Below are 144,179 nucleotides of genomic sequence, written 5' to 3' on the forward strand. Positions count from 1 at the left end.
CTTCTCTTCCTGTGTCTCCGTCGATTGTCACTTGACTTTGCCCACCCCATCGACCCCCACCCCCTGTTGTTTTTGCAAACCCTGTTATATCACAGAGCTCTAGGGTGAAGAATTAGCCTACTTCAACACCCCCCCCCCCCCACCCCCGCCCTCCCAAATGCCCCCCACCCCTCACTGTAGAGGCTGTCAACACCTAATAAACAAAACAACCCTCATACATAGAATAACCGCAAATCACGGTCAAATGCAGCACGGCTCTGATGAAGAGCAACACTGCCCTCTGCTGCCCCAAAAGAAGGACTGTACGTGTAATAAGCGCCCAGCACCTCACCAGCAACCACAGTCATAAGGTGCTGAAAGGCAGGGTTGCCGATGTAAGGGTTGCAGTGAAAGCCAACAGAAGGGTAGATCTCCTGTCCAACCCTGTTCCAGAAGATCTACCGTCCTGTTGGTTTTCACTGCAACCCTTACGGAGCACGCCTCATTCAATGTCTAGTACAGGGATCATCAAATCATGGGGGCTCATTCCAATAACTCATATTTTCTTTTATTTTTTTTCCTTTTCTTCTACTCCACCTGTCGGGAGAGGCTAGAAAAAGAAGTGAAGATGGGGAAATCGAGAACCTGAATTAGGCAAATGGACTGTCCCTGCTCCTTCAGAAGTCAGCTCAAAGCCATGTCAGTCACAGACTTGGCAGATGGGGAGAGGTGGATCCACAGGTTGATCGTATTTATACATCAGGCATCCCGAAAAAATACCGCAAAGGATGCGCTGATGTTTCCTAGCTAAAGCCTGGGAGTTCCTAACTTCTACTTCTAGCTCCCAGAAGGAACATTTAAAAAGGGGTTGGAATGCCCTTAAAGATGGTGGACCTCAAACTATTTCTGGGACAGGAACAAAGAAAAGCAAAAAGATAATAAGCATAATAAGGTAATGAGAAAAAAAATTAAGAAAACTTAGGGATTGGAATGAACCCCTGGTCCTTCAGGGAGAGCTGCTGGTTTTCCACCCTCCCTTTACCTAAGAGTCAGGTGTGAAGACAGTCTAGCCAATCATTAGCACTAATTGCTCAGTTAATTACCCAGGAGAATAGAAAGCAAGGGCTGGATTCGAAGGCCAGATTTCATGTTACCGGTGCTAGAGATTTCACTGAGCTGCTAAGTAGTAGAATCAGGTGTGCCATATTATGGTTGAAATGAAAACCTACAGGACTGTCGATCACCAGGAGCATCGTTTTGCAGCCCTGCTCTAGCTGTTGAATGAGTTAGGGCTTTGTTAGGGTTGAAATGAAAACCAAAAGGACTGTAGATCTCCAGGAACAGGGTTGGGAAGTCCTGCTCTTGCTGTTGAATGAGGTGAGCTTTGTTAGGGTTTAAATTAAAACCTGCAGGACACTAAATCTCCACGAACACTGTTAGGCAGCCCTTCACAAAGGTGATCACTCCAGGATTGATCAAAATATTAACATGCATCAGTATTAATGGGGCTGTGTGATTCCTAAGACATAGGGGGCCATTACGCTTAACGTATTTACAGTATGGATCCACGCATTGTCGGTTTGTGGAGTGTGCTGATTTTGGGGGCTAAAACTTAGAGTGAGATTCCCCCTTTGTGCCACTCTAAAATAATAACAGCTCTGAAGTACCATTAAATCACTAAATCAAGAGTTTTCTGATTATATTACCTGATAAGCCTGGCCGAAATGAAATGGTATGACTTTATTGATTTTGTTAATGCTGATGATGACCCTGGCGCAAAACAGAAAATATCTCTATGAGTGACGCAGAGAGGTTTATGGCAGTAAGTGTCTGGCAATATTGGAAATCAATGTCTCATTTGAAAGTAGATGAAGCATTCCAATAACGGATAAAAAACCTCCAAAGATATATTGCCGGCCAATGTAGGATCTATAGCAGTTCATTAATGCGGATTTACATCTGGTCAGGAGAGATTGATGCGAGCAACTTCAGAATGCTTTTCAATCTATTTTTTCTATCTGTGTTCAGCCCTGCCACTGACTCCCACAAGTTCCCACACTCACTAGTAAAACCAGGGACAAATTTAGCACAGGAGCAAATATACAAACCCACAAACCCTAGTTCTCCAGACGATAAAACACGACGCTAAAATGGAACTAAAACAGATAAAATCTGATTCATATCACGGAAGGCCACCAGGTGGCACTCACGAGCAGAAATACGACGAGCCAGCGAGCTGGCAGAATCTAGAGAAGGCTTAACGCTTTTCATTGTTCTCCAGCAACAGTGACTCAGGCTCATAAAAAAAAGAGAAAAAAAACAATGACTCAGGGTAAGCAAAAGACCCCATCATTGAACTCGGTGGAAGGTATTCAAACAGCTTCTCCTAATCAACACGGATTAGCAAGCTCTGCCGTCGGACAGACAGGAACCATGGAAAGATGGAACAATAGGTTGAGTACAGTGGAGCCACACAGAGCAGGCTGGCTGAGCTGTAGCTGGGTCCAGGTTGGGCAGACCTGGGAGCCCACAGCACACACCCTTGTTCTCGTGCATAGACAGCAGCTTAATGCTCCCCAATTGGGCTTTTTTTTTTCACCACAACTCCACTGAAGACAGTGTGAGCTGCCAACTCCAAACAACCAGGCCAGTGCATGTATTGTGGTAATTACAATGAGAATGGAGTGTGTTTTATAACAGCTTCATGGCATGATTTTTAAAGCACTGCAGTGAAGGGGAGAAACTCATCTGAACTGCCAATTGTAGCAGCCACCTGGACAATGCAAGGCAATGCGCTGCAGTATTTTCTTTCTGGCCGATACTATTTAACAAGCACTAGGCTAATATCAATACTGTTACAAAACCAAATTGTCGATACCAATACTAGTTCAAAACTACTTTGTCCATACGAAAACCAGTATTTTCCCTTTGTTTGCCATTGTATACCATTTCTTAACCCAGGGGTGTCAAACTCCAGACGAGGAGGGCCATAGTGTCTGCTGGTTTTTGGTGTGTTTCAGCACACGAGATATATTTCTAAGTCTTTCATTGGCTAAAGAGTCCACACACCTTGTTCTCAAGGCCTTAATTGACTGCTGATTGAAAGGAAACCACAAATACCAGCAGACACTGTGGCCCTCCTGGACTGGAGTTTGATACCCCTGGCTTAACAAATCAATCTTGTTTTTGACTTATGCAAGGAATGAATCCAAGCTGGTGGGGGAAGAGGTTAATTTGTTATTCTGTCTCCGAACAGCTCAACCTCAGCGAGGCTTCTACCATTTGGTGGCGTGTTGACCATTATTTTGTAGAACCTGGGTCTCAATCAATACAGCACCTTTGGGATCAGGTGGAATGGGGGGCTCACAGCATGAATGCGTGACCAGAAAATCTGCAGGAACTGCAGGAACTTGGTTGGGAGGCCACTTCCAGAGAACCAAGTACTAACCAAGCCCATACCCACTTAGCGTCAGCCATTTGGCAAGAGCCGGTGCATGATGGTATGGCTGCAGGTCATGTTCAGCTACATTGCACCTGCATCCTACTACTTCCTAATAGAAATGTATAATGCTTTACCTTGTTATCTTATATCAAACTAAGACTTAAAAAAAAAAAAAACATTAAAAAAATAGAAAACTGAATCAAGATTTTCAGGAAGGTTAATGAAGTAAAAATGAATGGCCTATTTCATATTTATATATCATAATGTTATAATATTAATGTAATAAATGCATTTATAATCATTTTATTGCTAATGAATTAATAAGGAACTCTTTATTCTTCAGCATATTTGGGTTTCCAAACACAGATTGTTGTCATACCAAAAGAAAAAATGACAAATGTTGAAATGTGAAAATATTCGTATGGTTGATTGATGATCAAATGTGATCATATGCATGTTTCATGAATTAATCTCATTGTTTTATCACCCTTGTACATTTATTAGTTTCATGTTTTTGTTTATAGTTTGTTTATTTGAGTTGGCACACTGCTTTGTTAACGATGTGCTTCAAGGCAGTAATTGGGAAATTTAAAAGATTATGTGATAACACATTTTGATGGAATTTTTAAAGCTGAGAATACTGTTTCAAATATTGAGTGTCACTTGATGTGAAGGATTTCAGACATATTTGCATGCATATTGGAGGGGCAGTTCCCTTATCTCTCCATACTCCTTGCAGTTTTTGTTAAAATAATAATATTTTGTGTTGATACTATCTGTTTGCCTGAACAACTCTGTGACAACTCCTGTCAACCTTCTCTGCCGTCAGACTGTCAACATTTTGTCAACATTTGACTTTGTTTTTTGTTTGTTTTGTGAATAATTGAACAAAGAAAAAAGCAACAAAGGAGCCAGCCAAGAGGAGTGAAGGCAGTGCAGTTCCATCCTATACATACGTGATTACTCCCCCCCCCCCCCCCCCAGCCGGTAAATGGGAGGACTGTTATGGTAGGTGTACCATGCTTTCTTTTTATATTTCCTTTCGTTTTGGTATATACAAACACACCTCTAAACCACACAGCATTCACTAGGTTAGGGTAAGAGTCTAAAGCCGCAGATTGTAGCTTTAATTATAGAGTAGGTCTAGCTTTTAGATGGCAGCTAGATACATATAGGTTTACTCAGTGCTTGTAGGTTTGTAGCTCATAACATGAAAATTTAATTAAATAATTCCAAAAGACCGCTATCGCCCCACCAATTTTGAAATTGACAAGAGAAAGGCTTATTAATTTCATGAGAGCCAAACAGCCGATTAAGCCAGTAATGAGGAAAGCAGTGAAAGAGAAGCAGGTTTCTGATAATACAAAATTGATAATCCAAATTCAAAATGGTGGTGCCAAATAAGGCACATGTGTATATCGAATAAGGGTATATGGAATATCTTGTCTAAAATAAATATACATTCATAACATAATCATATGAGTAAATGCAGCACTACATATATGGGTCAATCAATTGTGAAATAATTCAATAATACTTGACTCATTGTTATAATATATATATATATATATATATATATATATATATATATATATATTATTTCATCACATTCATTTTCACAACATTTCATTTTTATTTCAAAGTAAGAGACTACTTTCATGTCATAATCGTACATTTCCGAGTAGCTCTTTTTATCATTTCATGGCAACACTTTACATTTCCTGACACTCCTATTTCATGGCACGGTCATCTGCCAGTGAGCAGGAGTGGGCTGCAGCCTGTTTAGTGATGGCGGCTAATCCTTCACCATTCATTACTCTGCCTGGATCTCAAGACTAGTGCAAGACTAGTGCTAAACTGTGCAAAACTGTCCCATCTGCTGACTCGTTCCTGACCGGCTTTTCACACGTCAGCAGTCTGCGCCACGTACTTCTGCCAAAGCTTTTTTGGCAGAGGGAAATAGCCCTGCCATGTCTTACATAATTTCTCACATAATTCAAAATATGTGTATTTTAGCATTGTCATCTTTCTCCAACTTCTTTCACTCACAGACAATTGCCCCTCATTTTTTATCTCGCACTGCGGGGGTTGTGTTTATGTGGAGGCAGTGGCCCATTGTTGTTTTTTGGGCTTGCATAGATTTGTTCTAAAATGTATGAAATTGATCGACTCCATCCATGTGCAGTTGTACCAAGTGGGCATTGTTCACTCAAAGATTTTTCTGTGTCATTACTGTATTTAAAACAGTTTGGGCTTATGAATATTTAGCTAGAAACTGTGTCCACTACAAGTTAATTAGCTTACTGTGGCCAGGTTTATCACAGAACAATTTGATATGTTACAGTAGACAAATATCTTCAACTAAGTACTTTGATATTCAATATAGTATACCAAATGTATATTGAGCAAGCTGGTTATGAGGATATGGCTTATTAAATGTATTTATTTATTTATTTATTTATTTATTTAATTTACTTTCTGAATAGCAGAAAATGTATAGGTAATTGAGGCAAATGTGTTGCTTCTCTAGTCAGGAGAAAATGAATTGATTGGCCTTTTACACCAACAACACAAGTTTGTAAATACTGCATTGTTTCAGTATTGATGACTGATAAATGATGAGCCTATCAAATATACATTACTGGCATTTGGCAGACACTTTTATCCAGAGCGACATACAGTTGATTAGACAAAGCCAGAGACAATCCTCCCCTGGAGCAATGCAGGGTTAAGGGCCTTGCTGAAGGGCCCAGCGGCTGTGCGGATCTTATTGTGGCTACACCGGGATTCGAACCACTGACCTTGCGGGTCCCAGTCATTTTCCTTAACCACTACGCTACAGGCCACCCACAGGTAAACTTCACATCACATTAAGGCTGATTGAGCTGATACTGAGCAATTTATTATTCATGCAATTATCTAATCAGCCAATCGCATGGAAACAGTGCAATGCATACAATCATGCAGATATAGGTTAGGAGCTTTGGTTAAGGTTCATATCAATGGGGAGTGGGGAAAATGTGATCTCAGTGACTTTGATTGTTGGTGGCAGACCAGGTTTGAGTATCTCTGAAACTGCTGATCTCCTGGGATTTTCAAACACAACAGTCTCTAGAGTTAGCAGAGAATGGCGTGAAAAACTAAAAAAAAAAACATCCATTGAGCAGCAGTTCTGCAGACAGAAACACCTTTTTAATCAGAGACGTCAGAGGAGAAGGGCCAGACTGGTCAGAGCTGACAGGAAGGTGACAGTAATGCAAATAACCACACACTACCACAGTGGTATGCAGAAGAGCATCTCTGAGCACACAGCAGCAGCAGAAGACGTAATAAGTAAAAAAAAGCAATAAGTCTAAAAAAATACCTAATAAAATGCTCACAGAGTGTATGCATTAATAATGGACTCTGTGTTCTTCTCACCTCTCAGCTTTAGATATATCAGAGTTCTACTCAGCCCCTGGAACTCTCCTGCACACCACTGCTGAAAAAAATGACCAAGCAGCAGTAACCATGGTAACCCAGTGCTGGCTAACCAGAAGCCCTTCTGAAAAGCTGACCTAATCATGCTCTTCTTTTCGAGTGTCACACGTTGCACAGGATACGTGCACAACAACTTCAGCTCTGCAGTAGCAAGAACATCCCCAGCACATGTACTGTCCGAAACTGCAGTCCAGTCCGAGGACCAGTGGAAAGTGTGATAATGCTGTGTGTGCGTACATACGTATTTCAGTGATTCAACAAAGCGTCTATAATTATGTGACTGCCTATGACAAATATGCATATCCGTATGTCTCATATGTCATATTTCTTAGGTCTCATTGCCAACACAGGTTGGGGGGGACTGAAAGGAAGGCAATGAGGGTGGGAGACAGACGGACTTTAGAAACCCTGTCTGTTTATGTCTGAGCTTTTGCAAGTCAATTTCCTGGATAGCAATTACATAGCAAAAAGAAATTGCGAAGAATAATCTTGGCACTTTTCAAATATGCATTCTAATTCTAAAAATGATTGTATTGAAGTATACTGTATTACGAATTGCTGTATTACTTGAATCTCCTGTATCATGTTGCATGTTTTCACTTAACTAAAAGGCCTACTAATTCTGACAAAAGGCCAAATCCGAGCGTTCTAATTCACGGTGAATAAACGAGCATTTCAAATGTGTACATTTCAAAAAAGCACTTCAAATCGCGCATAGCGTCCGTCTTTCTTCCTGTAAACCGGCGCGTAGACGTCGCGGGAGAAACAGACAGTTCTTCCTGTAAACCGGAGCGTAGACACCGCAGGAGAAACAGACAGTTCTTCCTGTAAACCGGAGCGTAGACACCGCGGGTGAAACAGACAGTTCTTCCTGTAAACCGGAGCGTAGACACCGCAGGTGAAACAGACAGTTCTTCCTGTAAACCGGAGCGTAGACACCGCAGGAGAAACAGACAGTTCTTCCTGTAAACCGGAGCGTACACACCGCGGGAGAAACAGACAGTTCTTCCTGTAAACCGGAGCGTAGACACCGCGGGTGAAACAGACAGTTCTTCCTGTAAACCGGAGCGTAGACACCGCGGGTGAAACAGACAGTTCTTCCTGTAAACCGGAGCGTAGACACCGAGGGTGAAACAGACAGTTCTTCCTGTAAACCGGCGCATAGACGCCGCGGGAGAAACAGACGGCTGCGAGGGAGTCAGTCGGACAATCGTCTCTGATGAGCCGCTGAAGAGAGCGAGTGCTCGGAGCGTGCCGGGGGCCATCTCGATACCCGCCGTGCGGCCGGCATTTCTGTTCCTCCGCCGTGCGGTTTCCGCGGTTATCTCGTTAAGCGTGACCCTGCCGCAGGACGCGCTGACTGCATACCAATCAGACCGTTACCCGTTGCATCTGAAAAGTACATTTGGCCACAGCTTGAGATGCCGCGCCGTCTTTCTTTCCCCCAGTATGGGGTCGAGCCGTGTCCCCATCTAATTTTGAATGAGCGATGCTTCATGCACGAACCCCACTGCCGATTTTTACATTACATGTCATTTAGCTGGTGCTTTTATCCAAAGCAGTTGATTAGACTAAGCAGGAGGCAATCCCCCCTGGAGTAATGTAGGCTTAATGGCCTTGCTCAAGGACCCAACAGCTGTGCAGATCGGGTATCGAACCACCAACCTTATGCCTCCCAATCATATACCTTAACCACTACGCTACAGGCTGCCCTACCTTGTTTGGAGTGTAGACATACACAGCAGACCTGGGTCAGTTACGTATTTGTTTTGGTTTGAAATGCTTTTCTTAGCTTTACCGAGCTTGTCTGGCGTATGACCGAGGGTGTGACCCTTTATTTTTCTCACCCCCCCCCCTTTACTGAACTCCCCCACTAACACTCCTCTTCTTCTCTGAACGAGGGGGAGTGACGAAAATCGGGGCCTCGTTCCAAACCCTAAAAATGCTTGCTTCTTCATGCTCATTCGCCCTCGATTGGACGGGCGAATCCCCAAAGTGGCAGGGATGTAAGATGGCCGCCTCGACGAGTGCATTCCAGTCTAAGGGAGCAGAGGAAGGATTCACACTTCCCCGATCCCATCATTTTCCTCCCTCCGACGGAGCCATCGAGATATGCACTCAGTGAGCACTTGATTAGGTATTTATTAGACTCATTTTTAAGACTTGTTGGTCTTCTGTTTTCTGTAACCTATTCACTTACAAGTTTGATGCAGTGTGTGTTTAGAGATGCAGAAATGGTTATTTGTGTTACTGTCACCTGTTAGCTTCGACCAGTCTGGCTATTCTCCTCTGACGTCTCTCATTAACAAGGCGTTTCTGTCTGCAGAACTGCTGCTCACTTGCTTTTCACACCATTCTCTGCAAATTCTAGAGATTATTGTGCGTGAAAATACCAGGAGATCAGCTGTTTCTGATATACTCAAACCACCCTGTCTGGCACCAGCAATCATTCCATGGTCAAAGTCACAAAGATCTAATTTTTTCCCCATTCTGATGGTTGATATGAACATTAACTGAAGCTCCTGACCCATATCTGCATTATTTAATGCACTGCACTGCTGCCATACAATTGGCTGATTAGATAATCACATGAATATGTAGGTGTACAGTGAGTGAGTGAGAATAAAGTGCTCAATGAGTGTATATTGTGTCAGTCCATCACTTTCTGTTTCACTGGAGTATTGAAATGAGGCAACATGCATGCAAAATCCCTTTGACAACTATCATCATGGGAAAAAAGAACTGTCAATTCAGAAGACACTGATGATAATTGACCATCACAAGTCTGGTAATAGAAACAGTTAAACATACCACTTAGCTCTGTATGGGCAATAATAAAAAGGAGCAAAACATATGGAATGGTTGCAGACTTGGCATGAAGAGGATGCAAGTGAATAGTATCCCCACGGGCAGTAAGGAAAGTGGCAAGGGAGGCCATAAGTAACCCAAGGATCGCAGTTTAATAATTGCAGAGATTGGTTGAATCTTGGGGTCACCAAGTCTGAAAAAAACCCATAAAATGGCACCTCTATATCAACTCTTTGGAAGGGTGGCATGAAGACAGCCCTCACTCAGCACAATAGACAAAATAAAGCATCTCGATTTTGACAAACCTCATTGGAATTATGACTGGAAAAGAGAGAACATTTTGGCCATACACACCATCACACATGTTTGGCGGCAAAATGGAATACATACAAGGAGAAGCACCTCATACCTCCTGTCAAATATGATGGCGGGTCATTGATGTTTTGAAGATGTTATGCTGCCAGTGGTACAGGGACACTATTTAAGATGAATGGCACAATGAATTCAGCAAAGTACCAGGAAATCTGGTTTCCATCTGTTAGGAAGCTGAGACTTAGGTAGATTGTCCAGCAGGACAATGACTCCAAACATACCTCAAAATTCAAGTAAAAACAACATGTTCTGCAATGGCCATCTCAGTCTCCAGACTTACATCCCATCAAATGCCTGTGGTCTGAACTGAAGAGGGGGGAATGCCTAGGATATCAATGGTTTTGAAAAGTTCTGCATGGAGGAATTGTCAGAAATCCCTCAAAATGTGTTCTCTAACCTTATAGGAAATGACTCATGGCTGTCATCCTTGCCAGGGGTGTTTGCAAAAAGTATAAAACCAGGGGTGCCAATAATTGTGGAACCTGTTTTTTGGCAAATTTATTTTATTTTATAAATGCCCATGGTGGATGAACCAATGATAAAAGCTTGGGCAGTTGCCAAATGAGGATACAGCATCAAATTTTACGTCGAAGCATTTTTGGGGAAATAAAAACATCTATATCATGTGCTTGGGGGGAAAATCGGTCCTCTGAAAAAAATAATTTAAAACATAATAAAAAAATATGTAGCATAGATTGAACATCAGTAGCCGATATGAGTGGACATACAATCAGTGAGACCAGCTTGTTAATGCAAATATTTAATCAGCCAATCATGCAGCAGCAACTAATGATGTTTTTGAGACCAAATGTCAGAATGGGGAAGAAATGTGATCTAAGTGACTTTGATTGTGGAATGATTGTTGGTGCCATGGATGGTGGTTTGCGTATCTCAGAAATTGCTGATCTCCTGGGATTTTCACACACACTAGTCCCTAGACTTTGCAAAAAACAAAAACAATCCAGTGAGCAGCAGTTCTGCAGACAGAAATGCCTTGTTAATGACAGACTTCAGAGGAGAATGGCCAGACTGGTCAAAGCTGACAGGAAGGTGACAGTAACGCAAATAACCACGCATTACAACAGTGGTATGCAGAACAGCATCTCTGAACACACAACGCATCAAACATCTAAGTCGATAGGCAGAAGACTTAATAAGTCTAAAAAATTATTCTAAAAGCAACATAATAAAGTGCTCACTGAGGGCATTTTTATTTTGCTGTCAAACATGTATGAAGTCCATAATGGGCTTTTTGAACGGAAATATAGGAATTACTAGGGAGCCACTTCATATCAATTGCTGGTCCCGTGAGTGCACAAGCAACCGATCAACCAGTGAGGGTCCCTGGCAGCCCCCGAGTGACTGAACCCTCCATAAACTGGGCAATGTAATCCACTTTAGCACTTCCTTTGTGGTTACAATGTTTAAATCACTGAACCATAGCCTCTGTAGGCTAAATCACCACACGTCTACCTTTCCTTTTTGCAATCTTTGGATCTGAGGATTATCAGCTGGGCAGGGCATGCCGTTGCTTCACAAAGAGGTTCTGCAGAAACGGTGTGTTAGCCTGTGAGAACAGTTCCAAAGCCAGTGCCTGGACTAGAACAGACCGTTCAATTATCTAAGTACATAACAGGTCCGGGGAGGAGCGGAACCAAGCATAGAGTGTGATTAAAAGCTCTTAAGGAATGAAAAAGAAAATAGGTTTGGCAGAGCAAAACAGATGCAGAGATTTATGTCACCAATGATTGAAGACCTGTAAGGTTTTCACATCCCCTGAATCAACAGTAAAAATAATTACAGTGCTTTGTATAATAGCACTGCAACCACACAGGCAAGGGGGGAACCAAGGAATAAGGAAATATGAATACCCTAAATGCGTGCAGGAACTTTTTAGTAAATAAAGAAAAGAACAGACAAAACAATCCATCATAATGAAGACAAATATCTGCTTGTCTGTGTTTTTGTGCTGTGCTAAGGCTATACTGAAGAGGGGATGTAAAATTCTTGAATTATGAATAAAAAATGTAAACCATGTATACTTTATGCATATCCTGTAAGACCATTTTACAACTATTAGTTAATAATGCAATACAAAATTGACCAAGGTGTCAAATTAACACATTATTTGTACTGACAAATAAAAATGACCAATCATATTTCTATTGGAGGTTTGGCATTTGATAATTGTAATTCATTACAAAAACATCAATGCACCTTAAAAAAAAACAACTGAGGTATGTATTAGATAAATACTTCACTAACCAATTCAGTAACTTACCCTGGTGTGGTTATAAATACAATTTGAAGTGTCTATTTATTAATTGTTTGTCTCACATTCAATGTTTTACCTTCTCAGACAACAAATGGCTAACTTTTTATGGTTAAATTTTTCAGTGTCAAATTGAACAAATGGAAGCACAGAGCCATAGCTTATTCTGTTCCAAGCACTAGCTCATATGTGCTGCAAGCAATGAGCTCAATAACCTCAAACAGACTAAAGATGTTGGCAGAATTTTTTCTCTGAAAGATGATCAACTTAAGCTGGATGTGCTGGGTCTTGTCATGGGGTCATTCCGTGAAAAACCTGCCAGAGCTGTGGGAGGTGACCACCCAAATTTTGCTCAGACTTTGTGTAAATGTTCTTTAGATATTCATAAACATCCAAAACATTAGCCTCACTCGATTTTTCATTCTAGAGATATTACCTTTTAAAAAAAAGGGAGGATGGTACCCCGGACCAACATATCTTTGGCATTAAAGGAGGGACACAATTACTTTCTACTGTCTACTTTCAGATTATGAACTCAGAGTCTCATAATACTACACAAAAGAATTCAAAAATGTTAAATTGTGCCACATGGAAATGTTATTTTTATATTTGAAGGCATCAGCACCACTTGGTATATGACTTCCAAACTTCTCAGACTAGTAGATAGTTTCGTCAAAGAAGAAAATGAACTCAAATGGATCATTAATTTTTTTTTTAATACAATGACAAAATTGGGTCTGGCCAGAAAAAAAGTTTTGCATCAAAATGAAACATGTACGTATGTACTTCAAAAGGTATAAAAAGCCCACTTTGAGTTGAATTGAGTTGTTACTGCAATGCTTAGCATGTTTTGATCAGTTCAAACAGCACCTCAATTCACCGGAACATTTACATACAAGTAAGCAAAAATGTGGCTAAATGATTGTCTTTGATTTAAAAAATGATCAAAACATCTTTTGCATTTCTGTATTTAGTTATAGCTTTTTCAAATTGACACAAAATAATTAAAAAGTGAATAAAAAATAAGAAACTTTAGTACTGAATAAACATTTGTAACTTTTTACAAATTACATTTGTAGCATGCAAATGCATTACAGTATCAACACTTTTATTTTACATATGTAGGCCTATTATACAATTTTCATATTGACTGGAAACTTTCTACCTTACGATCTACTTTGTCTAACATGATCTGGCCATTTTCTGGCCAGACCAAATGTTGAATAAATGATCTATTTGACTGCTTGTGACAGTTCTTAACCAGGATATTTACTAGTATTTCAAGACTAGGTACCATACACCAAGTGACGCTAATGTAGGAAGCCATCAAAATATGTTTTATTGTGAATTAAGGTTCTCTTTGAAATTATCAAAAGATAACAACTCAATAGCAGTAACAATTCAATTTTTGAATTTATTATCAAAGTTATTATACCTTTTGAAATACTTTTGACTTTATTTTGCATGTGGCTGTCCTCAACAAAAATATCTACTTGTACTAAATATGTAGTAAGCCATCATTTTTGAATGACCACAACTTTGTATGCGCTGTAAAATTCTGAATCTGAAAACATTTTCAGGTTTTTCCCTGCTTTAATGCCAAAAATATGATGCTCCAAAATCGACACAAAGCCCAATTTCCACTTGCAAGTGGAAGTGACCATATTTCAGTCATAATATGCTTAAGCTAACATTTACTTACATTATCCAGATGATTTTATTCTGAAATAATATTTGTTTTATTATGTTAACAATTATGTACACTGCCACCCTGATAGAAAAAATGGATAGATTCAAATTCCACAAGCTAAAATAGACTAGCTTAGTGAACAAAGACGAGGACTACTGTATATCTAAGCGTTTCAAGTCAGTGTTATGCTGAATCTGAGTTATCAAGAATCATTTGCCTATTAACAATAACTTACAGATGCAATTGACTAAAATAAATAGGGAAGTACACATGAAAAAGAGTGCATTCTGAGTAAGCATGCAGGTTAACTAGCATGTATCGATCACGCACTTAGCGTGCACCAACAGCAGTAAAGGCTCTCTCAAAATGGCTGTGTAGCTCAAAAAAGATATCCTCTGTGCACCTCAACTTTGGGTTTCTGCATGCCAGATTGTTCTGGGTGTCTGAAACAATATTTCCAGTGCCCTCTGGTAGTCCATGTCCTCCACTAAAGGCCGGTTTTTCACCACCTGCACAGAGTTAAATTTCTCCTCAGCAGCCTGCTTGCAAGTCTGGCTTGATCTACTGGTAGAAAATTACAGACATTAATATAAACTGCCACTGCAAATTACAAGTGACCAAAATAATCTGCATAAATCACACATGGCTTTATCTTCTCATTGCTGAAGAGACTCATTTTCTTCCTTTTTTTCTTGTCTCCCAGTATTTCAACTAGTCTGACCAAAAGGGCACCGTACTTTTATTTAGCAATATACATAGCTTGTAGTCTTTATTGTCAAAAACGATTCCTCAGAGATAAAGCCAGGCCACAGTAATTTTGTCCTACAAAGATCTGCTAGCTTCTCCAAACAGACTAGGCTTCACCCTATTTGTCCTTCCCCAAATTACAAATAATTGCCCCCAAATTTTTTTTAAATTATTAGACATACTGCTATTAATTCCAGTAATAACGTTACTCTGGAAATATAAAATCCCTTCATTCTACGGAGTCCTTGTGAACAAACTAATCACCAATTCAAGTCTTGACATATTGTCTTACTGAAAGTGGATGAGAATATTTTTTTATGCCTGGCTACATGGTCAAAACTCTAATCTGTCAAACAGAGAGCACTAGTTACTCAAATCTAAAACCTGAATATAAATTTGCTTTAATTGAAGTACTAGTACAGTACTTTTCTCAGCCTATACAGTATATACAGTGTATACAGTATATACAGTGAGTGAGCACTTTATTAGGTATTTATTAGACTTATTTTTTAGACTTAATGATTTTCTGCTGCTGTAGCCTATCCACTTAGAGGTTTGACATGTTGTGTGTTCAGAGATGCTTTTCTGCATACCACTGTTGTAATGTGTGGTTATTTCTGTTACTGTCACCTTCCTGTCAGCTTTCGCCAGTCTGGCCCTTCTCCTCTGACGTCCCTCATTAACGAGGCGTTTCTGCCCACAGAGCTGCTGCTCACTGGATGTTTTTGGTTTTTCTCTGCAAACTCTAGAGACTGTGTTGCGTTAAAATCCCAGGAGATCTGAGATACTCAAACCACCCTGTCTGGCACCAACAATAATTTGACTGTCAAAATCACTTTGATCACGTCTTCCCCATTCTTTCATTTTCTTTTCAACCTCTCGACCATGTCTGCATCCCTGTAATATTTGCATTAACAAGCTGGAGTGCAAGTGTACCTAATAAAGCGCTCACTGAGTGTACGAGTCAATTGAAATCAGGGGGCGGGGGATGAATACAAAGTGCTGCCATTTTTACATGGTGAAACCAAGTACACATTAACTACATGTGGTTATTTGATTACAAATCTAAAATTGTGGTGCACAGAGCCAAATAAGAGACAAAGGCATTTGTCCCAAGCATTATGGAGCTCACTGTATACATTTATTCACCTGGACTGTCTATTTCACCAGCAAGTTTAATACCTCAGACTGTAACCTGTCCAACCCATATCTGGTGGATCCCTCATTAGATTTCTGCTACCACTCATTATATCTCAACTACTTAACTATTAGTCAGCCAGTGGAGGGCAGGATCCCCCTCTATAGCCGGGTTCCTCCCAAGATTTCTACCCATTGGGAAGGTTCTTCTCGCCACTGTTGGATGTTTTTCTTCCCACTACCTCAATTCCTTGCTTTTTGGGAATTCACACCTGGTTTTTGGCCAATTCTTTCCTTTCGATTTCCTCTGTGAACATCATTCTGACTGTCTCTGTCAGAAGCATTATAAAATTGAACTGAATGAACTCAACTAATGGCACATTTCACTTATTTTGCAAATGTCTAACAGAAAATATTAATCAAGCCAATTAATGTCAGTAAGGTCATCCCATGTTTGATCAGCCATAGCTTCACGTAGCCGATCTAGAAGCAACTATGCCACTCTCGTAACTTTTACATTGGGTAAATGGGATACCAATTCTAGATTTGTCTTAAAACATACTTCTAGTTCTCTCAAATGGTAGTCCCAATGTCGTTTTTCTAACAACCAGATTAAGCTGCTGAATTTCCACTTGAGCAATAGATCAGATTTGACAAGTTATGAGTAACACACAGTATGTACATAACTCTAGTGATCATACAAGCCCAGTTTCAAAATGCAGCAGCAGTTGAATATCCGACAAAATGGTGCCTGAAAACTGTGCTTGTTAGCAGCAGCGACAAAGATTGATTTTGGAACTACCTGCTTCCAAAATGGATGTATAATTATAGAGGAAACAAACTGAAGCATTTGCCACAACACCCCATATATGTTAATTTGTACAACAAATTGTTTGTGAATGTTTTGGGGGAATATCGGCCATGTTGAAAGAGACAAACTATTTTAATTATCCTGTAGTCCATAAATGATGCACAACAAATTGGAAGATGCTGCAATGCAGGGACCTGACTGCAGTGAAACAAACCTCAAAATTGCTTGTGGCATACTGGCTCTGTGTACAACTGCTGCAGTAGTTTGTCTGATTGCCAGCAGACAAAAGCAAGAAAATTTGAATACCACAATTATATACATTTTTAATGAACACCAATTATTTCATTTAGGTGCGGTGAAGATCTGGACTGTCCCCACAGTCAAGTATGATGGCTGATAGGGCTACAAAAAGTTTAGTTTGCTTGTATTATGTGCCATCAAAATTAACAGAAATGGGGGGGGGGGGGTAGCCTATTATTCTGCACAGCGCTAGGCTACTTCAGCATGCACCACCGTCATTGCCAGTGAACCAATTCCCAGGAACTCTGTATTGCCTCGTACACCTGTACACAGTGATGTGACTGGTGTTACGGTGACTATTTCTCGCCTTTACCAATTCCACCCATGCCCGCAGTACGAGAAAACACTTTACCAATTTAATTGATGCTGGCTTTGGCATGTGCGGTTACCGTAAGCATCCTACCTTTAGCCACTTCGTGCCCCGCAACATCAGAGTCTCCTTTGTCCGAAGACCCTGGGGTGGGTTCGTCGCCCTCAAACAGCTGGTTTACCTCTCCCTGTCTGCTTGACAGACGACAGTTGTCTTCACCTTTGGAGAAAGCGGTGACCGTAAACCTCTGGCTCATGGTAGAGACGTTACCAGACAGCGGCGAGAAGAGCGAGGCGGCTTCTGATTGAGCTTGACTAGGTGCAGGAATTCACCGAGGTTGCAAATGCAGACAGCTGGTAGACCAGCAGACCTTAAAGACGATGCAGAAAACTGAAAGGGTCTTAAAAGACACCAGTCTTTTATGTCAGCTTCTAAAAATCCTTCCTCGGTATCTTCTTAATAATGTAGCTATGTTGCCTAACCATTCGCATAGATAAGATACTGAACAGCAAGCTTTCACATCAACCGGTGTCTGCGTGGACCTGCGCGTCCGGGTCCTAAAGCCGGTTATTGAGCAAAGTGCTGTGTTGATGTGTGTGTTTATCTTTTTTTCTGACATCATGTTCTCGACATTCGACATGATTGCAATTATTAGGTAAACTAAGCTTGTGTTCTGTCACTCAAAACACACAAAGCGAACTGGATTTGAAACATGAACGTGTTAGGATGGCGACTAACATAGGCTAATATTTCATCAAATTACAACCACGTTAATTGAAAATATGCTATACATATTTGTTAGCTTGGGCTGGAAAATACAAACAATGAACCTGCCGTTATTATAAGTGAAAAGCCTCGAGGGTGTCACAATATAGCCTGCAAAGACAAAAGCTGAAATTTATGTTATACAAAATAAATTGCACAAACATCACCCATTTAAACAGCACAATTGTTTTTATTGATAAAAAAGTCTTTACAGGGAACCGTTTTAACCCAGGCAAATTAACTTTTTCTGACATGGACCTACACTTGCCATCTTTGTTGTATATAGCCAAAAGGATTTTAAATGTTTTTAATTGAATGCCATTTAATATTGATCTTGTGGAAATAATAATTATTTTAAATATTATTAATATCTGTTAGTAATATGGTTCACAATTAATATTGTGAGTATATCCCAAAGCCCATAGAAATTGAATTTTGTCCACGGTCACCTTGGTCTATTCGAGTATTATTCATCTGATGATGTGGCAAAAATACTTTTAAATTATTGTTACCAATAAAAAATTGTATGCGTATAGCCTACAGATTTGTGGACACAGGAGAGACTGGTGGACGTGCAAAGCTATAAAAACCCGAACGAAGCCTTCATTTCTCCCTACTTCAGCGTAATTCAGAACACACGTTCACACACACGACCGTCAGAATATTACATCATGACTTCCATTCTCTGTGAAAAACATTATCTTGCAGACACTGGCTTTCCACAATGTCAGAACTACTCGAGGGTGAAGTAACATTTGCACGCAGGGAACCCGCTGTGAGCAATCTGACATGTGGCCAGTAGAGGGCAGCAATATTGCGCAGGATGGGTGATGGGAAGCTAATCTCAAAATTATTTAACAAAAAACACACAAAACATGTTTTTGGATATATGAAGCAATGGCAATCCAGGCAATCACTCATCTGGGGCCATCTGTTTTGGACATACAAAATGCTTAATGCATTAGATCAGGGATCATCAACTTTGGCCCTCAAATCCAAATCCAGCCCTGGTTGTCTTTTCTCCCGGGTAATACTGGGATACTGATTGGCCAGACAGCCTTCACACCTGACTCCCAAGTAAAGGGTGGGTGGAAAACCAGCCATTCTTGGCTCTTGAGGACTGTGAAATACTGATTCCTGCATTAGACAAACCTTCTCAAGCCGCAATTCATCACATTCGTCATAAGATTTCATAATACCACAAAGTTCAGTTCTGTAATTGAAACAAATAAGTGTGCACACAAAATACAAATCATTGGATTTACTCAACAAAATTATGGACAGTGGTTGCATGCAATATTATTAAGTATATGTGACTTCAAATGATGAATTACTTGTGACCAGCAGATTAAATAAATGTAAACAAACTCATTTTTCTTAAGCATGTCCATTATTGGTCGTAACGGACCTTGAAGCAGGCATCAGTTTGTTACAGTTGCACACTGAGGACCAGGGTTTGATTGTGTTCGATTCCCGGTCCTGTCAAAAGCTGAGTTTGGCCGGCTCTCATGGAGCGGCATAATTGGCTCGCTGTTCCAAGGGAGGGACTCAGCAGGGATCGCCGCGTGTGTGCACCTTGGAATTACGGTCGCAGGCTGTGAGACGAGACAGCTTGAAGAAGGCGTGTTGCTCTCCATATGGGCTGCTGAGGGATGGGGTCGTAAGCGGTGTATCCCCAGCTAACAATAATTGGATTAGATAGGGTACAATTGGCCACCAAACTGGGAGAAAAAGGAAAAAATTCTACAAATAAAAAAATAAAAAAATAAAAATTGTCCATTACTATTCTTGAACCTGTTTGACTGCAGACATAATCCTGGTCTCTTCTGAAAGGTAACCCTTTCGGATTTGTTTTCAGTCAAAATTACTCTAAATATTGATAAAACAAAGTTACAGAAGCTCAAACATGGAAGTGGGAGGTTATTTTCTCACTTGGATACAACTTATTGTGGCTTTTTAAAATTAGAAACTAAAATGCATTTGGTTCGCTGGACCCTTGCCATAAAGACGACACTGACATTACCTTTATTCGTGTAGTCTGTGGATTTCAAATGGAGTTCCCCCCATGCTTGTTTTGCCACCAGTCATGTTACAAAATACAGAACTGGTGTCCCTAAAGCAATGGAATCTTCAAATAGATTATAGTTATAATCTTGAGTTTTAATGCAATTTCATGATGAGACTCCTTACCCAACCCCTTACCTGAACAGGGTCACAGGGACTAGCCAGAAATATGAAACGGTGAAGGACAGATCATAACCACTCTAGCTTATTTTTAAGTGATAACAAGAACACACAAGCTGGTCTTATAAAATACTATCGTACACCTTTAGTAAGGATTTCTTAAACCTCACTCAAAAACACAAAAACACAAAAACATATAGGCTAAAGTATCTAACTTCAATTGTCAGTTCTTAATCCCCCCCTCCAATTCCTCAACATGTGCTCATGAATTATTCACAAACCTCCTAAACTAATTCTACAAAAAATATTGCCTCCACCATTTCACATCAATCTGACTCCTCTCTTCTTCTCGTGTGGAGCAAGCCTGCATATCAAAATCTTGGCAGGAGGGAGTAAAACAAAAGGGGAGCAAGGGAATATAATCACTAATTAACAGTAATCACTATAACCTTTGCTGCCAAGTCTCTGCCTTCACGTGGTTCACCAGACAAGATTGTTCTAATTTCAAGAAGCAGTGCAGAGGCTTTATTTCAGATTTTGCTGTTAAATGTCAGCCTAACAATTTGATAGACATTGCCTTCACTCATAATGCTCAACTTGGTCAGTATAAACGTGACGATTATGCTCCTTTTGCATCTGCTTGGTTGTGGACAGATACCAATAAATGGCTTCTGTCCCCCCCCTCCTAAACATGGGAATGGTTCTACTGCTTCTGCCCATGACCAACACTGGCAGCTGTCTTACATCTGCACAATCCAGTTAAGAGCCACTGTCATCAAACAAGAAGTAATCCTATGAAATCTTCTTAGATTTTGACTGTAGGACTGTACTATATTCTTTCTTAAATATAGTAATACAAGAGGAACCCAGTGAAGGTAACTAACAAGAGGAAACCAGTAAACCACCAAAAGACCACTGATGTCCATGCACTGGTTTGAGATGCAAGTCAAAACATACAAGCATCTCTAAATCAGTTGACTGCAATTATCAAATATCAGGGTATGAGCAGACATTTTCATCAAGAACAGTCCATGTAAAGCTTTAGAGAGGGATGTGCTGATTATATACCATTGTGTTTCCAGCACTGCTACAGTTTACTTTAGATAGTTTTAGGAGGAATAGATAAGGATGTAAATTGATATGCAACCTGATCATTATTGTGCTGCAACAGGGCAAAGTGAGATCTGCACCTTTAGGGCTCAATAAAGGTCAAATGATGTCCATGCCTGATAGCTTTGGCAAGGCTACAACTACCAAGGAGTGAGATGTACTTTACGTCCATTTCTATAATAATGACAAATTTTACATTAAAATCATATTCCTTTGGAATGAATGGAGATATGGTAAGGTACATTATGGAAGGACATATGGGTCAATGATGTGACGTGTCCATTTAATATCCGAAACACATATTTCTTTCATTTCATACTATACTATAAATACTATTGAGAGTATGAGAAATGTAAGGAACTATTACACCTCAAATAGGAAAAATTTCATATGGGATAATTGTCCGCAGCAACATGCTGAATGCAAAATGCTACAAGAATAGTTGAAAATGAAATAAATTGATTAAATAATTAAATGAGCCTATCAACATATGAAAACATTACAAAAATGATCACGTCCAACTGATTTTTAGGCTTCAAAGCCCTTCTTCTCAGCACTGGAATTTCAACCATTGTCATCCTGGATAATCTGGAGCAAATTTACAAAACATCTTATTGTGATTAGTCATTCAGCAGGAAGTGGCATCAAATCGAAGCTTCTGAAGGACCCCCAAGCTGAGGTAAAATGTTAGGAAGGCTCTGTTAAAATATTTTTATTTACAAGGTTTTTTATTTACCCTTTTTACTCACTGGCAACCTACGTCATACTGGATAATGCCTAAAAAGCATTTGAAATGTGCTATTCATGCATTCATGCAGCAATTTATTTGACATGAAATGACATACTTAGTAGTTGAAGGTCACGGTCATAGATTTCTCTAGGCAGCCCAACCAATCGGCTGATTAAAGTTCAAACTCATTTTTTGTTGTACCGGATAACAATTACGTCATACAGGATTATTTTATGATACCCCACAGACTCATTCACTATCCACATGATTGTATTGCTTTTAGGCATATAATGAGCATTGCCATTGCAAATGTAAAATGTAAATAGCATATTACAAGCTTAAATGTTTTTAAAGGAGAACATATCTGAATTTTTGTCCATAAGTAACATAAGAGAATCCAAATGCCTATGAATCCACATGCATAGCTTTTTGTAAAAACAGTTATTATTATATACCATTAGCAATTAATACATGTTTTACAAGTACTGTTTTCATATTTTAAGGGAAATACTGTTCTAGATGCCCCTGTCCTGCAAAGAGAGCAGGACATCAACTAGAGAGGAGTTTCTTGGAAAAAAGAGAGCAAGGAATTAATATGGAACAAGCAAGTAAGAAGTGCAGTTCATTTAAATTAAAATCTGAGGTATGAGCAAGGGTAACTTTTATAAAATAAATAGTGGTGCATTTTTTATTTCCTGAGAAATACATACTTGAGATCTCACCTTGAATGTTTAAAAATAAATCATATTTTGGATTTCATGTTATCCCATATGACAGTTCTGACAGATTTAATCACATTATATGAATTAAAATATATGAATTACATTTGCTGAAATTAAATTTTTTTAGAAATAACTCAATATCATTCTAAAGAAGGTAAAAACTGCTTTTATTTGCATTTAACCATTTTTACAAAATTTGTTACTGACCCATATACACTGTGATGGGGCTATGACAACAGGACACCACCGGGTGGGACAAGTCCACTATAGAGATCTATGGTACGGTTGTAGTGTATATGCAGAGTATAACTATACCTCATGTTCAGTTAAAAGTAGGCTATATTATCCTGTATTCAGCCACCTAGTGGTACGGCACCATGAACACCTGTTCACATCAGGTTAGATTTTATGGTATAGTGGCTACATATCAGTTAAGTTTTTTTAAATGCTTATATAGGTCACTAATGCGCTATACTTAACGTATCTGTCTCCTAGAACAATGAGAACCCAAATTTATACAACAAAGCATAAATTAAATGAGGTAGAACATTTATGAGAATAGGAAAGGGGGGGGGGGGTGTCTGCGGGTATCTTCGGCATCCTTTCAATCAGAAGGCCTTACCTAATGTGTGGATTATTTTGCCAATCAACAACTTAATGAATCATTGAGAAATTTTTTTTTTTAAACAGCAGACACTGTAGCTCTTCAGAACTGGATACGTGATGTAGAAAGACAATGCACTTACATGTTCACATAAAAGTTCCTTATTGCATAGCGTCAATGGTTTATTTTGGAAAATGAATGTGTAAATGCTAAATAGGTTGGTTGCAATATTTTCACCTGCACGATTAAGCGTTAAGAAATTGAGCCGCCATATACATGTCCGTCACACACACTCAAAATAGTTTGATAACCGAATTATCACTGTTTTGGTTTCATATTAATCACAGGCAAAATAGATCTGAAAAAATAGGTTTATTGCCACAGACCGACACACTGCTGTACTGAATAGAATTAGCGAACGAAATCAACAGTCTAGTCACAGCACAAAGGCTTAATATTCATCCGCGTTTACGACACACAGACATAATAGTCCATAGTTTATTATAGAAGTAACCGATTTAAAACAAGGAGAGTATGTTTACTGTTAACATATTATGTAGGCACAATCCAATATCAGCTTCGTAATTATTCAGTGTAGTATTAGAACATGTCCTCATTTCCCAAAATCGAAGCATAAATGAGATCCGGTCGGCGTCCTGAAGTAGCAAGAAGAAGTTGATGGCGTCCGGTTAGAATGCCGGAGCATTTATCAGTTTCATTTTTACTTGTTTTCTGACCTGTAGATTAAAGTTGAAACAATCCAGCACAGAAGTTGCGGTAAGTAAAACTACCCGGGAATGCGATGGTAGAGAAAATGAAGTTAATAAATTGTTCCGGAAAGGAGACAAGGCGGTCTGACCATACCGACAAGGCCCTCGGGGTCCCTCATCCTCAGATAGGAGTTTGTAGACTGCCTGAATCGAAATAGTGGCTCAGGAAAATGGCGGCGCGCAGCAGGCAGTGGGGAGGGCAGCTCGGCCCGGGTTTAAATTGGAGAAAGGCGAAGCGTGTCTAGAGTGTTTCTGCGAAGCGGGGATATGAAATGGTCTTAAATCGTAGTGCGTGAATGGAGTGATTGTTGTAATATGTGACTGAGGTATTACTATGTAACCCTTCACCATAAAGACAATAGTTTATTAATTCAAATTTTGTGTGTCTACAGTTCAACTGACCACGGAACGCACAATTACACAGTCGGTAGCTAGCGTGTAGCTACAGCGATTGCAAAATACACTACACCAGTTAGCTAGTTAACTTCGGTGACTTTTGCTACCAATGATCAGTATACAAGAGACTCGCTGTGTCACGGTGAAAATAATATGTTTCGAAGCATATGAGACCGGTAGCTAGCTAACGAGATGGATTTCCCAAATTATGCTTGGATCCTTGGCTAAGGCCAACAGTCTCGCGCGTTTAGCTAGTTAGCTTGCAAGCTGGCAGGGTTCTACATAGAGGTTGTTGAAAGAGTAGGCTACTAATTTTGCCACATAGCCACACCGATTTTGTCAGCGGAGCAACATTATTTACAACTACTAGCTAGAGTGTCAGATTGGCCTAGCCGGTGAAGTGCAGTTGCCCGATGATTCACCTAGCCTAGGACGAAAGATACATACATACGTAATACATACGGCGGGGCGATGGAATTCTAGTTACCGCACCTATGACTCGCTGCATTAGTATTCAGTGGCTCGCTAGATAGCTAAAATCAAATCATGTATTTCCTGTAACTTTGTAATGTCATGCTTACTGTCACACTTTTTAAAATGTGGGCCTCTTGCACAACTCTGGGCCTCATGTTGACAAAAGCCAATAACACTCTCAAGGCAATCGAAAGCTTAGAATCAAAGACTAGTTACTGAAAGCTTTCTGATACCTGTGCAATAAGGAAGCAACTGAATACACTGGACTATTCTGAAGCACCTGAGAAAAATGGGGGTGCAATGTATGAAAAGGGATGTGATTCCTACATGCGTCACCCGATATGGATGTAAATTAAAGGGGACAATCTGTACTTTAACCTCACATTTGTTTAATTTAAAATCCCATGTGCCGGAGTACAGAGCCAAAGGCACATAAATTGTACCAACTGTCCAAATGCATAAGGACTGCACTGTACTATTGTAATTTTTTAAAACATTTTGACACTCATATAGATAAGCTTAATTTCTAGCAGCAGGGTAAAGACAGGGTGGCACTACGTAACATCTAAACAATAAATATAAATACTGCTTAACAAAATCTTGTTTTGTTAAAATTTTTCAGATAAACATAATTTAGCCAGTTTGGGCCAGTGACAGAATGTTTTGTTGTTGGCTCTGCACTCCACCACTTTGGGTTTGAAATGAAACGATGACGTTAATTAATATTGGGTTATCCGTGAATGTAGTACAGCCTTTTTTAGACGTAGTAATGGGTACACGGGTTTAATAGATGTGCTTACCCTATTCGTCCCATTTGCTAGCAACCGCATGACATCTTAGCTATGTTTTAGACTGAGATGGTATTCAAATTCTTCTGTATAAAACAGTCTGAATTCCTGATTTCTGCTTAATCCCGCCAACTGCAAAAACTAATTTTATGCTGCAATGTGTGGAGATCTCTGCCTGTCAATGTAATACTTATACTGTGTGCTGCTACTGGCTCTCATCAGCAGCACACATCGGTAGCTAAAGATGACAAAACTGAGGAGCAAGCCACACACTGCACATTACAATTCCCATTGCAGGATGCACCGATCATGTTGCCTCACTCTACATTCTGCACCATGTTTTTTTTTTTTCTTTCTTCAACACGTCGCAAACAAGGTTAAATTACCAGAAATAATTCTGTCCCCATCTCTGCGCCGTCCGCCTAGAAAACAAGCCCAAAAATCTGCAGCCTGCGACTTTCAGAAAAGAACAAGCCGAAAGTCATGCATTATAAGCACACTTGGCAACTCTGATACAAGGTGCTTGAAGTACTGTATACCTTACCCGTGTTATACAATAGCTTTTTCCCATGGCTCACTTATTCAGCCGTAGAAAGCCACTAATTCAGTGCGTGCAGGTACTCACTCAAGATTCTCTATCATAGGCTGTTTTACTTCAAACCGGTAGAATAACAGACACAAAACAAATTAGTAGGGGAGAACTGATACGATAGTGTCCTGTTTCACTTAGTACTCAAGGCAATGCCATCAAAAACCATGAAATTTAACCACAAAGAGCATACCCTTATCTGCTTGAATAAGACATGTTAGATTTCAGGTGATTGCAGATGGTTAATTTACAATTTAAACAAACGTAAATCTTGTCTGATGTTACAATTGTGAAGGCGACACAATTGGGGCGAATTGGGGCGACATGGCTCAGGCAGTGAGAGCAGTCGTCTGGCAGTCTGAGGGTTGCCGGTTCGATCCCCCGCCCAGGCTGCTTCGAAGTGTCCCTGAGCAAGACACCTAACCCCCAAATGCTCCTGACGAGTTGGTCGGCGCCTTCCATGGCAGTCAATCGCAGTGGATGTGTGAGTGTGTGTATGAATGGGTCAATGAGAAGCATCAATTGTACAGTGCTTTGGATAAAGGCGCTATATAAATGCCAACCATTTACCAAGTATGTGTGTGACATTTCTAACAGGTGCCGCACAATTGTAACAAGGAAAAATAACTGCATTATTAAATATCAGCATTATTTTCAGTTGGCTCAAAAGAGCATAACCTGGATGTTTAAACTGCAACCAAATAGGAATGCCATTTATTTTAGTTTATTTACGAGATGGATGAATTGTGGTTTCTTGCTTTTGTCTCTTGTCCGCATTCCGTGAACAAGAGAGAAAAATTGCACTCATGTTCCAAAAAAACCCATGGTTAAAAGTATTTATCAGTTGTGTATAAATAGAAACAAAATGTAATTGTGATTTAAATCTTCATGTTGTACAGTTGTTCACATAAAACATTTGTACTAACTATCCCTAACCCCAGCTAGCAAATTTGATTCACTATAGTGTGTTTCAGTCGCCTAGTGTATAACACAATTAACACTTCACAATTGTAACAAACACATTTTCAAATTCAGCTGTACAAGCACAGATGCTAAAATGAGTTAATTATTTTGCTCATTAAACCAAAACACATACCATTTTGATAAATTATGTCCTGGTTCCAAGTCTGCATATGTCTGACTTATATTACATACTCACAGAAATGAATAAGCAACAAAACCACACGTTTTGTAATGTGTATGGGGATCTCTGCTAGGCCACTGTAGCACATTATGAACACTGTGAATCAGATTGGCAAGCTTGTGGTTGTGTTAAACCCCTTAAGTATTGTCCCTTTTCTTGACGCAAGCTTAAAAATGACATACCTAAAATAGAATTGTTACTATTTTTGACTATAAGCATAATCCTGGTCTATTCTGAAAGGTAACCCTTTGGGGTTTGTTTTCCAAGAGTCAGAATTACTCTAAATGTTACTAAAACAAAGTTACAGAAGCTCGAACACGGTGAAAGTGGAAGCTTTTTTTCTCACTGAAAAGATTTTCTGTTTTTGACTGGATACAGATCATTGTAACTGTGGCTGGTGCACTTAGAAACACAATGGAGCCAAGTCACAACACTGGACAAATCCCCTTTCAAATTTGAGGACAATATCACCAAAAATGTTGACAGATAACTGGAAAATTAAAGCCATCTGTGACAATATAAGTTTAAAAAAAAAAAAACCTTTCTCCTGTGTGATGGTGTAAAATGGCTGGTTTTTACTGAATGCCTATAAAACTGCACAGTGTTTTCTGATGTGACCGTCTGTAAAAGAGGCTCTTTATAATGAGGTAATGGTGGCTGTAAAAGTGTGTAGAAATGATGAATGCTTGTGAAGTGTCTTTGTGCGTGACTGTAAAGAGGGGCTCCCTGTGCGTGTTCCAGGGCGGGATGGACTCTGAGGAGAATGCCGTGGAGAGCAGCAGCGATGCGGGCCCTTCTGGTCTGGAGGAGCCCTCTGAGAGCGGAATGGGCATGGAGACATCGGAGGCCATGTCAGCCGACAGCAGCGACACCGTGGCTGTGCACGCCCTCACACCCGAGTCCGACTCTCACGTGGGACAGAGCTCCGAGGGGCTCGTGGTAGGGCTCATACACATCCACGTTCCCATTTTACTCTTGTGTTTAAAGGTGCATTGGTAAAGGCTCATCTGGGATTTGAACCTGGAACCTTGTGCAGTGATCACAAACTCAGTGCCATTGAGGGCTGTGTGTATGCTAGTTTTTATTCCACCCTTGATGATATAATTAGTTCAATTATTTGCTGAATCAGGGCTGTAGGTTTGCACGTAATGTATATGAAGTGAAATGTGTTATTTGCATTGTCGAAACAGCTGTTGCTTATATTCTGTGTTTTAATGCAGTTAAATTAATTTGGCTGAATGCTTAGTTGGAATCAGTTCAAGGCACCATTCATTGTTTGGAATGAAAGCCTGCATACTCACGGCTACGAACTCTAAGGTTTATGAACCTAGTTCCCCAACAACTGCACTACGTGTAAAAGGTTTGTGTTTAACCTCTGCTTATCGTCTCAGGAGCTGATTCCGGAGACCAGCTCCAGCACGGATGTCCGAGGGATGGCCCACCTCCCCGACTCGTCCTCCGTCGCTCAGTCGACCAGCGTGTCGAGCGTTTCCACGGTGACGCAGTCCATCCTGGTGTCGGAGTCCGCTCAGGTGCTGGTGCACTCCAGCATGGTGTCGGACGGGGGGGTGATCGTGTCGGACTCCACCGCGTCCACGTCCTCAGACCTGGGCTCGGCCATCGATAAGATCATCGAGTCCACCATCGGGCCTGACATTATGAATGGCAAGTGCCTCCCATCCCTTGGGTTTGCTGTTGGCTGTACACATTGTTATTGGTGTTATTTGAGGTCCCTGCAGCATAATTCTGTCTATTCCACCAGTTTAAAATTAAACGAACAGCGTTTGAGAGAACACAAATTTGGCATGTAGGAGATGTGCCTCATACCCATGGTGAAGTTTGGTGGTTGGTCAGTGATCAATGTATCAATGATCCACCAAGTATCAGGAAATTCTGGCTGACTATTTGGTTGCCTCTACCACAAGGTTGAGAGTTGGCTGTAGGTGGACTTTCCGGCAATTCAATTTTCCAAAGCATACCTCAAAATCCACACAGAAATGGTTCCATGACAATAAGATCAATGCTCTGCAATGGCCATCTCAGGCTCCGGACCACAATCCAATCAAAAAGCTGTGGGCTGAACTGAAGAGGGCAGTTGATAAGCACAACACAAGAATGTGAAGGATCTTGCAAGGATCTGCATAGAGGAATGGTCCAAAATCGCTCCAAACGTGTTCCTTTACCTTAGGATTACTGAAAAAGACTCCATGCTGTTATCCTTGCCAGGAAGTGGATGCACCAAGTACTAAACCAGGGGTGGCAATAATTATGGAACCTTGATTTGGGTTGGTTTCGTTGAAACATTTATAAAGTCCAGTATTTTTCACATGTTGGCATTTCTCAATAATCATATGGCTCATTTTCTAAGCCTTTTTGTGCATTGCCAGTCAGGGGTGCCAATAATTCTGGTGCCCATTGTATATGTATGTTATATTTTGTGCATTTCAGTTTTTGACAATGCGTGTATATATCTACATTTATTTCATTATGCACCTTTTTTTTGGAGGTAGCTTTAGTCACGGTCAAAATGTGTGTCCCTCAGGCTGTATTGCAGTGACCAGTGCTGAGGACGGGGGAGCTGAGACCACCCAGTATCTGATATTGCAGGGGCCTGATGATGGTAAGTGTTAAAATGCTCAGTTTTATGGAAGTTCTAGTTCTTCTAGCGCGTTATATAGTTTTGCATTATGCCTCCCCTCCCCCTTACTGTTTACTATTATTTGTACTGTTTTGTCCTTCCTCCTCATGTGTGTTTTTATTGTTAAAATATCTAATACAAATGTACAATTAATAATAATAATAATAATAGCACTTACATGACACACAAAGCGCCCCCCCCCCCTCCAAAAAATAAATGACAAAAAATCAGATTTAACGTAAGATAAAATAAACATAATTCACCCAAAGGCCAATCAAATAAGTGTGTTTTTAAAAGTGACTTAAAACTGTCAACTATCTCTGCCTTTCAAATATCAACAGGTAGTGCAGGTAGGAGAAGGATCCATCATCCTTAGTTTTTAACCTTGAGCAAGGGACAGTAAGGGCCTGAGTGATCTCCCAGATCTATACGGCACTAAAAGCTCAAATATATGAAAGAGCTTGGCCATGCACAGCATTTAAAAGTAATTCATCGAATTTCAAAATTAATTCTAAAAATAACTGGAAGCCAGCGGTATTTGGCCAGGGTTGGGGTAATATGTGTTATTTTACTGCACTGAAATGAAAGTACGACATTAGGGCACTTAAATGAAAGTACGACATTACGGCACTTAATATCAAATTTTGAACCAGCTGGAGCCTAGACGGAGCATGACTACGTACACCGGCATACAATGAGTTGCAGTAATCTAATCAAGATTAAATAAATGCATGAATTACTTTCTTAGTAATGGTCTAATCTTAGCAACATTTCAGAGCTGATAGTAGCAAGATTGTGCAACCTTTTTGCGGTAAAATAAATATATAATTTAGGCGAGAATAAAAAAGTTAGAAAAAGTTCCGGGAAGCAGGCTTTACTTTCAACCTGAAAGAGTTTCAATTAGGGGATATAAGACTCATGGTTGGGACCAATAATTAAAACCTTAGTCTTATCTCTGTTCAGCTGCAGAACATTTTGGGCCACCCAGCAATGAATATCAATTAAGCAATCTTGAAGAGCTAACCTTGACAGAGAGGTAAAGTTGTGTGTCATCAGCATGAAAATGACATATATTATGTTTATAAATCATATGGCCAAATGGGAGCATATAAATGGAGAACAAAACTGGCCCCAGAATTGATCCCTGAGGGACGCCGAATGTAATGGAGAATGTATAGAAAGTATGCACGTGGCAGTTTACAGAGTGGGATCTTTGAACTTTTGTATCTCCAGGTGCCCCCATGGTGTCGCGGATGTCCTCCTCTGCCTTGTCCAGCCGCATCACCATCGAGGCCCTGGGGGAGGGCCCCACGTCCACCTGCCTGGAGCAGTCCGACCTGGGGGAGCGGCGGGGGAGCCTGCCCGACCGCGAGGCCATGGACCCCGATCAGCCCGACCAGCCGGGGCACTCGGGGTACGTGGCGTGCAGCGCCGACAACTCGGGCCAGCACCCCACGCACGGGTACAGCGAATGCGCCGGGGGCGAGGACTCCAACCAATCGCAGCACTCCCAGTATGCCGAGTGCAGCGCCGGCCACTCTGACTACCTGGACTGCTCCATGGAGCGGCCAGACCAGGCCGAGCACTCCCGCTACATCGACTGCAGCGCGGATAACTCGGACCAGGCCCAGCAATACAGAGAGTGTGTGGCAGGCGGGTCGGATGATCCTGAACACTCCCGCTACATCGACTGCAGCGCGGATAACTCGGATCAGGCCCAGCAATACAGAGAGTGTGTGGCAGGCGGGTCGGATGACCCTGAACACTCCCGCTACATCGACTGCAGCGCGGATAACTCAGACCAGGCCCAGCAATACAGAGAGTGTGTGGCAGGCGGGTCGGATGACCCTGAACACTCCCGCTACATCGACTGCAGTGCGGATAACTCGGACCAGGCTCAGCAGTACAGAGACTGTGTGACAGATGGTCCGGACCAGCCACAGCACTCCCGCTACATGGACTGCTGCCAGGACGCCCCTGACCAGACGCAGAACTCGCACGACCGGGACGAGGCCTGCTGCTACATGGACTGCGGCGTCCCCCAGGGCTCCATCTACGGGGAGGGCCGGTCTCTGGACTGCCCTGACCAGCCCCAGCACTCCCATTACGGCGACTACGCTCCGGACCAGCAGGGCCAGTACATCGGCAGCACGGGCGAGTACGCTCCGCCCCCCGAGAGGGAGGCCGTGCCGCACCAGGACCCCCACGGCCGGCCGGGGGGAGAGGAGGGGCCCTCGGAGGGCCCGGCACGTGCCGAGGCCCAGGGCAGCGGGGAGGCGGAGGGCTCCGGGCTCCCTAGCGGGATCCGGGACCGGCCCCCGAACCTGGAGGAGCTGGAGGAGATGATGGAGGTGGTGGTAGTGCAGCAGTTCAAGTGCAAGATGTGCCCCTACAAGAGCATCTCCAAAGACACCCTGATCAATCACATGAGAGACAAACACTTTCGGCACACAGGTATGTGGCAAGATAATAATGATGATGATAACCGTAATAATTATTTATTTTGTAAAGGCCAATACATTAAATGTGCTGTACATATTCAGAGCATTCAATAATGGGTGGCAACAGGCAATACATAATTCATAGGAGAATGAGGACAAGCAAGCAGTATTAAGCCTGTGTATGGGCTAGGGGTGGGGCATTTCACAATTTTCTCTCAATTACTGCCATCTCCTTGCCTTAACTTCAGCACTCACTTTTTTACACTATATATTTTTGGGCCAAAAACTCATTTTACAGCTGCAGGCAACCTTTGATGAGAAATATGATAACAGCTTGCTTTGAGCCATTACCAGACAATCTAGACTTTCTGCAAGGCTAGCGGTCATAGCAGAGTGGGGTGGGGCTGGCAGTAGAGGCTTCTGAGTGCTAATTTTACTGGAATAAATGCACAGTGCTGGAAAAAACATTGCATTGTGATCTTCGCCCATGTAGCTGGGAATAATTGACAGCTGTTTTTATTTTCAGACAAAGGGTGACCAAGTGATGTTTTCAACATTGAGTTATAACACAAAAGGCCTAACCCACAGTGACCGCTATAGGCCAGACTCTATCCACTTCTCAGTGTTGCAGGTTTTGCAAAATGTGGATTTTCATAATTCATCGCTTATAATTTTCTTACGAGAATGTGCCATTATCAGATTTAATGAGAAGCCATTGCTGAAAAATAATGTAGAGGCAGGTGTTGATATTTCGTGATTGTTCGTGAAACACAGGTGCCCCGCCTCCAAAGAAACGGGGCCGGGGGCGCCCGCGGCGGTGTGATTCGGCTGCCCCCCAGAAGGCCGAGGTGAAGACGGAGGAGCCTGGGGAGGAAGAGGAGGATGACATCATCGACGCCGGCGCCATTGATGATCCAGCAGGTTGGTGGAGAGCAGTGACCCGCATATGATATAGACGTATATATGGGTCAGTGACAAATTCCAGGGATTCCCAGGATTTACCACTTTTTGCCAGTAGATGGTGTCCGCGTATAAGAAATCGGGAGAATGTGATTTTCATTTCTTTAGTTTGCTCATGGGCTGAATAGATTCTTAAATGTAAGCCAAGTTCTCCGCCAAGGGTTTTATTTTTTTAATGCATATTGATATTATGACCTTTCAAATATTCAAATATTAAAAAAACTAAGGAAATTAATCACAAAAAAACGTACGTTTTCAGTGAAATGTTTGCATTTGCTGAAAGCCTCAAAAGACAGGAAATGAAATTGATCAGCCCTAATGCTAACATCCTGCTCTCCATTAAGGTATCAGCACAGATCTTTGACAACATGCTACTGCCCTGAAGTTTATATTCAGTTTGTGCAGAACAAGACTCTCATCCATACCCAATTATTTGCATAGCATTAACATGGCAGCATATTATTATTTTGATAAATTCAACAGATACAAGATGCATTGTATATATTACATATAACATTATAACATGTATTCCTACAGTGATAATCAATATGATTTGTGGGTGACACTATCATTGAGGGACTTGTATATACACTTTAATCACAATAGTTTATGCAAAATTGCTAATACACATTATGATTGATTATGAATTCTTTGAGAGGTTTGAGTCTCAACATGTGCTTATGATTGTTTGTTTGACATACAGTAGGCATTATATATTGCTGTATTGGAACCTAGGAAATAATCTCAAAGTGCAAAACCCTGCCTTCTGGTCTTCTCAGTTGGCCCAACTGCACCAGACAAGATCAGTCAGGCACAGAAAAGCATGTAAATCGAGATATATTTCCTTTTTTTTTTTTTTTGCTTGGTGTTCTTAAGCTCTTCTGCACTCTCTCCCAGATGACAGCGATTATAATCCAGCTGATGAAGACTCCTGGGGTCGTCCCCCTTCCCTCGTCCGCAGCGTGCCTTCCTCCTCCTCCTCCTCCTGCACCGTGGAGCGGCCTCGACGCAGGGTGGTCCGCCCCAGGAAGTTCCCCTACACCGCGGGGGCTCGCGCACGCAGCCGGGGTCAGCCCCCCCTCCACTTAAAACCTCAAACAGGCACACCTCACCTCTTTGATGTTACAAATGCTGCCTCCTTCATGCCTCTAACTGTTCCAAACTGGTTTCTTCTGTACATAACATAACGTAACGTAACATAACATAACATAACATAACATAACATAACATACCGTGGCATAATATAACATAACGTAACATAATATAACATAACGTGGCATAACATAACATAACATAACATAACCCCCGGTGTTTCTGCCTCCACAAATAAAGAATATATTTAGTAAAAAATTCCAGAATTATTATATTTCAGAAATGACATTACAATGATATTTACAATAAGGTACATTTTCTTAAATGCATGTATTACTGTTTATAGATTACATAATATAATCTTGGACATCAGGATTTAGACAAATGGCCAATGCGCTGCAGCCTGACTGTTAGATTAAAGTTAAATATCCCCACCAGGTAATTCTCAGATGCACGGTGGCAATTTTAGTGATCTTCTGATAAAAATTGGAATCTTGTGCTATATCATAGGACATTTATATGCCATATTCCAGTATATGATTTCCTGTGTTTCTTGCTTCAGAAATGGCTGAAGTGGAGGCGTCGGAGGGGAATAAGAGTTCGGATGCCCAGGTCCCAGAGGAGGCCAGCTCCTCTGGATTGGACAATGGGCCTGCGTCCTCTGCGAATGAAAATGGAGCTGAGCCGGGTGTCAGCCAATCAGATTCAGAGAACAAGGACCCTTCCTCAAACACAGGGCCCGAGGAGGTCGAGTTTTACCCCAGGAAACGGGGGCGGCCGTCCAAGCGCTTTCTCCGCAAGAAGTACAAAAAGTACATGAACCGCAAGTAAGAGACCGTCGCAGCTGTAAGACACAGTTTTGCTTTTGTGTATAGCATATTATAATGTGAAATGTAATGTACAGGTGCATCTCAAAAAATGTTAATATCGTGGAAAAGTTTTTTTGTTATTTAATTCAAAAAGTGAAACTTTCATATATTCTAGATTCATTACACATAAAGTGAAATATTTCAAGCCTTTTTTTGTTTTAATCTTGATGATTACAGCATACAGCTCATGATCCGTGATCCAAAAATCCAGTATCTCAAAACATTAGAATATTACATAAGTCCAATCAAATATAATTTGATTTTATTATAATACAGAAAATGTTGATGATATCATTTTACACAATATTCCTTTTTTTTGGTGCACCTGTAGAGCTAGCCTCCCTAATTCCTAAATACAGTTACATTACATTACATTATTGGCATTTTATCCAGAGCGACGTACAGTTGATTAGACTAAGCAGGAGACAATCCTCCCCTGGAGCAATGTCGGGTTAAGGGCCTTGCTCAAGGGCCCAACGGCTGTGCGGATCTTATTGTGGCTACACTGGGATTAGAACCACCGACCTTGCGTGTCCCAGTCATTTACCTTAACCACTACGCTACAGGCCGCCCTGTATGTATGTTATGTGCAACTCTGAATAACCTGTTTATTTCCGTTATAAATGTTATAAATCGTTTGTTCTCACAGGTGATATAAATCGTTTGTTCTCACAGGTGTTAGAAATCGTTTGTTCTCACAGGTGATATAAATCGTTTGTTCTCACAGCAGGTATTATAAGTCGCTGAAGCCACTGTTGAGGCCCCATAACTGCCGGATCTGTGGCTCGCGCTTCCTGTCTCAGGACGACCTGCGCTTCCACGTGGACTCGCACGAGGGGAACGACCCCGAGCGCTTCAAGTGCCTGCAGTGCAGCTACCGCTGCAAGCGCTGGTCATCGCTCAAGGTGGGCTCCTCTACAGCGGGGTCCTCCTCAGAAGACCTGAAAATGTATTTTCCCGTTTGGAATATTTTGTTTGTCATCATGTATACGGGGGCGACATTAGCTCAGGAGGTAAGAGCGGTACGATCCCGCCCTGGGTGTGTCGACATGTCCCTGAGCAAGACACCTCACCCCCCAGTTGCTCCTGAAGAGCTGTCTTTTGTGAGAGGTGGAAACCAGTTTACTGTACTGAATAGCTACCTTTTTTTTATATAGGCACTGTATGAGATGCATTTTAAATATAATAGCAAATCAGGAACATTTCTGGCAAAGCAGAAATCAATTATCCCGGTCATAAAGAACGCACAGACGTCCATGCTGAGACCTGAAGATGTTAATAACACGTACTGTATAACTTGCCTATGGTCACCAAAGTCGATGGAGCATGATGAATTCTCAAGAATTTGCCGAACACGACTCAGTCTGAAAGAGTTTTGTATGTATAACAAAAATGTATGTTCCAACAGCATAATGACCCAAGCCAGATGGCAAACACAGGATAGCAAAACAAGAACAAAGAAGTTGTGGTGTGATCTGAAAATTGACATGTGCAAAGTTGATATGTCCAAGAAGACTGTATTTTTGGCCTACACAGCAAGACAAAATGTGAAAAGATTATGCTTAGGATTAGGCTCTGTATATTATGATACCATTCAGATGAAAAATATTTTTAATATTTTAATATTTTAAAATTTAAATAAAGAATTTGGTCATGATTGAATTTATTTATAATTATAAACTATTAGAGACTGCTTATATTGCCATGTATTGGTTTGAAAGAGTTTTTAAATTGTTCAAACAAGCTTTGCATTATGGACAGCTTAATTCTATGTTCAAAAAATATTTTAAGATATTTTGGTGATTTGGCTACTTTCCCATCCTTTCCATTGGCTTATAAAAAATAACAAAATAAATCTGTAGTCATATGTCATCATTATGGACTGCAGTTTATATGGGCCAGTTTTCTCACCTGCAATTCAGTCATCTAGTGCTCAATAGATGCATACATCAACTGCCACAAATTGAACTCAAGATGGTGACTGGCAGTAGTGTTCCTACAGCACCACATGCTGCCTTCAGTGCAACCCAAATGCAAGGTTTAAGTAACATGGTGGTTGGTCGCACTTTCTCAGTTTTTATATGCAATTTGTACAAAGTAGGCAGTCCACACCGGAATTGTCCGTTCTTTAGTTTTGGAGAAGTAAGTGTTTTAAATGTGTCGTCCTATTTTCAACCAAGCATTCTTTTAGTAGGACGTCACACGAGGATAACTACACCCCTTATCCATCCCATTTAACTTGTGACCCACAGTTTGCGCCCCTGGCCAAACAGTTTGGGTGAACTATTATAGTGGGAATTTTAGGCTCACATTCAACCACCATGTTACTCCTTTAAACCTTGCTTCTTTGGCAGTACAACATTACATGTACTTACTTACTACAGCAGAGGATTTGTTCATTGTTACTTGTTTACTTGAAGTTTGAAATTGTGTATGGTGCATTCAGACTTCTTCTAAACCTTCCTCTCTTGTTTCCTCTGCGTTTTTGCAGGAGCACATGTTCAACCACGAGGGAACCAAGCCATACAAGTGTGAGGAGTGTGACTACAGCAGTGTGTACAGGAAGGACGTTGTTCGCCACTCTGCCATACACAACAAAGACAAGTGCGTTCAGAATAATTCTGGAGATTGTAGGAGAGTAGGCAACAGAGGTTTTACAGTAACTCAAGAAAGTACTCCAAATTCTTGTCTTGAATGGTCAGAGGAGTTACAGTTACAGTATTACTGTAGGTTAGTGGCAGACATTTTGTTGCTTTGGCTTCAATATTGTATTTGGAAAAATAAAAAACGTTAAGGTTAAAGTTAAGATGTTTATTCAGATTTCCATAAGCTACTGTGAAGCTGACCGCTTCAATATGATGGTATTTGCATCCATATTGGGTGAACTATCCATGTACTGTAGGAATTACAGCCATTTGTATGCATGTCCCTGCAAAACCAAAAAATATCCAAATACTTACAGACTGCACTAAAATGTCTTAGAACCATTTTTAAGTTGGTTGTAACATATTTGGCAAGTATGCTTTTGCTTGTAACACTTAGGTGACAAAGTATGCTTTTGCTTGGTACTGTATATTATTTATTATCATTCTGATGTGAATTTGTGCACCATCATCACCTGAAATTGCCATTTTCTTCCCCTCTCCGGATTTTCTTCCCAGAAAAAAGAAAGCAGACATGGTAAGTTGTTAACCTTGGTCTTACGACTCTTTGTTATGAAAATGGCTTTTGTCCATATTTTGTTTTCATGCCATAGCAGTTTTTCCCTGGCGCCTCGCAGGTCCCCAGGAACACGCAGTTCCCCTGCCCCGTCTGCAACAGGGTCTACCCCATGCAGAAACGCCTGACGCAGCACATGAAGACCCACAGCACCGAGAAACCACACATGTGTGACAAGGTGCGTGCGCTAACCAGTCCGGCATCGCACTCATGATTAACACTGCATTGCAATCATGAATAATCATACTGCTGCATCTCTGGCGCTGCCTCTGCATACTCTCACTGTTTTTATATACAGTATATTTGTTACTTATGTAATGTATTTATGTTTTGTATTTTATTGTATTGTATTGCGTTGAATTGTAGCGCCTGCTGTAGCATTGTTTTGATAACATCCGGATATTACTCATTTGTAATAACCTGCCCAGGGACTACAGATGAAAATGAGCTCATTAGCTAACTCTGGCACATTTACATTGATGTGGAAACTGAAATGTTGATTAATTGTGCACTGTCCTTGGTATAACAATAAAAGGTTTACCCGTCTGAAAAAACAGTATTCCGAAGTATAACTGAAGTATAATATTTTATACTTAAGAATACTTGAAGTATAATAATATTTTATATCAATTGAATTTAGTATACTATTTTTTCACATGCTTACACTGTCCGCCGGTCACCTCTCTGTTTTCTGGACCCCGGCTGTGGAATGAGCTTGCTACTGCAGTCAGGACAGCAGAGTCACTGACAATCTTCTGACAGTCACAGTCTACAATTCCCCACACTTGATTTGTTACTGTCTGTGGTGATAGGACAGTTGAATGCGATTGACAGGGTAGCTGGTGACTCTTAACAGTGCAGCTCACTTCCTGTGTGCCCTGTTACTGCGTCCAAGAGCACGTTTCGTGCCTCAACTGTTGTCTCGTTCTCTTGAACGCTGTTTTGTTTGTGACCTCTAAATAATAGTGCCCGCTAAATCGGTTTAATAAAATGTTTTTAATAATGGCATAAATTGGTGCCGGCCCAGATTATATGTGTGTTTTGAGACTGTCTTTTTTTATGTCTTCAGTGTGGGAAGTCCTTCAAGAAACGTTACACCTTCAAAATGCATCTTCTCACTCACATCCAGAGCTATGGAAACAGGTCAGAGAAAAGCCTTGCCAGTGTGTATGTTGTGTCTGTTTTCTTTGATTGTTGTTTCTTGGCTGTTTGGGCGGGGGTTTCGCACGGTTTTGCTTCTCATTACATGACCTTACTTTACATTCATGGAGCAGATCTTATCCATGGCAACAAAAGTGGGAAAACATCAGCAAAACTAAAACACAGGTTTCATTTCATTTGATTGCCTCCTGAGAAGCGATCCTTTAGATCCTCTCTGCAAATTTGAGTACTTTGTCTGTAATAATTATCTTCTCCAATAGTCAGTATTATTTGGCCTGAAGCATCCTCTATATTATTTTGTTGGTTTGTTCTTTGAGAAAAGAATGAGAAGAATGGGTCTTCGCCATTTGGCACTGAGATATTTATTTATCAGTGACAGTGTTCACAATAAATAGTGTCTTTAACGCCTTTTTGCTATAGAATTATCAGAAGCCGTGCCTTCCATAATTGTGTCAGTTATACTGTCGAATATACAAAGCAGCTTCTCTCCAAAAAATAAGCAAAAAATAAACAGAAGTGCAATATCATCAAGGCCCACTTACAATCAATACATGTAAATTTAATCAAGCAAACTGACAGTTAGTATTGCAAACAAAACTAAAAATAGCACTACAAAAAAACCCCCAAACATTTCAACACAGAAGCAAAATTTAAACACGCAACCAGAATGGCAAGGCCCCCAGAGGTTGCAGAAGAACAAGTCTAGTAGCTGTGTAGGGTCTGTTGTGTGAATTGAGATTACTTGCCCTCCTGATAGGAGGGCTACTGATATCTGTAAATCCTCCAAAGACTCCTCACAGAGTCTTTGACCACTTTCAAGTGCAGACTGAAGACTCTTCAGGCTGTACCTTTCCCTCCCTACCTCACTACTATGATTAGCCATGTGTATACCATAGTAGCATATAGTAGCACTTATTATAGTAGCACTTATGCTTACATATTGTAGTATTCGGGGTATTCTAGCTGCCAACCGTGGTATGCTCATTGGTAAGTTGATGTATTCTGTGTTGTATCTGTGTGATTATGCTAGGACTAGTAACTGTACTTTCCTCTAGGGTCCTCATCGCACTTGTTCCTGGTTTTGATTTGAACTTCATTGTACGTTGCTCTGGATAAGAGCATCTGCTAAAGGCCTGTAATGTAATGTGGTGTAATGTAATGTAGTGTAATGTAATGTGACGGAGACGCAGTGCTTTTCTCCTGACGGCAGGTTCAAGTGCGAGTTCTGCGAGTACACCTGCGACAACAAGAAGCTCCTGCTCAACCACCAGCTCTCTCACACCACGGACAAGCCCTTTAAGTGTGACTACTGCAAGTACTCCACCACCAAGGAGGACTTCCTGGTGTCCCACATGGCCATCAAGCACACTGGTCAGTACCCGTACTACAGATACACTGGTCAGTGCCCGTACTACAGACACACTGGTCAGTGCCCGTACTACAGACACACTGGTCAGTGCCCGTACTACAGACACACTGGTCAGTGCCTGTACTATAGACACACTGGTCAGTGCCCGTACTACAGACACACTGGTCAATGCCTGTACAAAAGATGTGTAACCGCTTTCCAAGTTCTGCCGACTTGCCAAAGACAAGCCCCTATGTACGTCTCTGCTTGGAGATGCTACCACAGGTCTGACTAACCAGAAGGTAGTCTCTGTGTTCTGAACATCAAACGCTCTATCCCTTAAAGGTACAATAGGTAATTTCAGACTTCTAAATGTCAAGAGAGGAATTGCCGCAACAAACACCCCCAAACCACAACACTGTTTATCCCTCCCCCTTCTCTGTGAATGCGCTGACTTTGAAACCCCCCCACGCCATTGGCTGTGGCAATTATAACCCATTTTTAACCAATGAGCTTGAATTATTGTACAGCTAGACAATGTATTAGTACAGTGTCGGGAATTTAAACACAGGCAGAGGTTGAGTCAACGTGTCAGTTATCCTTTTTCAGTGATAGGAAGTGATTTACAATGGTCTTGTAACAATGTTTTAACACAAATATCTTACCTATTGTACCTTTAACTTGAATTTGATGCAAATTATGAATATGAGTACGAGCAGTACGTCTTTGGGCACATCTCTTCTCGGACATTGATAAAATGTAATATAGCACTGGTTTCCATTGGAACATACCAGCCGGTTATAGGCGATATCTTCAGTGCTGTCAGCTCTTACAGCAGGCCAGAGACGCTCAGAGATGACGGTAGGCTGGGGCCCTGGTGTCTCTCCCCGTCTCCCAGGAGAGAAGCCCTTCTCCTGCGACTTCTGCCACTTCATGACCAAGCACAAGAAGAACCTGCGCCTGCACGTGCAGTGCCGCCACCTGGAGGCGTTCGACGGCTGGTGCCGCACGCACCCCGAGGAGCCGGCCCGGCGCCGCCGGCCCTTCTTCACCCTGCAGCAGATCGAGGAGCTGAAGCAGCAGCACGACCACACCCAGGGCCTGCAGGACACGCTGCGCGGGCCCATCGTGAGTCTGCCCGCCGGCTGCCTTCAACACCCCGGTCCTGCTCTTAATCTCGTTACCCATCTGCCTTCAACACCCCGGTCCTGCTCTTAATCTCGTTACCCATCTGCCTTTAACACCCCGGCCCTGCTCTTAATCTCATTACCCATCTGCCTTTAACACCCCGGACCTGCTCTTAATCTCGTTACCCATCTGCCTTTAACACCCCGGTCCTGCTCTTAATCTCATTACCCATCTGCCCGTCGGCTGCCTTTAACACCCTGGTCCTGCTCTTAATCTCATTACCCATCTGCCTTTAACACCCCGGGCCTGCTCTTAATCTCGTTACCCATCTGCCTTTAACACCCCGGGCCTGCTCTTAATCTCGTTACCCATCTGCCTTTAACACCCCGGGCCTGCTCTTAATCTCATTACCCATCTGTCAGCTGCCTGTGGGCACGCAAGTGTGTCTGGTGCCAATGTACACTCACTGAGCACTTTATTTACACCAGTTTTTTTTATGTGATTATCTAATCATTCAATTGTGTGGCAGCAGTGCAGTGCATACAATCGTGCAGATACGGGTCAGGAGCTTCAGTTAATGTTCACATCAACCATCAGAATAGGAGGGAAAAAATGGGATCTAAGTGACTTTGATTGTGGAATGATTGTTGGTGCCAGACTGGCTGATTTGAGTATCTCAGAAACTGCTGATCTCCTGGAATTTTCACGGACAACAGTCTCTAGAGAACCCCCAGGGGGTTCGATAAAAGCATAGGTATATATTTTATTTTCCAATAAAATATATACCTATGTTTTGAAGAAATCATATTTTATTTTTCCAATTTCGAAGGGTTCGGTGAATGCACTGATGAAGCTTGCAGTAACTCCAATAAGGTTAAGAACCACTGCTCTAGAGCTTGCAGAGAAAGGTGCGAAAAAAATAAGCATCCAGTGAGCAGCAGTTCTGCAGGCAAAAACGTCTCGTTAATGAGAGAGGTCAGAGGAGAAGGGCTAAACTGTTCAAAGTTGACAGGAAGGTGATAGTAATGCAAATAACCACACATTACAACAGTGGCATGCAGAAGAGCATCTCTGAACACACAATGCATCAAACCGCTAAGTGGATAGGCTACAGCAGCAGAAGGAAAATAAGTCCAATAAATACCTTATAAAGTGCTTACTATGTGTATAATTACACCACAGAGTATTGAGAGTTAATTCCACATCTAAGCAAAAACAAATGTCTCTCCTGTTTAATATATAATGAACTGTGATACCAAAAAATAGAGTATATTAGATCTATCCAGTATAGTAAATATTAGAGTAGACTGATGACATTTCTTCATTCTCATCTTCCTCCATTTTCTAGGTGTCAGTTGACCCCCTCGAGCTCCAGGCGATCCAGACCATAGAGAATGCAACAGTTTCCCCAGAATCACTGGGGAATGCCACCATTATCTATGAACACGGTAAGGGTTTCCACTCCTATGATTCCTGTGTGTCTTCAGAAGAAGGGGTTACTCATAAAGATTAAGGCTCATGTTTAACAAACAAAAAAAGATTCAGTTTGGTAAGTTAGTTCAGAGATTGCTGAACTTTCCAAACTGTGTCAGTATTGCTTTTGATTTTTAAGGACAAATGTTGATTGAATCCTTCATCTATTATTGTTTGATAAATAAAGGATTCACATAATTTACTTGTAAGTCGAAGTTCAGAACCTTTGCTTTTATATTGGCCAAAATCATGAAGTTATAAAAAACACGATTCAGTACAACAGTATCTGTGAGGAAATCTCCTTAAACTTAGTAATTGATTTTCACTGTGGACTTGATATGTATACAGGATTTTAATCCTTTCATATAAATTATTATCATTGTTTGAACATAAAAAAATTATACCCCATTATCTATATAAAAAAGTTATTTGCAGATTATATTTCAAATAATCTTTTGCATTGTATTTTATAAGCATTGATGAATATTAATATATGGTAAGAGAGATTCTGGTTGTAGTTACTTGTGAACAACGGCTGAATTTGGAAGATGCTTATTCAACTTGATATTGGTTTCATCAGGGTGAGTTCGGTTAGCAGAACAAGAAGGCATAAATAAATAGGAAAAGGATAAATTCTGCACAGATAATGGAAAGTATTCTTTCACACAGAGAGGTCACTGTGTGGAATAGCTTGCCTGGACTTGTTCTGGAAGCAGAAACACGGGGTTTTCAAGACCAGGCTTGATATGGTGCTAGGTACTATTTAGCTTTGAAGCAAACTAGGCAGTAGGTACACTTTAGTGGTAGGAAAAGGCGAGCATTGCTGTGCCAAATGGCCTGTTGCCATTGTGCTATGTAATGCTATGCTATGCTTTGTTATGCTATCACAAATTTCTATACCCTCTGTTGTGGCAGCGAAGGTGTGTGTTCTGACCATATTCCCTTCTGTCCAATCCTGTGTTTCCAGATGCCTCTGACCTGTCGGCCCAGAATGCTCTGGACCTCCTCCTGAACATGAGTAACCCACGGGAGCTGGTGGGGAACTCCCTGCAGGTACTACCTATAGGGAATATGCTGGAAAACGTCATATCCATATATGACTTCTGTTGGAAACTGCATTTGCCCATATATTGTGAAGCATTGGAATGCCCTTTCTTTCTGGTCTTCATAATACATGTAATATGTTTAAGTTATTGCAGTACGCTCAATGAAATTGAACGTACTGCATGAGGTACAGTCAGGCAGCGTGGGAAGGGTCTGCAGTGACTACGTTATTATTCAGTCAGATTACGTGCCGGAGGGGTTCTTTGACGAATGTGAGCGGTTTGGTCTTTGCACCACTCCACGGTCACTGCTGGCCCATCACCCCGTCCCAGACGTGGACTCATTTCAGAGCTGGCAGCCAACAGTGCGGCTGTTGCAGATTCTGTTTTTCTCTGTTTTGTTTTTTCCTCACCATTCATTGTTGAGCTCATTGAAAGTCAGCATTCTCGTATAGCTTGATCAGACAACCAACCTAGATGCATCACGACCAAGCTTGTTCCAAGATGGCTACACTCTAGTGCTAGTAGCCACAAATAAATGCCAACATTTGTTTATTTTTCAAGCGAATGTGTGTCTATTTCAGATTACAATGCACAAACTTACCCAAGCACTCCGAATGCTGGAAGTCTTCTTTAAGGAAGGTTATTGCGTGAGTGTGTTCAGGTTATTCGGTATCTGAGTGCTAGAAGTCTTCTTTAAGGAAGGTTATTGCGTGAGAGTGTGAGGTTGTTTGGTATTTCAGGGCTGGAAGTCTTCTTTAAGGAAGGTTATTGCGTGAGTGTGTTCAGGTTATTCGGTATCTGAGTGCTAGAAGTCTTCTTTAAGGAAGGTTATTGCGTGAGATTGTGAGGTTGTTTGGCGTCTGACATTCCCTCAGGTGGCCGTGCTGAAGTCGGAGGGAGAGGCTCTGGAGGAGGCCATGGGGGAGGCAGGCGTCGTGGGAAAGACCCAGAAAGTGGTGGCCTTCCACGTGTCAGAGAACGGAGAAGCCCTGGTGAGGGAGGCCTTTGAGTCCGGAGCAGTGGAGGCCGGGGGAGATATCACCCAGATCGCCATCAATGCCTACCAGGCCGCGGCGGACTTCAGTGTAGTGGAGCAGGTTGGAGAGGAGATCCACAGCACCGCCACCGTCTACAGGTACCACAAGATCCATAATTTCACAAGTCTTCATCACTGATGCTCCTGCCAACCGTGCCCCAACAGCTACCCCTTCTTCACAGTCACTGAGATCTTTCCTTCTGTGGCATGGGTAGCCACCGCACTTTTTTGAAAACACAGCGGAGCCTATCCGTGACAATGAATCTCCCAGACCCATAATATCATTTAGCTTCCATGTTTGGAAGTGAGTCTCCTTTTTGGAAACCTGCCTAGACATAACTTAGAAAAAGCAATACAGAATGAAGAGTTGAGACTCATTGTGGGAAGGGTTGCGACTCATTGTGGGAAGAGTTGAGACTCTTTGGGGGAAGAGTTGAGACTCATTGGGGGAACTCTTTGTCTCCGTAGCAGTGCGGAGGCAGACGGCGGGGACTCCCAGTCCGTGGTGGTGAGCAGTGGCTCTCTCTCCGGCACCCTGAAAGAGCACCGGGGCAAATACTACCTGACCTCTGGGATAGGAGCAGGGGCCGTACAGCAGGTGGAGGTGAGACATGTCTGAACGCTCCACGGCCAGGCTGGCATTGGCCCGCAATGTTCAGGAAGGAATTCCTGTTAAAATGTATTCCCTAAAACAGGTAGATTTGGCAGAGAATTTGGTGTTTTTTAAACTTCCATCCATCCATCCATTATCTGAACCCGCTTATCCTGAACAGGGTCGCAGGGGGCTGGAGCCTATCCCAGCATACATTGGGCGAAAGGCAGGAATACACCCTGGACAGGTCGCCAGTCCATCACAGGGCACACACACCATTCACTCACACACTCATACACTCATACCTATGGGCAATTTAGACTCTCCAATCAGCCTAACCTGCATGTCTTTGGACTGTGGGAGGAAACCGGAGTACCCGGAGGAAACCCACACAGACATGGGGAGAACATGCAAACTCCGCACAGAGAGGCCCCGGCCGACGGGGATTCGAACCCAGGACCTCCTTGCTGTGAGGCGGCAGTGCTACCTACTGCACCATCCGTGCCACCTGTTTTTTAAACTTTCTAAATTAAATTTTCATTTTATTTGTGTAGCGCTTTTCGCAGAAGACACTTTCTACAGTTAACCTGTGATTTTTACTTCTGTGACAGAATAATACAAAGGCAGTGTGAGTCGATATTCATGTGAATCATTACACCTGAAAATAAAATGCGGGCACCCAACCCCTGGGAAAGTGTTAATTCATACCAGATCTTACTAATAAAACAATTGCAATATCGAATAAAACATCCAAGAGAATACTTGGACAGTGAGGGCTCGACACTCTCGCTCGTTGAGAAAAACCCCTACGTATTTTGACAAACATTCGTTCTTACAAAAACAATTAAAAAACAAATTAAAAGTCACTGGCCTTCTTGATGAAACACTTTGACTACCACACTACTGCAGTTACCACAGTGTTGGCAAAGCACTCGCGTAATTTTGGCAGGGGTCTGAGATTTTCTCACTCTACTTCTTCAAAGCTTCTCTGATCCGTTCCTGCCCTGTTTGTAAGTGACTAGTACGAATTGTACGCTTGGGCCCCTTTTAAACTGACCATGGGTGAGGCAAGTAAGTGGTTGTATTAGGTGTTTGAATGCCTCGCCCTGTGACCTGCCCCTCTGCAGCTGAGCAGCGAGGACCCTGGGTCTCCCTCCCCCACCACCTCTCCTCAGCAGCTCAGCTCCAAGAGGTTCTCCTGCAGGATCTGCATGGAGTCCTTCCACGGCCGCTCTGACATGGAGAGCCACAAGAGGGCGCACTTGGACCCAAACACCTTCAAGTGCCCTGATTGTCCGTTCACTGCCTCCTCCTGGCCAGATGTCAAGGTCCGTCCCTCCTTAAAAGTGTTCAGTTTCTGGGTGGTAATATTCAGTGAAACTGAAATGTGTATGCTCTGCCCAGACACACATGGAGATGTAGTGTAATTGTAATGAGAGGTTTATGTGTATGCTCTGTGCCCAGACACACACAGGGATGTAGTGTAATTGTAGTGAGAGGTTTATGTGTATGCTCTGTGCCCAGACACACACAGGGATGTAGTGTAATTGTAATGAGAGGTTTATGTATATGCTCTGTGCCCAGACACACACAGGGATGTAGTGTAATTGTAATGAGAGGTTTATGTATATGCTCTGTGCCTCAGACACACATGGAGATGTAGTGTAATTGTAGTGAGAGGTTTATTTGTATGCTCTGTGCCTCAGACACACATGGGAATGTAGTGTAATTGTAATGAGAGGTTTATGTGTATGCTCTGTGCCTCAGACACACATGGGGATGTAGTGTAATTGTAATGAGAGGTTTATGTGTATGCTCTGTGCCCAGACACACATGGAGATGTAGTGTAATTGTAGTGAGAGGTTTATGTGTATGCTCTGTCCCTCAGACACACATGGGGATGCATGCCTACCTCCGGCCCCATAAGTGTGGCCACTGCAGCTTTGCCTCCAAGAACAAGAAGGACCTTCGCCGTCACATGCTGACCCACACCAACGAGAAGCCTTTCGCCTGCGAGGTCTGCGGTCAGAGGTGAGAGAGGGCCTGTCAGCCTGTCTGTCTGCCTGCCTGCCTGTCTGTCGGGTTGTCTGTCTGTCTGTCGGGCTGCCTGTCTGCCTGCCTGTCTGTCGGGTTGTCTGTCTGTCTGCCTGTCTGTCTGTCTGTTGGGTTGTCTGCCTGTCTGTCTGTCTGTCTGCCCACCAGGCTGTCTGTTGGTCTGCCTGTCTGTCTGCCTGTTAACCAGTTATGATGACTGCTGTTATAACTGCTATAATTACTATGTAAAACTATTCATGCCACAATGCCAAAATGAAAGGCTGAAGTGCATTTTCTGGTTATCAAACATTCTTGACGTGTGACATTTCTGTGTATGTGAATGCCTGAGAGGGAATGTGAAAGAGAGAATGTGCAATATTGAATATTGCATCTTCTGTACCTAAAAAAATAGTGTGTGGTGTTCAGCACAGGGGGATCTGACACACTCCAGCACGCTGTTAAGGGGACTGATTTCATATGAGAAAAATGTATTCCTGTTGAAAGTGCAGTCTAAAATCGCTCTTAGAGCCAATTATGTCTATTGAGTTTCATTTTTCTAATTGCCATTCTGGCATGGAGGCTTTGACCCGTTTGAATTTGAACCTCTCGTAATTTTGTAGTTAGCATTAATATTCGCAGTAGAGAAGGCCGTAAGCGTTGGTCTCTTTTGACTGGTTTGCGTTTGCAGGTTTAACCGTAACGGCCACCTGAAGTTCCACATGGAGCGGCTGCACAGCCAGGACCCGCCGTCCCGCAAGCCCCGCCTGGCCGCGCCCCAGCAGGCCATCATCGTCAACAGCGACGAGGAGGCGCTGGCCACCCTGCAGAGTGAGCGCGCTACCCAGAGTGCACTGCGTTACGCTGTCGCGCCCGCCCCCCGCTTTCTGTCTGTCTGCCGCCTGAAACAAAATGGCGTCTCGCTGGTGCTTTTCAGTGCACCGTGTCTGTGTATCTGTTTTCTTTTCCCTTTTTTTGTGATCAATTTTTTTTTTATTAAGAAAGGAATCTTCCACCCTCCAGGGGATTGCAAGGGGTTTGTAAGAGGCTCTAAGGATAAAGGAGTGTCATTGGCTGAGATTAAAGCCCTCGTTCCATTTCTCCTATCCAGCCTGGCATGTATTGCATGTGTAGGAAGCCCTGTGCCCCAGGGGACCCTGTTAGTTTCCGTTACCAGACTCAAATGAAGGTAAAAGTAAAATGAAGTACCTGGTAGGTTGTATTGTGATCTGACAGAGGCCATTTTGCTCAAAAACGTCAGCAAAGGTATGAATTCCCCATGTTCTCCAACATATAGTTGAGATAAATGGGAGCGGATAAATTGCATTTGCAGATTTGCATTTTGCTTTGTATGTTTCTTGACTTTTTCCAAAATTGTGAGAAGATACGAGATTATGGGCTGGAAACACAGTTTAGCTTGTGTGTTTAGTAGGTCAAGTGATCTGGCCTCTGTGTACGTTTGTCTGTATCTGTGTGAGTCTGTATCTGTGTCTGTCTGTCTATCTGTGTGAGTCTGTATTGGTGTGAGTCTGTCTGTATCTGTGTGAGTCTGTATTGGTGTCTATCTGTCTCGGTGTGTGTGTGTGTGTCTGTCTCGGTGTGTGTGTGTGTGGGAATGTAGGTGGCGTAGAGATGTTTGTTTATCTGACCGTTCTCTGTTCCCGTGGCGATGCAGCAGCTCTGCAGGCGGGGCAGGCGGTCATCACCCCCGAGCGGCTCCAGCAGGCCCTGGGCCAGGAGCACATCATCGTAGCCCAGGAGCAGAGCCTCTCTGACCAGGTACACCTACACCTGCTGCACCCTGATACGCCTATTCACCAGCTACACCCAAATACACCTGTTACACCAGCTACACCCAAATACACCTGTTAGACCAGCTACACCTAATACACCTGTTACACCAGCTACACCTAATACACCTGTTACACCTGCTACACCTAATACACCTGTTACACCTGCTGCAACCAATACGCCTGTTACAGCAGCTACAACCAATACACCTGTTACACCAGCTATACTCGATATGCCCTTTACACCAGCTACACCCAAACACACGTTACACCAGCTACAACCGATGCACCTGCTATAACCAATACAGCTGTTACACCAGCTATACCCAATATGCCTGTTACACCACCTTCACCCAATACACCTGTCACACCTGCAATACCGAATACACCAGTTATACCTGCTACACCCACATTTCTTGGCAATGGTTAGAGTATTTACTGATACAGCAGAACCCATGGGACTATGTTCCTGTTCAAGTGTATACTCCACATGTAATACTACCACATCATGTCTAAGAAATGAGAATAATGGGTGAAATACGGGCAAGCAAACAATTAAAGGAGACTAAAGGGCAATCCGTCAAGAAATACGAAAATATCAGTTTTTTGCCACGTCTATGTGTTCAGCTGAATGTACCAAGCGTATCACATTAATAGCTCCTAAAGGAGTCTGGTGATGGTGACTGTTTGATCAGCTTTTAGTAATTATTCATTTATCTTGAAATGTACATTTTCCATTTACATTTTAGTCATTTAGCAGACACTTTTAATCCAAAGCATACGTCAATAAGTGAAAGCCATATAGCAAACACTGGCATGTAGCAAAAACAATAGTCATAATAATTGCAGATGTTTTTTTAAAAGGGTATAGAATAGGAATATTGGGGGGGCAGGGGGTGAATTGGCTTTAAAAGCTGCATTTTCTTTCTGCATCAGAATATGGGGTGGGATTCCTGTGATTCTGATAGTGGTAGGCAGGTCATTCCACCACTGAGGAACCAGAACAGAGAACAGGTGTGAACGTGCAGCTCGACCACCTGGTGCTTGTAGTGAGGGGAACCTCAAGGCATCCAGAGCTGGCAGAGTGGAATGATCTTGCTGGGGCGTAGGGTGCAGCTAGACTCTGAATGTATTGCAGTATGAAATCTAGTCATGTTCACATGTTCGGCTTTCTGTTTGAAGGAGGAGGCCACATACATCCAACAGATAACCACCGTGGACGGGCAGACTGTTCAGCACCTGGTGACGGCGGAGAACCAAGTGACCGAGGTGATGCCTGCTTTATGTTCCTCGTCAGGTGCCAGCCTGAGGGACATGCGTCTATACCGGCATTGTCATTTCATTGCAGTCTAACAGAATCTCACCATCTCCCAACAGGTTCAATATATAATCTCCCAAGACGGAGTCCAGCACCTCATCCCGCAAGAGTACGTGGTGGTGTCCGAGGGCAATCACATTCAGGTAAGCAAGTAACTACACACACGACACACGCAGATGAATGGACCGAATTGTAAACATTTATTTTATTCGCAAAAATCTCGTCCGTCTTTTATTTGACAGTGATTTGTCTTCTTCCACAGATGCAGGATGGACAGATAGCGCACATTCAATATGACCAGGATGGGACGTTCCTACAGGAGCAGCAGGTGAGGCAGATGGAGAGCGAGAATACACTCAAACCAGCCAACCATTTACCATTTGCCATAGACCTACCAGTGGATGGAGTTCTACTTGTCGCGAGCAATCAGAATTAGAGATCCTGTATCATCTAACATCAGAATACGCATTACCTCCAGATAGCTGAGCTAGGTATTCACGTTGGTCGTGGTCAAGACCGCATCCAGCAGTGCATTCAGTCTGGTCTTTAATACCCCAAGGTGAATGGTGAATTTTCCCCATTGTGTTCCACTCTGATTGGGTGGTCCTGTGCTTGTATGGCTCTGTTCAGATTGCACTGAGCCACGACGGGCAGATCCAGTACGTCCCTATCAGCTCTGAGCAGCAGATCGTCAGCCAGGAGGACCTGGAGGCAGTTGCACATTCTGCAGTGACAGGTGTGCACCATGGCCCAACCTCAGGGCCCTAACCATTTTCTGTTTGTTTGTTTGTTTGTTTATTTGTTTTAACTAGGAAATACACCCTGACATGAAGAACGTACATTGTTTTCAAATGAGAACTGGCCAAGAGGCCAGTATACAAAAAATGAATTGCATCCGATAACGGCACACTGATCTCACACTACAAGTTTATCGTGAAATAAAAGAAGGGTTATTCATCACTGTACTTCAACAAACGTAGTTATCAAGAGTGACCGACACAAAAATCAATTTTTTCACACTGTAAATTTCAACACCTTTATTGTTAAGTTAACGAGCATCGCTGAAGGGTAAGATGGCGATGACCCACACCAAATTTGAACTAGCAACCTCTGATTTGCAAGCCCAGCCCATGATTTACTAACCCTAACCCAAACGATTATATTACCCTCCCCATCGCGGTGAGCCCCACTGGTGCTGTATCATTGGTGTTGATCTGCATTCGCGGTTGAGATTGGTAGTTGCTGGGGGCCGCTCGCTGGCTTGCTAACCCCCGCTCTGCTCTCCCCAGCCGTGGCAGACGCCGCCATAGCCCAGACCCAGACGGTCTACGCCACGGAGGCCACGCCCGAGCAGCTGGAGCAGATGCAGCAGCAGGGCATCCAGTACGACGTCATCACCTTCACAGAGGAGTAGCGACCATGACCCCACGCCCCTGCCGTAGCACCGTCTGCTCCCTTCCTGAACGGCAGCTGTCATCAGGACCACCAGGACACGCGGAGAAGCAAGGGAGAAGACCTGTGCTGTGTATTCTACTTTCTTAAACTTGTTCCCTGAATGCAGGTTCACACTTATGGCGTATGCGCTTGATGCTTGGAATTAAAATTACAATGGCTTACCTCGATTTTTTTAAATCTTTTTTTTTTTGGTGTGGGAACAATATGTTTCATTATCGGTTGCTACAATTTAATTGAATTCCAATGGCTCTTCTTCATTGTGAAATATTTTACGTTCAGGTATTTTGCAGCTTACTGACCACTCCAGACGGGATATAGCAAGGCATCAGATTGATTGAGATGCCATTGAAAGTGCCGGTGCGCAACAGTGAAGATGCTCTGTAATTTTGTTCGGGATTTGCAAGGCCTCCGTGTTTTTCAGACATGGCAGTGATGTCATACATTGTGTTTATTATTTGTGTGTTTCAATGTTGTAGGAAATGCATCAAAGCCGAAGTGGCACAAGCACACAGGCAACAAAGCCACCATAAGGCCGAGATGCAGATTTGTTACCGTTTTTGTTTTATGTTATTTTGAGTTTGTCTCACAGGGGAATAAGGTACAGACATCTCCTTGCATCATGGAATGGGTTGGAGTGTTTCTTTGTGCCGCATTTGTTTTTTGTTTTTTTTTTGTTGTTGTTTTTCTGAGCTGTTGCAGTAATGCAACTGAGTAGGCTAAAAGCTAATACCAAAGACTTTATCTACTTATTTCAAGGAGACAAATGAAGTGGTTTTTATGTATGTGGAGTAACAGGCCCTGGAAAATTGCTTAATAATGTCACATAGCTAATTATGTTGTTATCATATGAAGGAAATACAACTCACACATGCAGTGCCAGTGATATCTCTCTACATCAGAAGTTATCAAACCTGGCCCTGGAGAGCAGCAGTGATGGCAGATTTCTGTCGTTAAGTCTGCCTAGTTTTGTGGTCAGAATTTAGTTACGGATTTTAACGGGAGAACCAAAAACCACCCGGCTTCAGAAGCCCTGATCTCCTACTGTGGGTTTGAGTTTCCTGTGGTATCAGGATGTGTGCCTCTGATCAATCACTTGTAAGCAAAGTGCATTAGATATTTGAAACTAAGTGCACTGTGCATTTCACATTAACAGTTCAATAATTGGTTATATAGTTTTGTGTTAAGATCAGCGTCTTGCCCCTTCATTGGTGGATTTGAGAATATTGTTTAATATGTTAAATGTCCTTGTAAGATCATACAATATTTTCGGAAATAATAGAAGAAATTGCACTTCGACAGCTAGGCTGTGGAAAAAGTACGTTTTGCAACAGAAGTGTGTTGTGAATTGAACGGAGACCATTTTGTTTGTGGAAAGCGACAATCTTCTAAATAATAATTTGTGCTTCTGCCACCAGTATGACATGAAAATACATTTGCTTTTCATGCATCTGTTCATTTTCAAAAACATACATTGGAGACGTGTACTTTCTTAGGGTCAATGGAACATAGCTGGATATAGCAGGAAGGCACCTTTGCTATGTAAATTATGTATATTGTAAATTAAAATGCTAATCCTTTGATTGAATTGTAGTGGGTAGAACTATATACGCTGTCATTTTGTTTTCTTTTTATTTTGTGAATATAATTTTTCAAAACACTTGAGACTGTGCTGGAGCACTGGTGTGTTCTACACCGGTTTTTGCAGACACTAGAAATAAAATGTACGACTGAGTGCGTGTTTTAATCTGAAAGCATGTTTGTGTTCGTACCTCCTCCGCTTCAAGAGGATACCAAACACAGCAATCCCATTGCAAATCATACTTAATATGTAGACACGCATTTTCATTGACCATGATATGCCAAGGGTCTGAAAGTGTCATGAGTAATGGCTTAATATTTGTCCACCTTATGAAAATGTAAATCTTTAATGGATGGGGAAAATGAAAGCATACTGTATGATTTTACCAAGTTCTACATTATCAGTCATCCCAACACAAGTATCAGTGGCTTTTTACCAGAGGTGCACAACTCCGGTCCTCGAGGGCTAGTCAGTGTACTGGTTTTTGTTCCAACCAATTGCCTTGTTTTTAATGTGCTGGCAACTCTATAAATGACCCTGGTTCAAGCCTGTACTTGAGCACAGTAAAGTCATTAGGATACACTTAAGAGTCTGCAGCTGTAGCCGGTACTCATACACACATAGATAAGATATCCATCCATCCATCCATTATCTGAACCCGCTTATCCTGATCAGGGTCGCAGGGGGGCTGGAGCCTATCCCAGCATACATTGGGCGAAAGGCAGGAATACACCCTGGACAGGTCGCCAGTCCATCGCAGGGCACACACACACACCATTCACTCACACACTCATACCTACGGGCAATCCAGACTCTCCAATCAGCCTAACCTGCATGTCTTTGGACTGTGGGAGGAAACCGGAGTACCCGGAGGAAACCCACGCAGACACGGGGAGAACATGCAAACTCCACACAGAGAGGCCCCGGCCGACGGGGATTCGAACCCAGGACCTCCTTGCTGTGAGGCGGCAGTGCTACCCACTGCACCATCCGTGCCGCCCTTAGATAAGATATGATTGCGTCAATTAAATAATTAAGACCGGAAGTTGACCCAAAATCCTGAAACAGATCGGCCCTTGTAGTGCACCCCTGCTTTATATGCACAGGGATGCAATATTGGTACCAGAAGGGATTTCTGTCTTCCTGAGAACATGCCACTAATTACTGGATTACAAAATGCAGACTCCACATGTGTTCATAATCTCTATGTAAGCAAGTTTCCCTGAAATCCAGTTTCGTTCCAATTCTGGTCCCAATCAAGACTCATCTGGCCCCCTAGGGACTTACTGCTGTAATCCAGATTAAAGTAAATTAAAGTCAACAGTGTTGACAATTGGGACCTTAATTATGAAAATGAGGCACATGAGTTAAATTGCAATTCTAATGACATTACTTTCTCTGGGTTTAACTTTTTGGACATGACATTAGTTTCCAGACAGCCAGCAATCCATCAATCACTTGTTGAACAGAAAAAAGTAGAGGGAAGGTTTGCTCTTGCATGCAATCCATTGAATTCAAGGACAGTATTAACCGGGACGATAAGTGTCATTGTATCTGGACATTATTATACTTCTAATTATATTTAACAAGTCTATTGAACACTCAGGGTGTCTGTTGTAAATATTGATTTGAATATTGCTTAATACACCCTCCAATGAAACCAAATGTACTATCCTGCAATTCTGGCTGTCAAATTGGAATAGAAAATGGTTAAATCCCCTCCCAATAACAGATGTCAAAATGTCTGTCCTCTAAGTGATGTTTCAGTAGATTAATTTCATGGACACTGGCTATAGCATAGATGGGCACAAGCTCTCCTCCTAGCATCAGAGAAGTACACTTCATCATGCTCAGCTGGCTTGAATAGTCATTGCATCGAGTACACTTGCAAGTATAGTTGCACAAGCATTGTGCCTCAGGTGGATATTTATACATTCAGCAAGCTAACTAATAGCTAATACGCTTGTTACTACCGATAACAAACTGGTATTGTTTTATAACTAGTTATGTATTCTTAGTTTGCATAATAGCCAATAGTATAGAGTTTCAGTGATCACTTGTCTAGAGTGCAATTTGGGCAGCTACATGTTCCTTTTATCTCTTTACCTGTTCAAGTATGCATGTTTAGCTAAACTTTTATTTGTCTCAAACTGTAAGTTCCAGCTCCATCGTTTGTGGTAGACTATCATATCTTAGTTATATGGCCAGCTAGTTACATAGCTTTGCTCATACTATAGTTGGTTAGCTAAAGTGAAAACCTAAAAAAGACAAAAATATAAATAGTTTTGTGTAGCACACTAAAGTCAAAATTTCATAAAGTCACCTGTTTGGTGAACATTTTCTTACAAGAACACTACGAAAAGACGACAGGCTCTGTCGCTTTCCAAAACAGTGCCTGAGAACACTGAACTGTATAATAATGCTTTATAATACGCGTTATATTCCTATACTGTGGGAAGTATAACCAGTATTGTGGTTTGAGGGTGTTAGATGCTGCAATTCCTCTCTTGACCGTTACGAGTCTGAAGTTACCTATTGTACCTTTAAGGCGGGACCTTTTTGTTAAGGCGGCCTTCCTTAAGTACAGTAGGTAATTTTGGACGGTCAAGAGAGGAACTGCAACAGCAAACACCCTCAAACACAACACTGATCCTTCCCACAGTATGAGTAACGCATAATATAAAGCGGTATTATACAGTTCCGTGTTCTGACAGTGACAAACGCGACAGAGCCTGCCGTCTTTTCGTGTTCTCTTAACAGGTGACTTTATGAAAGGTTTTACTATTTATATGTTTAACAAAACATAGAAATAATAAAAAAAACTTTTTTTAGTTTTCACTTTAGCTAACCAACTATATAATGAACAAGCAACTTATTTGGCTGTGGAACTAGCTGGCTATATAACTAAGATATGATAGTGTACCAGAAACGATGCAACTGCAATTTACAGTTTGAGACAAATAAAGGTTTAGCTAAACACAGCATGATTCCGCCCACCGAGGTCACATATCCATCAGTCATGGTCGCACTGTCTAATACTGGTTTTAAAGGTACATGTTCATAACCACTGTCTAATACTGGTTTTAGCAGTACATGCCCATAACTACTGTCTAATACTGGTTTTAGCGGTACACGACCATAACCCTCACACACATGAGGAGCGAGGTGTTTTCCAGCTTTTGCCAACCTTCAGATTCTGCCATGAATCTCAACCTCTAGTTCAGTCCCTTGCAAATAGCGCCATAAGCCACCAGATGGCGGAATGCATCCTCTTTGTGTTTCAAGTATTCAAACACGACCCACAGATCTGATTGTGAAAGTTTTGGCCATTTCCAGCTTCTGGTATGGTGCATGGTTAAGTTTTTTAAAATCTATTTAGCATGAAGATGGAGGTGTCATTTCACAGAAATACTCTGGGAGATACACTGAAGATGCTCATGGTTTTTGCACACACACACACACACACACACACACACACACACACACACACACACACACATACATACACACATACACACACACAGTACATAAACACACATACTGCAAGCCCCCAGTCATATACACATGCACGCACGCACACTCACACATACACACAGATGCACACACTCACACCCCACACATCAACACACAGCATGCCAGGCCCCAGCCATACATACACACACACACACAACCACAACACACACTCATACACACAGAGCACACACACATACAGCACACACAGAGCACACACACATACGCCTACAATCACACACACACACACACACACACACACTGTCCACTTGATCACATGGATAAATGGTTTGCTAGGCTACGCTCCTTCAGTGTGTAGCAGGATGCTGGCCCTGGGGAGGCTACGCTCCTTCAGTGTGTAGCAGGATGCTGGCCCTGGGGAGGCTACGCTCCTTCAGTGTGTAGCAGGATGCTGGCTCTGGGGAGGCTATGCTCCTTCAGTGTGTAGCAGGATGCTGGCTCTGGGGAGGCTATCTATGCTCCTTCAGTGTGTAGCAGGATGCTGGCTCTGGGGAGGCTATGCTCCTTCAGTGTGTAGCAGGATGCTGGCCCTGGGGAGGCTATGCTCCTTCAGTGTGTAGCAGGATGTTGGCCCTGGGGAGGCTACGCTCCTTCAGTGTGTAGCAGGATGCTGGCTCTGGGGAGGCTATGCTCCTTCAGTGTGTAGCAGGATGCTGGCTCTGGGGAGGCTATCTATGCTCCTTCAGTGTGTAGCAGGATGCTGGCTCTGGGGAGGCTATGCTCCTTCAGTGTGTAGCAGGATGCTGGCCCTGGGGAGGCTATGCTCCTTCAGTGTGTAGCAGGATGCTGGCTCTGGGGAGACTATGCTCCTTCAGTGTGTAGCAGGATGCTGGCCATGTTCTAGCAGATGATTGTGGCTGAACGGGTGTCCTGTTCTACAGCTGTGTGTGTTGGGCTGGGAGCCTCCACTCCAGGGACACAAAGAGGCTCAAACTCATCCAGAAGGCCAGCTCTGCTGCCCCCCTGGAGTCCCTCCAGCAGCGGGACCAGTCATCTGGGTGCTCAGGAGCCCGGGGACCCACGGGACAGATGATTGGAGCAGCTGGAAGCAAGGCTTCATCTGATTGGCTCTTAGGACATGCAATCGAAGCAGGCGACCAATCAAAGTGAAGCATGCCAGCTGATGACACAGGCTGCCCAGCGTGTACCATTCTGCTCTGAGAGAGAGAACTGGCTCGCTAGTTAAAGCAATTGTAAAATACTGTAATGCATCTGCCCTGTGAGAGAACTGGCTTGCTAGTTAAAGCAATCGTAAAATACTGTACTGCATCTGCATTGCGTGACTACAGCTACTAGAAATGCACCTGAAAAAATAATTAAACTGTAGGTTCTCAGGAACATCTCAGACTGGATGTCATGCAAACCACACTTGTGCCTTGATTTTGGCTTAGAGGTCTAATCCATTCAACTGATGTGCAGCAGATCCAGGTTCAAACCTACAGGAAAACAGTTTCTTTCAGAGGGACCAATCATACCTGCTCAGTAGACAAGCAGTGACTGTCCAAAATGTATTCACTAGTGGTTACACTGCAGTAATAGAAGCAATAACTCAGAAGACACTGCATAACTTGTGTATCTTATACTGGAGTTCATTTACACTACTGTAGATGAATGTCATTAATTCAACTGTGCAGATTTTAGCCCCATCAGGATCTACTCATATTAAGCCCAAACATAATCGCATACAGATTATGAAATAAGTACTACAGTAGCACAGGAGTCCATGCAATAATAAATAACAGCAAGATGTCCAATGCTTTTATAATTAAGGTTTAATCACTGAAGATTGTCTGAAAATACAGATTTTATAGGAACAAGTTAAAACAAAGCAATCATGACACAGTAAATAAGGAAACTCCATCCATTAGTGTTCACGGTAATGCAAGGAAATAAGTACACTGCAATGATCACTCTGCATTCTCCCTTTGAGCTGCATTCACCCACAACTTTGCATACTGGAACTATTGTGAAAATGAATGAAATCAACTGTAAAAACTAGTAAAATTGAAAAGCCTTTCACCAGAATCACACTCTTAAGGTTATACTCATGTTTTAATCATCTAATGCGCAGTACTGTGCAGAAGTCTTTGGTACCCTAGACTTTATTATATATATATATATGTTTATTTTTGTGTGTGTGTGTGTGTGTGTTAGTATGAGAACACATTTGAGATTTATTAATTTATTAATATTAATTTTCCAGAGACATTTTTGTATTTAATTTTAAAAAAGCCAACCAAACAGAATAACTGTCGCAAGTTCTCCAACATGCTTGGAACAACCTCCCTACTGACTGTCTTATAGAACTGCAGGACAGCGTTGGCCAGAGAAGTGATGCAGTTTTAATACTGAAGGGTGGTAACAAAAAAATAATTTGATTCAGTTTTCAACAATTCTGCCAAATGACTAAAATGTAATGTAAAATGTATAGTACGTTTATTTAGGACCTTTCATTGAATTATTGTTTTAATGAATCTTATCTGTACAGAATGTTATACAGGTGCCCAAGACTTCTGCACAGTACTGCACATAAATACACCATGGCTATATACAATAGGATTTTATACAAAAATATATACAAAAATCACATTATTGGCATTTGGCAGATGCTCTTATCTAGAGCGACGTACAGTTGATTAGACTAAGCAGGAGATAATCCTCCCCTGGAGCAGTGGGCCTTGCTCAAGGGACAGGTAAGTGTATGCGGTTCTTATTGTGACAGACAGAGAATCTGTTTATTGTACTCCAGACTCCAGGAGCTTTTATTCAATCCAAACCTACAGTCATCATCCCCTCCTTTCCTGCCGATTCCTTTATATGTCACTGCTATATAACCCCCTCCCCCCTCAGACACACTGCATTCAGCCTCCCAGTAACAGCGCTCACACACACTCTCTCTGCATACTCTCTCTGGGTGTGTGTGGTGGTGGCATTTGTGTATGTGTTTATGTGGGTGTTTCAGTATTTGTGTGCATGTGTGGGGTGGAGGTGTGTGTGTGTATGTGTGTTCTCCAGTTGGCAGAGGGACAGAGGAGCCCCACACTCCAAATCCAGCACAGAGCAGGAGTGTGTGTGTGTGTGTATGTATGTCTACTCCAGTTCACAGAAAGACACGAAGGAGCCCCGCCCCACTTCAAACCCAGCACAGAGGGGTGTGTGTTGAGTGAAGTGTGTGTGGAATGTGTGCAGTGGGGTCAGGATGTCAGAGTCAGAGACGCTGTAGAAGGACAGAGTGCCAGCCAGACGGTCCACACACACTCCTACCCTGTACACACACACTCCTGTACCGGCACCATCACCACACACTCCTGCTCTGCGGTAGGGAGAGGGACAGGCAGGTAGGGTTGTGTGTTTATTATTGTGACAGACAGAGTACCCGTGTTTGTCGCACTCCAGACTCCAGGAGTTTGTATTCCATCCAAACTGCCAGTCATCACCAAATCCTTTCATGCTGACTCCTTTATATGTCACTGATATACAAACCCAGCTCTCCACAGGCACACTGCACTCAGCCTCCCAGTAACAGCGCTCACACACACTCTCTCTGCACAGAACCTGGGCCTCAGACTCAAATATACATGGCTTCTCTCTCCCTGGTGTGTGTGTCACCTTCCTGTTCCCCTCAGACAGAGACAGCAAACTGTGCGCTGTGTTTGGATCCAGTGTGAGCCGACAGCCGTCTGCACACCAGAGACATTAATGAGATTAATTACCAGTATTAATATTCACCTCATTACATGTACATGTAGAGAGATTTTTTGGTAAAGTCTCTCACTCTCACACACACACTCTCACCCACACACAGTAGAGTGCGTATCTATGAAAAGTGTTCCACATCGATAAAGACTCACATTTCCTAGGTCCTGGTTTGATCCTGTTCTCTCCTCCATGTTCCACACTGTAAGAAACACAGAACAGTGTGAGTATGTGTGTGTGTACCTACAGCAGTGTGAGTGTGCGTATGTATTTACCATAGTGTGAGTGTGTGTAAGTGTGTGAGTGTGTGTGTACTTACAGCAGTGTGAGTGTGTCCAGTTTAGCAGCAGACAGCGCTCTCACTCCTGAGTCTCCTGGGTGATTGTATCTGAGGTCCAGCTTTCTCAGGTGTGAGGGGTTTGAACACAGAGCTGAAGCCAGAGAATCACAGCCTCTCTGTGTGACTCTACAGCCTGACAGCCTGCAGAGAGAAGGACACACACACCATAAAGCACATTCATATAAGGGGCGACATGGCTCAGGCAGTAAGAGCAGTCGGAGGGTTGCCGGTTCGATCCCCCGCCCGGGCTGTGTCGAAGTGTCGCTGAGCAAGACACCTAACCCCCAAATGCTCCTGACGAGCTGGTCGGCGCCTTGCATGGCAGCCTATCGCCGTCGGTGTGTGAGTGTGTGTATGATATATATGATATATAAATATATAAATATATAAATGCCAACCATTTATCATATAAACTAACAGAGCTGTATGTGTCACACACCTTACAGCACATTCACATAAACTAACAGAGCTGTGTGTCATTCACATAGCAGTGTGTTACACACCTTAAAGCACATTCACATAAACTAACAGAGCTGTGTGTCATACACATAGCAGTGTGTTACACACCTTACAGCACATTGACAGAGTGTTCCCCAAAAATGTAAGTAGTAGGCCAAAGAGAAAAAGGAGCCAGCCAGGGGTTCAGATGATGTCCCCTGGCCTCTTTTTTCTAACACGATTTGTTTTATTCATTCATTCATTCATTATCCTAACCCACTTATCCTGAACATGGTTGCAGGGGGGCTGGAGCCTATCCCGGCATACATTGGGCGAAAGGCAGGAATATACCCTGGACAGGTCGCCAGTCCATCGCAGGGCACACACACCATTCACTCACACACTCAACCTGCATGTCTTTAGACTGTGGGAGGAAACCGGAGTACCCAGAGGAAACCCATGCAGACACAGGGAGAACATGCAAACTCCACACAGAGAGGCCCCGGCCGACGGGGATTAGAACCCAGGACCTCCTTGCTGTGAGGCGGCAGTGCTACCCACTGCACCATCCGTGCCACCCCACGATTTGTTTTAGTTTCTTATCATTTATAAACACTTGGCTATGTGGAAGTTCAGCCAGAAACTCGTTCCGGCTACCTCAAGTGACCAGGAGAGCTATACCCACTGTTATAGCTACCAGTTACCTGCGAAGTGTGGTGAACTTTGTCAATTAATTAATTCATTACTATGTTAAAGGCTAGGCCTATTAAGTAGGCCTACACCAACGATTATTCAACAATTTTGTAACAATCAAAGTAATCACCTGTTATTATTAAAATAATAAAATGTGTAGCGTGACGTTATTCTGAATTATCAACAATGCAATTGGTCTATTTAATGCTACACAACGATGCTGATCAATGTTCTTCAAGAAATTACTTAGACAGACAATAACACATGCAAACAAATGCCACATTTAATAATCGTCATTGTCAAAAACATTTAGTTAATACAACATTTCACGTGCACTGTAATTAGAACTATAATTAATTACTACACATTACAACTCACATTTGTATATCTGTCTACGTCTACACCTGTTTAAAAAATAAAAAGTTATTAGTGTGATTGCAAAGCCGGTTTTTTATCCACCTACTCCTCCCACAGTCTTCGAGCGATCGACATCAAACAAACTGGAAAATGTCCGGCTTGGTCCCGAATGATGTGCTCGTTCATAGCTTTTCAATAGGTCTATATTTAAGATTTTCCATGGAAAAAATAGGAATGAAAGGAGGAATGTTCAGTTTCTACAGTGGTGACAGAATTGTATTCCTTTCAATTCTCTCTCAATTTTAACACTACATACATATAGGCTATTGTAGTGTCAAATGTTCATATACACTCTGTGACACCAGCTTGTAAATGCAAATATTTAAACTGTACTGGCAATAGTCCAATTTCAGATTTGACATCACAATAGCCTCTGCCCTCAAGCACAGCTCAAATACACTCAGTGACCACCTGTACACCAGCTTGTGAATGGAAATATTTAAACACCATAATATTAGCAGTAGCAGCAATATTCCACTGATTTGCCGCAACCACACTCCGCATTTTCTTGAGGAAATGCACATCTCTAGTTTAATTTAACATCCCCCATAGCCTCCTATACATGCATCACGCCTAGAAATATTCAATATTTGTCACTTCTCCCGATAAAGACAAGTGCAAGCTGTGAAAGATGCTCCTCGGTCATTGTTGAGCGCAGGTATGTTTTCAATAGCTTTAGCCTGCTGAAAGAGTGTTCTGCTTACGGACTGCTCACAGGAATTGCAAGGTTGCAAGGTTTGGGAATGCTCTATTCATGTCATTAACAATGTGTTTCATCTCAAAATTATGTGAAACTGACACAGCTTAAAAATGCAAGTATACAGTATAATACAGTATATGGTTGATTCCTGTTTTTTGAAAGAAAAACTTCAGTGACACAGATATTATGATGTATCGTAAATTATTTTCTTGCAAAATAGGTCATGTTGCAAAATCACTCAGATCGTGATGACCCCCTACAGACACACACACACAAACCCCCGTACACCCCTACACACACACACACACAAACCCCTACAGACACACACACACACACAAACCCCCATACACCCATACACCCCTGCACACACAAACCCCCTACAGACACACACACACACACACACACACACACACACACACACACACAAACCCCCGTACACGCATACACCCCAACACACACACACACAAACCCCTACAGACATATACACACACACAAACCCCCTACAGACACACACGCACACACACACACACACACAAAGCCCCTACACACATACACACACTAACCGAGCACTTTATTAGGAACATTTTTACATTAATATACCTACTTATTCATGTGATTATCTAATCAGCCAATTGTGTGGCAGCAGTGCAATGCATACAATCATGTAGATACGGGTCAGGAGCTTCAGTTAATTTTCATATCAACCATCAGAATTGGGAAAAAATGTGATCTTAGCGACTTTGACTGTGGAACTTTCGTTCCTCCCACGACATTCAAAGTAAACAACGGATGTTCTATGGAAGCTTCTCAGAGTTAGCATGTTTTTAAAATTGCATTATTATGCAGTTGGTTCACTGGACCCTTGCCTTGAAAAGGACACTGACATTACCTTATTTTGTTTCCAAAATTCATAGAAGGTGAGGTCCCCCTGCGCTTGTTTTGCCACCCACATGTTACTAAATAAAGAACTGTTGTCGCTAAAGTGATTGCATCTTAAAATAAATAAATAACACAGATATAACCATGAGTTTTAATGGTTTCAAATGGTATATCCTGTTACCATAGTGATTGAAAATTGCACCATGTAAAAAGGGAATTAATTAAAAAAAGGATTAAAAGGGATTAAAAGCTTGTAAGTTGCCAAAAGAAGGCAACCACTGCCACATAGGTTTTGAGTAGTTCGTTCCAGCAAAAATTTGAAAGTTGTGCACTAATTTATATGCACCACTAATGCAAATATCCAGGCTGCACCTTCAAGATAATGTTTTGATAGATTGCGTGGTGTTCCCATCTGCTGAATTCAGTATGCAAAAAGAATGTATTTCTCTTACTTTAACTGGCTCCATACAAAATATTTTAGCCATTTAATTGCATGCTGCTCCTATCACAAAACCATGCCCACCTAGCGATTACAAAATCATGTTTTTGATGTATTTTCTTGAATGTATTTGTATCAAATCTATCTGCATTACTGAGCTTGCTAGGTAATCGCTGTTAGTTCTCTAGTTCTAAAAGTCACTGCCTTCCAGGCGTTACAGACCTTGGACTATTCAGTGACTCATTGTGTTAGACTAGCGGCATCTACAGCACATCGATTAAAAGTGGAAATGTAACAGGATACTCGGTACACAAAATTCTGTTTCTTTCAAATATTTAAAACTTTAAAGTTTAGTTTGAAATCACTCATTCAAGCTTTTAATGTTTCATACATGGAGAAGGGCTTAATTAGGGTGAACTGTGATATTCTGGATTATGTACTGTAAAAATCTTTATGGAGAAGAATATGTTCTTTGAAATGGAATTTACAATTGTTCATTCATCAAAATGGGTGAAATAACTTGATAACAATGACCCTGTAACATTACTCCTTCTCATGCTTCATGTCATGTACATTTCTGTTGCCTTATTTATCAAACGTGAGCCAAACAAACTTGACGATAAATCATTCGGAAATGCATTTACACAAATGATCAAAGCTTTCGGATGTCAGTTTTTTAGTCGGATCCATAAATGCTCTCAGCCATTCGTATTGTGTACCGAAATGAAATTATTCTAATAATATTTTCATTATTATTTTAATTGTTTGAATATTCAAATTATTCATCATATAAGCAACACAGCTGGAAAAATTAAAATAAGTGATGATTAATTTGGGTAATCCTGATTAATTCATGCTTAATTGGAGTTGAATATGAATTCCATAAAACACGTAAACAGAGTTTGCTATTAATGAGGCATACCTGTCATAGCTTAGACCAGGGGTGTCAAACTCTAGTCCTGGAGGGCCTGCTGGGTTTTTTTTTTTTGTGTGTTTCAGCACGAGAGATACATTTGAAAGTCTTTCATTGGCTAAAGCGTCCTCACACCTTGTTCTCAAGGCCTTAATTGGCTGCTGCTTGAATGGAAACCACAAATACCAGCAGACACTGCAGCCCCCCAGGACTGGAGTTTGACACCCCTGGCTTAGATTGTCATCCAGAGTGCGACATGTGACCAAAAATCAGTCTGCCTGACATTTAGCAGGTCTGTCTCTGTGTGACTGCGGTGCCCGTTATACCTGTCCCCGGCCCTGAAAGGCCCAGCCCAGACCTAACATCATTGGCAGAGGTAACCGCTCCACCACCTGTCTCCCCTGTCTTCAGTGGAGATGGCCTCATCTGACTCTGAGCCAGAGCCAAAGCAGACCACATACAAAAAGGGCAAAATATACTCTGCCTTTCGCAAAGAATAGCCTGTCCAATTACCGTGGCTCAGATACGATAAAACATGACAGGTCCCTGTATCATTTTTCATATGTTTCATTCCTGTTCCGTTTTCTGAACACAAACTGAAAGGAAAGAAAGGAAAAACAGGTGCTTTTGCATATTTCCTGTGGCAGTGGGTAATCTGGTAACCAGAGAACAATGATAGTGTTCGCTTCTGGTTTTAAGTTTCCTCAGAACCATAGAAGAAGAGTTGTGTCAATGGAGGGTCAAAACGCTTGGCGGTCATGTGATTCATGTAGACTTGAAATAGTTTTAAACATCATTGGTTAACATTAAATAACCAAAATCTACTAATTTGGTAGAAATTAGTGTGCAGACATTGTCGGGGAAAATTCACATGATAAACAAGTCAAAATCAGACTCCACCTTAGTGAGCAGGCTGGTTCCTCCAAAACTCTCGACGATGTGTGCTAAAAGTTTATCAATATATCTGTATTAAAGTATGATATGTACCCTGTATAGTTTCAAACTGATTAACTGCTAAATTGTGCTAGAATTACACAGCAGCCAACTGGCAGGGGGGGGGGGGGCCGTCTTGAACTATGTAGACCAAACTGTCAAGGACACGGGCAGAGCAAGATATGACTGTACAGCTGATTTCTCCGGGACTCTCGATGTTTTATGCCAGAAGTGTATCTATTTGACCTAGAACATTAATTATAGCTGAGCTTATGAAAACGCAAGAAACCACAGTGAAAACTGTTGAAATGAGAGCAAAGAATGCTACGTACATTTACTCCCTTAGAATAGAATAATTAATCAAATGTTTAGTATGTCTGTATATTAGAAGTGAATATTAATGAAATGTTTAGTTTGTCTGTATATTTTCAATGATTACTGCTGCTTAGTTCGTCTTATAAAAGCGAAAGATACAGAGTGACGTGTATGGATGACGTGTTAGAGGGAGGGCATCCAGAACTTTATGAGGTCTGGTAGTTTGCCAAGAGCAGGTGCGGGGTGAAGTGAGGACAGGGGGAGTCCTGAACTTTGTTCGTAGTTGGCAGAACGCCCTGAACTTTGTACAGAGTTGGCAGAGCATAAGGACTGTTGGCAATTTGCCACAATGACGTTGTGGGAGGAGCGTTGGGAGGAGTTACGATAATAACAGTGTGGGTGATTTGCCAGAATGAGGTTTGAGGAGGGGTTGTAGGTGGAGTAACTGTGTATAAAATGGGTGTAAAAATGACAGTCGGGGTTCAGTTCTGGAGAACTGATCCGGCTTTATGCGCTGCTGCTAATAAAGTCTGATTTTCCTGAAGAACTTGCTGCCGTGGTGTCGTCTTTTCCCTCGCGAAGATGTTTTTCGACAAATTGAAGATTTGGACTCTGTTGTTTGGACATGATCTGATTTATTTTTATCATTATATGACTGTGTGTGATACAGCTACTTTGTAACTTGTCTTAGCGAACATGAAAATATGTATAAAAATTTATTTAGGATTGTTTTCTTATAATAAACTTGAACTCGCCGTTATTGTTTGTTGTTTATTCTGTTCAAAGACAGACCATCCTGGAGGAGAAACATGAAGCTATGTGCTAAACCTGACGAAAATCCCCTGGGATCAAAACAACTACAATAAAGGCGTGTTAGGATCATATCAGTGTGCATGCTTCCTTCTTTTCATCCAAACTAACATCTAAACATAATTTGTTGGCAATTAGCCCACTTTTGCACCACATAGGACTAGAATAAAACAGTGTCAAATGTGGAGCGGTGTCCTATGTGCTGCATTGGCCTACACAACAGATATTGATATTGCTGTCTTGAGTTCGACATACTGTGGAACAAGTAAAACAAAAATGGTTCCACATAAAACTGGAGGCAAAGTTATAAAATTATAAGAGAGACGTTACTGTCTGGGATTACTAAGGAGTGATACATGTCCTGTGCCAGTCCGCAAGAAGCTGAGGACGGAAAGCACCTGATCATGTTCTGCAATTGGAGAGGAACGGCGTGTGGATCTTCTGGCTCCAGGGTGTTGCACAAACTGAGGAGGTCTCTGCTCAGTTGGAACTGACTCGTCTCACCAGTCTCACCAAAGAAATTGGCTCAGTCTTTGAATATGAATATGAAATAAGCCATGCTTTATCCTTCTAGTAAAGCAATAAATGTAAAGTAATGTAAAGTCTAATTCTGCATTCACATCATATTGGAATGACCAAATGACCACCTTCCAACTTGAAAAAAAGAAATAAATAAAAAATGTATTAACAAATTAAGTGCAATGTTCACTAAAGTTGTCACATTTCATGTTTGTCACATCATGTTTCATGTTTAGTTATTGTCTTAGTTACGTTATTGTCATGTCACATATTATATTAGTCTAGTCTCGCTACATTTTTATGTTTTATTTCTAGTTACGTTTCATTTTCCTGTCATGTTATGTTTCATGTTTAGTTCTTGTTACCGTTTATTTCTTAGTCTTGTCATGTCATGTTATATAGTTTATTGTCTTAATTTTGCAAACTTGTCACGATTTATGTTTGTTTCATGTTATGTTCTGTTCATTGATTAGCATACACTTTTTTGTGTCTTTCTGCAAACCTTGCATTCCTGCTTTCTCTCTCCCTTTCTGTCACTCACACCCTAATTGTTTCAATTTCCCTTGTCTTCTAACTAATCTACTAACGCTAAATCAGGATTTGGTAATACTAACATTCTAACCATGTGTTCATGTTACCTTAAGTTTCTTGTGCATGTAATTTACTAATTTACTAACGCTAAATTCCCCACACTTATTTTGAAAACCCCCCTGGATTTAGCTTTTATTGCCCCTTTAAAAAAAATTACATTTCCAACCCTGTGTGTTTGTACTCACCCCAGTCTCTGCAGTTTACAGTGTGGGTCCTCCAGTCCAGCAGAGAGCAATCTCACTCCTGAATCCTGCAGCTCGTTGTCTCTGAGCTCCAGATCTCTCAGCTCTGAGTGAGGAGAACGCAGGACTGAGGCCAGAACAAGACAGCAGCCCTCTGTGAGATTACACCAACCCAGCCTGTGGAGAAACCAAATACACAGACACACACACACACAAACATTTAAATTCACTGGTGATTCTAATACTGTTCACCTTTTCAGTTGATACATATGTATCAAATGTACTATTTGCCTATGCATCCCTGGGCAGTGCATACAGAAAACAGGGAGAGAGTTGTGTAAGTTACATTCATAAATTATTCAGACAAGGCAAGGCAATTATTTGGCTTTATTAACCAACAAAAATGACAAGAGATCAAGGTTGGAAACCTACTGCAAGGATTTAATTACCAAACACTTTCTATATGATGATCATATATGAGACAGAATCTGATTTGCAAACACAAATTTAATCTGCAAAAACAAGAAACTGTTTATATGATCACTGTGGTGCACTTTATCCCACGTGATATGTTCTTCGGTCTAAAAACCTAAATAAATGTTTTTAAAGTTCATCATTACATGTAAATATATTTTTAAAAACTGTTAATGGACAGTTATTATTTTCCTCCTAGTCTAGTAACCATTTATACAAGGGATAGGTCTGATCCATTGTCTCTATTGGTCAGTTTGCCTTCCAGCCGTGCCAATATCCACGATGTTCACACATATTTTAATATTACTCCACATTTAGATCACCGTTATCGTCTTTGTAACCGAAATTTACTTCACGTTATCATCTCGCCGCTAGTAGCCTCCCAAAGTAAAGTAGGAATGGAAAAAGTACAACTAAGGCAACATCCTCAAATCAAAATGTCGGCAAGACCACCAAACCCTGGTGAAGAAAATGACTCATAATGACGCTATGAGGTATTTTAATAACTGCACGTCTTAATGTGTCCAGATAAACGTCTACATCAAAAACAAATTACTTGTGTCAGTGTTGTCAGGTGTAACGTAAAGAAGCAAGCTAGTAGCGAACAATAGTACCATTGCTTAGCTAGTGGAGTGAGGATACATTACTGCTAGCTAACATTAGCAATACCATTGCTTAGCAATCAATAAACTACTGTTCAGCAAAAATACATTCACCATAAGACATGGTTCCATTAAAAATACATTCATATAAAGTTTGTCTTGTTAGAGCTTTCAGATACAGGGTACAGTGATATGTGCAATAAGTGGAGTCAGTCATGAACCTTAATGCTGCATGATAGACACTGTCCAATGAGCTTAAACAGGATTTACTTGCACGCATGTAAACATCTCCATGATCCATCACTGACAAAAATGTTGCCATTTCAAGTTGTTTTCTAGCCTGAAATGAAAAACATGCTTCTATAAAAGAAACCCAATTTGATTTTCAGTTTTTCTACATGACGTGTGAAAGAAAGTGGACAGTCCAAATGAAATCCTAAGTACTTGTATGTATTTACCTGCTCTATTAATTTATTTTGTTGGGTTACAATGTGTTGCTTCAAAGCCTGAGTCCTGGTTTTAGAAAAGATCATTAACTTAGTCTTATCTGCATTTAAAACCAGTTTCAAATTGCACAAGTCATCCTGAATACTGTTAAAAGCAGTTTGAAGGTCTTCCAAGGCCTCATCAACTGAAGCCACAAAAGTATACAATAGTGTGTCATCTGCATAAAAATGAAGATGGGTATTTGTCACTTTTTGTATGATACTATGCAATGCCCGCTCGCTTAAAAACAAAACGGATGAACTTCGCACCAACACCAAGGTATGTTTTGAGTACCGGGAGGCGAGTGTGCTGGTAGTCACAGAGACCTGGCTCCACCCATACATTCCTGACTCTCTTATCGAGCTGGACGGCTTCTCTCTCGTTCGGGCGGACAGAACTGAATCCTCGGGGAAAAGCCGGGGGGGTGGACTCTGTCTGTTTATCAATGACAACTGGTGTTGTAAATACACTGTGAGAGAGACAGTTTGCGACTCTGACGTTGAACTATTGTGTGTATCCCTGAGACCCCGCTATCTCCCAAGGGAACTCGGGAATATATTATTATGCGCAATATACGTGCCCCCCAGCGGGAAGGCTGCGAGAGCCGCGACCAGAATAGCAGACTGTGTCCATCAGCAACTGCAGAAGACTCCCGAAGCTGCCACTTTCATACTCGGGGACTTTAATCACTGCAAACTAGAACTGTCCCTCCCTGGCTATGAACAATATGTGAAGTGTGACACACGCTACAACAAAGTCTTAGACAAATGTTATGGCAACATAAAAAGTGCCTACTCTGCCAAATCAAAGCCCCCTTTATCTAACTCTGACCACAACACCGTCTTCCTAATCCCAACCTACAGGAAGCTGTTTAAAAGCAGTAAACTTCAGACAAAGACGGTAACTGTATGGTCGGATGATAGTATGGAGAAATTAAGGGGAATCTTCCTATGTACAATTTGGGACGTTTTTCATGATCAGGGAATTGATGTAGCCACTGATACAATAACAGACTATATCCAATTCTGTGCGGACTGCGTGACTACTAATAAGATAATTACAGTGTACCCCAATAACAAGCCATATGTAACGAAATAAATAAGAGACTGTATTAACAGGAAGAAAATAGCTTTTAGGAATAAGGACAAAGCAGGAGTGAAAACAATACAGAAGGAACTCAACCAACTACTACGGGAGGCAAAGAAGAAGCACAAGGAAATAATAGGGCATAGCTTTACTTCCATGGATTCTAAAAAGCTATGGAACTCTATGAAGGTCATAACAAATATGAAGACGAACAAGAAGCACATCATCACTACTGATGACTTGCAAAAAGCTAATGAACTGAACGAATTTTATCTTAGGTTTGAAACTCAGGACTTTTCTTTGGAGTGTAATAATGTGCTGGAGACCATTTCCACTTCTGACCAGGGCTTCTGTAGGGCGGCCTGTAGCGTAGTGGTTAAGGTAAAGGACTGGGACACGCAAGGTCAGGGGTTCTAATCCTGGTGTAGCCACAATAAGATCCGCACAGCCGTTGGGCCCTTGAGCAAGGCCCTTAACCCTGCATTGCTCCAGGGGAGGATTGTCTGCTGCTTAGTCTAATCAACTGTACGTCGCTCTGGATAAGAGCGTCTGCCAAATGCCAATAATGTAATGTAATGACCAGAGTCTTGGGGTGTTAGTTGACCCCTTTAAGATCCAGTCATTATTTAAACGATTATGCATAAAGAAATCCTCAGGCCCAGACGGCATCTCTGCCTTTCTTCTGAAAAACGGTGCAGAAGAACTCACTCCAGCATGGTGTCCCATCTTCCAGAGGTCAGTGGACTCACATATTGTCCCTGCACTCTGGAAGAGATCTATAATTGTTCCAGTCCCAAAGAAACCTTGCCCAACTGAAAATAATGACTATAGACCTGTGGCTTTAACTAGTATTGTTATGAAATGCTTTGAAAGGTATATGGTATCTGTGTTGAAGGAGGAGGTGAAAGATCAACTAGACCCATTCCAGTTTGCCTATCGGCAGGGGCGGGGCACAGACGATGCCATTAACAGCATCGCCCACTTTGTTATTAAACACTTAGAAGACCCCAAGTCATATTCACGTTTACTATTTGTTGACTTCAGCTCCGTCATTCTATTGAGTTAAGGTCACACAGTACACCACACTACTCACCCCAGTCTCTGTAGTCTACAGTTTGGGCTCATCAGTCCACCACAGAGCAGCTCAACTCCTGAATCTCCCAGGTTATTGTTGCTGAGGTCCAGATCTCTCAGGGGTGAGTTTAATGACTGGAGAGCTGAGGCCACAATTTCACAGGACTCCTCTGTTAGGTCACAGCTGTTCAGTCTGTAAAGAAGAATGAATATGTTATAGTATTAAAAGGTAGGTAAGATGTAAAAGATAACATCTTTCAGAGTGGACAGTGAAATAGTTTGCAATGCCATGGTATATTTGGCACAGCTAATGGTATGATGTAAAATATAACACACATCTTTGACAGTGGCCAGGGATTTAGCTTTTTTCCTTTTGGTTTTCTGTGACAAACTTCCCACAGAATTGCAAGCCAACACAGCTAAAGGCAGACTAACATACACATGACATGCTCCTATCCCGTGGGCTGCAGAATTATTGGCACCCTTCATTTTTCAAATAAAGAAAATATTTCCCCAAAAAACAAGTTTCACAATTATTGGCACCCCTGGTTTAATTTTGAGCTGTAGCTGGACAAGCAATTCCTTTTATGTACTTTTACCCAGACACCTGGCAAACACTGAGAACCGACCCAACAACTTGCATTGAAAATAAAAATGAGTAAAATGAGAAATGTATCTGAATATAACAGAGTAAAAGTGAAAAATGTCCTTTACAAATATATTCGAGAGTAAGAGTAGAAAGTATCCTCCTTTAAAATAACTACACGTTGAGTCTATTTAAGAACGTACAAGTCTATTTAAGAACGTACTTAAGTAAATATAACGTTGTACATGTTTCACGTTACTACCCCCCTCTGTTAACAGCTGACTACTCCCTCTCATAATAATAAAATATATCAGATACATTCAGCTACCTACTGATACTGTAACTGTCTGATGTTCCAAACAGTTTATTTCGGTAAGCCTATTGATTCACCGATGTCTTTGACTGTTTATAATGGCTAATTAGCACAATTCTGGTCCTCTTGTTGACAAAAGTCAGCTCTACTGTCAGCTCTACACTCCTGTACTTGAGCATAGTACAATCTTTAGGATAAACTTGCAGTCTGCAGTTGTAGCTGGTTCATATACAATTGTCTGATCAAGAAATCATTTAGCTAATTAAATCATTAAGAGCAGAAGTTGGCCTAAAATCCTAAAGTGGATTGGTCTTTGCTGTGTACCACTGCTCCAAAGGCAATCAAAAGCCAAGAATCAAGACTAGATACTGAAAGCTCTCACCCCTTCACTTTTTGTAGATTTTATTTTAAATGGATGAAATGGCCATTTCTACACTCAATACCCCATAATGACAGATTGAAAACACGTTTAGAAATCTTTATGATTATACAGAGAATAACTTTCAACAATAAGCTAAACTATTGAAATTGTCTTCTTCCCTACAGTACTACAACTCAGAACACAGTTGTAATAACATCAGTATGTATGTTGTACCAAACTGTAATATCACTTTTAAGAAATCTTCTGCTGCTGTGTTGGCTACTTGTGATGTGTTCCAGTACACTCTCTCCTCCTCTGACCACTCGCTCATTTCTGCCTCCTCTTCACCTATTCCTCCATCTATTTCCACATCCTCATCACTTCTTCCTTTCTGTTTCTTACCACTCTACCTTGGCAGTTGGGTGGGGGGACATAATCTATCAAAACATTTTCTTGACTGAGTTAGTTGTCAACTAGCTGGCTAACTTGCTACATCTCATTTTAGATCTATATACTGTACCATTTTAATAAACTACTTCACTTTGTGAACATGTTAAGCAAACCTAAATCATATTTGCTAGCAAGCCCTCAGTGTCACCATCTAAACTTAATTTTATAATTTCACTGAAATTACCAGTTGTTTCTTGTTATCTGTTCCCCAGCACTTACATATGTTTCTCGTTTAGTTAATTGATTAGTATATTTAAGCCATGTTTTGTTTTTCGTTGCTAGTTCGTCAGTTCTGTTTCCCCAGTGTAAGGTTGTTTTCTGTCCCATTCTAGCCTCTGTATTCTGTCCGTTTATGTTCTGTTCTGCTTTGGATTTCTGTTTTACGACTCCTGCCCAGCTCTTTGGACTTTGTCTCTTTGGATTACAATCTCTGTACCTCTGCCCTGTTTGGACTGACCAACTGGTTTTTGAATTTTGGATTACGCTCTGTCTGCCCCTTATCTGCTTACTTGACAAACCTGACAGAATATATTTAAAATATGAAACTAGATGTCCATGGCTGATTTTATGTGTGGGACATGTAAAACATGTAACACATTATCAGAGTAAACATCTACAACACACCCCCCTCCACATTTATATCCAAAAATTGAACAGAACGCGGGTTTAGAAGCATGCTTTTGGCTTTTAGTAAATAGACTGGATGTAACCTACTCGTCCATTACAAATAATGTTAATGCTAACTACAACAATTCATATCATTTTTGTTAGCTAACAAACAGTGCCACTTACTGGCCGAACAGTGTTCTCGATTATTGAATAGGCTAATGAATAGCTATAGTAGCTATAACCTATTAGTGTTCCCCAATCGTCATTGCAACACGTTACAATTCACATTTTTATATCTGTCTACTCCTGTTTGCCGTGCAAAAGGTTATTAGTGTGATTGAGAAGCAAAATATCAAATTTCCGAGATATTTAAGGTTTCCCAGGCAAAAATCGGAATGAATGAAGGAATGTTCAGTTTCTACAGTGGTGACAGCAATCCCGGCTTCTTGGTCGGGAAACAATGGAGGTTGGTAGCCCAGGGATGTGCAGTTAATGTGCGTACGCATGGGTCAGAGTTTCCGTGGAGGACCGCACATTTTCCCGTCGTTTTTTTTGTTTTTTTATAAATGCCAAAGTTTGCTTAGAAAGTGGCGTACGCATTCTTTTGTGCATACGCAACGTTTATAAATGAGGCCCCTGAAGAGGAGCGCAAAGCTGGGGCGTTCCCGTCTTAGCCGCGCGTTGCTGTCTGGTCTGCTCGGTTGCTGGAAGGATGTTCGCTGGTCCTTTTTCCGGGTGGAAAAGTTTGTTGATGTTGTTCCTTGGTGAGCTTTGCAGGGGTAAACTGATGTAGCGTTCCGCGTACACCAGTTTCCACTCGCTATAGGCCACAAAGTTACCGCAAGGTAACTAGGTGTGTCCGTAGGCCTGGTAGTGCGCTGTGCAGCATTCAACCTCTGTCCGAGTCTCGGAGCAGATGAGCTGAAGCGAATGGCCAAAAAGGGTGCGACGAGGAAGGGAATGAAGAAAGGAGGACGAGAGAAGGATCCCGAGAACGTGTCTTGCTCTTATACGGGAACGTTTATTGGTCCCGCCATTACGGGATTGGCTGAACCAAACTAGACGTCATGCGGGGTGGACGCCGCGGAATTGTCCTGTGGGAATGTGGAAGTTGTAGTTCCTACACATTCAATCGACTTCCGCACTCTCGCTGTGGCCACCAACTGGAATGATGCGGCTTTGGCGAACCTGTTCCTGGCCAGCCTGAGTGAGGCACTCCAGGACGAGTTGGCACGACTTGAACCCATCACCCAGTTCGACCCACTCGTCTGTGCCGCCATTCGTTTGCACAACCGTGCCGGACAACGCCAGACCGAGAGACGGGTCCCACCTGGCCAGCCGTACTCCAGGCGAGGGTCAAGTCCCCGGCCGGAGGAGAGGCAGACTGAAGGAGTCGAACCCATGGATCTTTCCCGTGCAGGCACGAAAATATCACCTGAGGAACAGACATGTCGGAGAGGGACCGGTTCCTGGTTCTATTGTGGGAAGCTGGGACACGCCCAAGTTCGGTGCACCCTCCGGTCCAAGAAATCTGGCTCATCTGTTGAGGTGAGAGTGCTCAACAGATATGAAGGGTCTGCCAGGAACGACCATCGCCACGCTTACTGCTATGTTGATGCTTCCCGACAGAGCGATCAAGGTTAACACGTTGGTGGATTTCGGAGCTGACGCGAACCTTATTGACGAAGTGATGGTCATGGAACTGGACATTCCTACCCTCCCACTTCCCCACCCCAAGAATGCTCGGTCGTTGGACGGAAAGACGTTCTGCCGCATGACCCACATCACCAAACCCATCCAGCTGATCATTTTTGGGAACCATCATGAGATGATTCAGTTCCGTGTCATCCGGTCCCCTAACCACCAGCTCATTTTGGGATTACCCTGGCTCCAGAGACACAAATCCACCATTGACTGGAGTTCAAGCCAGATTCAAGCCTGGTGTCGTGAGTGTCACCAATCCTGCCTGCGATCCGCTCCTGCACCAGCAGAGGGGGCACCCAACCCACCACAAGTCCCCAAGCCCTCCCTGGAGAAGGTGCCCACCCCTTACCACGACCAAGACACGGTCTTTTCCTAGACTCAGGCACAGACGCTTCCCCCTCATCGACCCTACGACTGCGCCATCAAGCTGCTACCTGGTTCCACACTCCCCTCAAGCCGTCTATACAATGTCTCCAGACCTGAAAGAGAGGCTATGGAGAAATACATCCGGGACTGCCTAGCCAATGGACTGATTCGCCCATCCTCCTCACCCGTGGGCGCCGGATTCTTCTTCGTGCAGAAGAAGGATGGCTCATTGCGTCCCTGCATCGACTTCAGAGAGCTAAACAACATTACAGTAAAAAAAAATACCCTCTGCCATTGATGGACTCTGCTTTCCACCCTCTACACGATGCCACCATCTTCACCAAGTTAGATCTATGCAATGCCTACCACCTGGTTCGTATCCGAGAGGGTGACGAGTGGAAGACCGCGTTCAATACCTCCCTCGGACACTTTGAGTGCCTGGTCATGCCATTCGGCCTCACTAACGCGCTGTGTTCCAGTCGTTCGTCAATCATGTCCTTCGGGACTTACTGGGCCGACACGTATTTGTCTGCCTCGACGACATCCTGATCTACTCCACCAATGTCAAGGAGCATGAGACTCATGTCAGACAAGTCCTTCAGAGACTTTTGGAGAACAAATTATTTGTCAAGGCAGAGAAGTGTGGGAGTTCCTTGGTTTCATTTTGGAGAAGGGACAGATCAGGGCAGATCCCAAGAAGGTTCAGGCGGTCACTGACTGGCCCACGCCTGTTTCTCGAAAACACCTCCAATGCTTCTTGGGATTCGCCAACTTTTACAGAAGATTCATCAGGTCCTACAGTCAGGTTGACGCCCCCCTCACCAAGCATCCACTGCCATGCCATTCTGTTGGGGTCCCGAAGCAGAGGGGGCATTTATCAAGATCAAGAAGCTATTCTCCTCCGCTCATAACCTGGTGCACCCTGACCCCACCCGCCAGTTTGTTGTGGAGACGGATGCATCCGACACTGGGATGGGAGCCGTGCTGTCACAAGTCTCTGCCTCCGACAACCGGTTACACCCATACGCTTTCTTCTCCAAGAAGCTTTCTCCAGCGGAGAGAAACTATGATGTGGGGAACTGAGAACTCAGTCAGTTGTCTGGACAGACCACAAAAACTTGGCATACCTCCAAACAGCTAAAGGACTGAACTCACGCCAAGCTAGATGGGCACTGTTCTTTGGAAGGTTCAACTTTGCCCTCACCTACCGCCCAGGTTCCAAGAATGTTAAGCCAGATGCCCTGTCTTGAGGGTGAGGCACCTGAGAACATCCTCCCGGGTACCTGCACCATCGCGTCAGTGACTTGGAAGATTGAGGCGGTGATCCAGAGGGCTCTACGGGAGGAGCCCGATCCCAGGTCAAATGCCGGAATACGCCTCTACGTCCCATCAGCTGCTCAGACACAGGTGCTGCAATGGGCTCATTCGTCTCCCGTGTCCTGCCATCCCGACATTACCTGCATATTGGTGGCACTTAAGCGGAAGTTCTGGTGGAGCACCATGATCCCCGACACCAGACACTTCATCAAGGCGTACACCACCTGCTCCACCACCTCCCCCCTGCTGGTCTGCTCCAACCTCTGCCCGTGCCCAGCTGACCCTGGAGCTATATTGGGGTGGACTTTGTTACCGGACTTCCCCCTTCCGAAGGTAACACCACCATCCTCACCGTGGTGGACCGATTTAGTAAAGCAGCCCACTTCATCCCCCTACCCGGATTGCCCACTGCCCAAGAGACTGCGGACGTACTTATCAAAGAAGTATTCCGCATACATGGAATTCCCTCAGACATCATATCCGACCATGGTCTACATATTCACTTCACAAGTGTGGAAAGCTTTCTGCCTGGCCCTCGGTGCCACAGCCAGCCTCTCATCCGGCTACCACCCCCAGTCCAATGGGCAAACCGAGAGGGCCAACCAGGATTTGGGAGCCGCGCTATGTTGTGTCTCTGCTAAGAATCTGGCTTCATGGAGCAAGATGCTCACCTGGGTTGAGTACACACACAACACCCTACCCTGTGCTGCCACTGGAAAGTCTCCCTTCGAGATCTCTCTTGGCTACCAACCTCTATTGTTTCCCGACAAAGAAGCCGAGATCGCTGTTCCCTCCCTCACCACAGTATTATCAACCCATCCTCTGTTAAGTTATCACTCCCTGCTTCACTTAAGATTCACCCCACATTCCATGTTTCATGTATCAAGCCTGTATCCTCTCACCCCCTATGTCCCCCTGATCCCCCACCCCCTCCCCCCCGCATCATAGATAAGCACCCTGCTTTCACTGTTAAGAAACTGTTGAACATTCGCAAGAGGGGCCGTGGTGTGCAATATCTGGTTGACTGGGAAGGTTATGGCCCTGAAGAGCGTTCCTGGGTCACCCCCAGTCTCATTCTGGACAAATCGTTGATTACAGACTTCCATCGTGACCACCCTGACACACCCTTAATCCCACACATGAGCTGTGCTGTATGTTTTGAAAAAGGTGGATCCATCAGATTTCTCTGCCTTTCACTTTCAACAAATTCATCATTTATTTGACAGTTTATCTTTGGAAATAATAACCGTGAATTAAATAAAATAAAATAGATAAGTGAGGAGTTTTTGCATTTGATGCTGCTTATGTTCTGGATTCAAAACATTAAATGAGGGCACAAGCTAGATTCAGAAATAATAATCAAATTTTCAGTTCCCTGACAATTGTATTGCAGTTTATTCTGACTGGAAGGTTAACGTATGAAAATATGCTGTCAATCATCTACATGAATAATGATATAATACTCACATGGCCTTCCTGCAGTTCCTGACTACTGGTACCAGTCTCTGACGACCTTCTGTTGATGTGTTGTAGGTCCGAGAGTCAAACTCATCCAGGATCTCCTCTGACATCAGGAACACAAAGGCCAGAGCTGAACATTGGTGGGATTCCAGCTTTTTATCAGAAAGTTTTCCTGATCTCAGGGAATTATGGATTTCCTCCACAAGAGAGTTGTCATTCAGTTCATTCAGACAGTGGAACAGATTGAGGGTCCTCTCTACTGAAGATTCACATTTGATCTTCTCCTTAATGTACTGGACTGTTTTCTTGATGCTCCCTGATCTGCTTTCTGTATGTAGTCTCTGAACGAGTTTTGTTTTCCATCTTCCTCCATCAGATGTTCTTCCTGTTGGTGTCAGTAGTCCTCCTAAGAGGGTCTGAATGCAGTCCAGAGAGAGGCCAAGAAGGAATCTGAGGAAAAGGTCCAGGTGTCCATTCTTACTCTCTAAGGCCTGATCCACTGCACTCCTGTGTAACTGAGACAGCTGCACTAGATCACTGTGAGGACTTGATTCTGCTCCAAGCACATTTCTGTTCTCATTTACACATGAATGAAACACAAACAAGGCGGCCAGATACTCCTGAATGCTCAGATGCACAAAGCAGTAGACCTTCTCCTGATCCAACCCACACTCCTCTTTAAAGATCTCTGTGCACACCCCAGAGTACACTGAAGCTTCACTGACATCAATGCCACTGTCTTTCAGGTCCTCTTCATAGAATATCAGATTGCCCTCTTCCAGCTGCAGAAAAGCCAGCTGCCCCAGTTTCAGAATGATTTCTGTATCTGATGCTGACATCTTTGGGTTTGTTTCATCAGAGCCAAGATACTTCAGATTCTTCACATTAGTCTGAATGAGCAGGAAGTGTGTGTACATTTCAGTCAGAGTTTTGGGCAGATCTCCACTCTTTACTTTACCCAACATTGTCTCCAGAACAGTAGCAGAAATCCAGCAGAAGATTGGTATGTGACACATGATGTAGAGACTCCTGGATGACTGTACGTGTGAGATAATTCTGCTGGCCTTGTTCTGATCTCTGATTCTCTTTCTGAAGTACTCCTCCTTCTGTGTGTCATTGAACCCTCGTATCTCTGTCACCTGGTGGATGCACTCAGGAGGGATCTGATTGGCTGCTGCAGGTCGGGAGGTGATCCAGAGGAGAGCAGAGGGAAGCAGATTCCCCTTAATGAGGTTGGTCAGCAGCACATCCACTGATGATGACTTTGTTATATCACAGCAAATTGTATTGCGTTTGAAACATAGAGGAAGTCGACACTCATCCAGACCATCAAAGATGAACACAACTTTGACTTCATCACCTCCAACACTTTTGATCTCTTTCAGTTGTGGAAAGTAGTGCTGCAGAAGTTGCATCAGACTGAATGCTCTTTTCTTCTTCAGATTCAGATCTCGGAAAGGAAGAGTGAAGATGAAATCAACGTCCTGATTGGCTTTTCCTTCTGCCCAGTCCAGAATGAACTTCTGCACAGAGACAGTTTTCCCAATTCCAGCGATGCCCTTTGTAAGCACAGTTCTGATGTGTTTCTCTTGTCCAGGTGAAGGCTTAAAGATGTCATTGCAAAGGATTTTAGTCTCTTGGGTGGTTTGTCGCTTGGATGCTGTCTCAATCTGTCTGACCTCGTGCTCATTATTGACCCCCCCACTTCCCCCCTCTGTGATGTAGAGCTCTGTATAGATCTCATTGAGGAGGGTTGAGTGGCCCTGCGTTGCTAAACCTTCAAATATGTATTCAAACTTCTTCTTCAGATGAGTTTTCAGCGCCTGCTGGGCTCTTTTAATGGATTCAGCTGGAGAGGAAATATGAGAAACATTATGTTTAAAATAAGATAAACATGTCCCATTCAATAACAGATTAAGAAGGAAAAAAAAAAAGCTAATAATTTTTTTATCTATTCTGCCCTGAATATGAACTCAGGGTCGTCTATCTGATGGGACAGTGCTTTAGTTACTGCACAAACACAGGGCAGTCTCTCTGATGGGACAGTGCTTAGTTACTGCACAAACACAGGGCAATCTGTCTGATGGGACAGTGCTTTAGTTACTGCACAAACGCAGGGCAGTCTGTCTGATGGGACAGTGCTTTAGTTACTGCACAAACTCAGGGAAGTCTGTCTGATGGGACAGTGCTTTAGTTACTGCACAAACTCAGGACAGTCTGTCTGATGGGAGAGTGCTTTAGTTACTGCACAAACTCAGGACAGTCTCTCTGATGGGACAGTGGATTAGTTACTACACAAACTCAGGGCAGTCTGTCTAATGGGACAGTGCTGTAGTTACTGCACAAACTCAGGGCAGTCTGTCTGATGGGACAGTGCTTTAGTTACTGCACAAACTCAGCTCAGGACAGTCTGTCTGATGGGAGAGTGCTTTAGTTACTGCACAAACTCAGGGCAGTCTGTCTGATGGGACAGTGGATTAGTTACTGCACAAACTCAGGGCAGTCTGTCTGATGGGACAGTGCTTTAGTTACAGCACAAACTCAGGGCAGTCTCTCTGATGGGACAGTGGATTAGTTACTGCACAAACTCAGGGCAGTCTCTCTGATGGGACAGTGGATTAGTTACTGCACAAACTCAGGACCATCTGTCTGATGGGACAGTGCTTAGTTTCTGACTTTTGAGCACAATGTTCCTGCATTGAATCCTCTTCAGATACATTTAATCTGCTGGCCCCTGTAATCACTATTTGAGGCTATAATTTCCTTTTTTTTCTAGATGTAAGATTATCAAGGTAAAGCATTGTCATTAAAGTGTGAATTCTATAAATCAGAGCATTGCACTGAGAGATCTGTTTGCTAAACTCATGTCAGTATTCTAATGGACACACAGGAGCAATGAGAGAGAACTTACTGTGCTGCTCTATCTCCAGTGAGTCAGCAAGATCCTCCTGCTTCATGTTCCTCAGGATGTGGTGTTGAGGACCCGGCCCTAGTCCCGCCTGATGAGAGATTGACAGGAGGATGGGTTAGGCAGGAATGCATTGTTAACCCCTCGCACACGCCATTGAGGTGGTAGCAAGAACGCCCGTAAGAGGAAAAATATGCGGTTCAGAGCTAATGAGCAGCCCTAATTGTCAGCAGAGGAGTCTGAAGTCGGGGAACTTAGATTTAGGGTTCTAGAGAGCAAGGCTAAAGGTCCGACTGAGGCCATGCGTAACATGAATGTGTGTGGGCTTGCTCCTACAGGGGAGGAGCATAATGCCTGGTTAAAGCAAAAAGATGAGGAAAACAATATAGATGATGGGGAAATGATAATCTGATAATTTATTGGATAGATTCAAAGGACTGACTGTAGAGGAGTTGGGTGATGAATTACACTCGGCTATTAATTGGATGTCCTTTGTAGATTTCTTAAGGCGCCACAAGAAAGTGCACCTGAAGAATGTATTGAGATGGTGGAAACTCCCTACTGGAGGGGTATATGACGTCAAAGTCAAAGAGAGTCAAGGAGAGACTATGACAGGGAGACAAATAACAGTGATGATTAGTCTCATTAAATAAGTTGCATAAGAGCTAGTGTTTTCCTACGCAGTATAATGGGGACATTTCTTATCAAAACATGTACACTCTTATATAAGTTTCAGGATATATAAGGAGTGAGCTTTTAGACATTAGAAAGCAGAAAGAAGAAAAAAAGCAAAGAAGCAAAGAAGCCTCTCAGGATTTCGCTTAAGAAGATATCTATGGGCTGTTGAAGAAAGAGCAATGCAGAACAACTATAATCAAGCGGGAGTGGTGCGCTCCCTCTGCGCGCCACTCCAGGATATGGATATGGAAAGAGGAGTGACGTACGCGGTGCGGACTCAGCCCAAGAGTTGTGGCAGCGGGACTGATGGCGAAGAGGTGTTCATGCCCATCCCTGAAGCTGGTGAAAGAGTTTAATTGCTTTTACGACATGCTTGGAGCCATGAACTGCACCTGGCGGCCAACAGACGGGACACGGGGTCCCTCCACGCTACAGAACACCTTCCTGCTGGACCCACGCAAGAACCTGAAGCCTCGCCCCCCTAACCTCAGTGTCAGTGAGGAGAGGCACATGCTGCGGCTGCACTGCGAACCCCCCGACGTGTTCGAAGAAATACCAGTGTACATCCCATACAACAGGCACTCGCGGTACGAAGTGCAGGTGAAGGCTGTCACCAAGGACATCTGCGGCATTGGAGCCAGTGACTGGAGCAAAGTCACATCTTTCGAAAGTCTGGGTCCTGATCCTGCCCCAGATTCCCAAACCAATGCAGCTGTTCAAAGAGCTCACCAACAGCAAGGAGGAGGGATCAAATCCCGCAGAAAACGAGATGGCTATATTTAGGGCATGGGTGGTAATTACAATCTATATTACTTGTAAAAGTAGGAAAAGTAGTACATAGAAGTTCAACATTATAAGTTTCCTTTCATTTCTATGTCTTTTATTTTTTAGTAAGATACTATAGAAGGTAGCATTGTTAGGTGATTTAAAGTTATAAGTTTCCTTTCATTTTTATGTCTTTTATTTTTCAGTAAGATACTATATAAGGTAGAAATAAAGTAGAAAAGTTTAGTGGTGTTTGTACCCATTGTATAAATAGGAGTAGTAGCTTTTATATCCGTGAAGGGGGAGCCATAGAATATTAGATGGGCATAATCAAATGAGAGGATGGATATTTGAAGGGTGTACCTTGAATTTAACATCTGGTGGAAAGGTGAATTAGAAAGAGCAAAAGGGGTTATATGAACCTTATGTGAATCAAGTATGTGATTAGCAAACTGAAAGATGATATTTAACCTGTCAGCTGTATAACTCTATTCTTTTGATTATAATAAAGTATATCTGACTATAATCATATGTGAGAAAGGGTCTTTTAGAGGAACACAGTGAATACAGGAAATCATATACCAGATTTGCATCACACCCCTTCACTTTGAGACTGGGCTGGACGTTCAGTAGAACTTACCAGTTCTCCAGGACGTTCGAAGTACTTAAAGGAAAAGAGAGTTCGTCCCCGAGACACCTCCTCGTGGGGTACTGCTTGTGGGAACGTGAGGTCTGAGCTCGGCAAGGGGTCCGTAGCTCACGACAGTGGCGTGTGATCTTCAGAGACCTCTCACTGCCACAGGTCTCCAGCATATTCGCAATGTACAGGACCTCAGCATCCTGCTGCTCTCTCTCTCACTGCATTCTGGGTAATCATGGCTTTGATTACTTTTTTTGAACAATTCCCTCATCTTTATGAACTTCTTAAGCACAGAAAGATCTTCAGACAGAGTCTTAAAGCATTTTGAGCAGTCCTGAATCAGATGGCTCTAAAACTGTTTAAACTTTCCATTCTTCTTCAGCCTCAACAGAGTGCGCAGGAGAGACTGAAATAAACACATAAAGAGGTGTGCTGTATCAGTGTGAAATAAACACATGAAGAGGTGTGCTGTATCAGTTTGAAATAAACTAACAACCATTGCCTTCTGTCTCACATGCTTTTGATGGCCAGAAAAGGGACAGATAATTTGAGACACCAAGCATGCAGCAGTGTCAAATGCTCATATCTGAAGTGCAGCTTTTGTTCCTGTTTGAAGGCTTTGTAGAGATATGAAGTGTGATAAATCATTCATTTGCTCAGAATAGAGTTGCTCTGTGCAATGCATTCAGTAAATGCTGACGGTGAACTAAATGATTCTGGTTTAAAAGGCTCTCTTTGTAGGCTTACTCTGCTGCTGTGATTGAGACCAGCAAAAGGAGTCTGGACTTTCTGTGAGCCACACAGGGCCAGGACCACTGCAGAACTGGATAAGATATTAAGGTGTGTTGTATTGGTGGCACGGATGGTGCAGTGGGTAGCACTGCCGCCTCACAGCAAGGAGGTCCTGGGTTCGAATCCCTGTCAGCCGGGGCCTCTCTGTGCGGAGTTTGCATGTTCTCCCTGTGTTCACGTGGGTTTCCTCCGGGTAATCTGGTTTCCTCCCACAGTCCAAAGACATGCAGGTTAGGCTGATTGGAGAGTCTAAATTGCCCGTGGGTGTGAGTGTGTGAGTGAATGGTGTGTGTGCCCTGCGATGGACTGGTGACCTGTCCAGGGTGTATTCCTGCCTTTCGCCCAATGTATGCTCGGATAAGCTCCAGCCCCCCTGCGACCCTGGTTAAGATAATGGATGGGTTTGTTGTATTGCAGTTGTCTTTTGAGGGCTTACAAAGTAGGAAAATAGCACAAGGACTAGAGCTTCATGTGCACAGCCAAAAGCTTCACCAGCTGTTTCCATTTACAGGAAATACAAAATACCAAGAAATTCTGAAATGTGTGTAAATTTCACACTTCTCACGCAAATTGTTATGCTGATAATATAATTTGTAATTAAAAAATTTACATTGAAGAAGAAGAAAATGCAAAATAGAAGCATTTTCACAAGTAGACGCAGACTCACTATATTTTTGAATTAAATTAACAGTCCAAGGAACTGATTAAGAAATAAGGAAGTTATGAGGAAGAAGATCTCACACCTGTTTATGGGAAGATAATTTCTCTGAACTCTCCTTTTCTAAAGAGCTGGACTCCAATGACTGCGGGATCCTGTGAACAAAACACAGAGACAGAGCTTCCAGTTAAACTCATCCTCTTACTGCAGCTCTAACTCCCAGCACATGGAGACAGAGCTTCCAGTTAAACTCATCCTCTTTCTGCAGCTCTGAATATGAATATGACATAATACACCTCACATATACCTGAAGGGTGCCATTGTTATTTAAATAGAATTTAAGGAAAACACCAACATTTTGGGAAATACACATTTTTTCAAGCTTACCCAGTAGATGAGATGTTCCATTTGATTTTAATTTCTTTGCATTCACTGGTTCAATTTCGATGTTAGCAAAATGTGTTAGCTTAGCATAAAGACTTGAAGCCTATAGGTGTCAGTATTCTACCTCATTACATTACATTACATTATTAGCATTTGGCAGACGCTCTTATCCAGAGCGACGTACAGTTGATTAGACTAAGCAGGAGACAATCCTCCCCTAGAGTAATGCAGGGTTAAGGGCCCAACAGCTGTGTGGATCTTATTGTGGCTACACCGGGATTAGAACCACTGACCTTGCGTGTCCCAGTCATTGACCTTAACCACAACGCTACAGGCCACCCCTAAGTGGCCTGTACCTCCTTCAAAGTGAAGAATACACCATACAACAACTCTGAAGCTGTCTTACTCAGAGCTAACTCGTTCCACATCTGAATTTGACATAATACACCTCACATATACCTGAAGGGTGGCCTTGTCATTTAAATAGAATTTAAAGAAAATTTTTGTGCATGCACTGGCTCAATTTCCATCCATCCATCCATCCATTATCTGAACCCGCTTATCCTGAACAGGGTCGCAGGGGGGCTGGAGCCTATCCCAGCATACATTGGGCGAAAGGCAGGAATACACCCTGGACAGGTCGCCAGTCCATCGCAGGGCACACACACCATTCACTCACACACTCATACCTACGGGCAATTTAGACTCTCCAATCAGCCTAACATGCATGTCTTTGGACTGTGGGAGGAAACCGGAGTACCCGGAGGAAACCCACGCAGACACGGGGAGAACATGCAAGTTTATCTGTTCTGTGTTTGTACGTTGTTTAATAAATATATTTTATTAAACCCCCGTTTTGGAATCACATAGACATGAGAGCCGAGTTAAAGTGGTCTTTCGAAGAACTTCCAACCTTCAGGTTATCGGTATGTTTAATCATTAATATTGGTTAATTATTAATTAAAATACTAAATTTGTGGTTAGATATTTCTGATAACAGTAATTTTATGAGACTGATTACTTTTCGCAGTTATACTGCTACATAACATTAACTGGCGACCCGGTTTCGTAGAGAGTAAAAACGTGATTTCGAGCCCGTGCGACGACCCGTACACCATACAACAACTCTGAAGTGGTATTATTTATACAAGTTTGTATATGTGTATTTGAAATAAACGTGCACGATAAAAAAAAGAAATAAGATATTAGGGTGCCAATAAGTTATTGGCACCCTTAAAGATTATTGTAAATAACACCTACCAAAATTAAACCAGGTATTAAATTCCACTTATTTAAGTTTATCTATATGTTAAGGAACTGTATTGAGTGATTACATCACTTCCTGTTTCACTAGGGTATAAAAATGAGGTAACACACATGCAATATCCCTTTGTCATCCAACACCATGAAGAAAACAAAAGAATTGGCAGTTCAAAAGAGGCAGATGGTCATAGACCTTCATAAACGTGGTAATGGCTACAAGAAAATTCACAAACGATTGAATATACCACTGAGCACTGTCAGAGCAATTATAAAAAAGTTCAAAAGATACGGAACTGTTGAAAATCTCATGGGTAGAGGACGCAACTGCATCTTGCCCCCCAGGATACTGAGGAGAATGGTGAGAGAAGCAACAAAATCCCCAAGGATCACAGTGAAAGAATGGCAGGCCTTGGTGGCATCTTGGGGTCACCAGGTTTCAAAAAGCACCATCAGACGCCACCTCCATAACCACAGCCTCATTGGAAGGGTTGCCAGAAGAAAGCCTTTTCTGACCACAAGACACAGAAGAAAGCGCTTGGAGTTTGCCAAATGTCATTTACATTATGACTGGAACAAGGTTCTCTGGTCAGATGAGACCAAAATTGAACGTTTTGGTCAGATACAGCATCGGTATTGTAACGGACTGAGTTCTGGTTAGTAGCTGTTACTGTTACTTTAAGAGACTGTTGATGACGTTGATGAGGGAGGGATTGTTTTGGGGTCTGGGGGAGGAAGGGGAGGGGCCAGGAGGAAGCGCGAGGGAGACTCGTGTGTTTTGAGCTGGTTGCGAACTGTTCTTGTTTTGGAAATGTGCCTAGTGATTAAGGAGATTAAAGTGCGGTAACGAGAACCCCTCTGTCTGGTATGTGACATGCTACACTGGTGTCAGAAGTGGGATAAATAATAAGAAAGAAAGAGACGAAGCTACGAGGGAAGTACGCCTACACCGCTAACGCTAAGCTAACCTAACGCACTCCAAACCTCCCAAACGGAGTCATGCTGCCCGGCGAGGTGAACAAGATCAAGGAGGAGGAAAACAGCGCGTGGGGTCGATACACGGGTGCCTGGCAGGCGGTGTGAGCAGACACAGTGAGCAGAGCCGACACGAAAGTGCCAAGGAGGCAGAGCGCAGAGAGCGGGTGAGGAGAATGACCGCTCAAATGGCTGCTGAGGCCGGGTTTAAACCGGCTGCCCACAGTATGGACGGACGTGCGGGGCGCAGGGGGCCGCTGGCCGCGGGGAGCGATAACGTCAACGTGGCTCCTCTCTCAGTGAAGACCCCCAGGTACAATGGCAAGGCTGATTGGGAGGCTTTTCATGCACAATTTGAACTGTTATCCCGGGCTAACAATTGGTCCAATGAAGCTAAGGCCCTCCAACTTGCAATGTGCCTTTCTGGGGATGCGCTGTCGAGCCTGCTGTTACTGACCCCCGATGATAGGAGTGACTATGATGCTTTAGTGGGGGCATTAAAGAGGCGATTCGGACAATGTTCAGCAGCCAGCTTGCTCCGCTCCGAGCTGTGCAGTCGGAAGAGGCGGCCCGGGGAACCATTGAGAGACCTCGCCAACGAAGTGGAAGGGCTCGTTCACCGCGCCTATGCTCACATGCCCCCTTCCATCCTGAGTGAATTAGCTCGAGACCACTTCCTGCAGGCACTGCTGCCGAGTGACCTGCGTATCCAGACACTGCTGGCTCATCCTAAGTCTCTCCTGGAGGCATTGGAGTTGGCTTCGGAGAGGGAGATGCTGGGCGCTGGCCCCCCTACCGCTACGTTGGAGGACACACCCAGGGTGAGAGCTGCTGGTGTGTCAGTGAGTGGTGAAGCGGCACCGGCCTGGGTGGTGGAGCTAACACAACTGGTGCGGGCTGCCTCGCTGAGTGGGCAACAGCGGCCATGGACGGGCGCGAGACTCTGCTGGGCATGTGGAAAGCCCGGCCACCTGGCCAGAGAGTGCCCCAACACGGCTGAGAAACCGGGAAACGGGATGGGGAACGCATAACCGGGACGGTGCGACTCCCCGGGGCGGCGTCCCGACCCTGCACAGGCGGGGAGACAACACAACACGAGCAGGTGGGGACATTGCAAACAGGGGAGGGTGAGGGCGGCCAGCAGGTGCAAGTCGTTATGCTGGGCCGGACGGGGACAGGAAACTGCTGGTACGCCCCGGTGACATTTGGGGGGATATGCTGCTCCGCACTGGTTGACACGGGTTCATCAGCCACCCTGGTGAGACCCGACGCGGTGGGGAGCGGGACCACAGTCTTACCCACCACGGTGAGATTACAGACAGTCACTGGGGACCGGGCACCCATGGTGGGGGAGACATTAGAGACTGTGGAGGTGGGGAGGGAGAGACTTCACTGCCCAATATGGGTAGCGGAACTAGAAGACTGCATATTGGGACTGGACGTACTCGAAAAACTGGACTGTGTGATTAGCACCAAGAGGGGGACACTCACATTCCCAGACGGACACGTAGTGCAAATGACTAGACAACCCACCCAGCCGAAACGTTCCCCTGCCCCCACCGTTGCAGTCCTGGCAACCGAGGCAGCGGCCAACACGACTTCCGTCTGCATCCCGGATAGACACCCAATACTGCCCCATACCCCGCCCACCACCACAGAGGCGCAACCGCACCCCACACCCGCTGCACCGACTGGTAGTGGGGGGGGAGAAGACGGAGAGAGGGTCTTGGTCGTGAGGGAGGTGTGGCAGGGGAACTGTGATGGACTGTCTCACGTTGAACAGGGCCTGCTGTGGCAGCTGTTATTAGAGTTTAAGGACAGTTTTTCCCTATCAGAGGATGACGTGGGCCAGACCCACCTAGCCCAACACAGCATCGACACAAGGGATGGCCCGCCCATCAGGATGAGACCCCACCGTCTTCCGATGGCTCGACAGGCAGCGGCGGAGAAGGCATTACAGAACATGCAGCGTGCTGGACTCATTGAACCCTCCACCAGCCCCTGGGCCGCTCCAATCGTCATGGTCCCCAAGAAGACAAAGGACGACTGGCGCTTCTGCGTGGACTTCAGACGCCTCAATGGCGTGACCAAAAGGGACGCCTACCCCTTTCCACGAGTCGACGAGTCCCTCGATGCGGTGGCAGGGTCCTCCTGGTTCACGTCGTTGGATCTACGCAGCGGATATTGGCAGGTCCCCCTCACCCCCGATGCCAGACCCAAAACCGCCTTCGTCACACACGGGGGCCTGTGGCAGTTCAAAGTTCTTCCCTTCGGCCTCTGCAATGCACCCGCCACGTTTGAGAGGCTGATGGACAACGTGCTCGCTGGGATCCCCCGTCAGGAGTGTGTCGTATATCTAGATGACATCCTGGCCCATGGAGACTCATTTGAGACGGCCCTCAGGGTGCTCAGACGCGTACTGGAGAGGGTGACTGCAGCGGGTCTGAAGTTAAACCCCCAGAAATGCCGCTTCATGAGACGGGAGGTCGGATTTCTGGGGCACAAGCTGGGTTCTGGCGGCATCGGCACCACGCATGAAAAGGTGCAGGCGGTGGAAGACTGGCCCACCCCCAGCTCCGGTTCCGAAGTGAAAAGTTTCACAGGACTAGCCTCCTACTACAGGAGATTTGTGAGGGACTTCTCCACAATAGCCGCACCCCTGTTCCAGCTGCAACGGCCCAGGGAGAAGTTCATCTGGACAGACGACTGCCAGAGAGCATTCACCTAGCTGAAGAAGGCCCTCTTGGAGGCCCCCGTCCTCACCCCCCCCGACCCCACCCTGCCCTTCATACTCGACACGGACGCCAGCAATGTCGGCGTGGGGGCAGTGCTGTCGCAGGTGACCTCGGAGGGGGAGAAGGTGGTGGCGTACTACAGCGGATCACTCAATAAGCACGAACGCCGCTACTGCGTCACCAGGCGGGAACTGCTCGCCGTGGTCATGGCTTTCGAACACTTCAAGTATTACCTCGGGGGCCTCCACTTCACAGTCAGGAGTGACCACTCCGCCTTGCAGTGGCTCATGACCTTCAGAGAGCCAGAGGGTCAGTTGGCACGCTGGATCGAGGAACTACAGGCGTACGACTGCAACGTGATCCACCGTGCGGGTAGACAGCATGGGAACGCGGACGCGCTTTCCCGCCGGCCCTGCGCCGCTGACGGCTGTCGCTACTGTGAAAGAAGAGAGGTGCGGGAGGAGGAGCAGCTGCGACAAGGAGTGAGATGTGCAACAGCGGCCCTAACAGCTATCGACACTGGAGAGTGGAGACGCAAACAGGAAGAGGACGCTGACATCAGACCCGTGCTCACGTGGGTAGCGGCACAACACCAACCCCGGTTGGAAGAAATCGGCCTGTGTTCAAGGGCTACAAAGGGACTGTGGAGTATGTTTCCTAACCTGCGTCTGTGTGACGGGGTACTGCAGAGGGGGTGAGAAGACGCGGCCACAGGGGAGACGCTGTGGCAGGTGGTCGTGCCCAGGGCCCTGCGGGAAACGGTGCTACAATCAGTCCACGGAGCCCCTGGATCTGGTCATTTCGGGGTCAGCAAAACGCTCCGCCGCCTTCGTCAGGGGTTCTACTGGGGCCAACATGGGCGGGACGTGGGGGACTACTGCCGCCGCTGTGACAGCTGCACAGCACGTAAAGGCCCCACGGGCACATCTCACTGCCAACTCCAGCAGTTTCCGACAGGCTGTCCCATGGAGAGAGTGGGGATTGACGTGCTTGGGCCGTTTCCTTGCTCAGAGAAAGGTAACCGCTACATCCTCACTGCCATGGATTACTTCACGAAGTGGCCGGAGGCGTACTGCCTGCCGGACCAAGAAGCAGAGACGATAGTAGATGCGCTGGTGGAGGGGATGTTCAGCAGACTGGGGGTCCCGGAGGTCATTCACACTGACCAAGGCAGAAACATTGAATCCCGCGTGTTTGCGGCCATGTGCGAAAAGCTTGGCTCCCACAAGACTCGCACCACACCCCTCCACCCGCAAAGCGACGGACTAGTCAAAAGATTTAACCGCACGCTGGGACAGCAACTGGCCATAGTGGCGGCTAAACACCAGCGAGACTGGGACGCGCATGTCCCCCTGGTGTTGATGGCGTCGCAAGACTCCACCTCCTGCTCCCCCGCCCTTCTCATGCTTGGCAGGGAGGACCCCGGCTGAGATGATGTTGGGCAGGCCGCCCGACCTCCCGGCGGACCCCCCGGGGCTTGAATATGCCCGGAAACTGCAGGATCGATTGGAGTGTGCCCACGAGTTCGCCAGAAATCAGCTACGGAGCGCAGGGGCGAGACAGAAGAGAAATTACGACGTGCACACCAAAGGGCAGCATTTCACGGCCGGGGAGCTGGTCTGGGTTTACAACCCCCAGAGAAAGAAAGGCAGGTGCCCCAAACTGGACAGCAAGTGGATGGGGCCCTGCAGGGTCCTCGAGAGACTGGGCGAAGTCGTGTACAGGGTCCAGCTGCCGGCAAGAGGTAGGAGAGTCGCCCTGCATCGAGATAGACTGGCCCCCTACCGGGGCACGGGCACCCCCCCAGGAGAAGGGGGTGAACGGCGCGGTAACCGGGTTGACAACCCGACTCCCCCCCACCCTGCCCCGCCCAATTCCCCCCCCCCCCCCGATGGACTATCACCCCCCCGCCCCACCCCACCCAACTCCTCCCCTGATGGACTGTCACCCCCCCACCCCTCCCCACCCAAATTCCCCCCCAATGGACTGTCGCCCACCCACCCCTCCCCGCCCAGGCGGGCCAGGAGGAGAGTAAGACCTCCAAGATACCTGAGAGACTTTGAGTGGTCACTCGGGGCGAGTGACTTTGTGGGGGGGAGGTAGTGTAACGGACTGAGTTCTGGTTAGTAGCTGTTACTGTTACTTTAAGAGACTGTTGATGACGTTGATGAGGGAGGGATTGTTTTGGGGTCTGGGGGAGGAAGGGGAGGGGCCAGGAGGAAGCCCGAGGGAGACTTGTGTGTTTTGAGCTGGTTGCGAACTGTTCTTGTTTTGGAAATGTGCCTAGTGATTAAGTAGATTAAAGTGCGGTAACGAGAACCCCACTGTCTGGTATGTGACATGCTACAGTATGTTTGGCATAGGAACAGAGATGCGTACAAGGAGAAGGACCTCATACCCACAGTGAAATATAGTGGTGGGTCAGTCATGTTTTGGGGCTGTTTTAATTCCAGAGGTCCTGGGGCACTGGTTAGGATTGACAGCATAATGAATTCCAGCAAGTATCAGGCAATTTTGGCTGAAAATCTGGTTCCCTCTGCCAGAAGTCTGGGACTTGGTCGTAGGTGGACTTTCCAACAAGACAATGACCCAAAACACACCTCAAGATCCACACAGAAATCCTTCTGTGACAACAAAATCAACGTTCTGCAATGGCCACCTCAGTCACCAGACCTCAATCCAATCGAAAACCTGTGGGCTGAGTTGAAGAGGTCAGTTGATAAGCACAAACCCAAGAACGTGAAGGATCTTGAAAGGATATGCATGAGGAATGGTCCAAAATCCCTCCAAATGTGTTCCTTAATCTTGTCAAAAATTACAGGAACAGACTCCATGCTGTTATCCTTGCCAGAGGTGGTTGCACTAAGTACTAGGTGAAGGGTGCCAATAATTCTGAAACCTTGATTCTGTTGAAATTTATTTTTTATTAAATGATTGTTATGATTTTGGTTGTTTCCATTGAAACATTAATAAAGTACAGTATTTGGCACATGTTGGTGTATTACCTTTCTCTATAATTATATAATTCTTTTTTTTTCAAGCCTTGTTTGTGCATTGCTGGTGAGGGGTGCCAATAATTCTTGAGCCCACTGTACATGCACAAATATAAAAGTAAAAAAGATAGAAGTTGTTTTCGGAGAAGGTCTACCTAAAACTACCCTCAAAAGGTGCACAGATCACCGTGTTCAACCAGCAAAAGACGGAAGACGATACATATGTGTTCAGCGGTTACAGTTCCAACCGTCTAACTTCTCCAAGAACAACGTCTCTCGTTAAATTTTTAACCCGCATGTGTATTTCAAATATACAAGATACCTCATGTAAATAAGACAGCTTCAGAGTTGCTGTGATGTGTATTTCTTCACTTTGAAGGAGGTAGGCTCCTGACATATATAGGCTTCAAGTCTTTATGCTAAGCTAACACTTATGCTAACATGGAAACCGAGCCAGTGAATGCACAAAAATGAAAATCAAATCGAACATCTCGTCTAAGTCTGGGTAAGTCTGAAAAAAGGTATATTTCCCAAAATATAGTTGTTTTCCTTTAACAATTGTGTCGATTTGAACCGATTTAATTACCTTTGATCACCTGTGAACTCTCCTCGGAAGTTCTTTGGTTCAGTCATTGAATGATCACTCTTCATAGAAAGACAGCTGGGCACAGGTGACCCTGCTCTTTCGACCTGGACCCTGTGAACAAAACAGAGACAGAGCTTCCAGTTAAACTCATCCTCTTTCTGTAGCTCGTTCCACATCTGAATATGACATAATACACCTCACATATACCTGAAGGGTGCCATTGTCATTTAAATAGAATTTAAAGAAAACACCAACATTTTGGAAAATACAAATTTTTTACAACTTATCCAGTCGACGAGATGTTCGATTTGATTTTAATTTTTGTGCATTCACTGGCTCAATTTCCATGTTAGAAAAATGTGTTAGTTTAGGATTATTGACTTGAAGAGGACGTTCTCTGCCTTGGTCTTGACCTCGGCTTGTACCTTGGTCTGCCAGCTCGATGATTCTTTGGCGACATTAGTTTCATGAGTTGGTCTCGCACCATTTCTCACTACTCACAAGAGAGGCCGTGTGAAGGCTGTCGTCTTCTCCCCCTGCCTGCTGCGCCAACACCAGCAGGCAAGCTCCAGGGAAGAAATGGACACAACATCAACAACCCTACTGCAGAAGCTGGACGACACCCGAAGGGCCAGGTGGACTGAAGTAGTGGAAACTATCGACTTCACGCACTCAAGCCGGAAGGCGTGGCAGACCATCAACCTGCTCTCAGGGAGAAAAACTACCCCCCGCAGGTGTCCAGTGACAGCAGATGCCATTGCTTCCCAGCTCCTGAAAAATGGTCGCTTCCCTGATGCTGACAGAAACGTCACACGATTGACCTCGTGTGAGGTATCGTCTCTCTCCAGGGCAGCCAGCGTCGATGCTAACCTCTCAGGAGACTTCACAGTAGCCAATCTAAGTGCAGCAATCAACAAACTGAAGCCGGGCAAGTCATCAGGTCGAGACAATATCCACCCAGAGTTTGTCATACACCAAAGTGAAAGAACATCTTACTAGCTATGCTCGTTCTTCTCATCATGCTTCCGGAGGTCCAAGCTCCCAAAGACCTGGCGCCGTGCTTCCGTCATAGCCTTGCCAAAGCCGAACAAACCCGCCGAAGACCCGAAGTCCTACAGGCCCATCTCTCTGCTCTGTGTCCCATATAAGATCCTGGAGAGGCTGATTCACAGCCGCATCGAGCCAGTGGTGGACCCACAACTCCCACCGGAACAAGCCGGCTTCCGCCGAGGCAGGTCAACAATGGATCAGGTAACGCTACTCACTCAGGACATCGAGGACAGCTTTCAGGATAACGAAAAAGCTGGAGTAGTATTCCTGGACCTGATAGCCGCCTATGACACCGTGTGGCACCGTGGACTACATCTGAAACTGTTGAGGACAATCCCAGACCAGCACATGGTGAGGTTCATCATGGAGATGCTATCGAACCGTAGCTTCATCCTACAGACCAGCGATGGCCAGACCAGCAGGCTCAGAAAGTTGAAGAATGGTGTCCCGCAAGGCTCCGTCCTCTCACCAATGTTGTTCAACATATACATTCACGACCTGCCGGATACAACATCTACCAAGTATGGCTATGCGGACGACTTGGCCATCATGCTTCGACGCCCAACATGGAAGGCGATGGAAGATGGCCTCAACCGAGACATGGGCATCCTGGCAGACTACTTCCAGAAGTGGCACCTTCAGCTCAGCAGTGTCTGCAGCTTACCACCTTAACAATTGGGAAGCAAGAAGGGAACTGGACGTGCATGTTGGCAACAACCGCCTGGAGTTCCAGCAAGCCCCCAAGTACCTTGACGTATGCTTGGACCAGACACTGTCCTACAAGCAACACCTGGATGAAGTGAAGGCCAAGACAACAGCAAGGGTCTCGCTCATCCGCCGCCTGGTGGGTTCGACTTGGGGAGCTTCCCCCCAGACCCTACGCATATCCACGCAAGCCCTGGTCTTACCCGTAGCAGAATACTGCGCCCCAGCCTGGAGCAGAAGTCCACATGTGAACAAGGTAGATACTGTCATCAACAGCGCCCTCCGTATAGTTACTAGTTGTCTGAAACCCACCCCTGTGTCCTACCTGCCAGTCCTAGCTGGAATCGCCCCAGCCAGTCTCTGACGGGATGCGGCTACCCTCGCCCTGGCAAGAAAAGCCCAGAAGCACGACTGGCACATCCTACACAAAGCCACAACAACACCGGCACCACCATGCAGGCTTAAGTCTCGCCATCCCTACAACAAGGCAGCACAAGAGATGCTACAGTCTATCCCTGAGGACTTGTCCAGAGACGCCCGGCTGGCAGCATCCTGGAAACAGACATGGGAGACGGCTGGGCCCTCTCGCATTCAACGATACATCCAGGACCCAGGAGGCGGTGTAAAAGGAGAAGACATGCCACGCCATCTATGGACCTCACTGAACCGTCTGCGCTCTGGCGTCGGACGCTTCAAGTCATCTCTGAAGAAGTGGGGCCTATCGGACAGTGCGGCATGTGAGTGTGGCGAGCCTGAACAGACTGCCGAGCACATAATCACTGGCTGCCCCCTATACAGCCCACCCTCAGAAGCTGGCCTTTTCGACTTAGGACCGGAGACGAGGGCGTGGCTGCATGACACTGAGTTGGCCATCTGACGATATACGAAAGAAGAAGATTGACTTGAAGCCTATAGGTGTCAGTAGTCTGCCTCATTCGAAGTGAAGAATACACCATACAGCAACTCTGAAGCTGTCTTATTTACACAAGCAATCATGTGTATTTGAAATATACAGTGGGCTCAAAAATTATTGGCACCCCTGACAGAAAATGAACAAACAATACACAAAAAAATTCTAAACAATATATTTATAGACAAACTCGAAATACCAACATGTGATAAATACTGTGCTATATTAATGTTTCAATGGAACCAACAAAAATCATTTACTGATTTAATTAAAAATCTATTTCCTCCAAATCAACGTTTCACAATTATTGGCACCCTTAAATATTATTGTAAATAACACCTACCAAAATTAAACCAGGTATTAAATTCCACTTATTTAAGTTTATCTATATGTTAAGGAACTGTATTGAGTGATTACATCACTTCCTGTTTCACTAGGGTATAAAAATGAGGTAACACACATGCAATATCCCTTTGTCATCCAACACCATGAAGAAAACAAAAGAATTGGCAGTTCAAAAGAGGCAGATGGTCATAGACCTTCATAAACGTGGTAATGGCTACAAGAAAATTCACAAACGATTGAATATACCACTGAGCACTGTCAGAGCAATTATAAAAAAGTTCAAAAGATACGGAACTGTTGAAAATCTCATGGGTAGAGGACGCAACTGCATCTTGCCCCCCAGGATACTGAGGAGAATGGTGAGAGAAGCAACAAAATCCCCAAGGATCACAGTGAAAGAATGGCAGGCCTTGGTGGCATCTTGGGGTCACCAGATTTCAAAAAGCACCATCAGACGCCACCTCCATAACCACAGCCTCATTGGAAGGGTTGCCAGAAGAAAGCCTTTTCTGACCACAAGACACAGAAGAAAGCGCTTGGATTTTGCCAAACGTCATTTACATTATGACTGGAACAAGGTTCTCTGGTCAGATGAGACCAAAATTGAACGTTTTGGTCAGATACAGCATCGGTATGTTTGGCGTAGGAACAGAGATGCGTACAAGGAGAAGGACCTCATACCCACAGTGAAATATGGTGGTGGGTCAGTCATGTTTTGGGGCTGTTTTAATTCCAGAGGTCCTGGGGCACTGGTTAGGATTGACGGCATAATGAATTCCAGCAAGTATCAGGCAATTTTGGCTGAAAATCTGGTTCCCTCTGCCAGAAGTCTGGGACTTGGTCGTAGGTGGACTTTCCAACAAGACAATGACTCAAAACACACCTCAAGATCCACACAGAAATCCTTCTGTGACAACAAAATCAATGTTCTGCAATGGCCACCTCACTCACCAGACCTCAATCCAATCGAAAACCTGTGGGCTGAGTTGAAGAGGTCAGTTGATAAGCACAAACCCAAGAACGTGAAGGATCTTGAAAGGATATGCAAAGAGGAATGGTCCAAAATCCCTCCAAATGTGTTCCTTAATCTTGTCAAAAATTATAGGAACAGACTCCATGCTGTTATCCTTGCCAGAGGTGGTTGCACTAAGTACTAGGTGAAGGGTGCCAATAATTCTGAAACCTTGATTTTGTTGAAATTTATTTTTTATTAAATGATTGTTATGACTTTGGTTGTTTCCATTGAAACATTAATAAAGTACAGTATTTGGCACATGTTGGTGTATTACCTTTCTCTATAATTATATTATTCTTTTTTTTTTAAGCCTTGTTTGTGGGGTGCCAATAATTCTTGAGCCCACTGTACGTGCACAAAAATAAAAGTAAAAAAGATAGAAGTTGTCTTCGGAGAAGGTCTACCTAAAACTACCCTCAAAAGGTGCACAGATCACCGTGTTCAACCAGCAAAAGACGGAAGAGGATACATGTGTGTTCAGCGGTTACAGTTCCAAACGTCTAACTTCTCCAAGAATAACGTCTCTCGTTAAATTTTTTAACCCGCACGTGTATTTCAAATATACAAGATACCTCATGTAAATAAGACAGCTTCAGAGTTGCTGTGATGTGTATTTCTGCACTTTGAAGGAGGTAGGCTCCTGACATCTATAGGCTTCAAGTCTTTATGCTAAGCTAACACTTATGCTAACATGGAAACCGAGCCAGTGAATGCACAAAAATGAAAATCAAATCGAACATCTCGTCTAAGTCTGGGTAAGTCTGAAAAAAGGTATATTTCCCAAAATATAGTTGTTTTCCTTTAACAATTGTGTCGATTTGAACCGATTTAATTACCTTTGATCACCTGTGAACTCTCCTCGGAAGTTCTTTGGTTCAGTCATTGAATGATCACTCTTCATAGAAAGACAGCTGGGCACAGGTGACCCTGCTCTTTCGACCTGGACCCTGTGAACAAAACAGAGACAGAGCTTCCAGTTAAACTCATCCTCTTTCTGTAGCTCGTTCCACATCTGAATATGACATAATACACCTCACATATACCTGAAGGGTGCCATTGTCATTTAAATAGAATTTAAAGAAAACACCAACATTTTGGAAAATACACATTTTTTACAACTTATCCAGTAGACGAGATGTTCGATTTGATTTAAATTTTTGTGCATTCACTGGCTCAATTTCCATGTTAGCAAAATGTGTTAGCTTAGGATTATTGACTTGAAGCCTATAGGTGTCAGTAGTCTGCCTCCTTCGAAGTGAAGAATACATCATACAGCAACTCTGAAGCTGTCTTATTTACACAAGCAATCATGTGTATTTGAAATATACAGTGGGCTCAAAATTATTGGCACCCCTGACAGAAAATGAACAAACAATACACAAAAAAACTCTAAACAATATATTTCCAGACAAACTCGAAATACCAACATGTGATAAATACTGTGCTATATTAATGTTTCAATGGAACCAACAAAAATCATTTACTGATTTAATTAAAAATCTATTTCCTCCAAATCAACGTTTCACAATTATTGGCACCCTTAAATATTATTGTAAATAACACCTACCAAAATTAAACCAGGTATTAAATTCCACTTATTTAAGTTTATCTATATGCTAAGGAACTGTATTGAGTGATTACACCACTTCCTGTTTCACTAGGGTATAAAAATGAGGTAACACACATGCAATATCCCTTTGTCATCCAACACCATGAAGAAAACAAAAGAATTGGCAGTTCAAAAGAGGCAGATGGTCATAGACCTTCATAAACGTGGTAATGGCTACAAGAAAATTCACAAACGATTGAATATACCACTGAGCACTGTCAGAGCAATTATAAAAAAGTTCAAAAGATACGGAACTGTTGAAAATCTCATGGGTAGAGGACGCAACTGCATCTTGCCCCCCAGGATACTGAGGAGAATGGTGAGAGAAGCAACAAAATCCCCAAGGATCACAGTGAAATAATTGCAGGCCTTGGTGGCATCTTGGGGTCACCAGGTTTCAAAAAGCACCATCAGACGCCACCTCCATAACCACAGCCTCATTGGAAGGGTTGCCAGAAGAAAGCCTTTTCTGACCACAAGACACAGAAGAAAGCGCTTGGAGTTTGCCAAACGTCATTTACATTATGACTGGAACAAGGTTCTCTGGTCAGATGAGACCAAAATTGAACGTTTTGGTCAGATACAGCATCGGTATGTTTGGCGTAGGAACAGAGATGCGTACAAGGAGAAGGACCTCATACCCACAGTGAAATATGGTGGTGGGTCAGTCATGTTTTGGGGCTGTTTTAATTCCAGAGGTCCTGGGGCACTGGTTAGGATTGACGGCATAATGAATTCCAGCAAGTATCAGGCAATTTTGGCTGAAAATCTGGTTCCCTCTGCCAGAAGTCTGGGACTTGGTCGTAGGTGGACTTTCCAACAAGACAATGACCCAAAACACACCTCAAGATCCACACAGAAATCCTTCTGTGACAACAAAATCAATGTTCTGCAATGGCCACCTCAGTCACCAGACCTCAATCCAATCGAAAACCTGTGGGCTGAGTTGAAGAGGTCAGTTGATAAGCACAAACCCAAGAACGTGAAGGATCTTGAAAGGATGTGCAAAGAGGAATGGTCCAAAATCCCTCCAAATGTGTTCCTTAATCTTGTCAAAAATTACAGGAACAGACTCCATGCTGTTATCCTTGCCAGAGGTGGTTGCACTAAGTACTAGGTGAAGGGTGCCAATAATTCTGAAACCTTGATTTTGTTGAAATTTATTTTTTATTAAATGATTGTTATGACTTTGGTTGTTTCCATTGAAACATTAATAAAGTACAGTATTTGGCACATGTTGGTGTATTACCTTTCTCTATAATTATATTATTCTTTTTTTTAAGCCTTGTTTGTGGGGTGCCAATAACTGTTGAAAATCTCATGGGTAGAGGACGCAACTGCATCTTGCCCCCCAGGATACTGAGGAGAATGGTGAGAGAAGCAACAAAATCCCCAAGGATCACAGTGAAAGGATTGCAGGCCTTGGTGGCATCTTGGGGTCACCAGGTTTCAAAAAGCACCATCAGACGCCAGCTCCATAACCACAGCCTCATTGGAAGGGTTGCCAGAAGAAAGCCTTTTCTGACCACAAGACACAGAAGAAAGTGCTTGGAGTTTGCCAAACGTCATTTACATTATGACTGGAACAAGGTTCTCTGGTCAGATGAGACCAAAATTGAACGTTTTGGTCAGATACAGCATCAGTATGTTTGGCGTAGGAACAGAGATGCGTACAAGGAGAAGGACCTCATACCCACAGTGAAATATGGTGGTGGGTCAGTCATGTTTTGGGGCTGTTTTAATTCCAGAGGTCCTGGGGCACTGGTTAGGATTGACGGCATAATGAATTCAGGCAATTTTGGCTGAAAATCTGGTTCCCTCTGCCAGAAGTCTGGGACTTGGTCGTAGGTGGACTTTCCAACAAGACAATGACCCAAAACACACCTCAAGATCCACACAGAAATCCTTCTGTGACAACAAAATCAATGTTCTGCAATGGCCACCTCAGTCACCAGACCTCAATCCAATCGAAAACCTGTGGGCTGAGTTGAAGAGGTCAGTTGATAAGCACAAACCCAAGAACGTGAAGGATCTTGAAAGGATATGCAAAGAGGAATGGTCCAAAATCCCTCCAAATGTGTTCCTTAATCTTGTCAAAAATTACAGGAACAGACTCCATGCTGTTATCCTTGCCAGAGGTGGTTGCACTAAGTACTAGGTGAAGGGTGCCAATAATTCTGAAACCTTGATTTTGTTGAAATTTATTTTTTATTAAATGATTGTTATGATTTTGGTTGTTTCCATTGAAACATTAATAAAGTACAGTATTTGGCACATGTTGGTGTATTACCTTTCTCTATAATTATATTATTCTTTTTTTTAAGCCTTGTTTGTGCATTGCTGGTGAGGGGTGCCAATAATTCTTGAGCCCACTGTACGTGCACAAAAATAAAAGTAAAAAAGATAGAAGTTGTTTTCGGAGAAGGTCTACCTAAAACTACCCTCAAAAGGTGCACAGATCAACCAGCAAAAGACGGAAGAGGATACATATGTGTTCAGCGGTTATAGTTCTAGCCATCTAACTTCTCCAAGTATAACCAAGTATAGTTCTCTCGTTTAATTTTTAACCCGCACGTGTATTTCAAATACACAAGATACCTCATCTAAATAAGACAGCTTCAGATTGCTGTAAGGTGTATTTCTTCACTTTAAAGGTGGTAGGCTCCTGACACCTATAGGCTTCAAGTCTCTATGATAAGCTAACACGTTACGAGCCAGTGAATGCACAAAAATGAAAATCAAATCGAGCATCTCGTCTAAGTCTGGGTAAGTCTGAAAAGGTATATTTCTCAAAATGTAGTTGTTTTCCTTTAACAATTGTGTCGATTTGAACCTATTTAATTACCTTTGATCACCAGTGAACTCCCTTCCGAACTTGAGTGGAGGATCCATTGACTGATCACTCTTCATAGACAGACAGCTGGGTACAGGTGACCCTGCTCTTTCTACCTGAACCCTGAGAAGAAAACATGGAGACAGAGCTTCCAGTTAAACCCATCCTCTTACTGCAGCTCTAACTAATAGCACATGAATACAAAACATCCACCTACACCCGAAAGGGGAAAGTCAGATTGAAGTGTCATTAAATAGTGGTCTCAATGTAAACCTATTTAATTACCTTTGATCACCTGTGAACTCTCTTCCGAACTTGAGTGGAGGATCCATTGACCGATCACTCTTCATAGACAGACAGCTGGGTACAGGTGACCCTGCTCTTTCGACCTGGACCCTGTGAACAAAACACAGAGACAGAGCTTCCAGTCCCAACTCATCCTCTTACTGCCGGTCTAACTAATATCACATTAAATATCTGAGTCATGCATTTATACCTCTTTCTGTCAGTATTGAGCATTCCACCTTTGCTCTCTGGCTCCTCTGAGAGACTCATTTTAGAAACAGTGCTATCTCAGGAGACTGGAACACTGTAAACACCTGTAAACACACAAAATGAGAACACATTGAACACACATATACACACTAATTCAATACAGCACAGTGTTGACAGGAAGCAATCTGGAATTTAAATAGTCCATAAACCTATACTCCACATCCATCCATCCATGATCTAATACCATCACTTCTGTTCAAGGTCATGGGAAGTCTGAAGCCTATCCCAGCATTCACTGGGTGAGAGGCTGGAAAACACCCTGGACAGGTTGCAAATCCATCACAGGGCAAAGTAATATACACTCACCTCAGTAATGTGGGACCATTGATAATGCTGAAGAACTGTTTCTTTATAATAGAAGTGTATTATAACTTCTATACATTGACTGTCCAACATTCAGAATGTATTTTATTCATGATTCAATGGACTCAACCAAAATGACACATTTTTCAGATCATACAGTTGTGCTTATAAGTTTACAGACCCTGGCAGATTTTGTGATTTTTTTGGCCATTTTTCAGAGAATATGAGTGATAATACAAAAACTTTTCTTTCACTCATGGTTAGTGGTTGAGTGAAGCCATTTATTATCAAACAATTGTGTTTGCTCTTTTTAAATCATAATGACAACAGAAACTATCCAAATGACCCTGATAAAAAGTTTACATACCCTTGTTCTTAATACCATGTATTGCCCCCTTTAACATCAATGACAGCTTCAAGTCTTTTGTGGTAGTTGTGGATGAGGCACTTTCTTTTCTCAGACGGTAAAGCTGCCCATTCTTCTTGGCAGAAAGCCTCCAGTTCCTGTAAATTCTTGGGCTGTCTTGCATGAACTGCACGTTTGAGATCTCCCCAAAGTGGCTCAATGATATTGAGGTCAGGAGACTGAGATGGCCACTCCAGAACCTTTTTTCTGCTGTAGCCAATGACAGGTCGACTTGGCCTTGTGTTTCGGATCATTGTCATGTTGGAATGTCCAAGTATTTTCTGATAACATGCTGCATTCATCTTACCATCAATTTTGACCAAGTTCCCTGTGCCTTTGTAGCTCACACATCCCAAAAACATCAGCGATCCACCTCCGTGTTTCACAGTAGGAATGGTGTACCTTTCATCATAGGCCTTGTTGACTCCTCTCCAAATGTTGCGTTTATGGTTGTGGCCAAAAAGTTCAATTTTGGTCTCATCACTCCAAATAACTTTGTTCCAGAAGTTTTGAGGCTTGTCTCTGTGCTGTTTGGCGTATTGTAAGCAGGCTGCTTTGTGGCATTGGCGTAGTAATGGCTTTCTTCTGGCGACTCGACCATGCAGCCCATTTTTCTTCAAGTGCCTCCTTATTGTGCATCTTGAAACAGCCACACCACTTTTTTTCTGAGAGTCCTGTTTTATACAGTTCAACTACCTTCTCCCGCAGATCCTTTGATAATTATTTTGCTTTCCCCATGGCTCACTGACCTTTTATACACACACATTGATTACAAGCAAACAGATCACAGGTGAGGTTGGTTTCCTTTAATAGCCATTTAAATCTGTGTGTGTCAACTTGTGTGTATGTTATCAGGCCAAAACCTCCAGGGTCTGTAAACTTTTGATCAGGGTCATTTGGATAGTTTCTGTTGTCATTATGATTTAAAAAGAGCAAACGCAATTGTTTGATAATAAATGGCTTCACCCAACCACTAACCATGAGTGAAAGAAAAGTTTTTGTATTATCATTCATATTCTCTGAAAAATGGCCAAAAAAATCACAAAATCTGCCAGGGTATGTAAACTTATGAGCACAACTGTACATTTATTCACTGAAATTAGGCGTCACAATTATTGCCTCCCTATATTCAGGATGTTGTACACCCTCCCCTTACAAGGATAATGGGGTCTTTTTCTGTAATGCCTTCTAAGACAAGAGAACACATTGGGAGGGATCTTTCCTCCGTCCAACAATCTTTCCAGATTTGATGTGTGCTTAAGGACTGTCCTGTTTAAAACCACAGATTTCAATGGAGGTCAAGTATGGAGACTGTAGCCATTGTGAAATGCTGTTTTGTCATTTACAGTGGGAGCAATAATTATTTGATTGCTGATTTTGTAGGTTTGCCCACTTACAAACAATGGAACTGTGTAGAATTTTAATCATAGGTACATTTTAACATTGAGAGACAGAATATCACAAAATAATCCACAATAACAACATCATATGAATTTTATAAATTTATTATCGTATTTTTGCCTAGCCACTGAGTCGTTAGAGTTGGACAGCGCACTTCACAGACGGTCCCTAAATATTAGCAGTCTGAGCCACAAAAATCTGCGTACATTTTCAAAAAATGATTCTGTTCTTTTTTTCTTTTTCTTTTTTTTACATTCTATCTTGAAAATAAAATTGTGACAACAGCAGATCTTGTCTTCGGATTCCTTTTTTATTGAAAAATGTGCATGAGGTGCATTTTTGGCCGCGTCCACTGTATAACGTTACCCTAAGCCAACGAATACTCAAGCCGTTCGACGCAAATACATTTGAAGGCGTTAACGTCATAGGTTATTGCAGAATCAACATTTCTGGCGCTTAATCGTGATGTCATCTTGTGTGTTAGCAAGCAAATAAGTAGCCAAGAAATGAGCTAACGAAACATTGGGTTAAGGTCTCGCCTGTAGTGTCAGCTGTAGGAAAAAAATCTGCTCGCAAAAATCCGCTCACGGAGTAGCTGCCAGAACACTTACCAAACCAAGGGCCACCAGCTCACACGAGAGCATAACTGCGCGCAGCTGAATTTCTTAATGTTGCCTTGGGAAAGAGCCAGTCTATCTATTCCAAGTTATATCCCTCACACCAACAAGCAATAGAGCGCAATAAATATGGAGTCAAAGCAGTCATCGATCTAATTCCCATTTGCGGACAGCAAAACATACCCATTCGGGGCCACACGGATGCGTGTAGTCATTTTCAGGCGCTTCTGAAATAACGTGCTGAGGGAGATGAGTTGCTGAAACGGTATGTTGAAAATGCACCAGCTAACGCAAAATACTGTAGTCATCAAATTCAGAACGAGCTGATTGAGATATGTGGAAAACAGATTGAAGACACAATTCTCCGCAAACGCAGGGATGCCAAGTGGTTTTCCCTATTGGCTGATATTAGTAACGTTAAGCAAGTGGCCCTTGTAGTTTGGTACGTGGACTCTTCTGGCAGCTACTCAGTGCAAGGATTTTGACACTACAACTTTTGCGCTTAATGCCGACTTTTATTGCACGTTTCTCAGTGCTATATTGTAGCCTATTATTTAGCTGGCTGTTGGTTTTCAAAGACCAGCCTGTCAGTGTTTTATGGTGGTGTTGTTGTCACGTTTCAGGTCTGTCTTGCCATGTTTTATGTTTATTCATTTTGTCTTAGTCACGTATTGTCTTATCATGTATTATGTTAGTCTAGGTTCGTCATGTTGTTTAGTTTATTTCTTGTCACGATTTATTTTCTCGTCATATCTAGTTATGTTTCGTTACGATTATATTACCTTATGTTGAGTGGTTATCATCTTAGTTTCGTTTTGTGTTATGTTTTGATTCATGTTTATTGTTACGCAGACTGGTTACTGTTTAAACATACACTTTTACATGTCTTTCCGCAAACCTTGCGCATTTATAGCCCAGTCGCGCAACTGTTCTTCACGAAATTGTCTGCCTCTTGTTATCAACGCAACTCTTGAGCATTTACATTATTGATTACACGTTACGATCCAAGCCTGTTTTACTGACCATTGACCATTGACTTCTGTTTTGTTGACCATCGTTTGTTTTTGACCACGTCCTCGCCTACCGATTTTGTACATTTGCCTCGCTGTTTGTTTTATGGTTTCGACTTCCGCATCGCCCACGACTACGACCCTGCCTGCCGTCCGCCTGTACTTCAGCCCCGCTGACAGCTTTCCTGCTACCGGACCTCCCTGCACGTCTACTGACTACGAGTTTGCCTCTTCCCTCGGCACCGTGCTTTTTGTTTGTTTATTGTTTGTTTGGCTGGATCTTCGTGTATGGACTTTGCTTGTGTTGACCACTCTCCTGGGATTCGTCCCGAATAAAGCCCTGACGGGACTTTATCTACTCATTGTTTCTGAGTCGTGAATTTGGGTCCAACCCCCACGCACCCGTTTCAGTTGTATCGGTAACGTTCGTGCAAAAAAAAAAAAAAAAAAAAAAAAAGGACTTTAGACTGAGTGTGCGCGCGCGTGGGGTGGTGTTGCGTACTATCAAATAGAATCCTGCCGGCCACTGGTTGCGAATATATAAATGGCATTTATAAAGCGCCTTTATCCAAAGCGCTGTACAATTGATGCTTCTCATTCACCCATTCATACACACACACTCACACACCGACGGCGATTGGCTGCCATGCAAGGCGCCGACCAGCTCGTCAGGAGCATTTGGGGGTTAGGTGTCTTGCTCAGGGACACTTCGACACAGCCCGGGCGGGGAATCGAACTGGCAACCCTCCGACTGCCAGACGACTGCTCTTACTGCGTGAGCCATGTCGCTTTTAATAACATATAAATATTATTTAAAAATAAATCATTTGCCAATGGATAAATAAAATGTTGAGCCTTGATGTTGGAATGTCCCACCTCATAACAAGCTTCTTCTGAAATTTGTTACCATCGTAATTACGAAAAGTGATTAAAATTTAAAATGAAAAGTCAGATGAAAGATGAAACAAAGCGTTGTGCTGTGAAATAGGCATTTTGAGCAATGTGGCATGTTTTGTTGAAGCGCTATTGACGTCAGAAAATAGAATCGAATATAAAAACGTAACCACACCTAAGTTAACTTAAGTTAAATGGATGTTATCACTTGCTGATATGAAATCATCAAACCAATACGTAGGCAAAGCTACTGAATTTACGCCGCAGTTATTTGACAAAATGTTTCGTTTGTGTCAAAATTAGGAAGTGAGTCGTGACTTCCGTCATATATCCAACGATCCAAAATAGAAATAAAACACCAAATATATGGAAATAAACGCAAATTCCAAATCCTCCCCACACCGCTTACCCTTTAGCTTCTATCTTCTCCATCCCACTGCACACAGGCTACTTACTCCGTCCTTTTATTACATTTTATTTCTTCTTTTACTGCCTCTATTTTATCCTCCGTCTTCAAAATGACGATTAGCTTGAAATACTTTCAGTTCCCCTGTTGAACAGAACTGTGTTGGAGAAACATGCAAGAGAGATCAAGCTTGAGGTAGATGGGAGAGGGGTGCAGTGGCATTTTATAACCACTAGAGGACTAACAGATCACATGATTTAAGCTCTGGCTTCTTTTGTGTCCGGATCATATTTGACCATATTTAAATACTGCAGTTTTTTTATTTTTAGATTGGAACAAGGCTGTGATGTTATGGGTCGAATATGACCCAGTAGATAATATTGGTTGATGGTAGTGTTGAGGGTAGTTCTGTGGATCAAATTTGACTCAAACAAAGATTAATCTTTGAGTCTAGACACCCCACCTCTCCCTGTCCTCCCTGGGAACAAGTATCTTCATACAATATGGATTTATAGTCTCAATGTATTGCCAAAGTGTATATATAAAACATTAATTTCACATTGAACAATACTTGAACGATTAGCATGAACAATTATAAACAAATGAACGAACCATACATTAAAATAAGAACTTATAAATAATAATAATAATAATAATAATTAATAATAATAATAATAAATAATACTACTAATAATAATAATAATAATAATAATAATAATAATAATAATAATACAATAAATACATTTAAAAAATAAAACAAGTTTGGACGATACATATTTGTTGTGCTTCATGTCACTCCCTGTCCCTAAGATGTATTCCGCTGCCAGTTGACGGCACTTCTTCTCCTCTTCGTGGACGGGGGGTTTATTTTTATCCAGCAGATGTTTAAATTGGGGGTGTCACTGATTAATTTTGTGAAAGTATATATTTCAAAATGTATGTTTTTTTCACACTTTGTGAGAAAATGCAGCATTGTCTCAACTTCATTGAGTTGGCTGTGCTCACTGTACTGTTCTACAGGATTTAAGGTGTTAGGGGTGGTTAGTGAACTGAGCCTCTGGACCAGCTGGGTGAGGGGACTCTTTCCTTTGCTCAACTCTTGGCACTGCAGGGCTTTATAATGGTCAGAGTTGGCACTGCTATTTTTGAGATGTTTCCAAAATTGTATTTGTATTTTGATTGATAATGGATATTGGCCTAATTATGCCCTGCATGCATTGTTTGTAGTTTTTCTTTGTACTTGTAAGAGCTTTTTACAAAACTGTGCATGCAGGTTTCAATTTGGTGTTTGTCCTATTGGTCAAAATCTTGCTTTCTAAGCGGACCACACACTTCACTGCCATATAGGGCAATTGGTTCAATTACTGATTATAATAGTTTCAGCCAAATTGTGATTGGAATTTATCATTGTATTTGACGTTTTATGACATAGAATGCCCTGCGTGCTTTCTCTTCCATTCACTGCCAGGTTAAAATTTCCAGTGGAACTTATTTTCTTAAACCTAAAAATTGGTACAGTGTTCAGTGTGAATTTGTATTTAGTTTTTTTTTTTTTTATCATAATTTTTGTTGTTTATTTATTGCCAAGGCCCAGGATAGGCAATACTGTTCTAACAGGTCCAGGCTCTGCTGTAACACTTGTTCAGTGACAGCAGTGTCATATAGAGTGTGACCAGGGAATAATACATCCCAACGGTCTCAATTGGGATTTCTTTGCTTTTTTTCTAAATACAGTATGTAATCAATATTTTTTACTGCCAGATTGACTCCTTTACTGTGAGTGTAAGTGGTGTCCAGAAAGGTGTCTAATAATGTTTGAATTTCTTGGGTACCAATTGCTTTCTGGAACTGTTCTGTACTGTTTTCAACTGTATGATTTTGGAAGTTTGAACAGCTTAATGGGTTATGTGTGTGGTTGTGTTAGTTTCTGTCCTTTTCAGAAACACAGTAATTTGGCTGTGATCAGACATGGATGGTCTTGGTCAGGCCTGTGTGGGGGTGGTCTTGGTCAGGCCTGTGTGGGGCTGTGTTGGGCCTGTGTGGGGTGGTGTTGGTCAGGCCTGTGTGGGGGTTGTGTTGGGCCTGTGTGGGGGTGGTCTTGGTCAGGCCTGTGTGGGGCTGTGTTGGGCCTGTGTGGGGTGGTGTTGGTCAGGCCTGTGTGGGGCTGTGTTGGGCCTGTGTGGGGGTTGTGTTGGTCAGGCCTGTGTGGGGGTTGTGTTGGTCAGGCCTGTGTGGGGTTGTGTTGGGCCTGTGTGGGGGTGGTCTTGGTCAGGCCTGTGTGGGGTGGTCTTGGTCAGGCCTGTGTGGGGTGGTGTTGGTCAGGCCTGTGTGGGGCTGTGTTGGGCCTGTGTGGGGTGGTGTTGGTCAGGCCTGTGTGGGGGTTGTGTTGGTCAGGCCTGTGTGGAGTGGTGTTGGTCAGGCCTGTGTGGGGTTGTGTTGGGCCTGTGTGGGGGTGGTCTTGGTCAGGCCTGTGTGGGGCTGTGTTGGGCCTGTGTGGGGTGGTGTTGGTCAGGCCTGTGTGGGGGTTGTGTTGGTCAGGCCTGTGTGGAGTGGTGTTGGTCAGGCCTGTGTGGGGTTGTGTTGGGCCTGTGTGGGGGTGGTCTTGGTCAGGCCTGTGTGGGGTGGTCTTGGTCAGGCCTGTGTGGGGTGGTGTTGGTCAGGCCTGTGTGGGGCTGTGTTGGGCCTGTGTGGGGGTTGTGTTGGTCAGGCCTGTGTGGGGTGGTGTTGGTCAGGCCTGTGTGGGGTTGTGTTGGGCCTGTGTGGGGTGGTGTTGGTCAGGCCTGTGTGGGGTAGTGTTGGTCAGGCCTGTGTGGGGTGGTGTTGGTCAGGCCTGTGTGGGGGTGGTACTGGTCACGGGGCTGTCTGGGCTTCGGCTGAAAGCCACGTCCTTTAGCTTTTTGGCGAAGGTGCTCACGCAGTCTTTACGGAGGTGATCATGGATGTTGTGGATCCCAAGGGTGGGGTGGTGTGCCAGGTGGACATTGGGAAGAGGGTCTCTTCTTTGCAGAATTGTTGAGATGGTGACCTTGGAGTTTTTGAAAGTTTGTGTTGCCTTCTCTGCGACCCTCCTGAGAGACTCTGCCACCCTATCTTGCTGTGTGGGTGTGCTAATTTGCAGGCCCTTCTCCGTCAGTGTGGGAGTCGGGGGAGTGACTGGGGATACCTGGCTGTCCTGTGTTGGGTTGCTCTCCCTCAGAATGGCTGTGGTGGGTGGGTATCAGGTCTTTGGGGCAGGTGGCTGGTGTTGGGCCCGTCTCCCTCAAAATGGCTGTGGGGGGGTGGGTATCAGGTCTTTGGGGGCGGGTGGCAGGTGGCTGGTGTTGGGTCCGTCTCCCTCAGAATGGCTGTGGGGGGATGGATCAGGTCTTTGACTATGGGTGAGGTGCCAAAGCTTCTCTCCCTTAGAAATGGCAAACGATGCATCCCTGACACAAACATAACTATTGAAGGAGTTCTACTGGCTGTGGCTGAACAAGTTGGTGGGGAGAAGCAGAGCAGATGAACAAAGCAGTCATGTTTTTTCTAAAAACAGAATGCTTTGTTAACCAGCTGGTAGAGAGTGGATTGTAGGCTAACAGGTCTTTTGTGCCGGTTACACCTCTAACTGCCCCAGTGCAGGTCAACCTTGAGCTGCCAGTCTCATGCAGTGACGAGCAGCCCAGCTGACACTCTTGGCTGAGGCTACGGCTTCTCCCCCGCCTTGACAAATGTGATGGCCTGCTTTGCTGGGCGGTGCTGTTTGCTCTGGGTGATCCCATTGCAGATGACATCTGCTATCACTTTAAGCACCTGGTCGTGACGCCAGCGGTAGCGCCCCTCTCCCAGGGCCTTTGGGCAACAGCTGAGGATGTGCTCCAGTGATCCTCTTCTCTGGCACAGTGGGCATGCCGGTGTTTCCACCATACCCCAGCAGAAGAGGTTGGATGGGCTGGGGAGGACATCGTACACCGATTGAATCAGGAACTTCATGCGGAGTGGCTCGGCCTTCCAGAGCTCTGCCCAAGAGATCTTTCGGACCATTGCCTGCTCCCATCTGGTCCACGCGCCCTGCTGCCGCATCCCCACCATCCTACTGGAGCGCACCTCCTCAACCCCTGATCGCATCTCCTCCTGGACCAGCTGACGTCTTTCCTTGCCTCATGCTTTATCATAGCGAGTTCTTGGAACGCTACCAAGCCCTGCCCGTCCAGACGCCACTGATCCCACCAACAAGCTGTGCCGCAGCCCGAACTCGGCCTGGTCGACTGCGTCCTGTGCCCTCCACTTCCTCCCAGTCCTCACTTCTATGCCAGCTGTCGAGACTTTGGTGTCGGTGGAGTCTCTGTATTGCAGAACCTCTCTTGCACGAGTGACCATGAACTCCTCGGTCAGACTGCTGAAGGGGAGCCGTAGCTTGTTGTTATGCCCGTACAAGGCGATACTGCTCAGGCTTCGTGGTAGGCCCAGCCACCTAGGGAGAAAGTGGCTGATCTTCCTTTCGTAGCCCTCAACCATAGTCAGTGGGACCTCGTATACCAGCAAGGGCCAGAGGAGTCGTGGAAGGATGCCGTGTTGGTAAATCCAGGCCTTGAACTTCCCTGGCAGACTTATCCACTCCGGCCAGCCATGTCTCCAACTCCCTGCTGGTCACCTGGAGTGATGCTGTGTCCTTCAGGGTGCAGTCAAAAGTCTTGCCCAGGCTATTGATCGGCTTCTCAGTGACCGATGGAATCTGGACACCTCCTAGGGAGAAGCAGAACTTATCGGTCACTTTCCCCCTCTTTATGACCAAGGACCTGGACTTTGCTGGCTTGAAGTGCATCCGAGCCCAGGTGATGAGTCCCTCAAGGCCTTGAAGGATCCATCTGCATCCCGGCACTGATGTAGTCGTCACCGTCAGGTCATCCATGAATGCTCTGATTGGGGGTTGTCGGACACCAGACTTGGTCAGGGGGCCTCTGCACTCCACTTCAGCTGACTTGACCAGCATGTTCATGGCCAAGGCGAACAGGATCACTGAAATGGTGCACCCAGTGATGATACCCTTCTCTAGCCTATGCCATGCAGATGTTGTTGTTCCAGAGGTGACTCTCAGACTGAAGCAGTTGTAATAGTCCAGAATGAGGTCCCTGGTCTTGCCTGGAACATGATGCCGGTCCAGCGCTGTTTCCACCAACTTGTGGGGTATGGAACCATAGGCGTTGGCGAGGTCCAGCCAGAGAACAGCCAGGTCTCCTCTGCCTTCCCGCGCCTCTCTGATCAGCTGTGTGACAACCCCTGTGTGCTCGATGCACCCTGGCACCTTTGGGATTCCCCCCTTCTGCACTGAGGTGTCGATGTAGGAGTTTTTCAGGAGGTACGCAGTCAGGCATCGGGCAACGATACTGAAGAATACCTTGCCTTCAACACTGAGGAGTGAGATGGTCCTGAACTGCTCGATGTTGCTTGAGTTCTCCTCCTTTGGAATCCACACACCCTCAGCGAATCTCCACTGCTGGGCTACCTTCCCCCTCCTCCAGATCACCTTGAGGATCCTCCATAGTCGATGCAAGAGCCTAGGACACCTCTTGTAGACCATGTAAGGTACTCCACTTGGGCCAGGAGCTGAGCTGGTTCTGGCAGATCTAACAATCTCCTGAACCTCCTTCAAGGTGGGCTCCTTGTTATTGAATTCAGAAGTGGGCTCTGGTGGTGTTATCAAGGCCCTGTAGTTCCCCAGATCTTGCTCCCTTGCGTTGTCGCTGTAGGTGTTGCGGAGATGGTGGTCGATCTCCTATTTGGAACATTCCAGGTGGCTGCTGCGTTTCTGCCCAAGCAGTTGTTTGGTGAATCCGAAGGGGTCCTCCTCCCTTGCCTCCTTGAACTGCCGCCTAAGATGCCTCCTCCTTAGTTGGCTGATTCTTGACTGCCATCGGTTTGGCCCACCAGAGTTCCTGGGCACACGTTTCTCCTTTGTGCCAAACCTTTCAGCAGCGATGTCAATAATGATCACTGACATTGACCGGAGCCGTTGGTCGGCATCACTCCTGGCAGTGGCTTCAAGGACCCCGTCCACATCCTCGTCAAACTGGCGCCACTCACTCTCCTTGCTGGCTGCAGGCCACTTGACCCGCCGATGTTCTGATTTGCATTGGGGTGAAGCCTGTGGAACTTGGAGGTTCCGGGCACTGTGGGGTGACTCCGGGCCTGGCTCCTCCTGCGTCTCACCAGGAACTGGTCCTGTGCGCTGTACCGCCTGCTCCACCCTCAAGAATTTCATTTTGGCCTGGTGAATCTTCAGGCCACGCGGGTTTTTGCAGACTTTGCCACATACACATTCTGCACTCATAGTCGATATTCCGTTAGCTTGGGTCGTTGCCTGTATATCCGTCCAGTTGGGGTGCTTATCCTCCCCCCCTCTCGGGCACCCCTGGGGGTATTTCTCTTTAAGGCTTTCCGTAGCTGATTTTGGCTCTCCTTCTCAGGAGCTGCAGCTTGGGGTGCTAACCCTCACTGCCCTGATTGCCCCGATTGGAACCCTACTGCTTTTTGACACTTAAGGCTAGGTTTGCCCTTCCGATGGCTCTGAAGAACTTTTTGCCTGACCCATGCAGGGCCCCTGTCTAGAATAGAGAATGCCCCCTATGTGAGTGGGCTAGTTATTCCCATTGTTGGACTGCATGCAGTACCAGTTGTGACCAGCAGTTGTCTACTTCAACTAGGCTTTCCTGGTCTTGTTAAAAAGGGTTATTAGTGATGGACATTTATCCAAGTAAGCATTTTAACAGCGTGTTCAATGTTAAAGGGATAGTTCACCTTTTTACACTTATTGACTTGAAACCAAAACATTTATTTTCTTGTTTCTTGAATGTCTGCTGTAGCATGATTGAATGACTGAAAATGGCTATGTATGCTGACAAATAAACTTTATGTTTTAACATATACAAATTGTACAGATTTATATGTTTGCTGTATATGAAAGGGAGAATTCATATATGTTTCCTTTATGTTTGAAGGCAGTGAGACACAATAATCACATGTTTACTGTATTAATCATATATAAATTGTGTGATATTCTCATTCATTTCTAATATGCTAACATACATTAAAAAGCTAAAAATCATAAGAACAATATATGATTCTTACACATTTCATGCAGTGAGACACACAACAATCACGTATGTTTACTATATTAATCATACAGAAATTGTGTTAAATTTACATTCATTTCTAATATGTTGACATGCATAAATACTATATTTCTACATACATAAATCATACATTTTTCATGCATCCAAATATCCATAAGTCACTGTATATGAAAGGGGCCATAATCAAGTAAGAATTCATATATGTTTTCTTTACGTTTTAATGCAGTGAGACACAATAATTTCCATAGGACCATACAAAAAAAACATATGATTTTTATTACATATATTACATATATAATTTTGATATTACTTTTCCATATGGGCTACTTCCAGATCATCTTCGGTTTTTGTGTCTGTGTAAATTCTCATTCCGTTTTCATAAAAACGTGGTACGAGTCACGTACGCGATCCGTCTCCACATACATTGATAAGGCAATGGTGCTCCTGTGTGACTCTGCCAAAAGTGTTCCTTAGATTGTTCACACGTGTACTCACATTGTTTTATTTAAATGGTATCAGTTTTTACTTAATGGTAAGATTAACCAGATAATGATTTAATAGAAATGCCCTGGGTGATATTCCGAGGGAGCCACACATGGGTGGCTTATTTACGCTGTTAACCAATACAGTTCTATGCTGTGAAAGAACTGAGTAACATATGAGACTCATGCACGTATTTCTGGGCAGTACAAGAGAAGGAACGAGTGAGCCAAACGAACAAATCTTTTGAACAAATGGAGCCAAAAGATCCGGCTCAACGAAATGAATGAACGTTCCCATCACTAATAAATTGAGTCTACGGTAGCTTGTGTGGTAGAAAAACTACCCCAGTCAGGGCCAGATGGACTGGGTGTTCCCTCCACATTTGCTGAAAACTTCTTCTGAAAATAGACACTGAACTGAAACAAAGTCTGATGCAATTGGGTTTCCTGTATGACTCAAGAGTAACATACAAGATTCCAAGCAGGTCTGCACAGAGGAAGTACACACAAATGGTTTCTCCAGCACTCCAAATCAGACTGCCTTCCCTTCTGAATGTTGCCTCCTTTAATCCAGTCTTAACTCCTCCTGTTGTGGAGTTTAAACTCAACTCCTCCCACAGGCTTACAACATGTTTTCCCAAATAAATTCCACGTCTCCCAATTTCTTTTATAAAAATGAGTGGTTACCTCACTCTTCCTCTGCTGGTAACATTCATGCATCGCCTTTGACCCTAATCATGCCTTGTACTAGCTCTGCTGTTCGGTGTCCCTCGGGTGACAGTCATTGTCTTGATGATTGCTGAGGTCATGCAATAGTGTCTTGCTGTCTGGCCGGAAGGAGTCTGACAACAGATGTTAGGGACAGCCGGCCAAGTGTGACCATCTTACACACAGTGTTTAGAAAGTTTAGCGGAGGCCAGCGTGGAACGACTGTCCTATTAACATGGATGCATCAGCGCTCAAAGTTGTAAAGCACACAAATAATGTGACTATGAAGTCACAAAGGGGGGAAATGCAGAAGTTTAATTTGTATTAATAATTCACCTATAATACGTGTACTGTATTGATCTTTTTCCTTTAAAATACTTTCAAATTTATCTCTGTACATTCCTGTGTCTGAAAAACATAATGTAAGGGGGGGGGGGGGGGGTAAGGAGGGGTAAAGAGGAACATGCAGTCTTACCACAATAAGAGCATTGTGACTATTTTTATAAATCAGAATAGGCCCATAGGATATTCACTTATACAATCAAACCATAGTCTTCTAGTAACCACTTAAGCAGGTAAGGGAGCAATTGGTTCCTGAATATGAATGTGCATTAATGTTTCATGTTTCTTCGCCCCAGGTGTTTTGCATACTGTAGAGGGTTGTCACTGTGGAGAGGTTACTAGCACATGTGATGCACAGTGACGCAGGTCAATCTTCCCTTTGTCGCTATTGCGACCCTCACCTTACACATAATTGCTAATCTATAATTCATCTATAAATTGATACAGCGACTAGTCAATAAATCAATACAGCATCTAATCTATAAATCGATACAGCACTGTAATTTACTTTATCTGTTCAGTGAATTCTTGAGAACCTTCAGATTCTCCCATGAATCTCAACCTCGAGTTCAGTCCCTTGCAAATAGCGCCACAAGCCACCAGATGGCAGAATGCATTGACTTTGTGTTTCAAGTATTCCAACACAACCCACAGATCTGATTGTGCTAGTTTTGGCCATTTCCAGCTTCTGGTATGGTGCATGGTTCAGTTTTTTAAATCTATTTAGCATGAAGATGGAGTTGCCATTTCACCTCACCAGAAATACTCTGGGAGATGCACTAAAGATGCTCATGGTTTTTGCACACACAGAGCACACGCATGCACACTCATACATATATCAACACACACACTCACACACTCACACACACACACACACACGTCCACTAATGCATACACACACACATCCTCAGAGTACATTAACACACAGCCTACAGAGTATGTGTGTGTGTGTCTACTCCAGTTAGCAGAGGGACACGGAGGAGCCCCACACTGTAAACCCAGCACAGAGGGGTGTGTGTTGAGTGAAGTGTGGGTGGAATCTGTGCAGGAGTGTCAGAATCAGAGACGCTGTAGAAGGACAGAGTGCCAGCCAGACGGTCCACACACACTCCTACCCTGTACACACACACTCCTGTACCAGCACCATCACCACACACTCCTGCTCTGCGGTAGGGGGAGGGGGGGGGCAGGTAGGTGTGTGAGGTTATTATTGTGCCAGACATAGTATCTGTGTTTATCGCACTCCAGAGTTCAGGAGTTTTTATTCCATCCAAACCCACAGTCACCACCCTGCTGATTCCTTTATATGTCACTGCTATAGAAAACCATCCCCTCTCAGACACACTGCACTCAGCCTCCCAGTAACACCGCTCACACACACACTCTGTGCACATAACCTGGAGCACAGACTCAAATCTCTCTGGATGATCAGGATATGGCTCCTCTCTCCCCCGTCTGTTTGTCACCTTCCTGTTCCCCTCAGACAGAGACAGCTCTCTGTGCGCTGTGTTTGGATCCAGTGTGAGCCGACAGCCATCTGCACACCAGAGACATTAATGAGATTCATTATTAATATTCACCTCATTATGAGATTTTTTGGTAAAGTCTCTCACTCTCACACACAGACACACACATACAGTTGTGTTCAAATAAATAGCAGTGCGTTAAAAATGAATAAAGTACAAATATTGTTAAATAGCTTTTAGTTCAATATTTCAAATGTAGTGGAAACATTACACATCCATCTTACACTTCATCTTAACCCGCTTATCCTCTGCGGGTCGCAGGGGGGCTGGAGCCTATCCCAGCATACATTGGACTGTGGGAGGAAACCGGAGTACCCGGAGGAAACCCACACGAACACGGGGAGAATATGAAAACTCCACACAGAGAGGCCCCGGCCGACCAGGATTCAAACCCAGCACCTCTTTGCTATGAGGCTGCAGTGCTACCCACTGCACCATCCACTACACCCATAGCATTACTAGTATTAATCTATTCAAAAAAATGGCAGTGTCAACATTTTTCTCTTCAAACTCTCTTTAAATTGTATTAACTGAATACATTTTTCAAGATTAAAATTTTAGCTGAGCATCCTATAATTTGCTGCACTTCTTTATACGTTTTCCCCTCTCCAGTCAACTTTTGACATTGTTCCACCGAACAATGTTTGGAACGTTTGTCTAAAAGGGGTCCTAATATAGTACTTCTTAAAAAATTTTTGGTGAAAATGAACAATACTATTGTGGCAAAGAGAACAGAAAATCATTCCCACAATTACACTGGGGTAAAAGTATGGCTAATAAACAGAAACACTGAAAACATCATTTTTTTTAGAAAAATTGCAAAATATTTTTTTGACTGGTTTGCATGTTTGAAGGCTCATTCAAAGATTTTTCATGCTAAACAATTTGTTTAAACTGGTTGGAAGCAAAATTATTTGCAAAATTACTTCTGATGGTCAGTTGTTCCAGTATTTAAGGTAACAGGAACTTTGAGCAGTGTCACGGTGTTAAACATGATGGCATGATGGAAGGAGCTCTCGTAGGCGCATTGTAGCCTTACATGATGCCGGTTGGTCACTTGATGAAAAGAATCATCTGGTGACATAAAAGTTATGACTTGGTCCGCTCAAAGTCCAGACCTTTATCCGATTGAGCAAATCTGGGATTTGCTGGATACCAAGATGATTAAATCTGTTGTAACATTGAAAGAATCTCTTTGGAATGAACTTCAAACCATATGGAATGGTTTAACGAGTGAAGAAATAAAAAAATATGCGAACGATTAAATGCAAAGCAAAGGGTGGCCACACTAGATATTTACTTTTTTCAATGTGTGTGTGCATGTGTGTGTGTGTGTGTCTACTCCAGTTGGCAGAGGGACACAGAGCCCCACACTGTAAACCCAGCAGAGGGGTGTGTGTTGAGTGAAGTGTGTTTACAGAGTATGTGCGTGTGTGTGTGTGTGTGTGTGTGTGTGTGACTATTATTTTTGTTTTCACGATATATTGTAATCTGTTTACTTATTTTCATGTACATGAACCAATATTACATTAAATAAATACTTGAATAGTACTTGGTTTCTGATTTATCTTCATTGTGTTAAGTGTATAATCATCACTGGACACTCCTGTATATTTGATAGCAATGTGTGAAACATTTGCTTCCCTTCTTCCTGGACAATTAATGACACCTGAATGAATTAATTAATTTTCTAATTAAACTCCACACAGCTATTATTTTGAACACGCCCCATTCAATGAATGAGTCAATTACTCATAACAAGCAGCATTCATGTCATGACAGTTGGGTCTGTTGTTTTTCTATAACACTACTACATCTACAAGTAAATTATTTGCCATGGAGAAATATCACTACTAATAACAGTGGTTCATCAGGTTACTGAGGTTGTACTGCTATTTTCTTGAACACAACTGTACACTCGCACACACACACACACCCACCCATGTGCACACACACACACATACATACTGTCACACACATGCACAGTACAGTGTGTATCTATGGAAAGTATTCTGCATCGATAAAGACTCACATTTCCTGGGTCCAGGTTTGATCCTTTTCTCTCCACCATGTTCCACACTGTAAGAAACAAAGAACAGTGTGAGTGTGTGTGCGTGTGTGTCTACTTACAGCAGTGTGTGTGTGTGTCTGTGTGTGTACTTCCAGCAGTGTTAGTGTGTGTATATGTACTGACAGCAGTGTGAGTGTGCGTGTACTTACAGCAGTGTGAGTGGGTATGAGTGCGTGTGTGTACTTTAAGCAGTGTGAGTGTGTTTGAGTGTACTTATAGCAATGCGAGCGTGTGTGTATGTGTGTGTTTACTTACAGCGGTGTGAGTGTGTGTGTGTGTGTGCATACAGCAGTGTCTGTGTGTATTAACAGCAGTGTGTGTGTACTTACAGCAGTGTGTGTGTGTGTGTGTGTACTTACAGCAGTGTGTGCGTGCGTGTGTACTTCCAGCAGTGTGTGTGGGTGTGCGTGTGGGTGTGTACTTACAGTAGTGTCATTTTCTGTGTGTGTACTTACAGCAGTGTGTGTGTATGTGTGTACTTACAGCAGTGTGAGTGTGTGTACTTACAGCAGTGTCATTTTCTGTGTGTGTGCGTGTACTTACAGCAGTGTGAGTGGGTATGAGTGCGTGTGTGTACTTTAAGCAGTGTGAGTGTGTTTGAGTGTACTTATAGCAATGCGAGCGTGTGTGTATGTGTGTGTTTACTTACAGCGGTGTGAGTGTGTGTGTGTGTGTGTACATACAGCAGTGTCTGTGTGTATTAACAGCAGTGTGTGTGTACTTACAGCAGTGTGTGTGTGTGTGTGTGTACTTACAGCAGTGTGTGCGTGCGTGTGTACTTCCAGCAGTGTGTGTGGGTGTGTGTGTGGGTGTGTACTTACAGTAGTGTCATTTTCTGTGTGTGTACTTACAGCAGTGTGTGTGTATGTGTGTACTTACAGCAGTGTGAGTGTGTGTACTTACAGCAGTGTCATTTTCTGTGTGTGTGTGTGTACATACAGCAGTGTCTGTGTACTTACAGCAGCGTGAGTGTGTGTGTGTGTGTGTGTGTGTGTGTGTACTTACAGCAGTGTGAGTGTGTGTGTGTGAGCTTGTGTGTGTGTACTTACAGCAGTATGTGTGTGTTTGTGTGCACTTACAGCAGTGTGTGTGTGTATGTGTGTGTGTGTACTTACAGCAGTGTGAGTGTGTCCAGTTTAGCAGCAGACAGCGCTCTCACTCCTGAGTCTCCTGGGTGATTGTATCTCAGGTCCAGCTCTCTCAGGTGAGAGGGGTTTGAACACAGAGCTGAAGCCAGATAATCACAGCCCCTCTGTGTGACTCTACAGCCTGACAGCCTGCAGAGAAAAGGACACACACACCTTAAAGCACAGTAATATAAACTAACAGAGCTGTGTGTGCCACACACGACCCATACACTTACCCCCTGCATGCAAACACACTTGCACACATATACCCACCCCACATACACACATACACAGACAGACTCACATACACTCGCATACCTCTACCCCCCCCCCCCCACATACACACACACACCACACCCCACACACACTCAAATACACCTATACCCCCACACACACACACACACATAACACCCCCCCCCCCACCCACACATACACACATACACACCCTGCCACAGACACAGACTCACATACACTTACCTCCCACACACACACATGCATACCCCCCACATACAAACACACACACACACCCCGCCACACACACAGACTCACATACTCGCATACATACACATTGTTTCCAGAACCGAACGGACCAGGCGACAACGCGCAGCCCACGGGAACATCCCAGCTCTGCGCATCTGCCTAGGACAACAGTTCACATTACCATCGCGGCTCCTACAAGTACAGCACGTCTTTTGGATCCAGCAATGCGTATGGACTCAGTAAGGCAACAAACATTCAGGCATAGCCAGTGTTTAGTTTGGTCTTAACTGTTATTGTGAATTTGAATGTATTCTGTTAGCCACATATGTACGTTAATTGATTCGCCGTCTTTTGCGCATATATAGAGTAAACTACGCAAGTAGTCTCTTCTCGCAGCTAACACTAACACACCGCCCACTTTTACCTTTCAAGGGACACACACGCGCACACGTGCGCACACACACACATTCCTACCCTACTAACTTCCCGTTAGTTTATCTGTTCTGTGTTTGTACCAGCTGTTTAATGTATTTTATTAAACCCGGTGTCTGTTTTGGCGTCACATAGACATGAGAGCCGAGTCAAATCAGTCTTTCAAAGAACTTCCAACCTTCAGGTTATCGGTATGTTTAATCATTAATATTGGTTATTTTAATTATTGGTTAAAATACTAAATTTGTGGTTTGATATTTCTGATAACAGTAATTTCACGAAACTGATTACTTTTTGCAGTTATACTGCTACACTACATTAATTGGTGCCCCGGTTTCGTAGAGAGTAAAATCCCTACATTATTTGGCAGCCCGTGCGAGGACCCCACAGGTGTGACCACCCTTTGCCTTCAAAACAACATCAATGATTCTCGGTATACTTGCACATAGTTTTTGAACTCAGCATGTAGGTTGTTCCAAATATATTCTGTGGATTTAGGCAGCCTCAAATGCTTCTGTCTTTTCATGTAATCCCAGACACACTCGATGTTAAGATCAGGGTTCTGTGGGGGTCATACTATCACTTCCAGGACTCCTTGTTACATAGTTCAGTCACTTGGCCTTGTTTCCATGTCGGAGGTATGGCTTTCTGGCCACAATTCTTCCATGAAGACCACTTCTGACTTCTCAACAGAGCTTGGACAGCATATCCGGAAACCCCTGTCTGCCTTGAAATTCCTGCCTGGAAGAGACCTTGCTGATGCAGTATAACTACCTTGTGTCTTGTTGCTGTGCTCAGTCTTGCCATGGTGTATGAAGAATTGATGCTGGTTTGAAGGCAAAGGGTGGTCACACCAAATATTGATTTGATTTAGATTTTTCTTCTGTTCACTAACTATTACTTTACAACATTTTCTCACACCTGCCTAAATATTTGCACAGTACTGTACATTTAGACACAGATTTACAAAAATATTGATAAATGAGGCCCATTGTGTGTGAACAAATGAGAAAAGCCTTGCCGAGTCCGGTTGCTTTTCCTGTCAGTTCTCCACATTCTGTGTTGATGGAACAGCCTAGACTACGCAAATGAATGCAAAGTGGTGACGATGTCATTGTCACAGCCCTTTTTTGATTTGCTGCATTAACGCTATAGACAGGCCAAATTCAACTTGGTTCTTCACAAAAGTATTGGGTTCGCAATCTTGCATATGCCCTCGACCATCAACAATTTATCTAAACTCAAGAGGTAGGCTAATAGATCCACTTCTATAAGCCAGACAGTGCAGTATGGCTTGAAAATAGCTAGCTATGCACAAACATAAGTATAATAAGCGCTATTAAAAGATAATGTGCTAACGTGAACTTACATCTGCATCAGTTCATATGTTCTTCTCTTCTTTAAAACTTGTCCGCTGATAAAAACAATATTCAATTTTAATTATCTTTCTGTTCCAGCGAAGTGGCACAGATGGTGCAGTGGGTAGCACTGCTGCCTCACAGCAAGGAGGTCCTGGGTTCGAATCCTGGTCTCTGTGTGGAGTTTGCATGTTCTCCCCGTGTCTGCGTGGGTTTCCTCCGGGTACTCTGGTTTCCTCCCACAGTCCAAAGACATGCAGGTTAGGCTGATTGAAGAGTCTAAATTGCCCGTAGGTGTGAGTGAAAGGTGTGTGTGCCCTGCGATGGACTGGTGACCTGTCCAGGGTGTATTCCTGCCTTTTGCCCAATGTATGCTGGGATAGGCTCCAGCCCCCCTGTGACCCTGTTCAGGATAAGCGGGTTCAGATAATGGATGGACTCAGTATGATGTTCGTGTCACCGTTAATCAGCATAACAAAAGCGCACATTTTCTTATTTTGTTGACTGCCGAGTTTTAGCGATGTTGGCTTGCATCTGAAATGGTTGAAAGCTATGCAAGCTAGAGAACCACGAGCGTAAGGTACAGTAATGTTAGAACAAACTTCTTCAGACTGGCTTGAAAAGCCCCTTACCTTTACATTGTCAACGTAGTTCCCATAAGCAGCTGCGTTTTCAGTAAAACGGCCATGTAATGGGATTTTGATCTGGAGCCTGATAAAGTGTTGCACTATTTTAATAAGACCTTTCAGTATGGTCTTTACGATCGATATGCAAGCAGGACAGCAAGTGATTTTGCCATGTACTGTAGTTGCATGTGGTTCTCCTACAGCATAATGTAGATGTAGTCCCAAAATCATTTAAAAATGAAAAAGTATGAGTATATTAATAAACTGCAACGTGATTCAAATTTCAACACTGTTACAAATAAAGTTATAATTATTATTCTTGAGTCGCAGATGTAGATTAAGCCTAGTCCTAGACTAAATTTAATTGGAGATTATCCATACAAAGATGCATTTAGTCCAGGAACAAGGTTAATCTGTGTCCATGCAACAGGCCCGTATTTTGTTATTGACCATCATCGTATATTACAGCCCATTGTAATGCTTACATTATGTCACATGAGTCATGTCATATACAAAATATGTCTTCTTCACTTCTGGTTTCTATATCTTCAATTAGCATAGGAATCGCAATAAATTTCTATATCCATACTTTTGTTTAGGCTGCACCATTCTGGAGACTTGACACTTGACTCGGACTTGCATTTGATGACTTGTAAACATCACGGAGCAGTCACAGCAACAATTTAGAACATTACATTTCATCACAGTTATTTAGCTGACAGTTGATTCGACTAGGTAAGAGCCAATGCCTCCTGGATCAATGTGGGGTTAAGGGCCTTGCTCAAGGGCTCAACAGCAGGACTGATCTTATTGCAGCTTCACTGGGGCTTGAACCACCAACCTTCTAGGTCCCAGTCAAGCACCTTAGCCACTAGGCCATAGGCTGCCGTCTAACTTTGTTAGAAACTCAGGCTGAAGTTTTTGACTGGACTGTGACTAACTCATCTGTGACTAGCTGCTAAATCATCCCCAATTTGGAACATTACACTGGATACGAATTGATGCAATATACGGGTCGGAGTGTAGGTTTAAAAGTACACATTAATTAAACAATGAGATACACAGTTCAGAAGCAATGTGGTTAACATGCTTACCTGTAGGTCTAGACAAGGCTACTTGGAGGTTGACAGTGGCCACACAAAAATAACAGAAAGCACGAAAACAGGGAAATCACAGAGATGCCAAAAAACAGGGACTGACTCTGAATCAGTGCAAGTAGGCAAATGCACCGATTTAGACACAACTAGGGAATGTCCAAACGCCAGCCTGACATGCTCATCCTGCCAGCTGAGTGAATGGCTCTCGCTTGTCCTGACTGCGAAGCTTCTCTACTCTAGCTCCCCAGTGATGGAACAACCTCCCCATTGCTATAAGAACTGTTCACTCACTGCCCATTTTCTACCACAGTCTGAAGACTGACCTCTTCATACTGTACCTTGACTCCTCTGTGGGAGTCCACTAATCTATTGTCACTTATCTTCACCAGTCTCAAACTTTAGCCCTGTGTTGTATTATCAACTTTAATCCAGGACCTTCACATTTGTATTTGTCTCACTACTGGAGTTCCTGACCTTATTACTTACAGACCTGGCCCATCTACCTTGCGTACTAGACTTATGTTCATGGCTTTATAACCGATCCTATACAAATTGTACCTTCGGTGCTGTTGTTTGTTCTATGACCTCAATTAGCCATTTTTTTGTACATTGCTTTGGATAAAAGTGTCTGCTAAGTAAAATTTAATGTGATGTCTGCGCAGAAATCACGGAATACATCACTTCTGTGAGAAACACACATAATTATTAACATAGAATATAATTATTTTATTTCATTCTACTCCATTATTATAGCCTAATATATACTGTAATATCAAATTCTTATTCTTCTCTTGTTATTTATAGTTGGAAAATAAAATGTAAAGGATGTGTGTGCACCTACATAATCCCCACCATACAACAAATGTGATCATTGCATTGCCCATCTCACAGGTACTATGGATCGTTTCGTGATCAAAAATTCAGTGAGACCACAATCTCCTCCTCCTCTGCCAGTAGTTTTGACTTCTATTGATGCCAATTGCACATGAAACTAGTTGGTCAGTACAACAGTTTTTTTTAAAAGCTGAAATGCTACAATGTAAATTCCCCACATTTATTTTGAAAATGTCCCTGGATTTCGCTTCTATTGCCCCTTCAAAAATATTTCCAACCCTGATTGAAGGGTTTGTGTTTGTACTCACCCCAGTCTCTGCAGTTTACAGTGTGGGTCCTCCAGTCCAGCAGAGAGCGCTCTCACTCCTGAATCCTGCAGCTCGTTGTCTCTGAGCTCCAGATATCTCAGCTCTGAGTGAGGAGAACGCAGGACTGAGACCAGAACCTGACAGCAACCCTCTGTGAGATTACACCAACCCAGCCTGTGGAGAAACCACACACACGGGGACACACACACATACATTTCAATTCACTGCCAATTGTAATACTGTTCACCTTGGCAGTTGATACATATGTAATTTGCCTATGCATACCTGGGTGGTACATTATTTGGACTAATCCACCAAACTCTAAGGCAATTATTTGGCTTTATTAGCCAACTAAAATAACAAAAAACCAAGGTTGGGAGCCTACTGCAAGGATTTAATTACCAAACCTTTTCCATATGATAATCATAAATGAGACAGAATCTGATTTGCAAAGATGAATTTAATCTGCAAACACAAGAAACTGTGTTTATTTGATCACTGTGGTGCACTTTCTCACGTGATATACATTTTTTCAAAGTTCTACATTCATCATTATACATAAATGGATAAAAAATAACTGTTAATGGACAGTTCATATTTTCCTCCAATCTTGTAACCATTTATACAAGGGATAGGTCCGATTTATTGTCTCTATTGGTCAGTTTGCATTCCAGCTGTGCCAATATCCATGATGTTCACACATCTTTTAGTATTATCCTGTGTTTAGATCACCATTACCTACTTTGTAAACAAAATTAACTTCACTTTATCATCTCGGCACTAGTAGCCTACCAAAGTAAAACAAAATGGGTGATTTTAAAGTGTCCTTTGACCTTCTCAGGGATTTGAAAAGGATCCTCGGATCAAAACATCGGCAAGACCACCAAACCCTGGTGAAGCAAATGACCCATAACAACGTTTCAATAACTTTCAATAAGAAATACATTTCAGTAACTGCACATTATCTGGCAGTGACCAGATAAACATCTACAGCAAAGACAAATTACTTTTGTGTCAGTGTCGTCAGGTGTAATGTAAAGTAGCAAACTAGCATGCTAACATTAGTGCAGTGGGGATACATGATTGCAATTGCGTTGCATAGCTAACATTAGTGCAGTGGGGATACATTATTGCTAGTAGCCAATGTTAGTACCATTGCTTAGCTAGTGGAGTGCGGATACATTATTGCTAACTAACGTTAGCAATACTGTTGCTTAGCAACCAATAAACTACTGTTCAGGAAGAATACATTCACCATAAAACATAGTTCCATTAAAAATACATTCATATAAAGTTTGTCTTGTCTTTTGTGAAATGTTTAAAGATAAATGTGGTAATTGTTGTATAAAAGTGTTATGGAACTCAAACCTGTGGTATATCATGGATATTGACACAGCTAGGGGGAGTACATAGCCTAATCAAGTTACCAAGTCATTAAAATATGATGACTTATTAGTATTCTGGCCATTAATTCAGAAATATTCACTTAGCTAAATGAAAAAAACACATTCAACTCAAAATTTAGTTCTGCCTCATTTATCTATGGCCTAAGTGTGACAGTAACCATGACGACATTGTTTAAAATGTGGCGGTAGAGTTGGTTGGTTACCATGATAGCAGGCTCTGAGCAGTTTACTGTAAACTTTCTATAAAAATACAATTTCACGCAGCTTATAGCTATCATTCGTCAAAACTTTCACCTCAAGTTGTTCCCCTCAACTGGCGTTACTGTTGCTGGCATTGAGCCAATTTTGAAAGCTAGCCAACCAAACCTAGATAACTTAATGTTGAATTACCTCATGAAGTCTAGCACTGTCACAGACAATTAATATATGCACCGGTAAATAAAATAAAATAGCAGTCAACAAAAGAATGTTCCAACTTAACCAGTAATTATATTATTGCTCAGACCTCAGATTGCTCGAAAACTACACCTGCTGACAGTTGAAGTAGAGCCAGAGGCGGTTAGCTAGGCTCATGCTGAATTTCATTTGCCAGGTTTCCGCCCACTTCAGGATTCTGTTTAAATCCTCCGGAATTATTTTGGTAGTTTCCAAACTGTTTGCAAAACTTCCCAGTTTGGTGTCATCTGCAAATTTAACCCACTCTGAAATGCCTCCTGTAATTCCCACATCTTCATTTTGAGTCTTATATGGTACCTTTTTAGGTGTAATTTTTATGAAATACATAGTACTAAATGTTTTATTATACATGTTGAGATCTCACATGGAATATTGACTAGTTATTTATTGGTAATAAAAGCTAAAAACAAAATGTAGGAAATGAATTGTTATCCCATATAATACTTGTGACTGATGTCACCATATGTAAGGGAGTGGGGACGGAGGACCAGATGCGACTGAAAAGGGAATCTTCAAGTTACCCACAGAATGTGTGATAACCACTAATATAATCTAGGGTTCTCCCCACCAACTAAAATAGTACCGAACAACTGGGAGAATTCTACTTTGACTTAATAGGTGAAAGAAAGAGAATAGATAACGAAAATATAAATTATTGTTAAAATAGAGTCAGATATAAGGAAGGTGGATTTACTGGCCCTATTTTGGAGTATAAAGTATAAAGCAGCATTGGCTATTCTAGTCTCTGTCAGGTTTGGGGGACAGAGAAACCAAGCGTAGACTCAGGGGTAACAGGAAAATAGCAGGTTTAATGACACAGGGCAGATCCAAAACGGAATCCAGAAACAGGCAATGGTCAAAATCCGGGCAGGCGGGTACATACAGGGCACGCAGAAGAGTGGTCAGAAGACAGGCAGAATCCAGAAACAGGAAGGCAGTCCACACCGACACAAAAAACAGAATCCAAAAACACAAAGTTGAAAGCCAGGCAGAGATCAAACCAGGAATATCCAAAAACAGACCAGACCAGACCAGACCAGACCAGAATACAGGGGTGAAGGCACGGGGTACAGGAGGCTAGAACCGAGGACAGGAAAATACAGGGACAGACTCAGGATACAGGGTATGATGAACTAGCGTAGAGCAAACGAAACAGACCAGTATATATGCTACAGATAACAAGAAGAAACAAGAATCAGGTGTGTGAACTGGGAACAGATAAGGAACAGGGGCAGAAAACAGATATAGTGGTCACGGATGGAAACAAGAGGCGAAAACGCTAGGGACTTAGGCAGAGGAGGAGACGGGCATGGGGTCGTGGGGCCTGAGGGGAGCTCAGGGTCTCAGGTGGGCAAGGAGGTCCTTTTTTCTGGACCTGGAGGGGCCTGGAGTTCCAGGGCAGTGCAAGCGCCGGGGCCAGAGCCTGAGAATGGGCTGGAGCCTAGAGTGTAGGCATAGCATGGGCTAGACGCCATAATCACTCATTCTATTGAGTTAAGGTCACACAGTACACTGCACTACTCACCCCAGTCTCTGTAGTTTACAGTTTGGACTCATCAGGCCAGCACAGAGCAGCTCCACTCCTGCATCTCCCAGGTTATTATAGCTGAGGTCCAGATCTCTCAGGGGGGAGTTTGATGACTGGAGAGCTGAGGCCACAATTTCACAGGACTCCTCTGTTAGGTCACAACTGTTCAGTCTGTAAAGAAGAATTAATATATGATAGTATTAAAAGGTTAGGTAAGATGTAAAAGTTAACATCTTTCAGAGTGGACAGTGAGTTAGTTTGCAATGCTGTGGGATGTTTGGCACAGCTAATGGTAAGATGTAAAATATAACACACGTCTTTCGGCCTCCATAGCAGGGGTGCCCATCTCCGGTCCTGGAGGGCTGGCTTTTGTTCCAACCAATTACCTAAATTTATTTTTCTGACAGCTCTAGAAATGACATTGATTCACTCCTGTACTTGAGCACAGTACACTCTTTAGGATACACTGTTATAGCTGTGTCTGTGTTCAGCAAAATATGCACTATTCAATTCAATACATGACACAATTTAACTTTTACCGTAGGATTATGGGCAATTGTAATCAATATATGGCACTATTTAAAAATTTATATGAAAAATTTTAATCAAACTGTTTTCAGGAAAGACCAGTTCCATCTTGAAGAACACTATGCAAGGTATAGACACCATTAATTGCGTGACTTTGTACTGTAGGAATTTGGAACTATGGGATTGCAAAGTCCTCCAAAATGGTAGACATATTAAATACATGGCACATTTCAAAAATCTATTCAAAACTGTTTTCAGGAAAGACCACTTCCATCTTGACGAACACCATGCCAACTAAAGCGTGGAATCTGGTCTCTAATATGGCCAATCCAAACACAGCTAGGCAGCTTTTTGGCCAGCAAAAAAGGCAAAACAGCGAACGGGTGTTCAAAAATGCTGACATGCTTAGGCTACTCTGTTTATTTGTTGCTATGCGTGTACCTTAAGTGGAGCATTTATAGCCAATGTTTTAGCTAGTTTATTCTTATTCATCATCCATTAATAGCAGTGGCAACTGGTGAGTTGCAAATAGGCAGGGTGGAAAACTTTAAACTGGTCATACGTCTCAACCTGTTTTCATTCATTTTCCTTGCTCCAACAAGGAAAATTCCAACAAGGTGTTCCAACAATCTGAATAATGAATTAGCATGTAAACACATTGTCTTTCACGCATCATGATAGGGAAAAATGAATGTTCAAACGAAAAACGGCACTACCACATCAGCGTTCAGCAAAACATGTAATAAAGGCAATTGCTTATCGTTGTATTGTTGATAACAATACAGCAGAGCTTTCTGGCCTGTTTTCAGCTCAGCAGCCACTGATGGTTTAATACTAGATCACAGTAAAAATAGGGGAGACTGGAGACACTGTTGATGTGTGCACAGTTTTTTATTTCTTTTTTTTGCATTCAAAGTGCTTCTTATTTTATTGATGCGCTTAACCGTCCTACGATGTTTTCGGTCAATTTGACCCCATTCAGTGTTTGACCAGTTAAACTTTTTTCATCTTGATACTGTATGATTTTTGTAATTTTCTAATTTGGTGTTTTGGTGATTAAATAATAAACCGTAAACATGCAATAAACATAATGCTATGTTTTCAGGCTTATTCTGACCCTCTATAACTACATAAAATAACGTATATATGATATACATACAAACATACAAAATATACAACCATTTTAATTTTTATCCCAGATTTCTGATTCTGGTGGCACCTTCCGATACAGCTAAATTTTCACTTCCTGTACCTCAGGCTGTAAAATTAGATGTTTCTCACTGATTTTTCATATTTATGGATAAAAGCACGATACAAATAAAATGAAAAATGTTACCTGTGTGATGGCTTGGCCATGGATGACAACTGACCTGTGCTCGCCCACTGATGTAGGGTCAAATTCCATCTCCTGTTTTTGATTAATTCTTTAATTTGATTGCAGATTTATGCAGACATTCACCCTGCATAAATGTGTATATTTTTATTGTTTTTAATTAATTCTTTGATTGGACTTATCGGTTTATGCAGACATTCACCCTGCATAAATGTGTATATTTTTCACGTTCATTATCATGGCATGTTATGTTTCATGTTTAGTTTGTGTTACCATTTCTTTCTCAAATCTTGCCATGTCATGTTATATAGTTTATTGTCATAATTTTGCAAACTTGTTATGTCATGATTTATGTTTGTTTCATGTTATGTTCTGTTCATTGATTAGCATACATTTTTTTGTGTCTTTCTGCACACCTTGCATTCCTGCTTTCTCTCTCCCCTTTTCTGTCACTTACACTGTCCTAAAATTTCCCTCGGGACGAACAAAGTATCTAGCTATCTATCTATCTATCTATCTATCTATCTATCCATCTACACCCTAATTGTTTCCCTTGTCTTCGTACTAATCTACTAACTTTAGATATTGGGTAATACTAACATTCTAACCATGTGTTCATGTTACCTTATGTTTCTTGTGTATGTCATTTATTAATTTACTAATGCTAGGGCAGGATAGGTTTATTACTAACAATTACTAATTACCTTGTTAACTTGTCAATCCTCCATACCTTATTTCCATTCTCTTGCTGCTCTCAAGCTAATTGTCTACACCTGTCTACACCTGCATATAAAGCTCAGTTTCATGTCTTTTCTTTGCGAAATTGGTTCCTCCTGTTTATCAGTGCATTGCTCTAGCAGTTTTGTAGGGTTGGTTTGCTGCTGCCAGCAAGAGATTCTGGACCTTTGTCTGCACTAGAACCCTTGTTATGTCGTAAGGGAGTTCATTGAAGCCTTAGGCTGACATAGGTGGATTGTGTCAGAACAAAGATAAATATTCTTTATCCACCTCATTAATGTGTCTATGTATTGTTTGTATGTTTACTATAAATAGTTGTACTGTCTATATTGGATTCTTTGATTCACCTAAAACAGGTCTATCTAATTTCCACTACCATACGCTCAACCTGCGTAGTAGTGAAGAATCAGGTATTTAAATTAGATCACCGTATTGGTGCATATCTCTATAAGGGACATGAAGACCATATTCACCATTCGCACTGGTTGTCATGAAACATCTTGTCATGATTATATGTCTAACAATATTTTTCCTTTTTTGTGCCGAATGTATTAGTGTTCAGTTTTTGTCTGGCCATGCTGAGATCGTCCAGGTGTCTCACCCACAGTAGTACGTCATCAGTGAGATGAGCTCCTTCACGCATGAAGGTCTGACCTTTCCAGCGAGTCACTTGATTGACTGGAAGTGATTGAGGACTTCGTAATGGGTCAGATCTGCGTTCTGAGGAGAATTCCGCTGGAGGTGGATGTCTCTCTGTGGTGGAAGGACACTATTTCTGGACAGTGTGCGTGGTCTCTGACTGACCTAATGGACCTGGTGCAACGGGTCTTCCAGGGCTAGCTCCTCTACCAGCTCTGCCCAGGATGCCTACACATGGTGGACTGGTGGGACTGGGTATTCTGAGGGTCCGTCATCACCAGCCTCATTCCACTCCCTAAAATCTTCTAGCCCTGCTGTTTCGGTGCTCAGCCCCCTGCAGGTGCCACCACTGTCGGGATTGAGACCCCAAGCATCCGCAGGGAATTACATGTCCAGCCACGGCTTTCACAGTGACCCCTTGGAACTGTGTTGTTTGTCCCTCGGGGCCATGGGGGGGAATCTGTAAGCCAGTCATAAGTAACATTTGGTCTCATGCGCTGGTCAGCTTGCTGACTTCCCCCTCCTGGAGCATACATTGTTAGCCCCCACCGTTGGCACACATGCCTGTGGGGGAGAGCTAGAGAAGGATTCTTAGAGGCGCCTTCTTGGGCCCTGGGGGCCCCCTTTTCTCACATTCCTACAGGATTTGAGTACAGGAGTACTGGAGATGGCATAAAGATGTTTCATGATAATCCCAGGTCAGAATATAGTAATGTTTGGTGTTATTCTGATTGGTTCAGTGCGACTGGTGTAATGGTCTAGTTTTTGTAACAGTCTACCTTTGATATCATAACCATTCAGGAGCCGAGGGGAAACTGGGCAAAAGCTGTCTCTGTAGAAGCCATGTGTTTTAGCCCCCTGTCTGGTGGGCCTGGCTGTAAATTATAGATGGGTGACTCACTTTTAGAGTCAAGAACTAAGGCCTGGATTTAGATAGATAAGGAGAAGAAACCAAACAGTCTGGGGTGTCTCCTTTCCTTTCATTCACCCAAATCAGGTTTATCCAAAAGGTATATTACCATGAGAGGCACAAAGACATATTTACAGCATAATGCAGTTATCATGAAAACTCCCAACTACAGCATTCATAGATATGATGGGGCGGCCTGTAGCATAGTGGTTAAGGTCAGGAAGGGCTGCCATTTGTGAGGGGCCTGAGAGCTGGGGTTTCAATGTTGTTTAGACTACCTGTTGGGGAGTTAAGATGTATGAGTGGTCCAAGGCCAGTTGGGTCATGGGAAAAGAATCCTCCCGAACATTGGTGACCTCCCTGTGACCCCATACCTGGTCACTTCCAAGGGGGAAGACTCCGGACAATGCCACAGTGCCCTCATTTGGGCACTGCTGTCATTACACCGGTGACTGCTCTCTTGGATTAAATATTCAAAACTGCTATTAAGATAGTAAATAGACCCGGTAACACCTTGAAAACATTGCCCATGTGATCCTTGTATTATTGCATTAAGTCTTATGTAATGGTAACAGGAATTGCATGTAAAATGGATAATCAGGAGGGAAGTTTCATGATAACTGCAAAATAATAAAACATAAGGGTAATCTGTTTGGTATGGATGTGATCTGATAAAATCAAGGAATCGGATGAGATACATTTCATACCAAATGGAATTTAATAAACTATAGTTTCAGTATCCCGAGGGAAAACCTACACGTCCTCTCTTGGTAATCATCTCATTTTCCCTACTCAACAACCCGCAACGGTGGGGGTCTAAATTCCAGATTTGACCACCCCTCCAGGTTGATTTATGGCACTGCCGCCTGGTTTCAAACGTATGATTTGGCATAAAAGCAAGGGAGACAGACCAATCTGGGAATATCATATTCGACTTCCCACACAGCATATTGTACGTGTATGTAAGTATCAAGAAGATCGTATTCGACTTCCACACGGCATATTCTATACTCTGTGTTTGTGTGTAGTCCAAGCAGGCTAGGTATGATTATTTACTCTATCTCTATTCTTAATTTGTGTATTTTATACTTGATTGTGATATTCTAAAGCTAATAACCTACCTGTCTGCGAATAAACTATTTTTTTTGTAATTTGCGTGATCTCCATGACTCTAATTCATCTTGTACCTTTTCAGCCAAAATTACAACTGAATACTCAGGGGAGATGGTGGCCAAAGACCGACCGATCGGCGGGGCGGTACACCTGTGGTAGTTCTAAGCTGTGAGGCCAGCAATTTCTGTCCCTTAAAGGCTCGGGGGACGCGCGGCTCTTGTAATCTGGTGCGAAGGGAACCCATGGGCGTTACGGCGCTGGTTCCTGCCAAATTAGCTCTAAGGAGCCCAGTTAATGCTACGCCGACCTGGGCTCGCAACTATCATGGCAGGTGTGCATGTATTGTGTTGACTGGACCCTCAGCCTCTGAGTTCTCCACCGAACTTTGATTTCAGCAGGAATGCTAAACCCCGGAGCATCTATTGAGTAATGGTGGCGCAGGTACAAGTCGAATGTAATCACTCCCGAGGTCCGCGTAAGTTGCAAACCCAAATTTCTAAATTATATTTTAAATGGAGTCAGATAAATTAGTAAAACTATAGTAACCACTAAGCGTACAATACGGCCCCGTTTGAGAACGGAGAATATTAAGAATTGTACTGATCCGTTTCTGGCCAGCTATAAGCGGGATATGGGGCAGGCCAATCCATATCCGACCCATTGCAAAGGACCCAGTATATTCTTAAACATAATTGTGCTCTGTTCATGTACGGAGGATAATAATTAACCCAACTAATGTTCTCCCAGCAACGCCAGAAGGACAAGCACGCAAAACCCCCTTCGGCCCCCGCTAAATTCCGTCATTGGGTTAGCTGTGGGGTTTTACACTGTGCATTGCCAAATCGTTGTGATGTGTTTTGACGAAATGGAAAGATCCCGGAAAGTTGCGTTGATGAAGAGAGAAGTGGTTCGCCAGACAGCTGCGCAAACTTACTTAATAACATGGGTCTTCCCCAGCTTACCTACAAAAAATCATTAGACCCTACACCCCTGCCAGACCTCTTCGTTCAGCCTCCACAGGCCGCTTGGCACCTCCCCCTCTCCGAACCTCCACCTCACGCGCACGACTACTGTCTGTTCTGGCTCCACGGTGGTGGAACGAACTCCCCGTTGCGGTCAGAACTGTAGAACCTCTCCCCGTCCCTCCCTACCGCCCTGTGAACCTTAATTGTTGTCTTTGTGATTTACTTTGTGTATCTGTTTTTTTAGTTGGCTAGGTGAGCAGTGTTTGGATAGTTAAGTTTGGTCACTTTTGCTTTGTTTGTTTGTTTATTTGTTCGTTAAAAAAAAAAAAGGCCCTGGTCCTTATCTTTGTTGTACAGGTAGCAGTTGAAATTGTACTTCCCTCTAGGGTCTTTCAGCGCACTTATCCCTGGTTATGGGTAGGCACTTTGTTGTACGTCGCTCTGGATAAGAGCGTCTGCCAAATGCCATTAATGTAATGTAATGTAATGAAATAGCATACCACGGTTGGCAGCTAGAATACCCCGAGTACAACAATACAATATCTAATACAATAGAAAACGGATAATACTACACGAACACACAGGTCAGGCAGTAGTAACAGTAATGAATGTTTCTCTCACTTTTTGGGCTTATGATGTTCATCTTTCCTTATTACAGACCTGGGAGGTGAACTTCCGGCTGAAGCTGCAGGAGATCGAGAGAGGCTGCAGACAGGTCTGCGGGACCCAGGGACTGGAGCCCCTCAGCCCACGTCTACTCAGTGAGCAGGACCCTCACCTGCCGCCCTGCTCAGACATGCATTATTCATGCATGTGGAACTATTTTCCTGTGCATTACGGAAGAACCTGGAAAGTAAATGGATATAAAGGCCACAATTTTGGCTGGTAATCAACAAAAATTACATGGATGATAACTAAGTACCTTGGTGGATTGTCGTATATCTGCATCTTCCATCTTTTTGCTTGCAATTAGTTGTAAGCAATTAGTATTTTATTAGCAACAAACAATTAGCATTTTATTAGCAACAAAAATTAGTGAGCTTTTATGTGCTTTAATTGCCTGTTCTTATTAGCTGACCGTGATGAAACAGGCTTTCTCTCTCCCACTCTGCTGCAGTTCTACCACACAGCCTATTCTCTGTCGGTTGGCATTTTATTGATATGTCAGTTATTTTTGATGCCCACACCATTGTCCAGCGGGCGTTTAAAGACATTATGCAAGAGCTGGCCGACCAGACCACTTCACATCCGCAGCCGCTGCCAGAGTTGGTGGGGGACGTGGCGTCCAGCCTGTTCTGGGCCATAGCGGACGAGGGTGGGGCCCAGAGACGAGACAGACCCGAGGCTGCTGAGCAGCAAGGCTGTGGGCATTGCGGTCTCTGTGCTGCACACGCTCAGTGCCAATTTCAGCCCCGCGGCGGAGTTCTCGCAGGCTACCAGGGACAGGATGGTGGCCTGCATTCACACCCAGCTGCAGAGCAATGTGGACTCCCTCCCCTCAGGCCCTGAGCAGGGTACTGTTCACCACAGAAGCCACAGCCGTCACTGCTGCCGTCAGACAGCTCTGCCCAGGTACACAGGCCTTCCCCGGCCCTGCCACGACACTGCCAGAGGTCGGAGAAGAGGCCCCTGAATTTGGTCTTATGTGAATGTCCTCTACCGTGGCTTGTTACAGTGTGCTGCAGATGAAGAGAAGGGGGCGCTAGGAGATGGAGAAGTAGAGCATCAGCCCGAGACCCTCCCACGGAGTGAGTCTCACAGATAATGTGCTCTGGATGGAAAATGGTGAAATGTATATTTTCCTTTTGAACTCACTGTGTATGTATTAATATAAATTTGGTACCAGTTAAATCCAGTAATCGTGTGATCAAAGGGAATCCAGAAAATGCTCTGTCAACCTTGAATGATTATTTCACTATGTTATTTTGCAAACTTAATTGCTTATCTTAAAATGTAAAGACCAGTGAATACTTGTACAGATAGTTTCCCAACAAAAAAGATTCAGATTTGTTTCCCCAAAGCATTTGATTACACTGAACTTTTTACAGTTGATATTAACGATAAGGGGTTAGGGTTTGGGTTAGTTACACTGAACCCCCAGGTTTTACAGTTCATGTTAATGATAAGGGGAACAATGACATTTGTAATGAGTACCTTGAAGGTGTTGTGGTGGCCCGATCAAGGATCAGTACACCACTGAAGGGGAGTGGGCTGTGCGACGGCGCCAGGAGCTGGGGAAAGTAATTCGCGATGAATATTTCCCGTGGACGTATTTAAGGGACCGGCACCTTGGAGAGAGCCGCGCCGGAAAAGAATCAGCACAAAGGTTAGCACCACCGAAACGCGTGCGGAATGCACGCCACTAACCTCTCCGAATTAACCAGGCACAGTTGCACCGAGTTGGAGGGGAGAGCAACACCCTACAAAAGGGCGAACTCGGGAGCAGAGCGGGGCTCAGGGGTGAACGAGAGGAGACCCACGGAGCCAGTGCAAACGAGTGAACGTCACGTGAGCACATCAATCCGGCTAGAGGCCAACTAACCTGTGCATTTAATTCCTAGACGCCTAGGCGGGGGAAGCGGACTCCCGAGGCCGGGACACTACAGAGAGATAACGGCCCCACAGCGGACACGAGCGAGTGAACCCCGCCACCGCCCTAATTTACCGTTTACCGTTTTTTGAAATCCCTAATTTTTTGAGCACGGACTTATTTTCTAGTTTGCCTTTTTTTTTTCTTTTTTGTGACCCGATTCCCGTGTGTGAGAAGGGGATGTTTTTCGTTTGTCCTGGACACTAAAGAAGTGCCCTGAAGGCACCAGCACTGAAAAAAAAAAATGAAAAAAATTAATTTTTTTCCACCAATTCTCTCTCTCTCTCTCTCTCTCTCTCTCTCTCTCTCTCTCTCTCTCTCTCTCTCTCTACCAGCGGGTTACCACAGTGTAAATATAAATGTAAGGAGTAAAAAGTATGATTACATTACATTACATTACATTACATTATTGGCATTTGGCAGACGCTCTTATCCAGAGCGACGTACAACAAAGTGCATACCCATAACCAGGGATAAGTTCGCTGAAAGACCCTAGAGGTAAGTACAATTTCAACTGCTACCTGTACAACAAAGATAAGGACAAGGGCCCATTTTTTTTTTTTTTTTTTTTTTTTTTGAACAAACAAACAAACAGAGCAAAAGTCACCAAAGTTAACTATCCAAACACTGCTTACCTAGCCAACTAAAATACTGATACACAAGTCACAAAGACAACAATTAAGGTTCACAGGGAGGTAGGGAGGGATGGGGAGAGGTGCTGTTTGAAGAGGTGTGTCTTCAGCTTGCGCTTGAAGGTGGGGAGGGATTCTATAGTTCTGACCTCAACGGGGAGTTCGTTCCACCACCGTGGAGCCAGTAGTCGTGAGCGTGAGGTGGAGGTTCTGAGAGGGGGAGGTGCCAAGCGGCCTGTGGAGGCTGAACGAAGAGGTCTGGCAGGGGTGTAGGGTCTGATGATTTTTTGCAGATAAGCTGGGGAAGACCCTTTAACTGCTTGGAAGGCTAGCACCAATGTTTTGAATTTGATGCGAGCCATGACAGGCAGCCAGTGGAGGGAAGTAAGCAGGGGGGTGACGTGTGAGTATTTGGGAAGGTTGAAGACCAGACGAGCTGCTGCATTCTGGATGAGTTGGAGGGGTCTGATGGCAGACGCTGGGAGGCCAGCCAAGAGGGAATTGCAGTAGTCCAGGCGGGACAGAACCATCGCTTGGACCAGGAGCTGGGTCGAGTAGGGGGTGAGAAAGGGGCGGATTCTCCGTATGTTGTATAGGAAGAACCTGCAAGACCGGGTCACCGCCGCAATGTTCTCGGAAAGGGACAGTCTGCTGTCCATCACCACGCCGAGGTTCCTTGCACTGGGTGACGGCGTGAGTGTGGTATCCCCGAGGGAAATGGAGAGATCCAGATGGGGAGAGGCATTAGCAGGGATATATGTAATTGAGTGAAAGTACCAGTATCCAAGCGTAAAAACACTCAAGAACAAATAGTAACAAAGTAGCCTACAATTACTTTCTACCATAGCATATTAATATAGTCATATTGTGCATTAATAAATCAGCACTGGCAATGCCCACTCATTATTCATTTTGTATCTGTGCTTTTCACATAATTTGATGGAGGCCTATTCTGTTTATGATGATTATGTCTATTATTGCGGTGGGATAAATACATAGTATTCTCACGACCGTACACCACTCCAAAGCCTCCCGACGCATATTTATTCATGTAGTACAAGCTCCTCCTTCATTTTATTTACACCATACTTATACAATTACAATCTGTCAAATATGAACATTTTAATACATTAATTAGGGGCTGGTTTTCTATGAAATCCCTGAGGGAAGAATTAAATCTGGGACTAGGCTTAATTCATTGCATGGCAACTGATGCAAAATGTAGTAAATTCTGCTGCTACTGAATGTTGGCTCTGAATTCCCTTTCTGTGACACCAACCTTAAGTATATTAAATGTCAGTCTTCCTAAAAAATAAGTTCTCACTATTACTTGTTGTTCTCAAAATGCATATCCTGATTAAACAAATGTTTACAACTTCGAGTCGTGTGTCTATGGTATGTTATATGAATAAGAATGGATAAAAGAGAGACCCACCCGGAGTAAATGCAGGAACCTCAATATCAGGAACTCGGCACAATTCTACCTTCTTTAATACATGAAACAACTACAGTGGGCTCCACATTTATTGGCAGCATTAATACAAATTGAGAAAAAAAGGCTGGATATGATAAACAACAGGAATAATGCGTTTTATTTTTAAGAAATGGTGATAAATGCGCATCATTATATAAAAGCAAACACGCAAATGTGTGTTACATTTCACTGTGTCACTGTAGCGATTGCAAGTCACTGAAAATCTTCCATGCAGCTACTGTTCCCTCCATAATGTGTGGGAGAAAGAACCATCATTTATTTATTTGCCTCTACTCACATGAGATTTGTAATAAAAAAAACAAAAAATAATGCACATTGTCAGGTTTTAATAACGGTTTTAATAAAGGCATTTTTATACATTTTGGCTTCACCATGTAGAAATTACAGCAATGTTTAGACATAGTCCCCCCATTTCAGGGCACCATAATGTTTGGGACACAGCAGTGTGATGTAAATGAAAGTCATGTTTAGTCATTTGTTGCATATCCTTTGCATGCCCTGACTTCCTAATGTCTGTGACCTATCAACACAAAATGTCTTTTATTAAAATAAGACAATGTGCACTTTAACCACATGTCTGTTTTATTACAAATCTCAAATTGTGGGGTACAGATATAAATGACGGGTATTTGTCCCAAACATTACATAGGCACTAAACCCCACTTGCTTGCCCTGTTGTTATGTCACATGCTCTTTACTTAGTCATCACATTACCATTTTGGCAAGAGCATCAACCATGATGAAATTATCCAGGTTCCTCACCATGATGCCCCATGCGGACAGGAAAGTCCTGGAAATCACAACAGCGACAGGATGGCTACTTGTCTG

General features: G+C 43.3%; 3 protein-coding genes and 1 pseudogene across 9 annotated transcripts in view; 1 reads left to right on the forward strand and 3 right to left on the reverse strand.

Moving 5' to 3' along the window:
- Positions 1-17,604, reverse strand: part of slc12a5a (solute carrier family 12 member 5a) — a 226,047-nt gene extending 208,443 nt beyond the window's left edge. The window contains exon 1 of one of the 2 annotated variants that reach the window (XM_061219845.1): positions 17,452-17,604. In XM_061219845.1, coding sequence (XP_061075829.1) covers positions 17,452-17,604 — 153 coding nt within the window. Of the gene's footprint in view, positions 1-17,441 lie in introns of both variants that reach the window. The other variant, XM_061219844.1, reaches the window with a different exon arrangement.
- A 6,348-nt stretch (positions 17,605-23,952) lies between these two features.
- On the forward strand, positions 23,953-54,972 carry znf335 (zinc finger protein 335). 4 transcript variants are annotated; one of them, XM_061220452.1, is made up of 28 exons: positions 23,953-24,240; positions 28,366-28,563; positions 29,016-29,289; positions 30,167-30,244; positions 31,496-32,716; positions 33,478-33,624; positions 34,561-34,731; positions 35,318-35,582; positions 36,352-36,529; positions 38,116-38,228; positions 38,786-38,804; positions 38,884-39,021; positions 39,913-39,986; positions 41,215-41,375; positions 42,251-42,480; positions 43,829-43,928; positions 44,921-45,006; positions 45,875-46,134; positions 46,504-46,639; positions 47,755-47,955; positions 48,516-48,658; positions 49,350-49,489; positions 50,334-50,437; positions 51,631-51,717; positions 51,826-51,909; positions 52,029-52,094; positions 52,397-52,502; positions 53,056-54,972. In XM_061220452.1, the coding sequence occupies exons 2-28, from the start codon at positions 28,372-28,374 to the stop codon at positions 53,178-53,180; spliced, it is 4,899 nt and encodes a 1,632-aa protein (XP_061076436.1). In that variant the 5' UTR covers positions 23,953-24,240; positions 28,366-28,371; the 3' UTR covers positions 53,181-54,972. The 4 variants fall into 4 exon arrangements, with proteins under 4 accessions (XP_061076436.1, XP_061076437.1, XP_061076438.1 ...); XM_061220453.1 differs by having other exon boundaries at positions 50,337-50,437; XM_061220454.1 differs by having other exon boundaries at positions 38,905-39,021.
- Positions 54,973-60,528: 5,556 nt separating this feature from the next.
- LOC133109714 (NACHT, LRR and PYD domains-containing protein 3-like) lies at positions 60,529-110,684 on the reverse strand. Of its 3 annotated transcripts, XM_061219221.1 has the most exons (14): positions 110,522-110,684; positions 105,423-105,525; positions 105,212-105,322; positions 104,939-105,049; positions 101,321-101,431; positions 96,460-96,570; positions 87,612-87,681; positions 83,997-84,084; positions 81,092-82,934; positions 73,938-74,111; positions 70,200-70,373; positions 62,347-62,508; positions 62,183-62,229; positions 60,529-62,011 (listed from the first exon to the last, which is right to left on the reverse strand). In XM_061219221.1, the coding sequence occupies exons 2-14, from the start codon at positions 105,479-105,481 to the stop codon at positions 61,422-61,424; spliced, it is 3,651 nt and encodes a 1,216-aa protein (XP_061075205.1). In that variant the 5' UTR covers positions 105,482-105,525; positions 110,522-110,684; the 3' UTR covers positions 60,529-61,421. The 3 variants fall into 3 exon arrangements, with proteins under 3 accessions (XP_061075205.1, XP_061075206.1, XP_061075207.1); XM_061219223.1 differs by lacking the exons at positions 60,529-62,011; positions 62,183-62,229; positions 62,347-62,508 and adding an exon at positions 69,271-69,435; XM_061219222.1 differs by lacking the exons at positions 87,612-87,681; positions 96,460-96,570; positions 101,321-101,431; ... (2 more) ...; positions 105,423-105,525; positions 110,522-110,684 and adding an exon at positions 86,077-86,428.
- A 2,658-nt stretch (positions 110,685-113,342) lies between these two features.
- LOC133109478 (uncharacterized) lies at positions 113,343-116,849 on the reverse strand (annotated as a pseudogene).
- Positions 116,850-144,179: the final 27,330 nt, after the last annotated feature.

Source organism: Conger conger, chromosome 14 (assembly GCF_963514075.1).
Source record: "Conger conger chromosome 14, fConCon1.1, whole genome shotgun sequence".
NCBI classification, from domain to species: Eukaryota; Metazoa; Chordata; class Actinopteri; order Anguilliformes; family Congridae; genus Conger; species Conger conger.

Bases quoted from the DNA above. Each gene is read 5' to 3' on its own strand.
- znf335 (XM_061220452.1), top strand. From the start codon at position 28,372: ATGGACTCTGAGGAGAATGCCGTGGAGAGCAGCAGCGATGCGGGCCCT. The intron at 42,481-43,828 runs GTGAGTCTGCCC...TCCATTTTCTAG, and splicing joins ACACGCTGCGCGGGCCCATC to GTGTCAGTTGACCCCCTCGA. The intron at 48,659-49,349 runs GTGAGAGAGGGC...TTGCGTTTGCAG, and splicing joins TGCGAGGTCTGCGGTCAGAG to GTTTAACCGTAACGGCCACC.
- LOC133109714 (XM_061219221.1), bottom strand. From the start codon at position 105,481: ATGAGTCTCTCAGAGGAGCCAGAGAGCAAAGGTGGAATGCTCAATACT. The intron at 84,085-87,611 runs GTGTGAGATCTT...ATCTCTCATCAG, and splicing joins AATTATCTTCCCATAAACAG to GCGGGACTAGGGCCGGGTCC. The intron at 82,935-83,996 runs GTAAGTTCTCTC...TTTCCTCTCCAG, and splicing joins ACTGGAGATAGAGCAGCACA to CTGAATCCATTAAAAGAGCC.